Genomic DNA, 137,339 nt, shown 5'->3' on the forward strand with positions numbered 1-137,339 from the left:
CCATTGATTGGCTGCAGGGAGCATTCCACTACTTTAACAGGATCGGTAGCTAGATTTTATTGCATCAGGCGTGTTCACTTTTTGCTCAAAGGTTTAAACCAGCCTGAAATCCCCCAAAATGTCAAGAGGGTTAAGCCCAGTGTTTTGTAAAATGTGCTTCGTCTGCAATAACTGCAATATTTTTAATAAACTTGTGTCGAGCCACGAACGTTTTGTACTTCATAATCTTTTTAACAACTGTACAATAACGACTGTATATATTGCACCAATCTCTTCCTTCCTTTAAAGTACTATCACAATCGTAAATTTGTGACAAATGCGCGGGCGACGTGTTCAAGGTCGTTCCAGCGTGCTGACCCTCAATTCCTACAATAGTAATTAATAGTAAATCTTATGACTAACTGTCCGTTCGGCAGCGCATAAATGCTCCAACGTTGGCAATAGGACTCCGTGAAGAGCACTGGAGATAAGCGTTGAATATTTCTTTGAAACAGGTTAGCGCTTAAAAAGGCAAACACAAGGTGAGAGAACGACGACACGGCACATATGAGCGCTCTTCTATGTCGTGTCGTCGTTCTTTCACCTTGTGTTCGTCTTTTTTAGCGCTAACCTGTTTCAAAGAAATGTTTAACCAACTAGCCCAGCACAAAGTTTTACAATAAGCGTTGAAAATCAAGCCCCTCGCTGCATCAGCTGCGTGGTCGGTGCTGGCAGTTTCTCACGCGGAATGGGAGCAGTGAAGCACTAAATTAAATTATCGTAACGTCTACATTGCTGAAAAAAGGTACTTGTCAGCATCAAAAGCATTCAAGCGGATAAAAATACGCGCGACCAAACCATTTCGCCGGGCCGGAGCAATGCAGACTCCGCGAGAAGCGACGGCGCCCCCGGCGGCAGCGCCGCTGCGCGGCAGGAACGGGCTTTGGGGCCAGCATCCGGATGCCTTGCGGCCCGTTCAGATTGGGCACCACCTATTCATATCACCAAATAATTAGATATTTTGTATAATGAATGCTGCTCTTGCTCTCATATCCCTGTTAATTGTCATCAGGCCTTACACATTTATCTGATTTGTACTTAATTTAAGCAAAACCGAAAGTTGGGCGAATTGTATAACGTTCATGGTGAAAAAATAACGTACAACATGGGCTTTTTTCTAGAACCACCGTACTTTTCAGACATCGAAATCGGCTCGTATGCGAGATTATGGAAGCATACCATATAAGGAAATGTCAAAATTTGTGTCGGCGAGCCCTCTGTTACCATGGCAGACTGTGAAATTGATTTTTTTGTCTCTGCATTGCATTGATATCCTTTTCGATAACGGGTCTTTTTGCAGAATCGATTCTTTCCCAGCGATGAGTGGTGCATGCTACTTGTTTTGTTTTTTCAAACACACAATAAACCCCAGTCAGCGCTTCTCTAAGGATCCAGAGAGTGAGGACATCTACTGCACTAAAGAAATGAACATGGCTAGATTAAGTCAGCACTGCTCTTTACTGCCCAGAGTAAGCCCGCCCTGCCATTGTAAAGGGAGAAAAAAATCGGCAGGCTTACACCTGTGCTACATGCACAGAAGAAATGCTCCATGCCTTAAGTCTTCATTCCAGCAAACAAGCTAGTCAGTGCTAATAAGCTTAAATCTCTGCAAAGTCGTCCAAATGCAATATAAAAATTTTGCACAAAATTCCCCTTTTCTGTCAGCAGCGCACAAGCCAGAGTATGTCAGAAGTGGAGGCCACTCGTACCGAAAATGCAGTAGGGGTCTGCGCTTGTCTCACTACAACTCGCTTGTCACTGCCAGGCTTTAGGCATGCATGCAGCCCCGCTGGTATCGCAAGCGGCCAATGCAATTAGCTGCACGTATGAGCAGATATCTATGTCTCAAAAGTATGGTGGTTTGAGAAAAAAACCCTTGTTTTTACGCTATTTTTTATCATGACCGTTATCCAACTCGCCCAACTTTCAGCTTTGTTTAAATTAGTACGAGCAGCATTCATTATACAAAATATCTTAATTTGATATGAATACCAAACCCAACATCAACAATAGAGACAGTCTGCTCAACCCTGATCATGCATGTTTCATCCTTCTGCCTTATGTGCTTATGCAGAGGAAAATGACTGGGAATGTGATATGTATTAGCTGTGCATGGCTGGATGACGCAGATATGCTGGGTTGAAATATATTTTTTTTCTCAAAAGATTGAGCACTGTGGGGCTACATACTGGATGCAGTCCATAGTCCAGGAATCACGGTAGCAGGTAATGTATCGCAAGTGGCCAATGCAATACTCGGTGCACTGCCACACATGGATTTAATCGCACTTGGCACTGAAAAGTGATTCCCGCATGATATATGAATCCTGTGTGTATGTGAGCTTTGCAAGAACCAAACTGCCAAGATTAGGTTTTTTTTCCTTTTTGAGTAAGCACAGCTGAAAATAGTGTTGCAGGCATAGTCACCTGGTGCCTTAACAGCCAGACTGATGTCATGAGTTTTCATCATTCATACAATATTAACTCAGTCCCGATTGTCCCAACAACGTCATATAAGTATCTCTGATTGCATCTGACATCTTCACTATCTTGGGTAAACCAAGTCCAAAGAATATGTTCCTATGCCTCCCGTGTCTTAGGTTATCTACGACGCAACCTCAAGTCAGCATCTCCCGAAGTAAAAAAACTTGCTTACCTAACATTTGTTCGTCTTGCATCATCCATCTGGCATCCCTCTCAAGCCTACCTCACCGCCGAACTTGAGGCCATCCAGAACTGCGCGACCCGTTTTATCACCTCTGAATACACAAAAGAAATTAGCGTCACCGCACTCAAACGTTCTATCTCCCTCCCCACAATTGAGTCACATTATTTCACGCCTTTGCCTACTACACAGCTTTTTCTACCATCCGACGTCAATACACCCCCTGCTGAAACCACCGATCCGTCACAACCACCCCATAGCCAGCATCGAGCCGCACTTTAGCAATGAGCAGTTTTCCCCCCCGACGCAATAACCCATTGGAATGCCCTGTCAAACGACAGTTTCATGCAATGATCGCAAAACATTTCGCGCGAAACTCGCTAGTCATTTTCAGAACACGTGAACCTGTAGTTGCCCTGTACTTTTTCCTGTGTCGTTTCCCTGTATTTTTGCGCTTTTTTTATTTTTTTGCTTACCCTTTTTGTAACCGGTTGATCCTCCTTATTTTACCTTTTTTTTTATTGTTTACAGTTCGAGTGTTAAGTTCATTGTGCCTATGTTTTCATCATGAGTGCATATACACAAAACCATTTGTAAGCCCCTCCTTATGTAATGCCTTCGGGCCTTTAAGGATGAAATAAATGAAATGATGAAAGGAGACACTGGAAAGAAACACAGAACTTTTATTGTCTGCTTCTGCACTGCTCTCCAATGACCTTTGGTCTAAAAAAACTGGGGGAGGCAGGCAGGATGCTCCAACCAGATGACAGGAAGGAGACACAGCAAATGGGTCTGCTTGAAGCAGCAGCAGTGCTTGATGCAGCCTTCCAGTCACTTGCTAAAAGGCATCGGCAGTCACTGGTTCCAGAATAGGCACAATGTAATGAGCCAGTACGTTGTGCAGAGTCACAATCTGCCTATGGCCCATGGCCATGATGTTCCTGCATAGATGGGTACATAGGACGCTGGACACAAAACAAATCTTTGGACAGAAGTTTATCATTCCACAAGTTACAACCTAGCCCATTCCGGCGACATGTGCCACCAATCTCACAGCAGGCCAGCTTATCTCTGTTGTCACTGGCACAACTGCACACTAGTCTAATGCTGTATAGGCCTCGTGCGGAGCAAATATGTTCTGCAATCTGTTGGGGATTAGCTGCAAAAGTGGATGTACCCAGTGCACTGCCACACATGGTTTTAAGTGCACTTGGCACTGAAAAGAGATTCCCGCATAAATGGATCCCGTGTGATGGCGTGTATGCGAGCTTTGCAAAAAATTCCTTTCCTTTTCCTTTTTGAGTAAGCACAGAAAAAGCATGAAAACCATTGTCAGCATGTGTTTCATCCTTCTGCCTTATGTGCTTATGCAAAGAGGAAAATGACTGGGAATGTGATATGTATTAGCTGTGCATGGCTCCATGCCTCAACATAAGTGCTTTTTTCTTCCTTGGTACACAGGAGAGAACATGAGATGCCTTGTTTGTCAAACTGGCTACATAATTCTCAACCTACGCATTTTTGGAGCACTATTAAAACCACATACAATGAAGCCCGAATTATGTGTCCCTCGTCCATGCAACAACCTGCATTTTAAGACAAATTAGTGTGGGACTGGTGAATCCCCCATACAGATAATGCATAAAAAGCCTCGATTATATGACTGAAAGTTATGCACAGCCCACTTCACATGACTGCCGCCATAGGGTTTTCTAAATTGGAATCAAGGAGACACGTCGGCGCAAAACTGCTCATAACTGTTCCGTGGACAAATCACTTCGCGCGTGCGACCCGTAGCCATCGATGCGTGACTGCTCTCGCCAGGCATGCTTTTCCGCTGCACCTTCAGGCCAGAGCACGTTAGGCCTAGCAACACTGAGTGAGCAATGTGCTCTCAGCCGGCAGGCCACACAGCCGCTCGATCTCCCGTGGGTGCGGGAAGAGCGCCGCCAGCATGGCTGCACTCCAGTCATTCGCGCAGCAGTCAAACACTGATTGTTTCCTTTTTTGTGTGCCTCATGCAGGCACTGCTGCCTGCTGCCTAAAAAACAAATGGCATGGTGAGAGCGGTTCAAGATGGATTCTCAGGAGAGAGATGTCACTGGAATGGCCGTACTATGAGTTACCAAGTCTTCAAAGAGTCTGTCAAACCCTATGCTGCTTTGCTTTCCCTGACAAAGATGAAGTAGGCTCATCCATCAGTTTAGGCTTCTGATTTTAACACATCAGGTCAAGGAAGTAGCAGAAAAAAAATGTGCTCTGGCCTTTGGTATGCACATAGCTTGGGAATAGTGATTCGAAAATGGCAGCATGCTTTAATGCTGGTGGCAGTGATGTTCCTCAGAAACAAGCTGTTCCTTGCAGAAGTTCGGAGAGTGGCAGTCGTGAGTGGCTATGAAGAAGACATCAGATGTGCCTCAGCTGTCAAATCTGAAACGGACTCTGACGACGACCAGTGATGACAAAGCGCCAAGTAGTGTTCATGCACTATGAAAGTGCACTAGTACAGAGCAACGTCTAGGCACCTGATGGTACGGCTGTCCCAATATACTTGCTATTTCAGTCTGATCTAATTACTGTTGCATGCATGAAAGAAAAGCTCCTCTAAAAACAGCTTTTTCATTTACATTCTTGCATTAACAGCATCATAAAGCAATCAAACAATATATTTTCAGAAAAAGAAAATGAGAAAAATAACAGCAAATAAAAAATTTGTACATTTCTTAAGAAAGTAACTGGGGGTTAAACAGTCAACACCTTTGAAAATGTAGTCAGCAACCGATTTTTTGGACTTCTCTGAGGAACCATCATACATTTCAAAGTAATGTATACCCATTTACGACCGATATTTTACATTCTAGAGAGTCTGCAAATTCAATTTTTGGACTGCCAAACTGCTACAGTCAACTGACTCTTCGCTGCCACGGTAGTGCCATCTTGGATTCAAATATCCAATGACACATCGACTGGCTAGGACACATATGGCAATTCCTGTGCTTCATTGTTGCCCCTTCGGTTATGGCACACTTTCTCTTAAGGTTCTGTGCAAAGTGGTTCAGCGCATGGCAGCACAAGGAACGTGGCCTGCAATCACGATAACACAACAGCATCCACTGCGGCTCAGATGGCATCGCTACCCATTATGGAGATGTGTTGGAGGGCTTTGCTTACTCCCGTATGTTCCCCCTCTGTCTATGCGGCTGCAACTGCCTTCAATGGAAATTAAAGAACTTGCTGCCATTCCAGCTTCGAGCAGGCTAGTGCTGGAGGGAATTAAAAAATCTGCGGTTGTACTGCAGCTTTTGGTAGAACTTTGTGCGGGGCTGGTTGGTCGCTCATTCTTTGAGCGTTCTTCCTTGTGTCATCCCTCTACATCCAATTTTCAATGATTGCAGTTTTTGTGTGAGTCACGTGATCTCATACCAGCATTCGGCTACTCAAACCGAAATTGAAGCTACATAGTTCTACCAATAGCTGCAGTATAACCACTTATTTTTTAATTCACTCCAGCACTAGCCTACTCGAAGCTGGAAATTAAACTTGCTGCCATTCCAGCTTTTGGTAGAACTATGTAACTTCAATTTTGGTTTGAGTAGCCGAATACTGGTATGAGATCGCGTGACTCAGGCTATGACAGACTCTGCAGTGAACAGCCCCGGATAATTGACCACCTGGGTATCTAGAATTTCGCCTCCATCGAAATGAGCCTGCTGCGGCTACTCAAACCAAAATTGAAGCTACATAGTTCTACCAAAAGCTGCAGTATAACCGCCGATTCGGCTACTCAAATTAATATTGAAGCTACATAATTCTACCAAAAGCTCCAGTATAACCGCTGATTATTTAATTCACTCCAGCACTAGCCTGCTCGGAGCTGAAAATTAAAAAACTTGCTGCCATTCCAGCTTCGAGCAGGCTTGTGCTGGAGTGAATTAAAAAATCAGCGGTTATACTGCAGCTTTTGGTAGAAATTTGTGCGGGGCTGGCTGGTCACTCATTCTTTGAGTGTTCTTCCTTGTGTCATCCCTCTACATCCAATTTTCAAACATTGCAGTTTTTGTATGAGTCATGTGATCTCATACCTACCTGTGACATTGCGACCAGCATTCGGCTACTCAAACCAAAATTGAAGCTACATAGAAGAAAATCATTTACCGAGTGTGGGCAAATTCTATGGGATGATCCACATTTCCTAATGTCTTATGCCTCATTTCAAAGCAAAAACTACCAAAATTTGGCATGCCTTTCCCTTTAAAGCATGGATCAACCAAAGCTCTCTGCAGAGAGACGTCAGCAGGAGTTGCCTCCATACTAGCAAACGAGGCCTTCAAAGTTGCCAGAGTCGATTTTAACTTTCTACGTGTCCTTTTCCGAAACAGTAAGTGTACACTATCTGAAGGACTATCTGTAGTTAGGGCAGTACAGCCAACTGCAGATAATACTGCACAAATGATCAAGTTCAGGGGCTAGAATAGAATACTCACTTTTTTTCGGGGTCCAGGAAATGATCCAGCATGTCTTCCCCAGTCACATTCCAATCAACATCAGGCAGTCCAGCCTGTGAACATGGAATAATAAAAAAAAGCACCTCATAACTAGGCATATGCAAGATTTCGAATATTCAGTCGAATAGTAAAGCATTCGATATTCGATTCAATCCAAATGTTTGGTACTCGGAATCTTGATGTATTCGCCTCAAGCGAAGAACGTTTTGGAACTTATCCCGTGTATGGTTTCGGTTCAGTGTACCTCTTCCAAGGACGGCACCGCTAAAAAAGCGGCTGCATTTGGAGTTCTGCCGTCACAACTGATTTGCCAACTTGAGGGGCACCAAAAATTTGAATTATGTAGAGCTCAATTTTACTGGCAGTTTTTTTTTAATTTCGTTTGGCTTATACATCCCAAAGCTGCTCAGGCTATGACAGACTCTGCAGTGGACAGCTCCGGATAATTGACCACCTGGGTATCTAGAATTTCGTCTCCATCGAAATGAGCCTGCTGCGGCTGGGATTGAGCTCGAGTCTTTTGGGTCAGCAGATGAGCATCATAACCAATGAGACACTGCGGCAGCTTTTCTTAATATACTTGATGCAGCCAGGACCAAAGCACTCCTTATGTGCCAACAAATCCTCTCCATGCTTTTTCGAATATCAAAACAGTTAGCCATCTCACCTTAACCCCCAGCTTTGGCTACAGAATGAAGGTGGCTTGGCAGTAAGGCCTTGGTTATGGGCCCCAATATGGCATGCTGTTAGATTAGTCGCTAATAGATGATGCCATCCAATCAAAAGGCAAAGCCCCATTGCTGCAACGTACCTTCCCACAGCCTGCCCCTCAAACGCAAGGTGAACTTGGAGAAGATGAATCACATTTCCTTCAGCAGAGTTCTTGCATATGACCGCACCCTTTACAAATAAACCTATAATCAACAGAGTAGACAGAGCCATACCTTGTGGAGAAGCAGCTTTCCAAGCTCCACCAAGGTGTTCACAAAGGCATTTGCCGCCCCAACCAAGTTCTCGCGTCCTTCATTGTACCGGTACAGGAGACTGCAGGGAAAGAGGTTCAGTAGGTAGCTGCCTGCACTAAAAGGGCATGCTAGTATTAAGGTGACCTTTTGCTTTAAATGTTTGGCTACGATTGCTCAATTCCCTGATGCATGCACCTTAATTGTCAGGCAGTCATTGCAGCCTTGTGGCAAGTAGGGGGGATGAAATATGAGCAGGATGTGTGGGCAAGAGCCATGTTTCCCAAATTAATAGCAGACAATAAGAATAAGAAAGCAAAACAGCGCTAAGTAGTGCTTGATTTGCACCAACAGATACTTGACTATTTCATACTAATGGAGCAGAAAAAGTAAAAATACATCCATCTATGCTTGAAGTACTTGAAAAACAGATGGGGGTGGCCATAGATGACAGCACATTGCACTGAACGGAAGCAAGTCCTATTACCACTGCTGCACACACAGGACCACCACAAATATTTTATTTGCCTCATTTATACACCCCCTTAGCAAAAGAGTACAAAGACAAAACGCTTCAGCTAGGAGAGAAAAGGGTGAGCACTAGCACTTAAGGTCTGAAAACTTCAGCTAAAGACAGTCCTCTTACCTTTCCTCCTTAGCTGTACCTTTGCCTTTCTGAGCAAGCTCAAAGGAGCAAGCTGAGGTGGAATGGAATAAGTTTCTTACAAAATTTAATCAGATGTTTTTTCCTCACTTCTTCAAGTTTTGTGTATGAATATAAGATTTGGTTTACGGCGACCACTTCACCACACAGGTCACATGCAGGTTTCTCTTGTTTTGAGAGAATCAACCTGCGTGTAAGGCTGTAAGAATAAAGCTGTGTAATGCTCAGCCATTTACACCACAGCAGCTATGTGTTTTACTTCAAGGATCTGACGGCTCCATCATGCTGTTTAAGTCTGAGCAGACTGAATCTCCAAAAGTCCTGTGGAGACAACTCTGTACATGTATGTCCTTGTTATCTGCACAGAAATAGAGCTCCTCCTTTGCATGCAATGCCTACGAGGGAGGGTGACAATCTAGTATGCAAGCCTCAAGTTGAAAATGGCATCACTGAAAGCAGAACCAAATGTGCTTTTCAGAAGCAACACACGTTAACAGCAGCAAAATTATTTCCCCAACTACTCAAAGGGTGCGCCATAAAATGGAGCCTGGAAATGCCCAGAGCTCACTCCCACTCCCACCTCATTGTGAACTCAAAAAGCATTCTGATAACGCCGCTCTTCATTGGATCGGTTCAGGAGGCTGCAGGGAAAGAGGATCAGTAGGTAGCCTCTTGCACTAAAAGGCCATGCTGCTATTAACTTGGGTAACTACGACTATGACACTGCTTTCTCTCAAAGTGTGTCACAACTAGCAGAGTACTACGGCTGTAGTCTAGTGGAATATGAACGTTATGTTTGTATAGGCCAAAAGGGAGCAATAAATTTTTCCTGGTGTGAATCTCACTTAATCTGCAACAAAAATGGCGGTTTAGTATAGAGGATCTTTTGGCGAGCTTAAATGATACATCCCTTCAGGCCATACTGCTAAAATGTGTTCATGGTAAATGAGTGCAAATAAAACGAAGACTGAATGTTTATTGAACTCAATTGAATGTTGTGGAAATATGGGGGGAACAGCCTTCTGCCCCTCCCCCCGCACTCCCACTCCGCGGATGCAGCGTTCCCGCTCACTAATCGCGGATGGGGTTCGTGCTAGAGGGACAAATGGAAGGGACAACAAAGCCGTAACACTCATATGCTATTATTACAGTCGCAATTAATACACAGAGCGGGCCAGCTAGCTACAAAACCTCAACAAGGCATTCCTCGGAAATAGAAGGCTACGTAAGAAGGACTTCCGACCTACCGGCTCGGGCGGGGGCGCGACTTTGGAAGTATCGGCGGCGAACATTTGTATGCGCCGACAATGGCGGCCGGGTTTCCCCGTGCGCGCCGCATTCTTGAGGCAAAGCCATTCCCTAGCATTTGCAGAGGAAGGCGACCAGAGCGCGCGTTTGCTGCGCTCGCTTCGCTGCCTGGAACCAGAAGACCAGTGGCAAGGCACAACGCATCCCCGTGCGCCTGCCGCGGAAGGTGACGAGAGCGTGCGGCTGCAACCGTTCGTGACGCTGGCCGGATCCCGAAGAGATTCCGGTTCCGCAGAATTCCACGCAATCTACGAGGTGGCGCTCACGTCGCTGTTTCCGTTTCCCCCATAAGGGAGACTTCCCTCCTTGCCCAACCGGTGCTGTCCCGACGGCCGACGATGGGCCGTGTCGAAACGGAGGGGGGAACAGGTTTTCCACAACGCTTATCGAGAAAAAACAGTAATATATGCACAAGAACGGCGAAATACAAAGAAACAGGAAACTACAATTCAATCACACCGCACTAGGTATACTGAACATGTGTAAGCTGTTCCTGATTAAGATCCCCTGATGCGGCGTCATTGAATTATAGTTTCCTGCTTCTTTGCATTTTCACCTTTTTTGTGCATATATTGCTGCTTTTTCTCAATAAACATTCAGTTGCGAGTCAGCACTTGTGGCGTGTTGACGTCATCTTCTCTGAGTCTTTTTTGCACTCCTTAACCATGAATATGTACTAACCCAACTTCTCACGTTAAAACTTTATGCTAAATTGTGCCCTGAAGGAAGGCCACATAGCTCAAAAAACGTGATCACCTTCAAAGCGCGTGTAAGTACATGTGTTCAAGACAAGCAGGTGCTTAAACAGGCTGGTGCTTCCACATGAGCGCGAAATTCTTGAACATGCAAAGGCAAAGTGCTGTGCATTGTGTGACAAAGCGAGATGCTCACCACACGCACATGCCATCTCCCCAGACAACACCACTTGTCATGAGGTCGTCCTCAAAAGATACAAACGTCCTCACGAGTTCTGGCGGTGTCCTCAAGACGTCCCAAGGACACTGGGTGTTAAGTGGTCCTAGAAATGCAAACTCGAGGATGCAGTTTTTAGATACAAATTCTATGTGTTGTTTGTTATCTCATGATGTTTAAAGGTGGAACACTGCACAAATTGCAGGTTAAAAGGTAATAAAAGCTAGGCATTGATAGATTTCCGATGCGTAACGCTTGCTCGTATCTCCGGCACGGCGAGTCTGGCGGCGCACCATGCCCTGCCAGCCGGCGTCATGCGGAACACCACCGCACCATCGCCTCTGAGCTGTTAACTGGACCACTCGACGGCTGGCGCATCGTTTACTCTTCCTTTCATTCCTCCTCTCTCTCTGCTTAAAGAGGCAAACAGGAAGCACTTCCTATCGAAATCTTTTTGTTCTGGAAAAGCTGCGTAGTGCAAGGGTGTTAACTTTTTGCATTTTTTGTGTAAGTTTAAAGGTATTTTCTTTTTGCACAAGAGATATTATTGGCATGGCCGTTTTCACGGTTTTCATTTCTACTGCTGGCACCATTGTACTTGTACGTAAGCCCCCTGGTCAAGTCAGATCAAGCCAAGCTATACATGAAGTCGTGGACCAGACTGAGGAAGGTGAGATTTTTTTATGTTTGGCGATAAGTTATGTTGTTCGTTTGCTCGAAAATAATGTTACAAAGTTAATAACCATCATATGAAAGAAGCAAGAACGATGGGCAATGGCACTCGTCACTTGTTTCTGTAGCGCCATTTTAAACTCGTCCGAATTAGCGATCCGGGCAAAGTATTTTAAGATTTTGGTGCCATTCACCTTTGAACATGGTGGGGACGAATGAGCGGCAATCCCACCATGAAAGAAAATGGGATGCTGACGCATGCCTCCAGCTGGTAAACTTTGCTCAAAGTGAATTGGCTGTGCAACCGTCAACTTCGCATAAATGGAACTCGTCGCAAACAGCTTTGCGAGTCACCACCTCAGAAACTACATTGTGTGAGGCACTTCTTAAGCAGTTTTGGAGCAGAAAGTGGGGAAATGACGGGCGGTTTGGCATCAGACAGTGACGATGTGACAGGTATTCCTGGCACGCACAGTGAGGTGGACTTGCATTCTGCAGTGCAAAACATCCTTCAAAATGCTGGGCTTGAACGTTATCAGGAATCATCACAAAGAGTAGAGGTTGGTTAGCAAATGATACAAATTTGCCACCCTGTGCATGTAGCTCTGTAGGGAAAAAAAAGCCAGATTAATGGCTGTGTATGTCAGGTTTCTAATTTGTTCATTTGTCTGGCAGCATCTTGATAAGGGTGACAGTCAATTTTGTTTGTAATTACCTTTATAAGCTGTGCATGTTCCTGTGAGCATGTGTAAATTTTATTTTAGGATTGCAAATGCGTGCTGTAACGAGTGCTTTTTAAGAAAAAGAAAGTTAAGTTAGAAAGATATCGAAAATATCATTAAGGTTTGGCTGTGGCATTCAACAGATAAGTTCTGGTAGCTGCATTTGAAAGCTGTGCAGCATATTCAGTGTGATGGTAAGTTGTATTTCAATTGTTGTAGAAGCAGAAGCGTTATGTGTGTCTCTGTAGCAGCGCACAAATGTGCTGAAAACGATTGTGCAGGCATTAAAGACTTTGAAGTCTTTAGAGATACAGCAGTCGTTCTAATATGACATTGCTGCCATCGCCTGTTCGTCTGTGTTCACCCTAATTGCTATTAGTCATCTAATCCAGTCACCTAATCAGTTATCTTGAATATAAAAAAAGATTGTGCTGCTAATTTTTCATTAAGACCAAAAAATAAAAGAACCCCTATGCTGGCCTTGCTTTTGACGACTTGGCTTCCCTCATGTGTGTCCTACTTCAGGGTACAAGTGGAAGGGATTCTTTCCATGTACAGGCTTATTTCCTTCATATAAGTTATTTGCGCTCTACATCACATCATCAGCCTAACTATGCCCACTGCAAAACAGAGGCCTCTCCCATATCTCTTCAATTACCCCAGCTGTCCTGTGCCAGCTGCAGCTACCTTATCCCCTCAAACTTCTTCCGCCCACCTAACTTTCTGCCATCCCCTGCCATGCTTACCTTCCCTTGTTATCCAGTCCATAACCCTTAACCACCATAAGTTCTCTTGACTTTGATTTACATGCTCTGCCCAAGCCCATTTCTCCTGGTTGATTTCGACTAGGAATTCATTAACCCGCGTTTGCTCCCCGACCCATTCAGCCCTCTTCCTGTCCCTTAACGTTGCACCTATTATTTTCCTTTCCACAGCTAGCTGCGTTGTCCTTTAACTTAAGCTGAACCCTTTTCGTTAGCACACATTTCTGCCCCATAGGTGAGAACCAGTAAGATACAGCTATTATATTCTTTTGAGGGATATTGGTAAACTGCTATTCATGACCTGAGAGAACCTGCCGTATACGCTCCACCTCATTCTCATTCTTCTAGTCATTGCTTGCATATGAGCTTCCACTGTGCTGTACAATGGAAACTAAAATGCAATATGATGCATTTGATTACTGAAGAGAATTTCCAGCACTCTGACCTAACCTACTGTTACACATGCAGCACACTATATTAAGAGCACGATATAGTTTTTGTTAGTAAAAAAACTGCTTGCATGAAAGCACCCAAACTGTCCGAATAAAGTATAAGCTAGGTGCCAGTGTGTACTTATGTTGGTTTGAAGGTGCAGTTTTTACCAGAATTTACTTTTAGGCCCAGCCTAAGAATTTGACTTCTCTGAACAGTCACAAGAAAAGGAGTCCCCGACTGCACTTAACTGTAAAGAGTATGGCAATAAATTATTTCAGCTGTGTAGTTTTGTTTGCTTTTGTTCCTGCTTTTATGCTCATGCTGAACTGGTGTACATTACACCGGTTATTGTTTTTCAGACTGCTATACTTGAGGACAACTTTCTGGCACTGACGTGGAAACGAGCTAAATTTTCAATAGCTTGTGCCCCTTGGGTGTGGTTTCCACTTAAATGTTGCACAATTTTGTCCTCGAGTGTAACAGCTGTTAAGCAGCATCAAACACTTCACAGAGCACATGCAGTTTGGTACACCTCATAGAACTCAGATATGAACAATACAAACTATTGAGCATCGAATGGAGCAATTAAGATCAGCAATATAATGCCCCGAATATGTACTAAAGAAGTCACTTCTACCCTTCTCAGGATGTTCTGAGTATGTCCTGAGGTCATACAAATGTCCTGAAAATGCACTACAAAAGGCCTGGAGTAAACTTTTGAGGATGTTCTCAAAGCATACTGAGGCCGGACAAAATGACTTGTTGAGACCTTTTTGAGGATCACTAAAGCACGTCCTGAGGACAACCAAACATCCAGTGGAGGCATCCTGAGGTCATTTCCAGGATACCTCAGCATTGTCTGCGTCCACTAACAACATGTAATGCTTGAAAGCTTTACACCTGCACAAACTGGTCAAAAATGTTGCAGACACCTCTGCTTTCATTCCACTGGCATGACTCAAGAGTACGAGTGCCCACTGCATGACATGGTGGCCCATCCCTACTAGCACACAGAACAAATGTTGGTTGCTCTGAAAACATGAGAAGCCAGGTAGCAGATTCCCTGTGCCTCTAATCTTAACACACAGCTCTGTCACAGTACAATGTTGGTGCTTTCCCAGACACTGAGCAGAGGACACTGCTTCTAGACCAACCAAGCAGCTTGTGCACTCACCTCCCCAAGAAGTTCATGGTGAGAGTCACACGCTTGGACACCTCATGCACAGTGAACCAGTCCAGGGTGAAGCTGGGGTGCTCCACATAGGCAAAGAGATGCTGCTTCCCCAAGAGCTGACAGAGGTTCCCACTGCAACAGGGCCACCAGTGCACTTACTGCCCACCAAGACAATTGACAGTGGTGACAACATCACTGATAAGAAAACTTCGGGAACTATAACTCTGAATGGCACTGCTTTTTCTCAAAGTGTACCACAACTAGCAGTGATTTCTTTGTTTCAGATGAAATCGGCACTATTCTTATCACAAATATAGTGCAGCCTGATTTTGTCATTTATTATTAACAGTATGATTTCATCCTAAGTTTCTTGCATCATGTGCATCTTCAGAAAAAAAATATGCCATGATCCCACAAAATGCTTATCTGACAAATGCTAGTGTTTCAATGCTATAATTTTCAACCATTTTGACACTTTGTTCAAAATGTGCATGCCTGCAGACACTTAAAGGGGCTGCAAAACACCGCTTGAACGGATGCCGATTACACTTCAGACGGACTCTTTGTCAAACAGATGCTGACTCAAAAAGAATTACGAGAATCGATGCATAGGAACAGGAGTTATTCAATGAAGAAAATTCAAAATACAAGCAAACAAAATGCTGCCCTCAACTCTATTTTCGCGCAGCTTCCCATTCCCATTTCACTCTCCCAATGACGATACTGAGAGCGACCAACCAAAACAGCATATCTGAGCACATGGTGGAAGTTTGTACTCCATGGTTGCCCGTTCTCTGAAACTCGTTCATGCCAAGGCTGGCCGCTCCGTTTGCATGGTTACAACAGCCATGTGAATGCCCAGCTGACCCAGCGATGCTTCACCGTCACGTCGACGGCGCAGAAGGGAACGCTGATCAGTGACCTTCCCTTACTTATGGATCCGAACCCGAGAGCAAGATATTGCGACGATACGACAGCCTGCGCAAAATATCAGACACATTTAACATAGCGCATACCGCTACTGCTTACCGCCAACCATCGCTCGTCGCTCCTAGCGCGCTGGTTGGTCACGGCGAGCAAGGAGCGCGCGCTGTTGACGGGAACGTGGCGCCATCTGGCGGCGCCGCCCGGTGATCCTCCACAAGCTGACTATGCGCACTGCCTGCTAAATGTGAAACGAACGCATCCTTCCTTGGGACCGAAACGAATGCTTATAGAGTGCAATGGCTCGATCGGATCAACTCTGCAAAGCCACTCTCAGATACATAGAGAGTACCCATAAGTGTTAGTGCTAGGTTGTAGGATGTTTACAGAGGCACAAAGTCCTTCGATGCAAAAAAGTAGCCAGAGCTTCTAGTGGTGTATTTTTGTTTTACTTGCTTTACAGTGCTTTTATCTAGGGCAGACAAGTTGGTTTTGTTAATGTAATATAGAACACAAAAACTTGACAAAACATATCTCTAGTTATTAGCACAATTTGCAGTATATTTACTCTTTGTCCAATCATAAAGCTCGCCCTCCGTGATGTCATATCCGATGCTAAAAACTGCCACTGTATGGTGACACCGTCAGCGCCATGAATTTGTTTTTGCGAGCTAATTAAAATATTAAAAATAGGAGTATACATGGTACGACCGATGCTAATAGCATCACTATAACTCCTTCTATGCAACCAACGGGCAAAACAATGCACTGAAAATGTCTTTCGGGGCCCCTTTAACGTCAAGTGCAACTGGCTGGACAGGTCTATCAGTCGTCTCATACCTCACAGGAGGTTTTGTCGGCCTTCACATACAAGGTTCCTACAGGCCTAGGCGCGCTGCTGTTGTGCTCGTGTGCTGCCACAGCTTCTCAAATGCAGTTTCAGAGCGCAACTGGGAGATCGCCTCACAGAGAGCCCCTGCTGCTTTTTTGCACCTGCGGCGCAATATGTTGAGCTCTGCAGAGCCCTTGCTAATTCTTCACAAGGCCCAAAGAAGGCTACGGAAATACGGATACCTAACAAGGTTTCAAATTTCTGCAAAAGCCGATCATAACCTCTAAAAGCCTTGCTATTTTCGGTCACTGAACCTGATGTCTGCAAGAGCTCCTTGAATGTCTCTTGGACTCTGACAAAGCGGCAGTAAGATATTTGGCTTTGATCCACTGTCCACAGCTGACTCTCGTCTTGTGCAGGGAGGAAGCGGTACCGGCCCACTTTGTCTTTTGCTTTGCAGCGACGACGCGGTTTTCGGCGAGCTGTCTTTGTGAACCATCACTTGGTCACAGCGTCACAGCTACTGATTGCAGTTATTGGATTTGATACGCAGATGAGCCGGCACAACATGGGCACAGATGCAGTGCTGCATGTTAACTGAAAAAAAAATTATCGCTGTGGCATATGGTAGTATGTGCATTGAGGATACCTGATTGTGATGTATGAGATAACCTCATTTTCATCTCCCTACTGGGCGGTTTCGCTAGCTATGGTGTTAGGCTGCTGAGATGTGTTAGGCTGGATGTTGGATCGAGTCCCGGTCATGGCATGACAACAGTTGCAGCACAGCTGAAGATTATGAAAGTGCTAAACCCATAGAAAGAACTAGCAGAACTGTCAAAACGTGAACTGTCGATATGAAAAAGTTCCAGCAGGCTCTCAACAGTGACGGAAAGCCTCTGCGGCAAAAGGGAAGCTAAGCATAAGTAAAAATCAGATCATGCATTGCGGGGCCAGGAGAGCAATGTCATTAGAAATAGCCAAAAAATTCTGCACAGATCTGTACTACAGTAGCCAGAATCATGGCATGACAGAGGCAGCAGTGCCATGAAATAGGATAAACCATTGGTAACGGTGTATGTAGGGAAAGCCTTAAAAGGAAGCAGAGAGAACAAGAGGCAGTTGAGGACTAAGTAACTGCAAATCTGTTGAAGGATGGAAGATATATTGCAGCACTGAAGGACCAGGAGGGCAATGTCATTAAACATTTGGATAAGATCTTTTAAGTACCCAAGAAATTCTGCACAGTGCATTGCAATGCCTCAGGGACTAAAGCAAGCCGGAAGCATGGAAGAATGAATGCTAACATTGTCTTGATTAATAAGGAAGGGAACGGTAAAGCATTTAAAAAAAATGGCTATGGCTTAGCTCTGGTTAAACCTGGAGTGACGCGATAGCTACATCTGGCCGAGTGGAACTCGCTCAGTTGAATTGCGAAGTCAGCCTTTCGCTGCTCGTTTCGCTGGGCGTTCCTTCATCTTCATCGCACTTGACACGGCGCATGCACACAGCTGTTGCAGCTCTGTTTCGCCGGCATGCTGCGCCGCTGGCAGCAGCAGCTGCTCCACACCACATGACCAACCACAGGCCAATTGGCTACTGTTGCTTTGCAAAGTATTTACAAAGGTAATTTCTAATAAAATTAAGGCAACCTGATACTTCACCCAACCAAAAGATCAGACTGTTTTCCAGAAAGAGCATTCAACAATGGTCCATACAGACACCATCAGTCATGTTAGAGAACTGTGCAGGATATAACCAGCCTCCACATACAGAGTAAAATTATGTGCGAGCAGGCGAGCTGAAAGTACTAGGAGGACAATTGCCGTAAATCTCTTAACTTAACATTCTTAGCCATTACAGAATATCAGAAACACAGCAGTGTTTGTATTTCCAGACTACTCAATTTGAGAAAATTTTCCTGTTATGCACGTTTTCCAAGATATCCACCTCCCAATTTTCAACTGCTGCAGGATTGTACATTGAGATGCATAGCAGTTTTCATTCCATCAGTGGTCAAAACATAGCAGCCAGCACTGACCAGTAGTCATTTATGAGTGGCCACACATCGTCGAGCAGTTGAGCTGCTGGATTGGAAGGAAAAGCTGGTGGCCGCTGGGAATCTCCCACTTCATGACCTCCATGAGGATGCTGCACCCGAATGCGAGAGCTATCGCCAGAAATGCCCATGACTTCCGATGCTGGTTTTGGTGGCCTGCAGGTAAAGTAAATTTTGGCATGAGGCGAGCTCAACGACTGGTTATTAATGGTGTGCACTGAAACAGGCATCTCGGCATTGCGTAATCACTGAAATACAGCATAATCAGCAGATTTCACATCAAATCACTATGTCGGTAGTCCAGTTAGACTGCAGTATATCATTTGGAACTGTGCAAACGAATGATGTACAAAAAAACTGAATTAAAATAACAGCTCCAGTTGCCCTTTGCTACCCACATTCATTGCTGTATAACTTTACAAAGTAGCAGGTCCCAGACAACTGCAACACTAGATCCAGCTACAGTTTGCTGCAGTACATACTGTGATGAGGTGCTGTCTGCACCTTCTGCCATGTGTTTGTGTAGTGAATATCAATTTACCGATGGGAAGCTTGAAACACCAAAGCTATAATGCATAGTAGAAAGTGAAGTTTGTTTATTTCTAACAATGTCTAAGGTCATTCTTTTTAAGCACGAATCCCTCTCTATGCACACCAGCCTCTCCACTGCTGATGTATCGCAAACATGTAACCAACATGTCAGCACAGATTACAACTCAACATGCAAAACGACTCCCACGGTCATGCAGACACCACGACCTGAAATACCAGGATGAGAGACAATGACAGGAACAGGTGTCTACTACCAACTGACCTCATAGGAGCATACAGAAAATGTAAGGCAGCCATGTTCACATGACAACCAAGCATACATATGGCAAGGAGCTGAAGGTGCTGTTTTTTTCTTTTTCAGAGCAATCAGATCGATGACACCATGTAGTCAACATGAACGGCTACGAACTAGCACAAACGAGACTTCTGACACAAGAAACTGCAACAATCTCCCCTTAAGTGCACCTAATTAAGCAGATCAGCCACACCACATTAATCTACGGTGCATGCAGTATCCAAGTCCAAGACACAGTGGCCCCTGAACCAAGGTCTGCTCCTGTTACACTCCAAGATGTAAAATGGCATTCAAGCCACTCAACCACGACACCAGCAGAGGCTCATCACTTGGTTTTGCAGAGCACTTTTAGTGACAGACAATCTGCTGGAAGGCAAAATGTCAGATGCTAGCCAAGCTGGCCATGCAGTAGCACATCCATGGGCTGCTATTCTGCATGGTGCAGGACATTGTGCACATCTATGCAAAAAAAGTTGCATTGCAGAAAAGGGCCATGAATTCATACTCCACTGAGCCATGTCTGTCTGCTGTTACATTTAGTGAAAATGGCCCGAGTCATCTGAACATTGTTCTTACTCAGGGTCATGACATTTAAAAACTCTGCAAAAGCGCCATGACGCAAGGTGTGCACTCAAAGACCCAGATAAGCTGAGCACCAGACTAGGGAAAGCTTGTACCCATTGCATTAATCGTTAATCGGTGGGTACCAAGCAGCACTGGAGATCGAATCTCGCACCTCCCACATACAAGGTGGACGTTCCAACCAATAGGCCACTAAGGCCACATTAAAGGCAGTGAGGGTTTTCTGGCTCAAGATTTTCACTTCCAGTCATGTCTGCACCAAAGAGAAGGGCCAGCCTGTCTTAACAGGGTTTTTCACGAGTGCACAGCTCCTCTGAATGGCAGGGATTCACAATAAAGCAGATAAGTATAGCAGTCTCACTTGTGTTGTAGTTGTCATCCAGTTTGTACTATTTGTGTCTGTGTGCCCCCGTTGTATTGCAGGTGTAGGACTGAATGACGCTTCTCAACTCTTGTTATGCCAGCGCCATGCTGCATCGCTTCCAACCTTTTCTTTCCACTTACATCACACACACGTCTTGCGCAACATGCATGTGACATGAAAACAAACTATGAAGCAAAACTGAAAACTAAGAGAAGCAGAACTGGAACTTCCACAGTAACAAGTGCGACAACATTCTCCCCCTACTTCACAACATAGTCCTTCAACCAAGAAGGCGGTCATGATGTGAGAGTAGACTTCCGGCTAGGCTGCTGGACTTCGCCTTCTACATGTTCTGAAGTCGCCCCTTCATCCTCCAAGCTCTCAGATTGTTGCAGTGAGTCTTGATTCAATTCTTGGAAGGTGGCAGGACTTGGCTCACTGGGAATTCCCATAGGAAATACGCTCCCGTTCACATGTTGATCGGGCTGATGTCTCTGGCACCTCACATAACTTGGATGCGTTACACATGCAGTGATCTTCAAGAACAAATGAACTGGGTCCCTTCTGTTCCACAACCTTCAATGGCTTGCTGTAGGCCCGATCACCCTTCTTCACAATGAGAAGCTTTTTCACCCTCACGAAGTCACCAGAACGAAAGGTTGCAATCTTTGCACCTTTCTTTCTGTCGGTGTACTCCTTGCTGTAACGCTGTTTTTCTCCAACATGTTCCCGGAGCTTGATCAACCCTGGTCCTGGCTTGGAGAAGAACCTTGGACTAGGGCACCCGAAAACGTCCATCATAGTCCTTGGAGTGCAACCGTGCAGCAATACAGCTGGTGAAATCCCTGTTGTTGCATGAGGCGTGCTCCGATACACAGCTAGGTACTCCATGAGTGCAGTCTCCAGAGGCCACTGTTCCAGTGCTGTAAATTGGACAAAGTCCTTGAGCACTCTGTTGAAGCGTTCGACCTGCCCGTTGCTCTGGAGGTGGTAAACTGACGAGCAAGAGTGCTCGATTCCTCGCTGGTGAAGGAAATCTTTAAAAATAGCAGATATGAACTGGGGCCCATGGTCAGTCAAAACCTCATAAGGGTATCCTTCCGGACTGAAGACTGCAGTTAGAAAATTGATTACACTTTCAGAGGTTACATTTGGCAACAAAACACATTTCTGGCCAGTAATTCAGGTAGTGGCAAGCGTGACAGTGCATCTGCCACCCTATTGTCACATCCACGATGATAAAGAACATCAAAGTTGTACAGTAGACGTGCTGACCATCTTGCGATAACTTGTAGATCGGCACCTCGTCCCACGTGAATGTCAGTGCGAACCTGCAACTTTCTATGGCTCTTGTGAAGGGACCAACATTGCCAAGTGCCAATTGCTTCCAAGCATGTTCAAGAAGCGGGATTGGCTATAGTGGAGCTGCCAATGTTTAGATGATTTGTCTGCAGCTTGGCAAATGTGGCATGAGCAAATGGCTTCCTCCACCTTTTTATCAAGACCTGGCCACCAGTACTGGTTGCGCAGTTTCTTTTGTTCGAACAATGATAGGGCGACGTTCATGTGCAGCTGTGAGTAAAGCTGAAGTGATGTCGGAATGACCAGTCGCTCCTCTCATCGGAGCCGATTGTTTATTACTGCCAACTCTTGCCGAGCATTGAACAACGGCAGCAGCTCAGACTTGAGGGTATGTTTGTCAGGCCACTTGGTCATGCAATGTGTAATGCAGCAGCATTACCCGTTGCAGCATCGGGTTAGCATGTACAGCTTCCAGAGGTTCTTTCGTGATGCAAGATGATATCACAGAGACAATCTCTTCTTGCTCCTGTAATTCAGGTAGTGGCAAGCGTGACAGTGCATCTGCCACCTATTGTCACATCCAAAGAACATCAAAGTTGTACAGTAGAAGTGCTGACCATCTTGCGATACGTGTAGATCGGCGGCTCGTCCCACGTGAAGAAAGTAGGGTAACCAGAGAAAGTAGGGTAACTCGTGACATAGAATATGCCTTGGAGATCACCGTGAAAGCTAATTGAGCATACAAAATGAAACCAAAGCGAGAAACAACTCAAGAATGAATGGACAGAAGGCCTTCAAAGGAGGCCGTCCAGCCAATGGCACCGACCAGTTTTAACGACGTCATGATCTATCCCACTGCACCCAGTACAGTAAAATCGCGGCGGTCTGGTAACGACATCATGAGAAACGATTGGCACCATTGGCTGGAAGGCCTCCTCTGACGGGCATGTGCACTTATTCTATCACAGTCTTATGTAGCAAAGTTTTATCACAGTAGTTCAGGACTCATCAGATTATAGCGGTCTACCGAGCAAGCAAAGATAGAAATAAAATTTCTGCGACAACACTCAGGGCAGCAGGTTGCTCACCGGGGCCTGGGCAGGTTGCCAAACAAACCTAAAAATATAGCAAACACAGCAGGACGAGGCATGTGTTTGCATTGTGGATAAGAACCGAAAGGTTTCTGAATACGAAATACATGAGAGTTCAACTTCGTGAGACCCCAAGGTTTAGAAGTAATGGCGAACGAAAGTGGGACAGCAATGCCAGAAAAAAAATACTGGAGTGTTAGCTCGTGAAACAGTGAGAACAGCATAGGGACAGACTTGTGGCTGACTCTCGGAGGGGTCATTTCGAGAAAGCTAAAATTAGACACGGAAAGGCAGACATGGACGCTACTTCCATGACTGTCATCAGTGTCGAATTTTAGTGCTCCCAAAATGAGATCTGAGCAGCGACTAGCCCGATCCACCATTCCCGAGATTTCTCGGAGGGGGCCGTTGTGACGGAAAGGGGTTGGGGGGGTTCGATTTGGGCAATGGAATTTCTTTACGCCAGCACCGGCATTTTTGCATTTCGCCTCCACTCCAAAAGCGGGCGCCGCGGCTGGGATTTGATCCCGCGACCTTGGGATCAGTAGACAAGTGCCAAAGACACTGAGCCACCGCGAATAGTCACGAGTTGCCGCACAGATTTCTCGACACAGAGGCAGAGGGGGTGGGGGCGGGGGTCATAAATCTGCCCTAGGAGAGCCGGGCCACCAACACATTTAGTTCGGGTCCGTGGATCAGCCAGAAGGCTTGACCAAGTAATGATTGGCTAACCGGTGGGAAACAATCAACTAAGGCAAGGAGGCATCTACCATGTAAGTGCCCCACTACAAAAGCGATACATCCATCTGCTAAAATTATAACGCGCTAGCATTAGTAGGGTCATCATGGGCAAAACCCGGCGTAGTTGGCGGTTTTAAGCCTGGGTGTAAGAGCGAAAAGCTCAGAACCACCACCGAAGGAAAGAACTGATGGCTAATTCAGATCAACAACGAAAATCGGTCACACAAACGGCGCATGCCCCTCCGCAACAATTGCAATGACCGATCGGCTGGGAGTTTTTCTGGCATTTCAACATGGCCTCTCAATAGCGTATGCCTGCCTGTCAGAACTGCACGCGCCTGTGAATCAGGTGAGGTCTCGGCATATACACCCTACAATAGTGACGATATAGGGGACACCTGATGCCATACGACCTAATGTGCCATGGCGTTTTCAGCGGGCTTTTTCCTTGTTGCTGATCCCTGCCGTTTTATGCAGTAAATTGAAGTTCAGCGCTTTAGAGTGAGTCCTCATCCTCAGGTTACTTCGCGCTGCTACGAAAAGTGGCGTAGAACAAAACAGCACGTGTACGACAGCTTTTCTATCAGCGTACATGTCCGCAGCTGTTCAATAGTGTTCTTCCCTCAGTCATGGTGAGCACCACGGCTACTATCGAATTCGATTTCGCACAGTGCATTCATATCGAAAAAAAAAAGCACTGCTGCTTTGCAGACAAGAAGTTGCTGGTATGCGCACGCAGAGTTCAACATCCCACCGATGCGTGGGCTATTAGAGACGCCATAGTGGTGGGCTCCGGATTAATTTAGACCATTTGAGGGTATGTGCGCTCACAACGCACAGTACATGGGCTTCTTTGCATTTTGCCTCCATCAAAACGCTGCAGCCGCCGAGATTCGATCCTGCGACCTTGGGAGCACACCTGCAGCGGTGGCTCAATGGTTAGGGCGCTCGGCTACTGATCCAGAGCACCCGGGTTCGAACCCAACCGCAGCGGCCGCGTTTCGATGGAGGCGAAACACTAAGGCGCCCGTATGCTGCGATGTCGGTGCAGATTAAAGATCGCCAGGTGGTCGAAAGTATTCCGGAGCCCTCCACTACGGCATCTCTTTCCTCGTTTCTTTTCTCAACCCCTCATTTATCCCTTCCCTTACAACGCAGTTCAAGAGTCCGCTGATATGCGAGACAGATACTGCGCCATTTCTTTTCCCCAACAACCAATTTTCATTTTACCTTGGGATCAGCAGCCGAACGCCTAAATCAACAAGTCAGCACGGCGAGTAACGAGAAGTTGCAGCTTTACGCGATACCCTGTGTAGGCAGCGGCTGATGCTAATAGACTTCTGGCAATCGATGAGCTGATGTTGATCAAATTTTCCTCACAACGGCAATGCCGGTTTGGTTTGTTTACGTTTCAACAGCCGCCTGGACTGGGCGCGCGCCAGCAGTGACCCTTTCAATGTGTTTCGAGACTTTTCCGCCAAGGCTTAGTGAATGCGCAGTCGCATAGCAAAAAAAGCGGTGCAGTAAGTAGATCCCTACATGCGACACAGACAGAAGTACTGTTAGCACAGTGCGGGTGACAGTTACCAATGTTTTTTGAATACTCTAAAACATGAACAAAGCACTGCCCTTACAAAACGTCACAAATCGGCAGGGGCCGCTGCCTGCCACCGTCTGTTGACACTTCCTTTGCAATTTAAAATTCGTGACATAACCGCCACTTTTCCTTTCAAAGTTAACAAGAGAGGGCAAGATCTTTCACGCTAAGATTGCTTTACACCTCTTGGCAACTACTCTGAATATTTCTTCACACAACAAGCGGCCACCATGTATTTTAGCAGTACTCATCAATGACATGGGCCCAAGAATTCCGAGATTTCTGCTGGACTCCGCAATACACAGCTCCCACCCTGAACAGCTTGTAAGAACAGCAATACACAGCAAGACATTCCTATACTACCTATCATAAAATATTAAGGAGGGTGCCAGGGCAGAAAAAGCACTGTGGGTACACGCAAAGAACGGCGTCGAGAGGCTGATCTACACGACGGATGAAATCACCGATTCCCACCACGGACAGAGCACCACGTCACTCGATGTCACTGGCTCCGCCTCGTCCGCAGACAGCAGAACTCGCATGCACATGCCAGATGGTGTTAGCGGAGAGACTGGAAAACCAGTCGTGGTAAGCCTCTGCTACAGTCTATAGCTCACAGCACCTTAGCCTCATGCACCGTCGCCCTCTCGTAGCTTTCCACTGTCCTCCTCACACTTCCCTGCCAGCAGCGAGGCTAGTGTGGCACACATGGCTGCACCCCACCACTGCGCCAACACAAAATAAATGGGCACGTGATGGAACCACGCCAGTCCCGCCGATACAAAAGCACCCTAAAGGAGCGGTGGACTGCGCGAAGGACGGCGCCGGGGCTGGACTGCGTGAGAGGTGCCGGTGCACGAAAAGCGCTGCGGTGCTGTGCGGAGGGCGCTGGCACTGGAAAGGAGTGGCGGACTGCGTGAAGGACGGCGCCGGGGCTGGACTGTGCGAGGCAAGGTGCCGGTGCACGAAAGGCGCTGCGGTGCTACGCGGAGGGCGCCGGTACTGGAAAGAGCAGCGGACTGCGCTAAGGACGGCGCCGGGGCTGGACTGCGCGAGGGAAGGTGCCGGTGCACAAAGGGTGCTGCGCGGAGAGCGCTGGTACTGGAAAGGAGATGCGGACTAAGCAAAGGACGGCGCCAGGGCTGGACTGTGCGAGGCAAGGTGCCGGTGCACGAAAGGCGCTGCGGTGCAGCGCGGAGGAGGGCGCTGGTACTGGAAAGGAGTGGCGGACTGCGTGAAGGACGGTGCCGGGGCTGGACTGAGCGAGGAAAGGTGCCGGTACACGAAAGGCACTGCGATGCTGCGCGGAGGAGGGCGCCGGTACTCTAACGAAGCAGCGGACTGCGCGAAGGACGGCGCCGGGGCTGGCCTGCGCGAGGGAATTCAGGTGCCGGTGCACAAAGGGTGCTGCGCGAAGGAGGGCGCCAGTACTGGAAAGAAGCGTTGGACTGCGCGAAGGACGGCGCCGGGGCTGGACTGCGCGAGAGGTGCCGGTGCACGAAAAGCGCTGTGGTGCTGCGCGGAGGAGGGCGCTGGTACTGGAAAGGAGCAGCGGACTGCGTGAAGGATAGCGCCAGAGCTGGACTGAGCGAGGAAGGGTGCCGGTGCACGAAAGGCACTGCGATGCTGCGCGGAGGAGGGCGCCAGTACTCTAACGAAGCAGCGGACTGCGCGAAGGACGGCGCCGGGGCTGGCCTGCGCGAGGGAATTCAGGTGCCGGTGCACAAAGGGTGCTGCGCGGAGGAGGGCGCAGGTACTGGAAAGGAGCGGCGGACTGCGTGAAGGACGGCGCCGGGGCTGTACTGCGCGAGGTGCCGGTGCACGAAAGGCACTGCGATGCTGCGCGGAGGAGGGCGCCGGTACTCTAAAGAAGCAGCGGACTGCGCGAAGGACGGCGCCGGGGCTGGGCTGCGCGAGGGAATTAAGGTGCCGGTGCACAAAGGGTGCTGCGCGGAGGAGGGCGCCGGTACTGGAAAGAAGCGGTGGACTGCGCGAATGACGGCGCCGGGGCTGGACTGCGCGAGGTGCCGGTGCACGAACAGCGCTGCGGTGCTGCGCGGAGGAGGGCGCTGGTACTGGAAAGGAGTGGCGGACTGCGTGAAGGACGGCGCTGGGGTTAGACTGTGCGAGGCAAGGTGCCGGTGCACGAAAGGCGCTGCGGTGCTGCGCGGAGGAGGGCGCCGGTACTGGAAAGGAGCTGCAGACTAAGCGAAAGACGGCGCCGGGGCAGGACTGCGCGAGGCGAGGTACCGGTGCACGAAAGACGATGCGGTGCTGCGCGGAGGAGGGCGCCGGTACTGGAAAGAGCAGCGGAATGCGCTAAAGGACGGCGCCGGGGCTTGGCTGCGCGAGGGAAGGTGCCGGTGCACGAAAGGCGCTGCGGAGCTGCGCGGAGGAGGGCGCCGGTACTGGAAACGAGCTGCGGACTAAGCGAAAGACGGCGCCGGGGCTGGACTGCGCGAGGCGAGGTGCCGGTGCACAAAAGGCGCTGCGGTGCTGCGCGGAGGGCGCTGGTACTGGAAAGGAGCGGCGGACTGCGTGACGGACGGCGCCGGGGCTGGACTGTGCGAGGCAAGGTGCCGGTGCACGAAAGGCGCTGCGGTGCTGCGCGGAGGAGGGCACCGGTACTGGAAAAAGCAGCGGAATGCGCTAAAGGACGGCGCCGGGGCTGGGCTGCGCGAGGGAAGGTGCCGGTGCACGAAAGGCGCTGCGGAGCTGCGCGGAGGAGGGCGCCGGTACTGGAAACGAGCTGCGGACTAAGCGAAAGACGGCGCCGGGGCTGGACTGCGCGAGGCGAGGTGCCGGTGCACAAAAGGCGCTGCGGTGCTGCGCGGAGGGCGCTGGTACTGGAAAGGAGCGGCGGACTGCGTGACGGACGGCGCCGGGGCTGGACTGTGCGAGGCAAGGTGCCGGTGCACGAAAGGCGCTGCGGTGCTACGCGGAGGGCGCCGGTACTGGAAAGAGCAGCGGACTGCGCTAAGGACGGCGCCGGGGCTGGACTGCGCGAGGGAAGGTGCCGGTGCACAAAGGGTGCTGCGCAGAGAGCGCTGGTACTGGAAAGGAGATGCGGACTAAGCAAAGGACGGCGCCGGGGCTGGACTGCGCGAGGCGAGGTGCCGGTGCACGAAAGGCGCTGCGGTGCAGCGCGGAGGAGGGCGCTGGCACTGGAAAGGAACGGCGGACTGCGTGAAGGACGGCGCCGGGGCTGGACTGAGCGAGGAAAGGTGCCGGTGCACGAAAGGCACTGCGATGCTGCGCGGAGGAGGGCGCCGGTACTCTAAAGAAGAAGCGGACTGCGCGAAGGACGGCGCCGGGGCTGGCCTGCGCGAGGGAATTAAGGTGCCGGTGCACAAAGGGTGCTGCGCGGAGGAGGACGCCGGTACTTGAAAGAAGCGGTGGACTGCGCGAAGGACGACGCCCGGGCTGGACTGTGCGAGGCAAGGCGCCGGTGCACGAAAGGCGCTGCGTTGCAGCGCGGAGGAGGGCGCCGGTACTGGAAAGAGCAGCGGAATGCGCTAAGGAAGGCGCCGGGGCTGGGCTGCGCGAGGGAAGGTGCCGGTGCACGAAAGGCGCTGCGGAGCTGCGCGGAGGAGGGCGCCGGTACTGGAAACGAGCTGCGGACTAAGCGAAAGACGGCGCCGGGGCTGGACTGCGCGAGGCGAGGTGCCGGTGCACAAAAGGCGCTGCGGTGCTGCGCGGAGGGCGCTGGTACTGGAAAAGAGCGGCGGACTGCGTGACGGACGGCGCCGGGGTGGACTGTGCGAGGCAAGGTGCCGGTGCACGAAAGGCGCTGCGGTGCTACGCGGAGGGCGCCGGTACTGGAAAGAGCAGCGGACTGCGCTAAGGACGGCGCCGGGGCTGGACTGCGCGAGGGAAGGTGCCGGTGCACAAAGGGTGCTGCGCAGAGAGCGCTGGTACTGGAAAGGAGATGCGGACTAAGCAAAGGACGGCGCCGGGGCTGGACTGCGCGAGGCGAGGTGCCGGTGCACGAAAGGCGCTGCGGTGCAGCGCGGAGGAGGGCGCTGGTACTGGAAAGGAGCGGCGGACTGCGTGAAGGACGGCGCCGGGGCTGGACTGAGCGAGGAAAGGTGCCGGTGCACGAAAGGCACTGCGATGCTGCGCGGAGGAGGGCGCCGGTACTCTAAAGAAGCAGCGGACTGCGCGAAGGACGGCGCCGGGGCTGGCCTGCGCGAGGGAATTAAGGTGCCGGTGCACAAAGGGTGCTGCGCGGAGGAGGGCGCCGGTACTGGAAAGCAGCGGCGGACTGCGTGACGGACGGCGCCCGGGCTGGACTGTGCGAGACAAGGTGCCGGTGCACGAAAGGCGCTGCGGTGCTGCTCGGAGGAGGGAGCCGGTACTGAAAGCAGCGGCGGACTAAGCGAAGGACGGCGCAGGGGCTGGACTGTGCGAGGGAAGGAGCTGGTGCACGAAAGGCGCTGCGGTGCAGCGCGGAGGAGGGCGCTGGTACTGGATAGGAGCGGCGGACTACGTGAAGGACAGCGCCGGGGCTGGACTGTGCGAGGCAAGGTGCCGGTGCACGAAAGGTGCTGCGCGGAGGAGGGCGCCGGTACTCTAAAGAAGCAGCGGACTGCGCGAAGGACGGCGCGAGGGAAGGTGCCGGTGCACAAAGGGTGCTGCGCGGAGGAGGGCGCCGGTTGGAAAGGAGCGGCGGGCTGCCCGAAGGACGGCGCCGTGGCTGGACTGCGCGAGGGAAGGTGCCGGTGCACGAGAGGCACTGCGGTGCTGCGCGGAGGGCGCCGGTACTGAAAAGGAGGGGCGGACTGCCCGAAGGACGGCGCCGGGGCTGTACCGCGCGAGGGAAGGTGCCGGTGCACGAGAGGCACTGTGGTGCTGCGCGGAGGGCGCCGGTACTGGAAAGTGGCGGGCTGCCCGAAGGACGGCGCCGGGGCTGGACTGCGCGAGGGAAGGTGCCGGTGCATGAGGCACTGCGATGCTGCGCGGAGGGCGCCGGTACTGGACAGGAGGGGCGGACTGCCCGAAGGACGGCGCCGGGGTTGGACTGCGCGAGGCAAGGAGCCGGTGCACCAAAGGCGCTGCGGTGCTGCGCGGAGGAGGGAGCCGGTACTGAAAAAAAGAGCGGCGGGACAGCGCGAAAGACTATGCCGATGAACGAAAGGCATTGCGGTGCTCAGCGAATAAGGGCGCCGGTTGGAAAGGAGCGGCGGGCTGCCCGAAGGACGGCGCCGTGGCTGGACTGCACGAGGGAAGGTGCCGGTGCACGAGAGGCACTGCGGTGCTGCGCGGAGGGCGCCGGTACTGAAAAGGAGAGGCGGACTGCCCGAAGGACGGCGCCGGGGCTGTACCGCACGAGGGAAGGTGCCGGTGCACGAGAGGCACTGTGGTGCTGCGCGGAGGGCGCCGGTACTGGAAAGAAGTGGCGGGCTGCCCGAAGGACGGCGCCGGGGCTGGACTGCGCGAGGGAAGGTGCCGGTGCACGAGAGGCACTGCGATGCTGCTCGGAGGGCGCCGGTACTGGACAGGAGGGGCGGACTGCCCGAAGGACGGCGCCGGGGCTGGACAGCGCGAGGCAAAGAGCCGCTGCACGAAAGGCGCTGCGGTGCTGCGCGGAGGACGCCGGTACAGAAAAAGAGCGGCGGGACAGCGCGAGACTGCCGATTAACGAAAGGTCCTGCGGTGCTGGGCGAATGGCGCCGACGCTGGCAAGGAGGAACGGACTGTCCGAAGGACGGCGCCGGGGCTGGACTGCGCAAGGGAAGGTGCCGGTTCTGGGCGCCTTGTCTAAACCTATGCGCAGCCACGAAAAAGGCGGCGGACTGCCGCGTCATCTGGGCTGCCACGGCAGCGAGCCCAGGCTCTGACCTGAACGAGGAGATGGGCATTCCCACGGGACCTCAGTAGAGATGGCACAGGCGTCGACGCGTGCGAACGCTGGAGCCCAAATAAGGTCTCGATCGGCTGAGCGCGGCACGAGCAACACGAGCGGTCCGCGCGGCGCGCGCCACGAGTGCCAAGGAGCGAATCAGAAGCCGGCGGCAAGAAGGCAAAGACGACAATAAAGCGGCTCAGGGAGCTATCACGCGCACCTGTCAGTCGCCGCATGTGTCTTGGTCAGTGGGTACGCGCCATTAACTTCTTGATAGCAAGCTTGAGTAAATTATGGAAAGAAAAGCACGAAGATTTTGCAGGAAGTGCGCGTACATACTCAACTTCTGATTATCCACGCATGAACCACGTGTGAACAGCGGTCTTGCATCGTTTGACGGTTGTCTGGAGGTCGTCTTCAGATAAAAACGGGATGTCCATCGGAGGTGCGAACATCCTGAGTGGGGTTTCCAGCGTATGTCCGCTGGATACCAAATGCCGTGTGCATTGGAAGGCGGCTTTTTGAATATGGGGCTGACTGTCGAGAAGAAGCATAATGAAACAGAAACCGAGGTCAGCTGCGTATGTAAGAATCGGATTTTTACGTAGCGGTATTTGCGCTGCTTGCGTACATAGCGTTGACAACGTGGCGACGCTCTGTACGCGCGTATTTGAACGGCGCTTCAAAACTGTTGTTTTCGCCTTCAATTTGCCCATTCTTGCCCATGCATGCTTTAGGTGAAAAATAGCTTTTGCTTTTTAGAAGCGATGGCACATATTTTCCAGTCTACCTCAGTTGGTAGATTGCACTTAACGTCTGTTTATCTAACACGTCCCTGTTTGCTTAAGCAGCGCAGCCTTTGAAATGACAACGGCATATATACCCACGGTGGAAGATTGTCCATGGTTTGGTGCAGATCCAAACAGGAGAAAATTTCATCCAGACTTACATCAAGCGGGTCATAAATAAAAACAGAGGAATCTGGAGAAACGAATAACAAATTTTCAGGAGACGAATAAAAATCGCTGAAACAAAGGGGTGAGGGTTAAAATGTATTAATTTATAAGTATTAATAAATAAAAAAATTTTGAGAGAAAAGTAAAGGGAAAGGAGAGTTAACACAAAAATCTCCCGGTCTCGATAACACACCTGTGAAGAAGCTGGTAGCACAGAAGGAAAGGAGGGCGGGATGAGTGAACGGCAGCCCTAATCCAGCGAGGGGAATTTACAAATACTTTTTTTGCTGTGCAAACCGCCGGCAGGAGAGGATGAAATGATCTAAGAATTCAACGTCCCCGCATGACGCACATAGCTTCGATGGCGTGAACCCAGAATGGCATAAATAAATATTGAGACGAGGAATCGTGCAGCGCAATAGTCATTGAAATCTCACATTGCCTTGATTGCCTTGAAGCACATGAACGACCGATCCACGGGAATTTTACGTGTTCATAGTCCGCTTTAGCAAGGGTGGGCTCATGGCTCAGGTTCTGGTGTATTTGGAAACTTTCAAAAAGAACGTGGTCACCAGTGTAAAGTTCGAAACGACATGGGCAACAAGCCTGATCCAGGCGACATGGACAAGAGCTGATCCAGGCAGCACTTCGTGGCGGAGCCACAGCTGCCAGCGCAGCGGTGGGCACAGCAAGTCGACAACACCAACGTTACAGGCGGAAGCAGCAGCCCCACTTCAGGACAGGATTCATAAACCTGAATGGAGCCCGCATCGCGCAGAAATGGGCGCAGGTGTACAAGGAGTTTGAAGCCGAGGACCTGGATATGTTTGCTTTTGCGGGAACCCATCTACGTGAACTGGAAGAGCCACCCATGAATAACAGTTGGGTGTGGGCAGGCAAGAACAACTGCAGGATGGTAAACATGCGCAGAGGTGGCGGGCTTGGCCTCTTGTGGAAACGCAGTTTGAACTGGTGAGCAGGAAACCACAGTGCCTGCAATGATTACATCTGAATAACAGGCGAGGTGTTGGATATATGCCTACGGCGGTCTGTGTGGTCTACGTCTCGGTTAACCCGAACTTTGAAGTGAACGTGCAACTCGCTGAGTGCATCCATCAAGATGACAGCACCTGGGCAAATGGAAAGCAGATGATAATAATAGAATAGGTGATTTCAATGGACACCTCAGTGAGCTAGACACAGATACGGACAGAAATGGCCGGGTATGCAGCGAGCATACCCAAGAGTGTGCAGCGAGCGGCATTGCATCTTTCTACCGGATGTAGAAGCGATCGCTTAAAGAAGTAGCTCTCCCTTCTCGCCAGCCGAACAGTGATTCATCGGTTTCGACCGACAAGAAGGAAAACGCTGGCCCAAAACGAAGTCATCTGCGTCGCGCTCGCTGCACACTCTTGCAAGGCGAAGTGCCATACGCAACAGCTGCGTCACACGAGGAAGGTGCATCACGCCGAGAGCCGCGGTCTCGCATGCGTAATTAGACGAACTAGGACGAAATTTTAGACGCGCGCATCTCGGGACGCAGGCGCATTACTAAAATTGTACACAATAGAATAGCCCTCAAAAGCGACCGCCTCCAAGTTGTCAATATAAATATGTGTGCTAACTTCTGCCAATAGTTAATTAATTTTAGTTAATTACTGAATTTATGGGGATAATTATCCCAATTTGTGTCCACCTGGCCGCATTACCAACCTGAGAAAGCGGCATTAGCGATCGGTGGTTCACATTTTAACAAAAATCAGTAAAGTCTAATTTTGAGCACGCTGTATAGGTTACTTGGGCTGAAATTCACTTAAAGAAGACTGCCATCGTCCGCTTTTCAGGGGACATCGCCGACGAAGCAGAGCTGAGGCTTGGTGAAGAGAGGTTGACAGTGCTCACCGAGTACAAGTATCTCGGGGTGAGACTCGGCTCCTATAGACCAGTCTACAACCTACAGGAAGAATCAGTGCGAAAGGCAGCCACACGCGCCCAAGCCATACTCCGCCGATGATGTTTATGGGGCTGCAATAGATTCGTCATGGCACCAGACCTGTGTACATGTCCCTGGGCTCACGTGTGCAAATGCGGTGATTGCCTTGGCGACAATGCGTAACTGCATGGCATGGAGCGGCGACTGCGTGAGGTGGGACACAAAGCGCGGGGCTGTCATTGTAAGGTTGCAAACGAAGTTCAAGGGGACCTGGGGTGGTCCAGCTTCGAAGCCTGGGAGCTGACGAGCGAGTTGAAATACCGCGGTCGCTTTGTTTTCATGGTGCCGAAGCGATGGGCACGCGGCGTGTTCAAATATTTGGCTTCTACGTGCATCAGGACGAGCTGGACACGGGTCTACCAAATCAAGAACAAGTTTGGGTTTTTCAAGGACACCATTGGGGCAGACAGGGCTGGGAAGTGGGCTGTCGAGGTGCGTGCACGGGTTAGAGGCCGAACACACACTGTACGTGGCGCGCAAGCATGGAGAAGGCAACCCCGACTTTCTACCAGAGCCACAAGCAGACAATCGGCCAGGATAGTTTAACGATAACAGCGTCGGCAGTGCACTGCTCTTCGAGGCTAGAGCAGGCACCTTCAAAATGCTTGCAGACCGTCGCCGGTACGACGAGACGATCGCGTGCACATTGTGACGGTCGTGCGGTGCCGAAGCCAAGACGATCGAACACGTCGTGATGCGGTGCGTAAGCCTCAGAACATCGCTCCCACAGGGCGCTACGCTCGCGTTGGCACAAGCTGGCGCTCGATTTTCGCATGCCTGACGGTCCCCCTGACGATAGCGTGAGTGTCGCCAACAGAGCCCTCTTTGTGCAGGTGGCCAAAAGGAGACCCTCCAGTGGTAGACTGCAGTACGCAAGCCATAGAAACTTTTGAGTGTGTTTTGTCTTGTCTTTAGTTACTTTTTATTATTTACTGTTTTTTATAACAGGGGCGCCGACACAGTGCCATTTAATACACCGGGTATAGTCAATTCATCATGGATCATCATCATTAACGCGCGGTACTGGGAACAACGGCGCTGCTCAGCTGTGCGGTGCGTGTGGTGCAGACATGTGTTGCGGTGCTCTGTGGATTACATGTGCACTGGTGACCGGGACCGCACGGACTGAGGACTGTGGGAGCGACGTGAAAGCATCAAATAGGTGAGTAAGAGATGAGTTCTTTCCTTTATTATTTTGAAAGCAAGGTGTATTGAGCAGAGTTTAGGTCAGCGTCCAGACAGCCGGGTTTATTCCTGTCAGCAGCTGGGATTTTCAGCGCTCGTTTGTCAGTTATTTTATTAGTATTAGTTATTTTAGAAAGGTCATTCTTTTTCTACGTTATCAGCTTTGCGGACATCTGAACCGCGCCGTAAGGGAAGGGATAAAGGAGGGACTAAGAGAAGAGTGTATTGTGTTGTGTTGGGTTTTATGGCACATAGGCAGCTAAGGCCATCATGCGCCAAGCACAAGGTATAGAATTGCTTTTCTACAGAATGTTTTGGAGTATGAAAAAGAGGCGATGGTGCAGATGACTTAAAAAGATTGTAGTGCCTAGTAATAAAAGAAGGGAAGAAATTTGGAAATGGCTAATGGTAAAAGCCTTAAAGAAGGTCAGGCAGCCTTAGTGGCTTTCCTTGGCTAGCAAGGATCCTGAGGCTCAGCCTCAGCCTCCTTACAGCCTCAGCTTACTTGTCAAGAATGAGAAAGTGGCTGAGGTGTATCATGTATAAAAGCGATCCAGTGGTTAAAAAATTACAGCTTTTCAAGTACGCCTGCTGCTTTTAAAGAGCTAAAAATGGAAGGTATGTTAACAATGGCATTATCAGCTAAAAGCAATGTAGGGTGGAAAGGAATGCATTCATGATAAAATTGAGTGAAGTACTTTTTTTTTCTAGTTTTATACATGAGAATAAAATGTGGTTAACCGTAAGTTCATCTCCACATTCTTCGCAAGGTTTACCTTGTTTTGTTAGCAGGAAGTTGTGCGTAAGGTGCGTGTGGCCTATTCTGAGACGGCATAAAATCACTTCTTTAAAACGTTCTTGGTGCACACGACTTAAATTCACCTAAAATCGGCTTTACTAAGTGTAGTTTATTATTCAATTCGCTGTTCCAAGCCGATTGCCATTTTTTCCTTAACTTCCTTTGTACTAATTTCATGCAGTCATTCAAGGGTATATTTACTTTTTTTATTTCCTTGCCACGAGCTTGAGCAGCACAGAAATCTGCTCGCTCATTGCCTTTTATGCCGACATGACTCGGGACCCAGCAGAGTTTAATGTTTTGTCTTCTAGCTGTGGCTGTTACTATGTAGCATATAATGTCACCAAGTATAGGATTGATTGATTTGATTTATGGGGGTTTAACGTCCCAAAGCGACTCAGGCTATGAGAGACGCCGTAGTGCAGGGCTCCGGGAATTTCGACCACCTGGGGTTCTTTAGCGTGCACTGACATCGCACAGTACACGGGCCTCTAGAATTTCGCCTCCATCGAAATTCCACCGCCGCGGCCGGGATCAAACCCGCGTCTTTCGGGCCGGCAGCCGAGCGCCGTAACCACTCAGCCACCGCGGCGACTCACCACCAAGTATAGGAGTGACTGCGTTTCTTGAGTGGAGGGCTGTAAGTATACTTAAAGAGTCTGTGTAAATAATAGCGTTTTGGAGGTTCTCGCCGAGTATTTTTTCTACGGTCACATATACTGTGTAACATTCTGCAGTGAAGATGGATGCGCACTGTGGAAGTCGTATTGTTGTTGAGCGTTTGCGGTAGGCAAAAAAAAAAACACTTGCAAACACGTGCTGAAATGAAATTCTGCATTTGCCGTAGGCAGAATTTTATTTCGGCATGTGTTTTCAAGTGTTCTTTTTTTTTTTGAGCCTGTGCATATACTGAGCATTTTGTGGTATACTCGCGGACAGCCTTTTGTGGCTGCAAGGCTAGGCAGGAAAGAAGAGAGACAGGGCTTTGCTCCATTGTCATGGGCAGTGGCTTATCTCAGCCTTGGTGAGCCTGCACCACCTTCTCCTTCATCCCTCAGCACCCCTGGCACGAAAAAACGACAACCCACCCCCCACAGTTTGTGGACAAAGGCGCGCCTCCTCCCCTTTCCTGCCTAGCCTTGGCTGCATAGTCACAAAAGCTGTCCTTGAGTATAGCAAAAATAGAGTGGTGATATGATGGTCAAGCAAATGAAGGGTAAATTTGCAGGAAATGTTCGAACCAGCAGAGGAGGCCGATGGTGCTAATTTTATGTGCAAATGTTGCATAATAAGCGCACGCCTGGACAGGGTAGACCAAGAGAACACCAAATTAGCATCACATATCAAGAACATCAAGAACAGCTTGGTCAATTGGAAGGAAAATGGCTGACACAGCCATCGAAAGCCAAATTGGCAGACATTCCAGCACCAGCCATGTGGATGGGGCCTGTACTGGCATGGACAGTGATACGAAAGTAGGTCAAGCAGGTTCAGACAAGAACAGCTATGCACAGGTGGTAGCTAGGAAGTCTGGAGATGATGGAGAGAAGGGGAACAAGGTAAACAAACCTAAGAAATGAGGTCACAATCTAAATGTTAGCAAGCAGAATCCCAATGTTAGCAGGGACACAGGAGTACCCAAGTGTTATCCCTGGTGACTCAAACATTAGGAGCTATAATGGAGTGCATAAAGGGTGATAGTCTGGCTATTCCCAGAAAGGAGAATGGACGTGGTGCTGAGAGAGATGAAAAGTGAACTTTCAGGGAATGTTGCAGGGGCGCAATTTGGTAATGGTAGCAGCGGGGCTAACTGATGTCTTCAATGGTAACACCGCGCAAGACTAGCTCATGGAGTTTACGATATAAGGGCGACAGTACAGCAAATTCATACTGTGGTGGGCACAGTACAGGAGGTCCAAGGATGGAACTTAACTTCCTTATCAGGAGATAAGGAAGTTAAGCCTGGAGAAAGGCTTTGAAGTGGCACACATAAACAGGGAACTGCGCGGAGCAGGCGTTGCCGGAGGGTTTACACGAGATGGCATCCATTTTAGTGGAAGGGTAGGAGCAGAGATCGGCTGGTGCCTGGCAGGCCAGGCAGTAGCTTTTTTATAGGGTGCACGGGGGCTCCAGGCATAGGGGTAGGTGGAAGAAAAGAAAGCGTAACAATAGAGGCTCAGCCCAACAAAATGGCCACCAGGAGGTCCAGGAAGAAAACTACCAAAAAGAAATTTAATACCAGGATCAGTTACATAAACATGCAAGGGGGTAGAAAGGTAGCGAAATGCTTAGAAATAGAACAGCAGTTAAAGGATGATGAAATAGGTGTGCACGTTCTGCGTGAGGCACATCTCAAGGATCCAGAAGATCCACCGCTTATTGATGGCTATGTCTGGGAAGGGTGCAACAGGTAAACATAGGAGAAGGGGGAGGGGTAGGTATGCTCATACATCAAGGAACAAATTGGCAAAGAATAAAATCAACTTGCAAAAAACATGTCTAGGTCTCAGGAACACTTATCGGTAAAAGGACATGGCCACGGGTAGTTTATTTATGGGACACGAGACAAATGCAGGCAAAAAAAAAAAAGGTCTAGTTAAGTGCCTCAATGACGATGTAACACAGTTTGGAGACAGCACAGATATTATTCTGCTCGGTGACATGAACAGTCACATCGAGTATCTGGATGGATACACAGATTGTAATGGGAAGTGCTAGACTTCTGTGAGCAGCACAACCTAGTTATTTTAAATAGAGAAACTAAATATGAGGGACAAATCATGGGGGAATTCCAAACAGGCAGACGAGCACTGACTACTACCTAATGTCAATTTGAATCTACAGCAAGCTCACAAATATGAAAATATATGAAGAGGCGAAGTACAATCTGGGAAATTATCATAAGTGTATTAGTCTGCAGATGGGAGCCCTCATTAAAGGAGAAATGCAGAGAAGTCAAAAAAAGAACTCAAAATTATACGACGAACAAATACTAACACAGAGGAAGCAATAGAGAAACGCCCCATGGAAAAGTGGGATTATAATCACTCAGAACTACTCATCAGTACAAAAAATAAAACAAGTAAAGGAGTAAACTGCTGGAGGGGAAAGTGGAAGCCAAGAAGCTGGTGGGATAAGGAAATTACGGAGGCCACCAAACAATGACAGGTGGCTTCAAGGAAACACAGAGAAGCAAAGAGGAAATAGGCTAAAAATGGAAATCTTATTATAAACAGCAAGTGCATGTTCTCGTACACGCTAAAATAAAGGAGCCCCCTGATTGGCGGTTGGCTGAAGTTTGCAATGCAACTAAAGGGGGGCCATGAAAATTCTGGAACCACATCAGCTGGCTGGGTGAAACGAATTAAAGAAAGCAGGAACACATTCAAGATACTGAGGGCAAATGTTTAGAGGGAGATGATACTGAGAACTACATTACAACAGTTATAGCTGAGTCATTTAGAAAAGACAATAGGGTAATCTCCCCAAATGAGGGAGCAACACAGGACAGCATACTAAACAGTTCAGAACTGACAAATCTTAACAGGAAAAAGGTGGAAGCAATATTCCAATATGCACAACCACAGGGATAGACGCAATTCCAACCAAGCTGATTAATGAAATTGGCCGAAGAAGCAATGAAACGTTGTTAAGCATTGGGAACAATCATAACAAATAAGCAAATTCTGCGCACATGGAGAGAGTAAAATGAATTTGATTTATAAAAGGAGAGGAGACAAGATGAATATAAGATTCTACGGATCCATTATGATAACGTGTTATATGCAGGCTGGCAGTGCAGGCGGAGAAATTAAAAATGCAGTCATGGGTAGAAAGTAATAGGATACTAGGGGAACTTCAGAACGGGTTCGAGACAAGATGAATATAAGATTCTACGGACCCATTATGATAACGTGTTATATGCAGGCTGGCAGTGCAGGCGGAGAAATTAAAAATGCAGTCATAGGTAGAAAGTAATAGGATACTAGGGGAACTTCAGAACGGGTTCAGAAGGGGTAGGTGCATAGATAACAGCCTGTTCGTGCCTACCCAACGCATAAAAATAGATAAAGCAGAAAAAAGACCTCTGTATTTAGCCTTAAAGGACATAAGCAGTGTATACGACGTGAACAGGGAACTCCTGTGGAACAAGGTATTGGTCATGAGATACTTGATTTCCTACAGGAAATATACCAAGATAATAAAGTTGAACTTACATGGAACGCGATAAGAAGCAGGACAAATGTCGCGGTGTGCAAAGGATTAAGGCAAGGTTGTCATCTACCACAGCTGCTGTTGATGCTGTATATGATCAATGTGGAAAGATTACAGGAAAGTGAACTAGGTTATAATCTGTCAAAGATTAGGCGGAAAGGTCCCTGGTGCGGCTCCCCGGTTTAATGTACGCGGACAATACTGCACTGTTAGCAGATAGCAAGGAAGATTTGCAAACTCTGGTTAATTCCTTTGCACACAAAGGAGATGCTCTAGGCTTCAGGTATGGAGCAGTAAGTCAGGTGTGATGGTTTTCAACTATACAACTGATCAGGTGCTTACAATACAAGGCCATGAAATACCCACAGTGGCCGAATACAAAAATCTCGGAGTATGAGTAAATGAAGGACAGATATGCATGGAAAGGCACCAACAGCCTGTTAGAGCAAAAGGGCGAAGAGATGCTGGGATAATGAAGCATAAGGCATTTTGGGGGTACCACAAACATGAAGTACTGAGTGATATTTGGAAAGGAATAATGGCACGCCAGGGCTTACTTTTGGAAATGTGGTTCTGAGCCTAAGGGTAGAAGTTCAGTCGAGGTTAGAAGTAAACCAGAGGGCTGTTGGAAGATTAACACTAGGTGCCCACGGAAAAACCACAAATGATGCAGCACAGGGCTGGGCATTGTTCAAAGCACGGGAAGCTCAGAGTAAAATACTATACGAAGAACCCCTTAAGAAATTAGACGATAACGGTGGGCAGCTAAGGTAGCGCTAACTCACAATGGCGGAAAAGAACTAGGAAACTAACTAGTAAGCATGCAGGACACAAGGATGGAGAAGGGGCTTTAAATGACAAGTAAAAGATGTGGAAGGGAAAAGCTGGATTAATTCAATGAAAAAGAAGCATAGTGTAGAGCTGTATCAATACTGGAAAAGGCAGATCAGGAAGGAATCTTTCTATGATAACTCAAGAGGCAGTGCCCTACTCTTTCAAGCTAGATCAGGGTGTCTTAAAATGCCCAGCTACAAAAAAATTTAATAAAGACGATGACACATGAGCTGTGTGAGGCAGATCTGTAGAAACAATTGAACACCTCATACTCGAAGGTTATGGTATCCATCCGGAAGTCGATGCAGGCACAGTCACTCTTCCTGAGGCCCTAGGGTTTAGAGATAACAATGGTCATGTAAATAAATTAGCAGTAGAAGTTAGCAAAAACCGATTGGAAAATTGGTGGCTCAAAAACAGAGGTGACATAAGACTAGAAGTACAGGACTGAAAACATATCTAAAGAAAATGGCGAATTTTTTAGACCAATCTATAATGCAGTTTAATAAAAAGGAAAAAAGCTGAGCATGGCGGCAACTGCCATCATGACGTTTCAAGGGGGCACTCCTATCTTCCTGCCATCAATCCATCCAACGTGCATCACTTACCTGTCACTATAAGGGTTTCAAAAGACATGCGCGTAGGCACGCACTGATTGGTCCCGACGTGGCAGGGTGAAGCGATGGATGGATGGATGGATGGATGGATGGATGGATGGACGGACGGACGGACGGACGGACGGACGGACGGACGGATGGGTGGGAGGGAGGGTGGGAGGGAGGGAGGGTGGGAAGGTGGGTGGGTGGATGTGTGTGTGTGTGTGTGTGTGTGTGTGTGTGTGTGTGTGTGTGTGTGTGTGTGTGTGTGCGCGCGCGCGTGCGCGTGCGTGCGTGCGTGTGTGTGTGTGGGGGGGGGGGGATGATCATGAGGGGGGGGGGGGTGGATGGATGGATGGATGGATGGATGCATGGATGGATGGATGGATGGACGGATGTTCAGTCCACATTCACAATGCACTTCAGCTGCCGAATTATTCTTTCCCTAGATTTGGTATTACTGGTCAAGATGATGCATTTATCAGCGAGCACAGCTCATTTTTCTCGAAATGGGGCAGAAATATGAGAGTGCAATTTATTCGGCATGTGAGTTACGTTACAATATATCCTCACTTAACATAAAATTACTGGGTCAACAATATCGCTCGTTCGTCAGCTTTTGATTTAATAACTTGTATGCATATTACCCTGAATCCTTTTTTTAATAGTTAAGACTCAAGCAGCTGTAACGAGCAATGCACTATCGAGGACATTCTTGGCGGGTGGAAGATACGATTTGGCTCATGCCTCATCAGTCTGGTCAGAGAGCTTAGTGCTGATTTCTTGAAACATTATGTCGCTTTATTTGCTCAAGGAACACGTGCCATAAAGAGGGTTTTCTTGAAAAGTAGCACAAGTGATTCGGAACTTCAGGGGGGTAAATAAGCGTCCTGGTGTTTACAGTGGTGGAACTGACAACTATGCTTCTTTTAGCAGCTTTTGTAGCAGACGAAATTGCAGTTTGTAGCAGCAATTTCAAGATTTGTAGCAGGAAAAATGGCATTTTGTAGCAGATATTTGAGCTTTTGTAGGAGGAAAAAAAACTGTTTCTTAGCAAAATTTCATGTCTCGAAACAATTAAACAAAGAAGGCTTGTTTTATTTCTGGAACAGCGAATTGCTCAGGTGTTTATGACGACTATAGCCATGCAAAAACAAGCTTCAAGCCCAAATTCAGTCTAAAGTCTTTTCTTTCCTTAAAAAGCTGCAAAAATATGCAAACAGGAGATTTTGCTAAGAATAAAGCCTTTTTTATTCATATGGACGACATAACGAGATATGCAACAAAGCTATAAAAAATTATACCATTCTTAGAACTGCAAATTTAAGGTACTATTTTTTTTTTTTCCTTGATGACTCCAGCTCAGACAGCGCCACTGCGAGCCTTTCCTGTCCATTCTTCATAAGGGCTTGCAACATCTGCAAAATTTTTAGACTTCATGCCTTTTGCGAAAAGCAGCTCGGCATTTGTGATCATATTCCTGGCCAGCCTGATCTTTTCCAGTACCTTCTCTTCATTCCGACCTCTTTTCTTGGTGTCCTTGTCCGGTACATCAGCCTTATTTTGCTTGTTTTGCACGTGTCTCTTCTGCTGCATCTGCCTCCAACCACTGCAGCCTTCACTTCCGCGATACTTTTAGCGCTCTGATTAATCGTTGTCATAGGAATGGCAGCTGAATTTTGGCCGAAACGCTGGGAATATGTCATTACAGACCTAAGCCCATTTACAATTTGTACTGAAAAGGACGATTTCCCTCTCAGCACTCGCCGATTTTCACTGAAGCCCCTCTCCAAATGAGCATTGCTGTGCGAGAGGCACAGAAGTGCTTTTACGAGTGCCACCAACAAGGGATATTTTCGAGCCCCATCCTCTTGCTTGAGTTCAAAAAATTTTTGCCAGAAGTCATCAAGTCGTTCGTATTGTCTGGCTAATATCTTCTGAGAATCAAAGACTAAACTCATCCATCAGGACGAAGACCTCGTGAGCTGCGATGACCTCCAGCAGCGATGACCAGCATGGATGAAGGTGGACACTTTCTTCGCGCCATTTTCTTCCAATCTGCACAGGTTTTAAACAGTGTTGACGGCAGATGTCGGGTTCCGCGACAGTGAATTTCGGTTTTGCTCTCGGCAGAGTTATTCAGTGGCGTTTTGGCGCAGACGTGGCACAAAAGTCAGCAAAAAATAATTTTGTAGCACCATGTAGCAGGATTTCTGATTTGGCGTAGTTTGGCGCAATTGGCGCAGCAGTTCCACCACTGTGTTTATCATACACTATTAGAAAATGAAGAACAACGCTAATGAATAGAGCTGCGAAGCAAAACGCTTCCCTTTAAAGCTTTTATTACTGGCTTAATAAAAGGTTAATCATAAGCCGAAATTATAAGTGAAATAATTTTCATGCCTCTAGTATGTTTGTTAGAGTGAGGCGCTAAAATGCCGATTTCGTTCAGAGCTGCAACTAGTCAACGCAGTGACACAGAACTTATGCAGTCGGCCTTTACCGACTTACTGCTTTTTTATAACGATACCCAATCAAAAGTATGAAAGCACATGCGCCGAATATTAGTTATTACTTTGATCGTTAACAGCCAAAAGCATGTTTGCATACGTGATGGTTGTCGTGGCCGATCGCAGCCAATGCACCTTTTTCCACTAACGTACTGCGCATGCGCCAAGCCTCGTTGTCCACCATTTTTGCTGCCAATGTTAGGCGAAAATGGGGAGGAGATCGCTGTATGTGTTCTTCCACGAAAGACACTTCCGGGCTTTAGGGCTAGCACCTTCTGGGCCCTTGTAGAAGCGAGGAGGCGCGGTCAGTTTCGCAAGTGTCCTCTAGTCACTGATCAAAAGGATTCATGCCTACCTGCTCTGGCTAGGAGAAGCCAGCATAGCTCTTAACTATTGTCCTCAAAATAACCCAGTCACCTCTCTCTCGGGAAAGGGTAATCTTCTAGAGGGGAGGGTTTGCGGGCTGCATACTTCATTGTACGGTGTCTTCGCGCAGGGGGAACAGAGCTGACTTTAAGAGAGTAACAAAAAAAGTGTAAATTTTCCGAAGCAGACTAACGATGTCCACGTGGGTGTTACGAGAGTGCATCTTTAGTCGATGCGTCTTCAGATAGTATAAATCGTGAAGATGCACCCTTTTAACGCCTTTTTTTCTTAGAGTCTGGAGGCCTCATTTTCGTAGATTATCGCAGATGCGTGAGCCATCGCACGGTGAGCAACAGGCTGTAGTTCTGGTACTTCAAAGGCTCGCTGCAGCCATCAAATGAAGAGAAATACGAAAGTGGAAGCCATTTTCGTGCAACAACAGCAAGATCTCCATCTCCAGCCTTATGAGATTCGAAACTGTCATAACGCACCGTTGACCGCACTACAGTCGTTGGGAACCATGTTGATAGCGTCATGCTCATCAGAAGGAGGCAACGCGCCCGCACTGTACTAGCACGCTGATATTCCGCTCATGCCAGCTAGACTGAAGTGTTCACTTTGAAAGACGAAGATCCCGCTCATTCTTAGGGGAATGTCACACAGGTTTGTCGCCGATGGCTGCCGCTGGCAGGCAGAAAGGTGCGGGCACTGCGGAAGACCCGGAGCTCGTTCAGGTGCTCACGGAGCTCCACATCAGACGATGAGGCCGAAATTGTGAATGAGAGCACCACGGGGCTGTGGCAAGTGAGTGAAGGCGACGCTAGCTCTGAGAGGCCGGCGTCGGCCGGTGTGGACTGCGGGGAACACTCGTCTGGTGGCCGTCACAGGGAAACTAAAGAAAGCACCAACAGCTTCTCAGGGCCCATGCCGGAGAGTGGCCAATCCAATGCTGGGGAGAATAACTGCAAATGCTCTCCTTGCTAGACTCTGTCATACCTCTATGATGGACATCACCGCGACACCAAGACCGACATACCAGAGGCTGCTGAAGATGCCCGTTCGCTGATAAGTCGTGCAGACAAGGCTGTCCAGTGCGATATGTTTTCGAGCAAGTGGGCCGATCAGATATACAGAGAAGCTATAGAACGCAGTGAAGCCTTGATATGCCAGATTAGATTCTACGATAAGCAGACTAAATGAAGCGCGACTGTCATGCGTACTCGTCTGCACAGAGACTCAGCAAACGAAAGTTATGCGAAGTGACTGTGCATAAATGAGCGCATTTGCAATACCCGCCGCCCAGATTCGCTACCCTCGTAGCAATCTTCTGGAGCTCTTTTGTTTTTATTTCCTCATAAAATGCTTGTCCTGTAATGTCCATAAAGTTGTTTCCTGCTTTATGATGCGAAGGCTGTACTGCTCTTCACAAGAGACCAGAATTTTGAGCTTCCCCTCTCGTTCTCACTTGATTGTGCCCTTAGTCCATTCATTGTCCATGGAATGTTTTTGGAAGCATTGTGTTCTGTTAAATAAAATGCAGCTGTACCCAAGGGCTACAGCTTGATACGTACAACTCCAGTCTGCAGTGAAGCTCAGCCAAGATTCAAAACCACGAACAGAATTGGTAAGGCAATGGACGGACGGACGGATGGATGGATGGATGGATGGATGGGTGGGTGGATGGACGGACGGACGAACGGATGGAAGAGCGTCCCCTCATCATGCTCGGCTTTTTTTACTTTCATATTTTTTTCTTGATACTTCTTTAACGGTGTTAAAAATTGGCCTATATATTCGCCATTTTCTTTAAATACCCTTTCCAATTGTTTGTTGCTAATTTCCACCACATATTTATTCACATAACCATTGTTATCTTTAATACCTTGGGCCTCAGAGAGAATGACTGCCTGCATCAACATCCGGACGAACACCACCGCATTCGACAATAAGAAGTTTGTTTCTACAGATTTTCCACACAATGCACATGTGTCATCATTTTGGTTATATTTCTTTTTTGTTGCTGCACGTTGTAAGACACCCTGATATAGCTTCAAGTAGGGCACTGCTGCTTGAGTTATCATAAAACGCTTCCCTCCTGACCTGCCTTTTCCAATTTCAGTATAGTTCTATAGTCCGCTTCTTTTCCATTGAACTAATACAGTTTTTACCTTCTGCATTTTTTACCTGTCATTTAAAGCTCTTTACTTCTCTGTCCTTGTGTCCTGCACAGCTGATGGGAACCTGGCACCATCTGGCGCCCTCATGGCAATCTGCGCATACACAGTGACGGGACATGTTACGCAGTAATGGTATGAGCTACAGAGTTCAAAATGGCTGCACCCTTCGATACAGGACCCCTCGCTTTGAATTGGATTCATAATTGTTACTGCAGTGGTCAATACGCTCAGTGACCATAAAAGGGGCACCGGGATTTCGGTTCATCTCATCTCATGCTTATAACAAAAAGTATCAGTGATATAAGAGTCCACCATTTCTAGGCCTAAAGAGGAGCGTTGGTTTGTTGACAAAAATGATTCTAGTTCTAACAACCAGATGGCGCTACTAGGCTGAGCTTATCTTTGTTTGTATACACTGAACTATGGTGTAATGTCCTGCAAAATAGTTGAGTTTAGCATGCGTACACATACACTTATGGTACGTAGATATCTGTGTACGCCATGAGCAAATGACACACAGATGATGAGGCACAGAGGAACACGTTTAACGCGCTCTCCTGATTGGCTGAGGAGGTCTCTACTTTGCATAGTGCTGCAAGGAACTTATGAGATGGAGGTCGCAGCTTGTGAATGCTTTACTTGACTGCCAGCGGAGAGGCGTTAAGTTGGTTTCGTCAGGGATGGCATCAAGAGCGCGTGAGGCCGGCCCAGTGATGGAATCTGTTGCAGGCTTGAAGTTTTCACCCTAATGCGAACTCTTCTTTTTGCGTGGTGAACGCTTTGTTTAAAAAAAAGGCTTTACTTGTGGGTGATGGACGCCGCGTCAATCCTTTACCAACACAAAATTACAGACCTATGCCCCATTTATAACCACTTTCCGTGTGCATCCTTGAACAATAGCCCAAACAGACCATAAAAAAACACATATTTGGGTTTGAAATTATGAAGTGCTTCACTGGCGCACTCGCTGGAGCAAAAACACGCGCGACACATGTGCAGAACATGCAGGAAATGTTGGAAACACCGAGAATAAGAAGTTTGTTTCTACAGATTTGCTACACAATGCACATGTGTCATGATCTTGGTTATATTTCTTTTTTCTTGCTGCACGTTGTAAGACACCCTGATATAGCTTCAAGTAGGGCACTGCTTCTCGAGTTATCAGATATCCTGTCGTGTCTAGCCTCTAAAGACATTTCTCTGTACTAGGAGGTGCTCCTATGCATGTATTCCAATCGTGTATTTGGAGGCCACTGGAACCTTAACAATACTAGGCTTACTTTTGCTTTTGTTTCTATCATTGTGTGCGTTTGCCGTTATGCAAATCCTTAATAAACGATGACTGTGAGCTCAGTGCTCATAAATTTAAAAAAGTTGATTTCTAATTTCAGTACAAAGGCAACTCTTGAATTAACTAAATTTTGTGAAGCACTATTGTTTGCACACCATGTGTGTGCGGAAGTGACAGCTGTAAGTGTTGCTGTGCAGTTACTGCAAAAAAAAAAAAAAGAATTGTGGCATGAGCCAGACCTAATGTGCACCCTGAAAGCTACACCACTTGAAGTGATAGTTATGTCTCTCAATGTGCAGTGGAACATGCGAACACAGCATCTACTGGATCGACAGTCTGTGGCATTAGTGCTGCACAAGCACACACATGAATCAAACATTAACTCTGAATGTGAAGTTTACTCTATGCTACTTTCCTTTCATGGTGGCATAAGTTCACTCACACAGTTTGCTTTCAGAGCCTTTCTCTGCCAGCTAGTTTTCCTGTCATACCCCCTGTGCCACAATATACAATTTGCCCCAACCTTTATGTAGAAACAAGGATCACGTTTTGATCACCATAGAAGAAGATGAAAAACAGAACATGTTGCTTTTACAAGCAGGGTTCATGTTTGACCTTGGCTCAGGAGTATGTCACATTATGGCACTTGGTATTTTTTTCAATCACCTACTTGCAAACCTTTTTCTTTAATCAATTATTCGCACATGATTCTCTCAACAACCGGCTTATATTGCTAACAGTACTAAATCTTAAACTTTTCAATACTACATTGGCTGTGCTGAAGCTTGGTGCCGACAACAGCTAATATCTCTGAATGGCACAAGAATATGTTCCATCAAAGGCAGGGCCCTAATCAGTCCAGCATATCTGGTTTTGAAATGTAATTCATCTCATCATATACGTAAGTACCATGGCACTACTCTCACCTTCATCAACCCAGCTGTATCCACTACAGGACAAAAGCATCTCCCAATGAACTCCAATAATTCCTGTCCTATGCCAGGTGCAGCCATCTTATCCCAGTATATGTCTCTTAATCATGCCCCCACCTGATTTTCTGCTGTTCTATGCTAAGTTTGCCTTCTCTTTCAATCCACTTCATTAAGCTAAATATATTTCCACGTCCTCTTCTCGATTTCAGTCAGGACATATTAGCTTATTTTTTTTTTAATATAGCTTGCAACACTGACCTCAATTTAATTTTAAGCCTTTTCATTAGTCTCCAAGTTTTGGCCCAACAGGCAAACACTAGCAGGACAGAACTATTACATACACCTTTTTCTACAGGAATATTGTCAAGCTGTTCTTCATAACCTGACAGCATCTACCAGATATGTACTACATACCATTCTAATCATCTCTTCCTTATGGCCTGGGTTGGCAGCAGTTACTTGCCTAGACAGATGACACCCTTACAGCCTCCAATATATTTGACTGCATGGTGCAAATCTTTTTCTCCCTTTTTGGGGGCTCGTGATGCAAGCTTGGGGGAAGTACAGGAGCGGTCTGGCTTCTTCAACAGGGTCAAGTCGCAAATTTCCTGAAAGAGCTTTTGTCTGAAAGCAGCATGCCATACTGGGAACTGTCAGCCATGGCGGATGTCAGTTACTAAAAAATTCATGATAATTAGGTATCTATATACCCAAGATTCACTAATTAACCTTGATTACCACAGTCCAGCGGGGAGCCCGGAACCATAGACATATATGTTGCTAAATCAATTTATGAAAATATTCATGTTGTAAAGCTCTGTAGCGTGAGGAAATTTACCACTTTTACGCACAAAACTGAAGCCAAGTGCAGGAGGCACACAGGAAACCCGGTGCAAACACAACACCTGCTGATGACGTGCAGCAGTGCCTACCGCACCCAATTACAACTGCATGTGCTGTTGTGCAATGTTATACACATTCTTTTTCTTTGGTGCTGGGTTAAAGGAAACGGAGAGTCACCACTAATTGTGAGGTCATCATTTTTTAGAGCAACGAAGGAGAGGTGCACGCCATGACACAGTGGTGCAGGCAGTTCAAATTTAGTGCCATAGGCACTGCAGCATGTCCTCTGCAGGCGTTGTTTTTGCACCCACTTTCCTGCGTGCCTGATTCACTCAGTTTTGATTCTGTGTTGCTGTAGAGCTTTAGAGAATGGCTTTTTCTTCGTTTATATGGCATCGTCTTGTCCATAGGCAGCGAGTTTTCAATCTGCGAGGAGGGAGCCCAATTAGCACCCTCCCTTTGTCATTCGCTTCTCGTTCCCCTCCCACCCTCAGCCCCCCATCCCACGCATACTCCTTGGCAGGAGGTATGCACAGGCAGAGAGGCTATAAAGGAGAGTCCCACTATAGGCCTCGTGCGCTGGTATGGTGGCGCCATTGGCCCAGAACAAGTGGCGCCACCTCATGCGCGGCGCGCGCTAAAAGTGGCTGTTCGCTGTCGTGTGAGGCAGCGAAAGGAGCCGTGAAATCTGTGCTTTCCAATGGTGTCAGCGCATTCGAACGGCGCTCCTTTCGGCCGCGGTCCCATTCCGCTTCTCATAGACGACTGTATTTTTTTTCCTTTATAGTAAAGATTGTTTTACAAGAAACGGCCATAGTAAAGAGCGTTTGGCCGTCGAAGATCGCGAGGCCAACGTTCGGAGGGAAATGGATATCGAAAACAATAGAACTGCGCTTTGTGATTTTCACCACCAAGCTCGGAAGCTGTGAGGAGAAACCAACTTTTCGAAAGCCTTGGGGCCGTGAGGCAAAGCGCGCGGTACTCGCGAAAAAAAAAAAATTAAAGCCGGCTATGAACGTAGGAAGAAGGCGGTGCGGTTCACTGAGAAGGAAAAGCTAGTAAAAGTACAGTGATGAGTTCAGAAGGGAAGAAAAGGGCGAATGTTCGCAGCATGGCTGTCGTGCGCATTTCTTTACTGCCTCTTAAATGACGATGAGGCTATGGAAGATGACGCCGTGCTCACGCAAAGCCTTGGCTTTTACATAGAACCAAACTGGTGTTATATTAATAGCCACGTTGTATTCGTGCAAATGCAGTACTTCCACAAAACGTCGACGAAATCGAAAATGTGATAACATAAAACGTGACAACTGAAAATAAATAATTATTGCATAAAGGGTCGATAAGAGCAGGATGGAAGGTATTCCTGACTGTTTTATAAGCCAACACTTTGTATTTGGTAGTAGCCAGAGAGAATATCCTCACAGCCATGCCATCACCAACAACTGATATAGTAAAGACCCTGATATAGGGAACCTGCGCTGCCTGGGGGCGCGCCTAATTCTGATGCCCAGCGCCATCTGGTTTTAAAATGAGTAATCACATAGTAGGACTGAGGAGACTAGCAGTGCGTGCCTGGCATGATTGCCGTCTTGTCAGCTTTCTGATGCATTCATAGACTGTCTCAGCTTTACTGTTCTGAAGAGCTAAAGTTTTTCGAGATTAGTTTAGCAACATGTCTTTATCGCCGCAATTGCCTCGCAATGTCGACACCGGCCGTACTTTCGCAGCACTGCGGGAAACATGCCACCGCCAATGCTGCCGCCACGAGTTTTAATTTTTTTTTTTGCTGCGATTTGCCTGAGAATGGCACAAGCATTTGCCCAGCAGATTATTCGTGCCCCGGTAAGGAAACGCTCTCAAGCAAGCAAGCTTAGTGCCAATGCACAGCGTCAACATTCAAGTGGATTTCTGAGCACTAGATGCGCTGTATATGTATATGCACAAATAACTTGTTCAATATTTGTTTTCTTGTGCTTTCGAGAAACTATGCTAGTATTTTAACCAGGCCAAAATCTGTCCACCTGCAATGATCGAAAAACAGGCCACAGAACGTGTTGGACAAAAAAAACTTTCTAGTGCAGCCAATAACGGCGCACCTACCTTAACAAAGCGAAGTGTCATCGCGAAGCACAGCCTGCTGCAGCACATTTTAATACAGAAAAACTGTTCCAGTTCAATGTAAAATGAATACACCTATGTAATAACTGGAAATTAGCATGTGTCCTAAAACAAATACTGCGTGAAAGCTTTCGTGCTGCGTATGCAAGCAAGTACTAACACTGAAGTAACTAAAAAACAAAAGCACTATGAATGCAGTTGAACCAACGTGGATTTTAGCTCCTGCATACAGCGAGCAACGCCTACCCAGGCAATTGTTTTTAGAGTGCACAGCTTGCTTATGCCTCTCAACTGTAGGAGCCTCGTGGTGGTATAATGCGGCAAAAATTGTCAACCGAGTGCTGGCTGGTGCATCGCTTGGCATTCCTGACAAAATACTTGCTCCTTCGAGGGTCGGCTGTTGGCTTGCACAGTTCATCGTCTCATCTGCACACCTTACATGCACCACGAGCGGCGAAGCCACATTGCATTAAGCATATTAACGCTTGCACAACAAAGCACAAATGAATTAGCTGCATGCAAATTTGCTATACTTGTCCAACCGCCCGAATCTATCTCGAGAGCACTTGTAATCACGCGGCCTCAACGAAAACAAGTAGAAAACACTCTTATCGTAGACCTCGTCATTGTGGCACTTGCTAACGCAATATTATACTGATGGGCGTTTTTTCGGTTGCCTTTCCACACTTCTAGCCATGGTAGCTGGACCCGTCTTACCACACAGTTTAACAATGGCCGTCAGGCGGTGCCAGTGGTAGGTGGGGAAACTCCAGCGCAGGTTCCCTATAGTAAAGATTTTTGCTGGTCTGAGTGACTTTACTACAGAGGTGTCCTACTAAACAAATTTTTCTTGTCTCTAGTCGAGCGAATATGCTGAAAAGAATGACCCCATGGTTCTTAAGATCCTAAATAAATAAGTGATTAGAAGAAACTGAAAAAATATGAAAACTCTTGGTAGAAATCTATAGTGCCCTTAGGCAACACAAACATTTCCACAACAAGTTAGCAATTCTAATATGACAACCTCATTACAAATTCTTTATTTGTAAGAACCACTGGGCAATACAAACATTTCCACTATAAACTAGCAATTCAAAAATTTTAAAAACCTCAAACTCCTAGCATTTAAGAAACACTGGGCAGCACAAACATTTCTACAAGAAGACAGGTACATTCTTGACTGCGTGGTAGCCTTTGCATAAAATGAAGGACCGTGAACTTCATTGCAGTAAAATACGCCAGCGTTCTTCCAGCTGTCACAGCCCCCGAGCTCAAATTATACCCTGCCATAAAAATGGCATTCTATTCCCTGTGTTGCCATATCATCATTACAACCTTTGCTCTCTGACTCTTGTTTCTGTCTTTTTGTTTGTATCGAGTTTGGTAGTTAGTTTACATTTGTGAAAGATAAAGAGTTTATAATTTTAAATTTTGTATTGCTGGCTTATTGTGGAAATATATTTGCACTGCCCAGTGTTTCTTAGGTGCAAAGAGTTTAAAATCTTTTATTAATTTTTGATCTGTTTGTTTATAGTGAAAATGTTTGTAATTGCACAGTGGTTCTTTAAAACGAAAAGTTTGTAATGAGTTTGTAATCTGAATTCTTACCTTGATCTGGAAATGTTCGTGTTCCTCAGGTTTTTCTCCACTTTGACTAAAAGCGTTATGGACGTCTACCAAGAGTTTATGTACTTTTGTGCTTCCACGATGTCCACAACCAAGAATGTGAATCTGCAGAGTTTGGTTAAGTTTTTGGGGTTTAATGTCCCAAAGTAACTCAGGCTATGAGGGGCGCGCCATAGCGGAGGGCTCCAGATAATTTCGACAACATGGGGTTCAGAGTTCTTTAGCGTGCACTAACATCGAACAGCACAAGGGCCTCTAGCATTTCGCCTCCACTTAAATGCGACCACAGTGGCCGAGTCTGAACCCGTGTATTTCGGGTCAGCAGTCGAGCACAGTAATCACTGAGCCACCGTGCCAGCTCTTTGCAGAGTTTATCTCCAAATAAAATCGTATGCGATGTCATTGTGATTTATTCTGCAGGCAAGCCCTTTGTGCCCATGGAGAAGTGATATGCGATTTAACCATGCTTGTCCCATTGTTGACCTATAGAAGGTCACCTATAGAATTAATTTTTTATGGCACATCATCAACAAAGGCAATAGTGAATCAAGAGTGAAGTGACTGAGGCTAAAGATGATAGATTAGGAACATATAGTCAAAAGCCACTTCGGTAAAAACTGGTAGGTAAATAAGGCTCAAGACATGTACATTTTTTCAAGAATTTTAAGACGTGTGTATGAAACAAATGAGGCTCATCGCCAAGTAGAAGAGCCATGTGGAATGGTATATGCTTGTTAAAACATATGATGAATTAAATGCGACACTGCTCATGAAACTTTGGACAACTAATAAAATATGCATAAACAATGGGTGGTTCACCATAAGATCGAACAAAAGGTGGCTAGTCGACCTCTTAAATTTATTTGAAACTTTTATATATTGTTGCCTGATGAGTGGACAGAAGCCATCCGCAATTGGTTTTGTCAAAAATAATTTTTTTTGACGCACGCAAAATATTAATGACAGAGACGTGCAGTTCCGTGCGTAAGTGATCTGCTCTTTTGGCCAACTTTGGCTAAGAATTACATACAATATATTTAAGTTAGAGCTGTACTTTGTTGCCATGAGATGCACGTGAGCAGCACATGCAGTAAAAGCAAAACGCAAGCACGTCTCGCTCAAGTGTGATGGAAATGAACATCCAAAAACCGATAGGGAGTGCTGTGCCTGGGCTCCCCTCCACCCAAAGTGGATTAGAACGCGTCCGGCGTAACCGCTGCGGCGACGGCAACAGCAAGTCTCCTCTGGAATCAGCCAGCACAGGTTTGCCAGTGCAGCCTCTGTCCACTTGATGAAGACTGCTTCCAAGTCTGCCGTAATGGACCACCCGGAGAGGACCCAAGTGTGTATGGCTCCAATCATCATGCTGAGCCATGTCACAGTGTGGCCACCGCCAACCAAAAAGAACGTCGCGCTGACCTTTGAGCACAAAGGCCTCGTTTCTGGTGGTTGTTCGTTGTTCGGCGTGCCAAGCACCACGGCGGCGGGCAAGCGTGCATTATCCCCATCGGCCACAACCATGTCTGGGGACAAAGGACCAGTTTCTGCTGGTTTCCTCTACCCCACGTGCCTGCCTAAGGATGCGAAAACAAGCTCTCAGAGCGTTGCCTCGTAAAATGAGCATCTGAGGGTGCGCGGGTGTATGCTTAGTAGCCCTGCTCTCATAGTCGCTGCGTAGCCCAAATCGTCTCTATATTGACACCCTCGGTGCCACTGACACCTTTTCGCCACTGCTGATCTTTACTAAGAAGCTAAGATCTAATCCTTACTGCATTTTTTAGACGTAGCAGGCAAGAAGTCAAATATACATCTTTGTCAATCTTTGCTCAAGGGTCTCATTGGAGTGGTCCTAATAGATAGAGAAACAAAAATATGCAACATATTTTTACTGATTGTGAACTCTGATATAAATAAGAATATGGACAATGTTTAAAAATACAAAAAATGTTTTTTTTTCAACTGTCGTCAAAAGTTTTCATTGTTCTGTATTTTCGCGAAATTAGCACGATCATATCTCTTTATTGAAGACATATATAAATATCAACTGAAGCAGTTTGATAGGTCTGTTTGCATAGAAGATAATGCATACTTACTACCACTCTCCTACAAGCCGTTTTTGATATAACGACCTGCAAACTAGATATAAAAATGTTTTTTGGGCAGATTTTGACAAATTTTATAAAAACATCTACAGCTTGCAGACGCACAAAAATAACAGAGCAAAAATAAAAAATCCATAAATTTACTCAAACAATTTTCAGGTACCTAACTTTATTACATTTCATGTAATTCATAACCAAAGTTGGCCAAAACAACACAGCACTTAAGTGCGGAGCTCCACTTTTTCGTCGTTAATAATTGCACGTACTTCAAAAAAAATTGGTGGGGGGGAACAAACCAATTATGGCTCGTTTCTTTCCAGTGATTATGCAACAATATATAAAAATTTCAAATAAATTTATGAGGTTGACCAGCCACCCTTTGTTCGATATTACGTGGAACCACCCTGTTAAGCTGTTTGAGTGCTCTCCACAGACTGGTAGCTAGGCCCTCCTTTCAAGAGGTGGCAGTGGGTTAAGTGTGTGTGGCCAATTCACAGACTGCACACGGCCACCTCACTGAACCGTTTCCTGTGTCAGGCACTCTGCCATTCAATGAAGATTGGTTTCACACTGCAGAGGTTATTATGTTGCTATAGTCACATCCTTTTGCCACAAACATTTATTTGTTTTCGCAAGGATGACATGAAGTCTTTGTATGGGATGTTGTTGATGTTGACTAGCTGCTGTATTCACACAGGCACTATCAGCTTGGTTGGTTTTCTCTTACAGACTATTCCAGTCTGGCTCGGAACCCAACAAAACACAATGACTAGGTTGCTTTACAGGGCATAAATACACTTTCTATGCAACAAGGTAACAAGCAGGTGCTTCCAAGAAGTGATGGGGTTCAGAGCCAACACAGTACTGAGAGAGTCGGTAAACACAACTGATTTTGGGCTAAATGGTTTTGGGCTAATGTTAGGCTAAATGGTTTACAATTCTCAGCAACCCAAAAAGTTCGGCTGAGAAAACAGATGCAAAGGGGTTTATTCGTCTGATCGCTTGCAAGGTCTCTCCTATGGCAGCGCTGCCAACATTATCAGGGCTTTTTGATCCATCTATGAAGAAACTGTTGTAACCTTATATAATGCCGTGAAGTCCATGAATTCCTGTTGGACAAGAGTCGCAGCAACAGCCTTATATTTTGTCAAGGTCAGGTTGCATGGTATGTCTGCCTCATTCCCCCAAAGCAAGCCTTCGCTGAGCTTCCAGAACAGGGGATAACTAGCAAAAAAAACTACTGTTGTGAGGCACTCCTCAGGCTAAAAGCAAAAGGCAGAGTTAAAGACTGCTTATTTTGAAAGGTACATTCATAGTTGATGTTTTGGGTCAAGACCATGATTTGGTGTTCTGGGAGGGTTGGAAGTCCTAGCATTGTGCACCAAAAAAAAAACCTACGCTTATCAAATGGCCATTCATTTGATTCCACATAGAGAATTGGAACAGGAGATGTTTGTAAAGCTCCCATTGTCTGTCGGATCACTTGATGGTGAACTGGGGCTTAAACTCTTAGTGTTGCCATCCTTCTCCTTTGTTGGTGGGAGGCAAATCTATGCACCCACAGCAGTTTAAAGGAGTAGAAACACCAAATTTTTGGATGCATATTTTTTCTTCGGAGTGATGCGCTGGAGAACCGTAAACATGAGTCACGATGTGGAATTCACCTATGGCAGCTGAATAGTTTATAAATTATTTTTTTTCTCCGTTGTTTCGGCTTCAAAAGCCGAACGGCGGCTGTGCTGTACAAGACATGTTCCGGACACGTGAAGTGAGCACAAACTGTGATATAATCGCTGTGTGTCCATTTTTTGTTATTGCAACTATTCAGCAGACTTGCATAGGGGTTGATGTGAATTACACTGCAATTTTTCCATGCCTCATGTGACCTGAATGTTCCTGTTATGTCACAGCCGTTGTTTGGCTGTTGAAACCGAAACTGAAACAGCACAAGAGAAAAAAATTTAATTATTAATTACTTATCGCTTGTTGGCACAATCCATGTGGCTGTCTATGTTTTCTAATGTGCTGCGAATCACTTTAAAGAGAGAAGACACAACTAAAATTTAGTATCTGCTCCTTTGAGGCTGCACAGTTCTTCAAACATTTAGGAAACTGTAGTTTAGTTGATTTGTGCAAATGAGTGCCATACTGCTTCTTCTTGTGCACTTTCAGTATAGAAACTAGCAATTAACTGGATCTGGCCTGTGATATTCATTAAACCTTGCTTCTAGCCTGTAATTTGCTCACATTTTCTTGCTTATGGTGCCGAGGCAAGCGTGCAGAAACATACATAGATTACCACGTGGTATTCTCCTACGACTGCTAAAAAACTTCTAATGGCACCAGAATACCGTGTGTGCCGTCGTCTGTTTGCCGATGATGTCATCAGCATGGTATCCTGCTGCTCGCTCAGAGCTTTGCTCAAATTTTGTATTAAGGAGTACCATAATCGTTGGTCAATTTCTTATATGTCTGGGCTCAGACCCAAAGCTCTTTCCAATTTTCAAAAGGTACACCAGTAAAAAAACCACAATGAACATTCCTGTCCTCTTCTCCCAGTTAAAGGAGTATAGACAACTAACTTTTGGGTACGTGTTTTCTTCTTTGTAATGATGTGTAAGGCATTAATATACATGGATTACCACGTGGTATTCTCCTACGACAGCTAAAAAACTTATAATCGAATTTCTTTCTCGTGCTGTTTCGGTTTCAACAGCTGAAGGATGACTGACGTCAAAGTGTGGTTACAGGTGGCGTGAGGCATGAAAAAACTGCAATATAATCGCTGCTTCTACATTTGTTGTGATTCCGGCTCTTGAGGAAGGCTGGCTTCAGCACTGTAGTGGATTAAAACAGTGAAGCAGCGATTATATCGCAGTTTTTTTACGCCTCGCGTGGCATACAAACAAACTTTGATGTCGCAGCCATCGTTCAGCTTTTGAAGCCAAAACAGTATGACAGAAAAATTCAATAAATTATTTCACAGTTGCAGGCAAATAGCGCATAGTGGTTCATGCATTGTAGTATCTTCCGCATCACTGTAGAGAAGAAAACATACCACCAAAATTAGGTGTCTATACTCCTTTAAGGTCTTGTTTTTTTATCAGCCAATATAGTGGTCCTTAATTCACAAACTGATCATAAGTTCTGAAGAATCACAATCTTGGCCAATAGCTTTGTGGCCTACACACTTGCAGTTTTGCGCCGGGCAACTCAACACAAAACCACAGTGCTTCCTGCAGCTTTCCACCACTGTTTACACTACTGTGTCCTGCAGTGGTATGTGGTGTGGTTGTGCCGTGAATCAGAGCACTGCACGTGCTCTGGGCCTCGGCCAGGCCCAGGCTTAAGTTAATTCGGACCACCTAATTAATTTACACCATCTGGGGTTTTCAACGCATGTTAAAGAACACCAGATGGTCTAAATTAGTCCGGAGCTCTCCACTACGGTGTCCCTCATATCCCATGCGTCACTTCGAGACTTTAAGCCCTACAACTTACAACTGGCTAGTTAAGTGAGGTTTCCCTGCCGTCGTTTGTTCGTATTGTGCTGTCATGGGGTTCCGTAAATGATCTATGCAGGATGCTATGCAATGGTAGCTGTGGGAACTCCTCTAGGTAAACGGTTTCAACAAGAGGATTTGTCTTCATGCAGGCCAATATAAAGACAAGGTCTCTTGTTCATACTGTGCTTGTTCATACTGCCCGCTTGTTCATACTGTGCTGTCAATCATTCCATCTTTCCTGCTGTCTGTGTTTTAGCGGTCCCTGATTTTGTTTTCGTTCTGAATAAGAAATCACAGGCAACTTTAACGGCGCAGCTTGGCAGTGTAAAATTAACAGGAGTAAACGCTACACATTACAGCAATAAAACAGCAAAAAACTACATTTATAAGGCATGAAAAAATGTGACCATTTGCCAGTAATGCATTATTAGCAGCTAGTTACTGCCAGTGAGATCATGTCCCCCACTCATAGTTTCTGCATCTCAGGCTATTTCTGCACGCTTGCCTCGGCACCATAAGCAAGAAAATGTGAGCAAATTACAGGCTAGAAGCAAGGTTTAATGAATAGCACAGGTCAGATCCAGTTAACTGCTAGTTTCTATACTGAAAGCACACTAACAAGAAGCAGTATGGCACTCAATTAAGCAACCCATACCCTGCAAGTATCCAGCGTACTCATTGTGCACCCTCTGTCACAGCAGATGTCTGATGAATGAGTGACGTCCGCTCAAGCTTCTGAAAATTCGTGGCCGTATTGCATGTTCCAAAACATTGAACAGCTGTGCACTTAGAATCAGTTGCACACCTGCCTAATCAATAAGCTAAGCAACCACATTTGCTCAAAAAGGCCATTGTGTACTGAGGTTACTCTGCAGAAGGCCAAAAAGTCAGCATGATTACCAAGGCTACATTGCCCAAAATGTCAGCGAGTGACCTTTAACAGTTCTCGCACTGCACCACTAACTGAAAGCCTTTCTTTCAACTACAGCCCCTCTGACATGCGCTACTGGCCACTTGGGGCCGCTAAGGTGCCGGTGTGTCTGCTATGACAGAAGCATGACCATTTGAAGTGATGCGAAACGGCAATGGTTTATGGGGGCCTAACATCCCAAAGCAACTCAGGCGATGAGGGACGCCGTAGTGAAGGGCTCCGGAAATTGCGACCATCCTGGGTTCTATAATGTGCACTGACATCACAAAGTACACTGACCTCTAGCATTTCTCCTTCACCGAAATGCTACCTCCGCGGCCGGGATCGAACCCGCGTCTTTCGGGTCAGCAGCTGAGTGCCTTAACCACTGAGCCACAGCAGCGGCCACAAGGAATGCCGATTGTGACTTGCCTGGACTGTTTGGTGGTGACTGCAGTGCGCAGCTCCCAGAGCCTAGCTACGCCCTCAGCCAGCTGAATGTAGTGCAGCTGCAGCTCGGAGCACACCGTGATGGACAGGTTCAGGAGGCGGGAAAGCTTTCCTGAATTCAGAAAGAGGGCTCACTCTGCAGCAGCAGTCAACACAACCATGTTCTTCAGTGCAAAGAGCTTGAGAACCAACGAGAGTAAGCCCTTTTCTGCAGGACGTCTTGCATGTTGCCATGCATGACAAATGCAGTCATGCACAATGAACTGCAGTCATGCACGCCGAACTGCAGTCATGCCCGAGCGCTTCTGGCACTCTGTTGCTGAGGATCACATGCTCAATTCTGAGCCGAATTTGAATCAAGGTGAAATAAAAAGCAAACCCTGGTGTGCATTAAAGGATCCTAGGTAGCCACATTTGCTCCAGAGCTTTGACGCATGACGGTGAATTTTTGAGTGCTAACAGTCAGGACTATAAAGGTTTCATAAAAATTCAGTATCATCTGTGTCTCACTGTTCAAACCTACTAGGACTCATTTAGTCTCAAATTTTGAATTTGTTTATTTCTGACCTTGTAGTAAAAAAAAAAATATATACAGCCAGAGGAACCGCAGAAAATAGCTGGCAGACAAAGGCAAAGAAAGCAGAAGCACCCTTTCACTCGGCAGCAGCTTGACAGCACACCTTTGTACAAAAACCATAATGAGCAGAAACTAACAACAGCACCAAACTTTATAACTGCACAGCATAACAACACAAATACAGAACACTGTAAAATTACACACAGTGATCACGCGAAGAAACTTTACATTGATTGTATGATGAAGCAAACAGATTGAAATTAAAAGGGGTGTGCAAACATTAGAAATTTCAAATAGCTTTCAGTTTGATTTGCACCACACTGTTCAAAGTATTTGAACCTTCTTAATGTTTGGAAACCACAAAACTGTTTATCAGCTAGCAAGCAGGCATCATGTCATTTCCAAACAGTAATCACTAGTTACAGCATCTCACACTCAACGGATCAGTTAATTTGCTTTTTTCCTCATAGGACCAACTTGCAACACAGAGCACTACACTTGAGGCAATGCTAAGCTTTGCATAAAATTACCGCATCAGCGGCCTAGAGAGCCGCTCTTGTGCAGCCATGGTATACCTGCTGCGTGATCCCGCCAATAATAAAAGCAGGAACGTTTGCAAGAGGTTACACTGGACATAACACTGCTGGTATGCTATACAACATTACTGGCCCTTTTGCTGCGGACATGCTGACCAGCATAGCTGAAGTCACCAGAGAGCTTCACTTTGTAATCATCAACATTGGCTTAACGGAGTCGAGACATCAAAATTTTTGGAGCGTGTTTTTGGTCTGCAATGATGCATATGACACGGAATATCACGTGGAATTTTTCAGTGCTCAATAAATAATTTGTAATTTAATTTTTTTTTCCTCGGTAGTTTGTTTTGGTTTCAGTTGCTAGATGATTATTGCGATGTCACAAGTCAGTATGAGATAACCTGAGGCACACAAAAACTGCAATATAACTGCTGCTCTGACCTTTTAATTCATTCAAACCCTTACGCCAAACTGCTTCAGAAGTCGGAATGAGTGCAAACTGAAGGAAAAGCTATTACAGTGAAGTTTTTGCATGCCTCACGTGGTCTGGTGCTCACCTGTGACGTCGCAACTGTCGTTCAACTGCTGAAACCGAAACAAAATGCGCAGAAGAATAAATTCAATTCAAAATTTGGTACTGAGCGCAGGCGAATTTCACATGGCAATTCATGATTATCAATGTCTTACGCATCATTCGAAAGCAAAACTACACCTCTAGAGGGGAGTGCCTCTACCCCTTTAAGGCAGGGGTTCTCAAACTGGGTTACACAGAACCGTTGTGTTCCTCAGAGCAGTTCTTACTTTTTAGGTTCCCTGAGCCTATTTTTATGCATGCCTCAACCCCCACCTCTCCTTTAGATGCCCATTTTATTTTGAGACCATACTTCATCTCACAAGTTGTTTGCGGCACTATGAAAGGTAGAGCACTTTTGTCCGATCAGGGCCAAGAAAGACAACAAATAGTCCCCCAAATATCTGAGCAGTGTAGTGACCATTTTTCAATCAATTATTGCAGTAATTGAAAAGGTAGTTCAGGATGGTGTTTTGAAAGTACAGCGTGTGCTTCGTTAACTGGTTAAATTAGCACTGAAAGTCCACACAAACAGCACTGCCATTTATAAACATGGCATCCGTAGAGTTGGCCGAGTCTCCTGCGTGCAGCAGCTGGACACTGGTGCTCTTTCCTTTTCAGTGGTGGGGCTACCAGTCGCGGGGTGAGGGACACGGAGGAACACATTTTGCAGCGCACGCCATTTTGATTGACTGAGAGCGCCTCAATCTTTGCAGCGTTGAAAATGACTTGCGAGATATAGTATATAATCATACTGCAATTACTTATCACAGTTAACTGTTTCACTGTACAGAATGTCACCATTATTGAATTTGGGCATTTTTCGAGGTACTATGTACCTGCATGCTACTTTTTGCATGAACTTAAAGGGACCCTGAAAAGTGGTTCAGAAAGTGGCTATCAAATATGTGCTTTACGTAGATACATTAAATGCCACTGAGTGTGCATGACGCATAAAAGCGCTAAGAAGTGAGCCAATAATTTACATACAATTTTTTTTTAAATCCCACATCCGCGCCACACGGCATCCTGCGGTGCTGGGCTTTCGAGTGAAACCTTGTGCAACGTGTCATGCAGTGCTCATGACAGCAGTAAAGGGCTGCTATTGGCTACCCTAAAACCGCAGTCAAGACGGGTATCATGGCCAGTCGGAGACCACAGCGCATCTCCCTTTCCACACTCTCCTGTATTGTTTAGCCATGGCAGGAGAGTAAGTGGCAACAAAAGTAAACAACCGAGCCAGGTTGGCTGGCTGACGCTTTCGTGGGCAGTGTGTGGTGAGGGGAATAACATGGAGGCAGTTTTTAATTGCTGATATTTCTGGCGCTACACAAGCTAAATAAAAAAAATTTAATGCAAAAATGATTGCCAATGAAATATCTATAAGTGTTTCGACTTTTTTTTTTTTACCCTTGGTGGACACTGTTTCAGTGCCGCTTTAAGCAGGAAGGGACCGAAGTCAAGACACACAAGGTTCGCAGCACTGACTAGTTACCTCCTAACTCTCATGCCGGTATACTACCAGTTCAAACATGCCTAAGTGTGGTGACCCAATGTGCCTTGTGCTTTCCATGACCTTTGTGCCTTCCGTGGGGGGGGGGGGATGTTTCCTACCCCACACTACATCCACACCTGTTGTCCGGGCCCCAATGCCCTCTATGTGCAGGGTTATGCTGACAGCATTAACTGCGCTGAGCGCCATGTCAGGGATGTGTGGCCAGAATTATATGCATAACACCTAATGACATCGAAATTATTTGCTGTTCCTCGACTATAGATGCTACCCCTGAACTCGTCCCGTATCCACCTTACTTCCCCTTTACCCTCATCCTACATCCAGCAAATATTGGGTGAAAAATAAAATGCTTTTATTTCCCGACTTCAGCAAAACACAATGCACACACTGCTGGCACTTACAGCTTTCAGGCAGGGCACCTTTAAAGGGCTGTCAGGGCAAACAAGTTGGACATCATCTAAACATCTAAACGCTATTCATGCCATTCACATGTCATGGGCCAACACTCTACACACTCGACAGCCACAGAACTAAAAACTGCACTTTCTACAAAAGCCAGGGAAAAAAAATGTTGTAGAATGCTACTTCTGTACATCACAAGGGCAGCTTTGGCCGAAGAGTGCCAACACACAAGGTATTTTCATCGAAGCAAGGTGAGGTCAAAGACCCATTTCCCAAGCATTTTGCCCCAGATAAGCCGACCACCAGGTCAGGGGAAAGCTTGTACCACTGAATCATTGGTAGGTACCCGGCGGCAATAGCGATCGAACCCCGCACCTCCTGCATGCAAGGCGGATGTTCAAACCATTGGGCCACTGCTGCGGTGCACACCTGATGCGACAGATCCTTCTCCAAAGCTACTACAAAGAATGGTCAGTGAAAGAAGACCACAAAATGACTACACAGACTGAAGAGCAAGGGCCAACCACTCAAAATTCAACTACCATCTGCATCAGGCAAATAAAAGAGAAGAGAAAAAGGCGTATAAGAGCAACTTCTGAAGCACTCGCAAAGCAGTGTTGGGAATGCTAAAAAGAGTTTTGGCGTAGCAGACCAATGCTTAGAATCAAGGTAGGAACACTAATAAATTATCTTGGAAGTAAAAATGCCCCTGAACTAGGACAGAAGCCAAGATACACCACAACAAACAATGTGAAAAACAGGAAAACTCAAAAACACAGATAAACCAACAGGAAAAGAGAAACTCAAAAACACAGATAAACCAACAGGAAAAGAGAAACATGAAACGAAGAGAATTTTGGATGCATGTGTTGGTATGGCACTGAAATTTCAGCATTATACATTCCAATGAAGCAACGTTCATTACAATATTAGACACTAGCTCTCTACCCCTGCAACCTCGTTCTTGGGAGATGACAGAAAATATAGTTGAACAACACTATGTGTGTGTTTCCAATGCCTGAATATCCCAAACCTGGTCATGACAGCACAAAGCATTACAAGCACATGGTATTTAGGCGGGACGTTAGGTAACGTATACGGGAAATTGCATAGCTGTCATGCACAAGGAGACACGGGCCGCAGCAAAGACCTGAGGCATCAAAAACATGAGCCAGCTGAACACCATGATAAAGTGTGGAATTTGGAAATACCGTCGAGTCCACTTATAACAATACTCAAGTGCCATGAAAATTCCATTGTTATAATCAATAATTGTTATAAACGGGTTGCACGAAAAAAAGCATAACAACTGCAAAGAGGGATCACGGACAGCAAGTGACATGCGAGCTCCGTCGAGGCATCATTTTGGTGGCCCCGAAAGGGGCGTTGTAAAAAATACGAGAAGGTTGCCGCGGCTGCCTCTCAGCTTGAGAAATCCCGAAGAGAATGCTGGGGTGAAATCGCCACAAGCATCTCGCAACGTACTTCTCACTGGTTTGCACAAGAAAACCCCATGTTTGTCAGCCTAGCTTGCCTCACGCGAAGCATGCCGACATCCTTCTCCATGGCCTCTCTTTGAAGTGCTGTATCCAGCCGCCACTTGGCTGGAAGTCCACACTGTTAATCAGCAGGGCAAACTGCTTCGCCTCTGTGGCCAGAATCGGCCCAGTGATAGGCAAGCTCTGGGCATGGGAACCAAGAAACCACTCGTAGAGGGCCTCCTCCACCTCCTTATAGGCACCTTGTCGAACGCGTTTGCGCCCAATGTCAAGCGAGCACTTTTCTTTGTCGAACTTCTCAGCAAAGAGGATGATCGTTGACACCGTCGGTTGCGATAGTGCGTACTTCTTAACCAAGTCACACACTTTCTTACCGTCTTTGTAGTCCTTCACGATACTGCACTTAGTCTCCAAATCGATAGCCGTGCACTTTCTCTTCACCGGCAACGTTGTCCGATAATCAGCGGGCGGATCAGCCAACTTCCGTTTCGGCGGCGATTCAAGCGAGACGGAGAAGCCACGTGGCCAGGAACGACTTCGATGCAATCAATTAACACAAACAACCAAATCCATTGGCAGAACTGCGCATAATGGGGGGCGAGCGAGCAGATCAGCACTGTCGGTGTGTTGGCAAGGCCCATTCGTGTTTCGGAGGGTGGCGCAGCGTAGAGCTATGGGCGCAGCACATTTGTGTTCGGAGGAGTGGAAGGGCAGCGGGTGTGAGGAGCACGAGGCTGGCGATGCGGAGAAGGCCAGAAAACAGGTTCTATTGGATGAGCGCATGGCAGGGAGGGTGCAGCGGCTGGAATTTCATTTCTTTTTTTTTCTTCTTTTCAAGGATTTCGCATTCCACTACCTTTTGGCACTAGCACTCAGGAGCCAGACTCCATTGTTGTAACCTATAATGCGGCATGGGGGCATTGTAGTAAGCGGGCTATTTTACCATTGAAAACATACAAAAGTGGACGGTGCAGCAGCTTTTCATTGTTTTAACCGATATATTGTTAAAAACGGTATCGTTATAAGTGGGTTCGACAGTAACTGAAAAAAAAAATGGGGCCGATGGTCAAGAACAACTGCACAGCAGCAGCGAGGATACAGTTTCGGCACAGCACGATTTGCTATCGCAATCTGCTCCCATGGAGAGTCAGCCACGCATGTGCCTCCCGACCACCTTACACTGGAAATTAGGTGCATGCGCAATCGGCAGCAGGTGCAAGCGTACGTGTACGACTGCGCAGGTGCAGTTTGCCCCACGTAGGCAGATCCCAGCAATGCATCGTGCAGTGCTTTAACTCTGACAGAACACAGCACGGGAAGAACAGCACCGGAAAGGGAGGTTGAATGATGCAAGCACAAAGTTCGGGGAAAAGGTGAAATGCCTGGAACCGTAGGATGCAGAACAAATCAGAACGTGAGATGAAACGGGCAATGCTGGCAGGCAAGTGATATAGAATCTGGCATGCTCCAAGTGCCAACCAGTAGTGGCACGTACGGCAGTGAGAATAGCCACATGAACACCGCAGCTACCACATGATACTCCCCTTTGGAATGCACTCAAATGGGTCCTTTGACAGTGCCATCAAAGCAAACATGCAAAAAAATGCCCACCATGCATAAAAAGCGGGTGAAAAAGTGCACAAAAGCAAAATGTGATTGCACTCCTTAAGTCAAACCCTTTTGCCATCCACCGAGTCATGCCTGGCATCAGCTGGAGTTATTGGAATAGCATTTTGGTGCAGTACTCGCATAGTTTTACAACAAAACTCTCCTTAGTAGAAGCAAGCCATAGGTTTAATGAAATGGCACAGTTTAGCACAATTGGTGCAGCATTCCTGCCAGTGCGTAACAAAGAGAAGGGTGCTGTTTAGTGCCGAGAAACTTTCTGCAAGTCTCACCAGCGTAGGTTCTTGAAAAGCCACTGCCCCTCTCTCTTTGACACTTCCCACTCTTCCTCCTATCCACCTCATCACCTGCAGCTGACCAGTGCTGCAAGTCGCAGAAAATACATCCCCGACATCATTCCACCGCAGTGATCAGACCACGATGCTATGTCAGCAGCAAACGTCACCTTTGCTCAGCAATCAACCGTAAACGTTCCATGCCTTTGTGCTCGCGCTCTTTAGAACAAACAGCTGATAGGCAAAGGCACTGGGCTGCCAGAAACTGGGTGTTGTGTTAGTGAAAGCTGTTCGAATAACCATGATAAAAATAGCAAGTTGGGTTTCCAGCAGTCATTGCCATCAGGAGCACAACCTTTAAAGGCCCAATTAGTATGTAATAACCAACACAATGTGATGGACTGCAGCATAGTGATCACGATTGATTAAAAAAAAGCACATCATGTCATTTTTCCAATAGCAAAGGGAGCAGATTTCATTCCTAGTTTTCATATTATCTTAGCCAACACCATCTGAAAGAGTCTCCACCTGACAATACTAGCAGTGAGTATTAAGAACAATAGCCTGTTTACTCCCCAATTCCAAACAAGTGACCCATTAGAAAGAAGTGGCCCTGTGAATCCGTCTGAGCCAGCATGAATACGAGACCAGGAGGTTCTCCCCATGAGTCTGAGTACACATGAGTGCGAGCTTCAGTCAGTCCACGATTTCACAACTCCAAGCCAGCCTGAATTGGCTCTGACTCAACATGGGCCCGTGTCGAAATGATCCTTACAGATTCAACAGGTGAGTTTCCATGCGAGGCCCCAGGCTGAAAATACGCATGCACTCCACTAAGGGCCGCACTTCCTTTTTGTGCGATTTTGGCAGGGTGCTACTATTAAACGAAAGCTAAACTAAATTCCGGAGGAACTACTTTATTGTTAGGGATTGGACTTTTCGGTTTAAACTGCAAAAAAAAACTATAAAAGTACACTGAATTCAACTGAATTCACTTCTTTAAATTCGGTTTAACCGAAAAAGTTCAGTATTTTTGGCTTGCAAGGCATACCTAGCTGGCTGCTGAATGCAAGCTACACTTAAAGAAGAAAATTGACTTAGTAGGGAAGCCAGGGGCATGATGTGGCGATGGTATTGCAGGATAAGCAGTGCAGATGTGCGATTTGAGCTATTGCTCCGCTAGCTTACATGCTTCTGCATACCGGGAAGCATCATCTCCTCACAGTCTTCTAGCTGAGCACTATTTCTTCACTATCATCACCTGCTTAGAGCAGTTGATCGGTTCATTAGGTTAATCAACTGCATGCACGACACTGACACAAAACTGCAAGTCAGCACCATTAAAATGCATGTTTTGGCTACCGCAATGAATGAGCGGCAGTTCCATTGCTGCCATCAACATGGACTACGTATTTCCCCGCCCTTACGCGCAATGCAGCGTGACAACCTGGTTCTTAAAAAGTAAACTTCCACTTCAGTTTTTGTCTGCTGGCTATCTCATACCCATCTACCTACCATATCTATCTACCAACCTCTCTCTGCCATGGGCTCATTTACCTTGAGTTACTCTTTTAATGAGGGTAGCAATTTCTTCTGCAAGCACAGCTCCAAGTATTACCATTTGCATGTTAATTACTGGCAAATAAATTGTTCAGGATGACAAAATACTGACAGACTTTCAATGTCTTTTGACCGCAAAGAATGTCTACTTTAAGTCACCGAAAAAGTCAGTATTTCATTTTCCGAAAATAATATTCGCCACAAAAAGCTGAAAGTAGCTTTCCAAAATAAAAACTGAAAAGTCCAACCCCTATTTATTGTGCCATACAGTCTGACGCCATATCTGGAGTCTAGTTACAGCCACCTTAACCCTTTTACTGCCGGGTTTTTTTTTTTGCATGTTAGTTTCCTGGAAACTTTAAGCTGGTAATGCACTGGGATGCGTTACTATGATGTGATGGGTTCGAAAGCATGCACCTGAGCCTTGAACACTTTCTTCTTCCAGCAGAAATCTCGTCAGTCTGATTTCCTCTTCTTACGAGAATTTTTCTATCAGGGGCTCTTCATCACTGTCATCACTCGACAAGGCACTTAGGTGGACTGCAGCCTCATTGTCACTATCGGATTCCAAATTCATAAGGAGTTCTTGAATTTATTCCCCCGTCAAAGTGCGGACGCATGTGACACTCTGCCTCGCCATGGCTGCTCTGCTGAGATAAAATGAAGTGACGTGGACGTAAAAACATGCTGTCCATCTGTTGCTTAAAATTTACCCCACAAGTTATATGAATTTATGGGGCCTGCCCATAGATGGCCCGACATGCTTGCACGTTTTTTTACCGAGCATTACCGGGAGCGGCAAGGAGTGAGTAAAAAGCCAAAACTAGTTTACTCTGGAGAAGCACAGGGTGTGCATGTATGGTCGACCAAGTTATCTCGGCAGTGGCAGTGAAAGGGTTAAGGTAGTGCAACCATCGCTGTCACTGCTGAAATTCCTTTAACCTTAGAACTTTGAATAACAATGTTCAGGGAGACTTCACGCTATGAATTCAAAATCTACAAGCTGACAAGCTGAAGTGATACTCCTCTTAGCATTCTTGTCGGGGTCATTTCGTGGTCAGCCATTCCGCCCATGCCGAGTACAGGCGTCTGGATTCTGGATGGCACAGAGTATTCTGGATGGCACAGAGTAGCACAGCGGTGTATGCTGGGAGATGGCACTAATGTAGTAATTATGGCAATAATAAGATGGTGATAGAAGCGGGCCACTGTCATCATCTGAAAGCTCCCAGGGAGTGTCCCATGCATGAAAATTTATATACAAGTTAAGCGCAGCTGCTCACTAGTTTTTTAAATTATCGCCTCCTAAGTTCAGGGAGTGGCACATACACGAGTGCGGCCCTTAGCTGAGTGTGCATAGTACTTTTTGCAAGTGAGTGAGCGAGTTTTTCTCTTTCTCTTCTGCCAAGATATGTCCCAAATGCATATCTGTGTTTTCCAGCTTGTCTCTGTTCTTACTCATTCGTCAAAAAACATAAAACTTGCCTGACCTCGTCTCTTGCCAAAAAAAAGCCTGGATGCTGTACCATGCATTCTCGAGACTATGCCATTTTATGTGTGTACGAAATCCCTGCATACTTCTATGGTGCTTCCTTCTATGGATCCAATTTCCCTAGCTTGAACCTGCCAGGCTACATTCTCATGAGAAATCCAGCTGACCAGCTGCATCTACTGGACAAATCTTGTCAGCCCCTCGGAGAGACGACCTTCTCCCAGAAATCAAGAGCGCAGAAATGTGATCAAGACATGCCTGCATCTTCACACCCAAAGCCAAACGTCCCCTGTGTGCACAATACTTCCTGAGCATAGTGGCAGGCCCACCTTTTCTGTGCTCATCTGAACACAAGTGCTTTCATTGTATGCAGTAGCAGCATGGTTCCATGTTTTGGAAGCCTCCCTCACGCATGCAAGAAGCCTCCCAAGCTTGTTTTAGACTGCAGCAATGCCCATAAGGAGAGGAGAAGGGAAGGTAAGGGTAGCAAGGAGGCCACAACAAGTTGGCAAACCAATTGCTGCAAGGCACAGAGCGAGAGGCACCCACTTAAAAGCTTGCTATGAAGATTCACAGGTGACTTGTCCACATCATTGGATTGTAAAATTTTATTTCCAGCAGTTTGAGTGGCTGTAGGCTCCTCGCCTAAACAACGGCCAGAAGGTCCTGAGTTCTGGCGGCATCTTCAGCCAGTTGGACAACCTTTGTCTGAATCTGCGGATCGAGCTAAGTAGGAGAGCCTCCCATTGGTCAAGCGACTATCTTTTTTCCCTCCAGGGGGGCAAGAGGGCATTTCCAAAGAATATGGTTGAGATCCGCCTTGTCGTGGCATAGCTTGCAGTCATTTGAATATGGTAACGGATAATAAGGACTACACATAACTGGGTTCGAGAAAGCATGAGCCTGGAGACGGCGCCAAGAGGTGGCCTGACTCTCTGTGAATGATTTAACAGCAGGGGGTACTTCGCTCTACTGAGCCTGTAATGTTGTGTGATCTCTCTGTAACACACAAGACGATCCCCTCTCTGTGAAGCCCTCGGTATGCACACTGGCTCGGAAAGCAAGACCTCGAGCCAGTTCATGAGATGCTTCATTTCCAGCCAGGGATGCGTGAGCAGGCATCCAGACTATGCTCATTTTCCTGTCGTCCGTTGTGGTCCGCAGGATTCCGTTCGTCACGGGGGAGACGTTCCCTTTGGCAAAGTTCACCACTGCAACCTTGGAATCACTGACTATCGTTGACGCTCCCGTGCCCGCTACTGCGAACGCGATGGCGGCTTCTTCCACAATTTCGGGACTGCGCGACGTGATCGAGGCGCCAGCTCGGAGATGTGCTTCGACGCTAACTACCGCTATCACCATTCTCCCCTTCCCGCAATTAGCTGCGTCCACGTAGGCCACGTCTTCTATCGGATAGTTTTTGAAACGCCTGCTGAGAGCTTCAGCTCATTTTTCTCTGCGATCCTTGTGGTGGACGGAATGCATGTTTTTGGGTAGTGGTGGGATCATGAGCTTATCACGTACGCTCTTAATCATGTCCGCTTTGTGGCCTCGCTGACTCTCTTAGTTTATTCTTAGGCTCGCTAGGATTTTCCTTCCTGTGCGCTTCCCGACAGCCTTTTGTACTGCGAGATTTATACGGCCTCTACAATTTCATCTAGTGTGTTGTGGAGACCTAGTTCTAGTAGTTTTACGATGGAGGGTTTGAATGGGTAAACACAGCACCTGCTTGACACTTCTGCGAATGATCCCTTCGAGCTTGCACTTCTCCACCGCCATAAGATAAGGGAGCTTCATAAGTGATCCTGCTTATTACGAAGGCTTGAGCTAATCTGATTAGATCAGTTTCTTTCATGCCATATCGCCTATTTGCGATTCTGTAGATAAGCCTCATAGTCTGTTGCGCGCATATGTCCAATTTATTTAATGTATCTCCATTGAAACCTTTGTTTTGAATGTACAGCCCTAAGACTTTAATCCTGTCCACCTTCGAGATATCACGTCCGAGTCTTCAGAGAGATCCGCGGCGGATCCGACCATGATTTACTATTGGGTTGATAAAAAAGCATTTCCGGTTTTTGCAGGGAGCATCTAAGTCCCCTATCATTTACATATTTTTCAACTTCCTCTATGCCCATTTGTAGAGTTTCCTCTACTTGACCGTCGGTTCCTTTGGCAATCCACATCAAAAAAAATTTCTGTAATACTAGGTTGATATTTGTGTTGCAGCTTCAAACTGCTTCTGCTGGGTACAGTGGTACAGTAGACTTTATATCCTTTATATCAGAGCCTGAACTCTCGTGTCGAAGAAGCCAATATTCTAGTCTTCACTCCCTTGGCACAGCAACAAATGCCACACAACCGGATCGAAGCCCAATTATGGCTAAGCAGAAAACCGAGCAGCAGGCTTATTACTGCCTCAGAACATTCGTGACGGATGAAAATGCGGCAAGCCACACTTTTGTGCTGCAAAGGTGTGCCTTACCACAGCTTCTTGTGAGGCACTACAGGAAAGGAAGAAATGCGCACTACCATCCGCTGTTGGGGACTTGAGCACATCCAGCAGCTGCTGCATGGTTGGCTTCAGCGATGACTTGAATGCTGTGCCCCGTAGCGCAATCCAGTGCCTGCAGCAAGAGACAAAATGAGGCCTGCATATGGGCAGAGTGCAGGGGACCATCGATTCCTCCAGAGTTATGGTGGGTGACAGCGACTGCCTTTTTTTCTCTCCCATACTGGCAAAAAAAAAAAGAACACACTCAGAGGCTGCAGAACAGCAAGTGCAGCATTTCCATTATCTCTTCATTCATGCAACTGGCACCCACAGCCCCCAGATGCCCAAGTTGGTATAGCAGCCAGAGGATATGCCCTCACAATGGTTCTGCTTTTACACTGCCCTGTGAAGATGGAAGTGGCAAATAACTCGAGAGTGTCCTTTACACTTTGCGCGTGTGTATGAAGCAAAGTCTGCACTGGGTTTTCAGTGAGACATGCACTGTGCCATCCGCCCCATCCTTTGCAGTGCTCCTCCCCTCTGGTTTGTGTTTGCTCCCAATCAAAAACTCTGCACACTGACTATTAGCAGTTCATTTAGGCCGAAAGCGGCACTTAAGGAAATTATGTTTTGCACATTGCGCCATTTGGTGAACACAAATTTTTAAATTTCACTCTGCAACAATATAGCACTAGCAAGGTCACCACCAGATGATTGCCACAATTGAAACATGTTTACACTGATGATTTACAACTAGCCACACAGATTCACATCAAACTGCCTTGATTAAAATTCACATTTTCATAGAGGATTTCTGCACAAGCTTGGTAAATGGCTTCTCAGACTCTCAGATGTGTGGGTGCTGAACATGATTGAATTCCTTTACTGAACTAACATTTATAACAAAGACGCTGATAGGAGCAAATGAGTAGATCAGTGCAGTGCAAACTGTTCTTTTAAAGGACTATAGACACCAAATTTTTGTTTTGCTCGAGTGTTTTGTTCTTTCAAACTATGTGTTAGACAATGGCATGCACAGGGCACCCTATGGTACTTGCCTAATACCCCTGTCACACGGCATTCTTCGAAGGCCTTTCCAGCAAAGGCACCTTTTTTCACCAAAGGAGCAGCGACAAAAGAGTCGATGCATAGCACCCGCTGCTTTGCTCGAGCCGGCTGAAGTGGGTGTTTTAAAATTAAAGTGGGGAATTCTGTTCATTCGTTGAGCTCAGACAATATTTTTCATTCTAATTGCTTGCTTGAAAAAACTGCAACAGCTGCTCTCATCAGCAGCAGCAGGTTTTGTGTATTGCCTTTGCCACCAGGGCCACTTGGTGTTGCTGCAACACTTTACTGTCTTTAAATCGGGGCATAAAATATAAAAACCGCACAAAAAGCAAAGCCAGACACAACTTTTGTGTCTTTAAAAGATATTTTCAAACATTGTTGGCTTCATCTTCTTTTTTTTTCATTGCTTTTACTTTTTGACGTTGGATGGCACTGCGATTGCAGGTTCTCGAAGGCCGCGCCTTTGGGCTCCAAAGGTCTCGGACGGGCGCCTTCGCCTCCAAGGCCCTTAGTGACAAAGGCGCAACATTTGTGCCGTGTAGCTGCACACTTTACGCCTTTCGATATAAGGACCCGATTCTCAAAGGCCTTTGCGGTGCCCGTGTGACAGGGGTATAAGACCACTAAATAATTTATAAACGAATTTCATCTTGATGCAGTTTCAGTTTTGGTTTCATTAACCGAACAATGGCTGTGACATGTGGTTGAACTTTAGGTCAAGGCACAAAAAAACAGCAATATAAATGCTGATACTTCATTCGTTGTAATTCTAGTTCTTGAAGAAGGCTGGCTTAAGGGCTGTAGTGAGTTAAAACTATATGTCAGCGTTTATATTGCAGTTTTTTCATGCCTCATGTGACCTAAAGTTCAACCACACGTCACAGCCATCATGCAGTTGATGCAACTAAAACTGAAACAGCATGAGAGAATAAATTCAATTATTAATCATTTAGCAGTCGTAGACGTATACCACGTGGTGATCCATATATTCTAAAGTCTAATGCATCATTTGAAAGAAGAAAACATGCAATAAAATTAGGTGTCTACAGCCCTTTAACAATGCTTGTTGTGCGGGTGGCAGCCTATGCAGCAAAGAATGCTGCCATTTTCCCTTGCACATTTAATGTCTAATGCGCAATTCAATTGTCCTATGGCACAGTATTTGGGGTTTAACATCTCCAAGCTGCATGTGGGATTTGACAGATGCTGTAGTGGATGACTCCATATTAGTTTTGAACACCTGGGGTTCTCTAATGTGCCATGACATCATATAGCACTAAGGTTATTTTTGCATTTTGCCTCCGTCAAAATGGAGCCGCCGTGCACTTCAATTGTCATTTCTAGGCGTACCACCCCTTTTGTGACATACATGCTATTATTATAAACCAATTATGGTAGAGTCCCATTAAGACGAACTTGGTGAAGACAAATTATCGGGTATGACAAACAATGTGAAAAATTTGGTTTATTTCCCACAGACTCAATGTAAAAAAAAAAAAATCCACATCAGACAAACTGTTCCATGTATCCCTTAGCTAAGGCGAACTTTCGCAGAGCCCGTGAATCACAATGGCTCAGCGCAACAGTATCTGCGAAATGTCTACTTAAGACTCTCGAGGAAAGTGAAGGGTAAAAAAATGGAAAAAGAACGCTTCCATGCAAGAATGTGCACATCCCACAAGAAATCTTCTGCGCACATTCATGTGAAATGCAAAAAAACCTTCGTAGCAGGGGTTCACTTCCTTGCACGAAATATTTCTAGCAAGGGTACTCTTTTGCGTGTGGGGAAAGCAAAGCACCTTTGCATGGCACCAGGATCTGACCAGGAACGGCACCAGGACGCCCGTAGTGTGTGGGGGGAAGTGAAATATATGACCGCGTGATGCCTTCATGGCAACTCTTCTCATAAGGATGAATGCCAGTTTTGCAAATTACCTTAACAGAAAAAATTAAATGCAGGAACTACCTAATACCCCTGTCACACAAAAATTTCGAAGGCCCTCGAACCGATAGTCTAGAGACTAAAAGGCAACTGAGCACTGCTACACGGCGAGTTCTGATGGCCATCAAGTCTATAGTGGATCGAGTCATCGGAACAGCGCAGAACTCTATCGAGATTTCGAGGGCCTCCGAGCGTTACCCAAGGTTGCTAAAATTGCTGCGAGTGGCTCCAATGCGCACTTTCGTGCACAATATGCTCACGGTACAAAAGCATGAACAAATATTATTCTCCTAAACCTTTAATGCGCAAAGTATTAGTCTGTATAATAATTTAAAAAACTGTATCAGTGTGGTTTGAAGTGCGTTAATTTTGTACTCTCTACTGCAGAAGAGGGACATGCCAGCAGTACCAGTGCTGCCAGGGCTGGTGTGTGGCTCCACACCAAGTTGGTGCAAAACACGAGAACAATGGCCATTGAGATTTGCATGTAGCAGCAACACAACTGCTTAGTGTCAATATCATCCCTTGCTGCCATCCTGCCTGTCATCCCTTGCTCCCATTGGAGCCGTGACTGCATGTGACAAGGCCAGATGCAGGCGTCGCTCGTGTGCTATGTTCTATGGATTGTTCGCGGCAGAAAAAATGGCACATAGTGCTCCTGTACTAGCCTTGTAACCTAAGCATTTAGATGGGAGCTGAAATTTCAATTGCCATGTCAAGCAACACACATTTTCACAGTGCAGAGACCTGACACAGCCAGATATATTAGCTTCATGGGTACCTGGCCTGTAGCTCGGAGACAAACGGAAAGCAAAAAAAAAGAAGAAAAAAAAGCAGATGTGGCTGCAAAAGAGAGATGTTGATATTTAAAGCTTGACCAATGCTGCTTGCAAGTGGGATGGTGTGAGCTTGTTTCACGCCCTCACCCTTCAGCTCATTTATGCATGGTGCAATAAGTGTTCTCTTTGAAACTGTCTTCTCAGTGTAAGGCCATTTTATTCATGATTTCATGTCACATATTTCAACACAGCTAGCATGCTCGCATATACCTCAGGTGGGGCACTTCTGATCAGACAAGCTTCTGATAAGACGAACAAATTTTCATGTTCCCTTCAAGTTCATCTTAGAGGGAGTCAATTGCATTTCACAATCATTGCACTCTGACCACACAGCCTGCCTGCTGCTTGCAGTTTTATGCACATGATGGCAAAGCGATGTGGTCACCACAGCTTATCCACAGGCAGCCAAACCATTGGGAGTAACAGGATGTCATGAAATAAGTGATGATGAAAATATTGCAAATGTTGCTGCACAGCCCGTGTTACTTGCCAGTACTGCAGCCACCCTCAGCTTCTCACAGTGACTGCCCACACTGAGTGCACCACTGCATCATTCGCAAATCCAGCCAAACACAAAGTGCAGACTGCCTTGGTAGCCAAGTGCTCAAATAAGAAAATAACACACAAACAGTGGTTCCATCTACAAATGCTTGGAGAAAACTCTCAACCTGCCCACTGATATAATGGTCTATGAGAGGAGTTCCAGAGCTCTCCTCCACATGTAGGACCAAGTTCCACAATATCACACACAAACTGCAACTTAGTGCTTTCTCTCCCTGAGAAGCCACCAGAGAGAAGCACAGCAGAGCTCAAATGCAACAAATTCTGTCATTCTTTTGTTGACAGCGCTTAAAAACATGGACAGAAGACATAGAAGACGACGTCACAGGCGCTGATGTGACGTCGGTTTTTATGTCTTCTGTCCGTGTTTTTTAAGCACTGTCAACAAAAGAATGCATCACCACCAACTAGCCCAACAACTTGTCCTATTCAAATTCTGTCAGCACCTACTTGAGTATGCACTCCAGGGCAGTCTGTTCATTCCAGGGTGGGGGGATGAAAACAACACGAGGCCTTCCGATGTCACCGAGAAGAGACAAAAATCAAGATTTAGAGCCCTACACACATATTTGGCCTGCATGCCACTAGCCTTGCACCAGTAGAGGCTGAAAGACATTTTCAAAAGGTGGATAGAAGCTCTTGCATTTGATTCCTGACTAGCCTTGTGTTTCATTTGGCAAGTTCATTTCACTTTGAAGGGTGGGAAAAGTGGGGGAGGCAGGAGAGTGAGGCACCACGGCCAGACTAGAGGAGAGTGCACGTGGTCACGGCAATGCTAGAATGGCCATGGAGGAACCTGCCTCTTTACGTAACATATTTACTCGCGTAATTTGACCATTTTTTTCCTTTAAAATAAGGCTTCAAAAAGGGGGTGCGCAAATTACATGAAAATTTTGTGAACATATCTTTAAAAACATTTAAAAAAAGTCACAACGCACACTATATACTGTATATGCAATAGCACTATGGAATGGCCTGCCAAATACCATCGCATCATGCACTAACCGCAAATCATTCTGGGATAAACTAAACGACCATTTTTCATGAGGGCAAAAGGTTCCTGCCATATTCAATTCGGCACTTTGAAGAACTGATTATTTTTACTTATTTTTACTTTTTTTCTGTGTGATGCCTTTTTCACTATACAGTACAACCTCGTTAATTCGAAGTCATTGGGACCGCGAGAAATCTTCGAATTAAGCGGGTTTTCAAATTAACCGAACACACCAAGAAATACGACTTAGGCAAAAAAATTCGCTGCAGGAATGTGCTACCTTTATTTGGAATATTTTGAATTACTACTGAAAATAATCAGATCCTGGTTTGCCGCGTCCGGTAGTTTGCGGCTCCGAAGGTCATGCTCTCGAGTTGGCCAACTAGGTGAAACATCTCTGTACTTCCACCGTGGCACTCAACGAAACTGCGGATAACGTTCAGCGATCCGATAACCTCACCGAGTGCAGGTGCTCGGGGAGGCTCGTCGGTGTCGTCGTCGCTATCGTCGCTGTCATCGCGCTTGTTCGTAACAGCAGTAATCTCACTCTCCAAGTCAGAGTAGCCTGTCTGCTCTTCGCTCTCAAAGTTGAGATACTCGGCGAAGCCGACTGTGTTGGACTCACCCTCCTCTGCGCAGAGTGCATTGATGCGGTCGCAATACTCTGCTCCTTCTTCGTCAAGCGTAGCACATGGGTAGTCTGCATCGGCATCAACGGTGCTTTCACTGGAAAAACCAGCGTGTTCAAAACAACGCCTGATCAATGCGGGCTCCACTTGTTTCCAAGCGTACACCATGAGGCATATGGCTCCGAGAAGGTCGTAGCAAAGGAGCATGCGCTTGAGCAGGTGGTGCCGATAAATCTTCCTAGTGTGGTGAATGACGCCTTGGTCCATCGGCTGTGAGATCGAAGTGGTGTTCGGAGGTAAAAATACCATCCTGATGGCCTGGAGATGTGGGATGTCGCCATGTGCCGGGCAGCTGTCGACGACAAACAGGACATTCCTGCCTGTGGCCGCGAACTTGCGGTCAAGTTGCTGCACGTACTCCTCAAATATTGCACCTGTCATCCAGGTTTTCTTATTGTGCCTGTAGACGAGTTCATCCTTTGGCGGCAGCCGTGCATTTTTGAAGCAGCGAGGCTTCCCCGTCTTCCCGACAACCAGTAGCGGCAGCTTGTGTTTACCGCACATGTTCGCGCCGAACAGCACAGTAATCCTGTCCTTGGCCTGTTTCCTACCTTTGATGGCGGTGTTCTTCACTGCAAATGTTTTTGTTGGCAGCATCTTATAAAAAAGTGCAGCCTCATCAAGGTTGTAAACGTCGTCTGCACCATACTCGCTAAGCAGCGGCGCCAATGTGTGGTTTTTCCAATCTTCGACAACACTCTCGTTAGTGCTGCCGCTCTCACCACAGACGGTCAGAAAGGTTAAATTATTGCGTTCTTTAAAGTGGCAAAACCATCCATTACTGCACTTAAATTCTTCGTGCCCAAGTTGTAGAGCTAGGTCGTTGGCCTTCTCCCGCAGTAGCGTTCCATTGACGGGAAGGTGGGCTGCGTTTGCTTTCTGCAGCCAGCGAAGCAGAGCAGATTCTACATCTTGATACGTGGGAGCCCGCACTCGTGACCGCTTCGAAGAATATGTCTTGCCGTAAGCCTCTAGTACTTTTGACTTGTTGCTCAATATTGTGTAGACAACGTCGAGAGGGGCACGCCATGCCTTTTGACCAACTCGGTCTTCGAACAAGCGCTCTTGCCTGCTTCCTGGATCAAGCAGAACTTCTGCTGCAGCGTTAAAGTCTTGTACTTTGGCATTTCGTCCACTGCTACGGTCAAAATGCTAGCACTTCTGCACAGTCCCCGCAAAAAACAACGGCACAGTAGCCGACCCCCAAACGCGGCGCACAACACAAAGAAATGGCGCAGGCGAGACCTGCGTGGCGGTGGTGGCGGCGTACTTGCATCGTCGGAGGCACGGGGTAAGAGTGGACGAAGCACGCCATGGGACAGAGTGGGGTCGAAATCACGTGATAAAAACCGGTATGCCCGCCGCGCTGCAGTGAAGCACGTCTTCTCCTCTGCAGGCGCGCGTTGCGGCGGTCCGCGAGGTGCACTGCGGACCGATTTTTGTGCCGAGAGTGCTCCGGCTGGGGCGCTTCGCCTACAAATCATCGCCGTTGCTATGTGGCTTTGCCTCGTGGCTCTGTAGGGCCGTCGTTTCGCCGGGTTTGCGGCGAAACATGGATCAGGCATTGCCGCATAGCATCGCAAATTTTCGAATTAACCGGGCTGGCGCAGGCCACCTGTTCGAATTATCCGGCCAAATTTACATTGAAAAATATGGGACCGCAGAAAACCTTCGAATTATCCAGGATTTTGAATTAACCGAGTTCGAATTATCGAGGTTTTACTGTATTTTTCTCTTGTATTAATTGAGTGTTTCATATATATATATATATACTTTTTTTTTTTCTCGTGTTTCAAACCCGTGAATTTTACTTTGCATTGTATACGCGTGACAAGATCATTTAACTGTTACATACTCTTTTTTTTGTTTTGTTATTGTTCTCTTTTGCCAATTTATTCTTTCTCTTTTGACCTTGATTTTGCTCCCCCCTTATGTAATGCCTTCGGGCCTTTAAGGGAAAAAATAAATGAAATGAAATGTATTACCGTCTATACGTTACCCACCCCCCAACAACCCACACCCCTTGCTGGCCAAAACAAAGTTGACAAAATATAAGATGCATACCCCTTCCTGCCCCACCCCAAGCTTATAGTTCCCTGTGGGATGGTACAATGATGCATGTGAGGCTCAAAGCAACAAATGCGCAACGATACAATCGTGAAGGCAGCAGTCAAAGGCAAACGGACATACAAGACGATAAAACAGAGCCCTCACATGCAGCCCGGCTGCCTAGTGGAAAACCAAACGGCCAACGGTTTGGTTGTTTCGGATTATGGCGCACACGCAACTGTTCATGCAAGAAAGCAACCACCAGTGCGAGTGAGCAGAGTAAATGACATGCAATTCGCCCCCTCGCAACTAACATCTGTCGCAGCCGCACATGGTCATGCATGAGCGCCAATCTTCCCAAGCCTGCCTTGCGTGCACCCATTTGCATGCTGGTGGTCTGGTACAGCAGGCAGCGTAAAATATGAGTAAAAGATTTTTTTTTTTAAACCTGGGTAATAAATTAATCATAACCAGCCTGACTATGCCCACTGCAGGACAAAGACCTCTCCAATTAATATGTCTCCAATTAACCCTGTCCAGTGCCAGCTGCAGCCATCCTATCCTCGCAAACTTCTTAATCTCCTCCACCCACCCGAACTTTCTGTCGCACCCTGCTACGCTTGCCTTCACTTGGAATCCACTCCATTACCCATTTAATTAGGGCAATCGGCCACACAGGACAATAATTCGAAGTTTCTAAGAATGCCCGGAACGTGTAGATAGAGTTCCCACGGTGAAAAGATGAGTTCAGATACCTCTTTAGTGCACCTTTAAGGACCAGAGGTTATCTTCCCTTCACATTACATGCCCTGCCCAACCCAATTTCTTCCTCTTGAATTCGACCAGAATGTCATTAACCCGTGTCTGTTTCCCGACTCACCCTGCCCTCTTCCTGCTACACCTACCATTTTTATTTCCATAGCTCGCTGCGCTGTCCTCAATTTAAGTTGAACCCTTTTCATTAGCCTGCACGTTTCTGACCCATACATGAGTACCAGTAAGATACAGCTGTTATATACTTTTCTCTTGAGGGATATTGGTAAACTGCCATTCACGATCTGAAAGAACTGGCCAAATGCACCACACCCAATTTTTATTCTAGTTATTTCCTTCTCATGATCCGGATCTGTGGACACTACCTGCCCTAAGTAGACTTATGCTCGTCTCTAGTCTTTTTTGTCAGGTCCCATTGTTTTTCATTGGTTCTGAGCACAAACTGTTGCGTCGCATAGTGTGACGTCACAAAAGCGAAAGCTGTGTGGACTGCTACATTTTCCACGTAGAGGCACCAGTTGTCCTGGTGCATGGCACGTTGTCCTCTCATGACAATCCATGTTTTATCATCATGAAACTTTAAACTCCCCCGTGGTTCAAAGAAATTTCAAGTAACACAGCAATAGCTAATAGCTAATAGCCGCAGCGAGCTCATTACATCAAGGTCGACCATCGCACCACCTTCATTACATGGAGTTCACAAAAAAATGCGCTTCAATGGGGGGAGGCATTGTGGGAGTGAGAAACTTTGTAATATCAAGGAATTTGCTACATGGAGGTTGATTACATCCAGGTTTATCTGTATAATGAATGTAAACAAGTGCACCCTCATGCAAAAAGCACTTTTCATGCCCATTCTGCTGAAATGTCTGTCACACTGCACCTCAACACATATCCGCTTCATTCCACTTCACTTGGCTACGGCACCCACTGCATGACTAGAAATTATGCACCACATGCTGGCCACTGTATTTGTTAACAGATATGCTTGCTCCATAAAATGCAAGCATGTGGCAGTCCAGGGCCCACTTAGGAGCATACGGGGAATGCGTGTGCTCAAAAAGGGCAAATACAAGTACACATTTTCTGTTCTGCTGCTCCTGGCCAGTGTACCAGACGGAATGTACTGCCTTAAGCAAGTTGCACAGGTTCTCACCAGAGGTCCCCGAATGCACTTTCCAACTCATTCTCCAGGACCAAGCTCAGGCTCTTCTTCAAGATGTCACAGGCCTCCGTCTTAGCTGCTTTCTCATCCTAAACAGAGAAAGGTTTGGTTTTTATGGTTTATAGAGGTTTAACGTCCCAATGTGACTCAGGCTATAAGGGACGCCGTAGTGAAGGTCTCCGGAAATTTCGACCACCTGGGGTCCTTTAACGTGCACTGACATCGCACAGTACACGGGCCTCTAGAATTTCGCCTCCATCGAAATTCCACCGCCGCGGCCGGGATCGAACCCGCGTCTTTCGGGCCAGCAGCCGAGCGCCATAACCGCTCAGCCACCACGGCGGCTTTAAACAGAGAAAGGTGGCATTACTTGGAATCAACACACTGCCATCTTTACGTGAAAACCATCTTGACTGGAAAACAACTTGAAAGAACAAACCCCATATCAGAAGTCTTGGTTAGACAGATTATGCATCCATCACAGGGCAACAAAATTTACAGAAATGTGACAAGAAAGTGCACACTACTGTCATATCGCAGTAGTGTGCACTGGAAAACAACTTGAAAGAACAAACCATATATCAGAAGTCTTTGTTATAGACAGATTATGCATTCATTACAGGGCAACAAAATTTACAGAAATGTGACAAGAAAGTGCACACTACTGTCATATCGCAGTCAAACCTCATTGTAAGAAACAGATATTACGAAATAGCGGAAAAACACATGCATTTTTTATTGTATATACAGGGGTGGAAGTGCTGCGCCAATTGCGCCATGCTGTGCCAATTTGATCTGCTGCACCAAGCTGCGACTAAACGGCAATTTATGCCCATTGCAAGTATACAGAGCCAAATTTAGCCGAGCGTTAATGTCAGCTGGGCAACACTGGGCACTCACTATGAAACGAATGTTTCATACATTATTTCTGCTGGCCTGGGGCCATATTTCGAGACAAAAGCAGTTCAGGAGCTTGGCATGCCTGGCACGTTTTACACCATCATGATTGACGAGAGCCCAATTCCTGAGGCCAAGGCGCAGCAGCTGGACATTCTTGTCCGCTACTACTGTGCTAACACTGAAAATGTGGTGGAGCATCTCTAGTCCTTTCATTTGGACCATGCGACCGCTGATGAGCTGTTTTCCTGCACTGAGGATGCCCTCAGTGACGTTCGCAAGAACATATGTGTTTACAGTGGCAGCCCAAACATAATGAAAAGCCTTAAGGGAAAGCTAAACAAGGAAGTGAGCCTCGACATGGTTGGCATCGGTGACTGCTTCCTCCACAAAGTTCACAACGCTTTTACTCCTGGGCTGGATATGTTCTGCGCGGAAGTGGAGTCTCTTGTAACTGATGTCCACTGCTATTTCAAGTTTCCCACGAGGCATGCGGACATGAAGGAGCTGCTGAATGATCTAGGACTGCCCAAACTAGAGTTTTTGCGGCACGTGAACAGCAGATGGCTGACACTGCTTCTTAGTTTTGAGCGAGTGCTAAAGTCATATGATGCCCTCACGGCATTCTTCTCCAAAGCTGGACAGCCAAGGTGTTCATCTATGAGGTACGGTTGTCTGTCATCTCCGTTTTGTGACAAAAAACTGCAAGCAAAGTTGTTGTTCCTTCAAAATGCTGCTCAGATATTTGACAGATTTGGAATGGTCTTCCAAAGCCAGGACCCTTTCCTGCATGTTTTCTATGACGAGATGTTGGTTCTCGTGAAGTTTTTGGACTAGTTGCGAACAAATTTGCTCTCAGTCGTATTTAATGTCGCCAGCCTGCTCCAAAAGTGCTCTGAAATAGCCTACAAATTGCTCAAAACTTGCTCCAAGAAGGGACTTTTGCTGCTCCAAAATAAGACTTTTGCTGCTCCCGTGCCTGCTCCAAAAAGCTGGAGCCTGCTTCCAGCCCTGTATATACCTAATGTGGTGAGCCGTAAAACAGATATCGAGCCCCCGCCCAGCCCAATGCTCTCAGCATGTGCTGCCCAGCACCCCTGTCCCTGGTACAAGAAACTACCTTAGGCCCCTCCTGAAAAAAAATCCTTGTTACGTGCCCGAGTCAAGACCAGATATTATACTTCCGAGCGCTGCTGGCTGCTATTCCCATTGTGCCTTTCACAGAATTCCATGCAATACTAACTAGGCTTTATATCTCAACTGTGGGAACGTTCCTGCATGACACCCTCTGCGCCCAGTGGTGCGATAAGTGTCATCAGCCATTTTGAATTTTGACGCAAACTGGCCTTTCATCTGGCTTTACTCGACAGGTATGGCCATCATCACAGGTATAAATAGCAGTGGCCACTACAAAGACTGCAGCCACCTCGAGGCACATTTTGCAAGTGCGCGCACCACAGTGACTGCACGTCAGATATGGTGAAACGGTGAAACCCTGTAAGGTCCATCGGCATTTGCATCCCTCCCATATTCGGTGGCTTCCAGAGTGTTCTGACAATGCCAACAGTTTGAGCACTCAGGGATGGTGTAAATTTTATTTGCAGCTTCTGAAGGAGTTTCATTGCCGCAGCAAGGCAAGCGCATGCAACTGATAGTGCAAAAACAAAACTATACCACAAGAGGCAGCACTTTGGAAATTGTATAGTTGAGCGGGCTGTCTTGGGGGCTTTTGTTATTATCGGCTGCTTTTTCTCGTCCCCTTTGGCTTAAAATGCAGAGTTTCTAGACTATAATAACTGAGAATTGCGCAGGATTAAGTGGTCACCGCAAAAACGGCACAAGAGCGTACGCATGCTGCAACTTTACCCGATCATTGCGTGCTCCCTCCTCGCTACTGCCTCCCTTATATGGTCTACCGACAGCTGCCCCAGCAGATGAACACACATCGCAGGACCTTCTGCACATGCAGAACAATCATGGGTACCGACCGGGAGTGACTGCGAGTGTCACAGAGCCTTGAAACTTCTAGAGAAGCATGTTATGCAAGCAGGAAGTAAAAGAAAAGAAAGCAGCAGACAATGACAAACAGTTTTTTCTCACACTGAGATTAAGATAAACTTGTGATCTGTTCACTCCTTCCATGTGTTCTGAAACTAATTTTCCAGCTGGTGCATTTTTTTTCATCCCCGTAATCATGTGAAAAACAGACCAATCAGGGGGTTCTACCAACATATTAAGAGCGGGGCCACCACATGGAGCACTTTCGTCAATTGTATGGCATTGTAGGGAACACTACTCGTCAAAAGTATATACTACCTGTTCAATTCTGATACGAAGCCCACAGCCAGCCCCCCACTGTAAAACCCAGAAAATTCGATATCGGGTCACTTATATTCACAGTCTATTCAAAACCTCAGTCCACTCAGAAAATTTTTGGTGGTTCCGGAATTTACACCGATAATTTCACCAAATAATTCGAGCAGCTAGTGTGTCGCTGACCTGATACTTCGCTAACTTTGTTTCGGCCTCCAAGACCCTACACAGGCTATAGCCACGCCAATTCAGCTTCACTACTCACCTCAATGTAACCACTTTTGGCGGTCCCAAAATTTATATTCTAACTTTTACCACAGCATTTGTGCAGCACACATGGTTACTCTAAAGAACTGCGTTAAGACATTTTGGTGGGCTAATTGTTTATGAAGCACCATGAAGTGAACAGCTCAATCTGCGCTGCAATACTCAACGCTGTGATTGTTTCTCATTCTTCACCCCATTCTGCGTGTCTCCAGATTGTGCTGTTCACTTCATGATACTCTAAAGGAAATGCCACAGTAAATAAATTTGAGTGGAAGCAGGCGTGAAGGTATACCAAGCCTGGAAGCTAGGAAGTCAATGCGTTCAAATGCACAGCCTTTACAGTAGCATGTACAGTCATGAGCAATATGAGAGGCAACAATAAGGTTCGAGCATTCATTTATTGGTACTACACAATTACCTGTGACAAGCACAGTTTATTCTGTTTTCCAACTAGTTTTCCTCGGCGTACAATTTCCAAAAGTCATTCTCTAATTTAATAGAGAAATAACCTGAAATATCGCAAATTTGTGCAAATAGTTTGTTATCTTTCATATTGCTCACAACTGTACTTCACTGAACTTTTCAACGCACCGCGGAGCACGTCATACAGGTGGAGATGCACTTTAGCATGAGGTGTGTCGGGAGTGGCAACGAGGTCTGCCGATCACAAGGTTACTTCAAGGGAGATGCACGAACGTGTTCTGCTGCGGACGTTGGAATCGTCCTCAACGAAATTTTGGCGACCTTTTCTAGCAGTTTAAAGGGCATGCTAAATTTCACTGAAGAAGAAGGTTTCGTCGTACAATATTGGCATACTTTTGGTCACTTTTATCAGGATGGCACAGAATGGCACAGTTGTGGCAGTAGTGGAAGCATCGCCCTCTGGATTGCTTGTAAATCTTTCCCTACTACCTCTTTCCTTATCAGCAATATCCGATTCGTCGGCGCAACTGCCTCTATCATTAGCATGATTATTGTTTTGGATTATTTATTTCGTACACATCTGCGTACGATTCCTCGGCTACTTTAACTATCTTATCTGCCTTACCCTAACTGGTAAGGACGTTGCCCTCTTTGCCTCTTATCACATATATCTGCATTTTGCCCATGCCCCAGTCTCTCTCTGCTGCTTTCAGGCTTCTCCCATTCTTTGGCGCCTGCTTCATCCTCTTCATACTATACTTCCTCCCATCACCCACCTTGCGCTTACTGGTTAGCTTTGAGGGTTCTGCCAGTTTGATTCTTCATCCTGACTCTCCTGAGTGGACTTGCACAATTATCAAGCACACTTCTAGGAAGTCAGAGCCACCCACCAGATAAGTCTGCACAGGTGGCTTTGTGGTGGTCGGCAGCTGGTCCGGTGGGGGGGCTGCACACGACAAACAAATGTTCACAACACAGCTCCGCTTGCATACAGGACTCTACACCCCGGCATGATGCTCAACTTCCCCCAGCACTATGCGCAAAACACTCCCACCCTGATAATGCCATCCCAACTTGTCATACAAGATGCAAAGAATAAACAGTTGTAAGCCAGCATGCCTGAGCCACCACACCATCCACACACAGCACAGCAGATGTTCCAATGTGCACCCACCCGCCTCAGGACAATATCCATTTTGATAACCGCCCTGCTTGCCATGCCCTTGAAATCCCTCATCACTGTGATTTCTAACATCCAAGCACACTGCTACTGTCACTGCTTTACCTCAGACAATCTAAGTGCACACCTTGAGGATTGATGTCTGAACGTTCCTCACGCTTACCCAAAGAGAACAGGCACGAGGAAGAGGAGGCAAGCACTGAATAAAATTAAAACAATAAAAATAATACCAAGTCTCAATTAGCACTGAGACGGCAATGGCAGTCAAAATTAGCAAAAACATGAGGAACAAAGCTCTGCACCTGATTCTTGACGACAGCGAAGAATAAAAACAAAACGCCACATTACACCCCCAAATTTTATTCTCTTCTTGGTGGGGTCACACTGTACAGCAACTTGTCCTGAACAACAAGGTGCTGCTTTCACATGTTGCAATTCCTCCTCCAAGTTACTTAGGGTAATGTCATCAGCAAATCGGAGGTTACTAATGTGTTCTTCATGAACTCTCCTTTGCAACTCTTCCCAATCTAAATTTGAATTTCTTTTGTAAACATGCACTGAGCAACGGCAGAGAGATTGTGTAACTTTGCCGGACACCCTTCCTGATTGGCATTTTGCAATTCTCCTGTGGAAGACCATGGTCGCTTCATTCATGCTGCTGACGTTTATGCCCACATTTCTAGCCCAGCGCTTCCCACTGATTGACCCCTCTGGAACATAGCTTGGGCAAGGCTGCCAAGAAGAGAGTTACACAGTGAGGCACAGCCCACAATAAGGACATGGCAGCTTCTGCTGCCAGCCAAACATACCAGAAGGTAGTGTCCGCTGCCTGCCCAAGCGGGGCCCACCAAGCCTAGCCCCCAACTGACGTGTCGACACAGCCTCGATGTCATTAATCATGGCCTTGTTACGCAGGTTACGGTCATCGCTGACCAGGAGCACACGGTTTCCTGCAGTTTCACCCAAAAAAGAAGCACAAAATATAAACCGCCACTCTCCACTCAACACTGTGCACACAACCCATTCCAATCTTTCCTACAGCGAAGGAAAGTTTGAGCATGTATAGTGCGACAGCTACCTTCAGGCAATGTTACCAAGACTGCACAACCTACAAACATCAGGGTTGTTCCTTTAACTTTAAAAAAAAAAAAATCCAAGCTACAGTGGATTGATTGGGCAGGAAGGAGCAGGAGTTTGTAACAAAATTCTGTGCAATACGTGGTGTAATGTGCATCCCCCTCTTGCCATAAACACCATGTCAAGCGAACAGGGTGATGCTTGCTTGACATGGAGCATGAAACACCCTTTGCGATCACCCTAAGTGCCACGCATTCATTCCAAATTCTCTTGCTCTTGTGGGCTTTTCAAGCACCCACACTTACGGATCCACCTATCCGGTACATTTCTTGTGGGCACGTGCAGAGCAAACACAGTAGCAAACACAGTGAATTAGCTCTTAGCTCATTTCTCAGTTTCGCGCCGCAAGTGTCGACACCGTTCGCAGAGCAGACTGTGCAGGGCATGCCAAGATGCTGCATGCCAGTAACAGCAGAGCGTGCTTGGACAGCAGTGCCAGCAGGGGTGGATTGTCTGGCGAACTTGGCAGCAGGCCAGGATGCTGCTGCACCTGGCTATAGCGGCTAGAGCCCAACTGCTCCAGTGTATGTATGTTTAGAATGCCGGTCAGACAGTGTGAAAGGGTTACAGAAAAGACCAGCAGAAAAGGACGCGTTCACAAGAAGTAGACAGGATGACGCCAGACAGGACGAGATGAGCATTGTCCTGCCTACTCCTACTTCTTATGAATGCGTCCTTTTCTGCTGGTTTTTTCCGTAATCATGCGTCAACTGGCCTAAGAAGCTACGCTTTTTCAAGGTGTGAAATGGGCATGGTGCACAAGGTGATGTGTGTTGGAAAACTTGTACGCGTGGCAACAGGAGATGGCCGAACCACCAAAATAGCCAAGACAAAAAAAGCATGTGTGTCTAATGAGGTGTTTTTCTGCGTCGATGATGCCAAAGTTTTGCCGCTGGCAAGCACATCTGTGCGGTAAAGCAATATTCTGCTTAAACACGAAAAAACGCCGATGCCACGCTGCCTTTCTGAGTTTTTGTCCTGAAGTTAGAGATCTGGTCACGAGTGAGAGGTGGGTATTTAATAAAAAAACAGATTGCTGAAAGCAAGAAAACACACAGTGTTTACAAAGTGAATGAAGCAGTAAAGAAAAAAGCATAAATGGTCTACCCACAAGCAACACCGACCAATTGTGATATAGGAGAGTTCCATGGCACATATTGAAGGCTGTTAGGGTTCCCTGACGCAAAAAAGTTTGAGAACTCTTACACAAAACTCATTTAAACAGCTGTTTCTTGAGGATATAGCACCTAACATAATCACAAGTAGAAATTTGCTCACATTTTGCACCTTCCATTTCAATGCAACCACTTGCGTACGGAAACTAACAGTGTCACACATGCTATTCCACCCGTCTGCCACTGGAAACAATGTCGAAGAAACAAAAGGGAAATATTGCGAGACTTACAAGCAGGGCAGCTAGGAGCCTACCTTGGTTTTGAAGTGTCAGGCAGCAGTGAAGAAAGTGGTCATCGCTGATGTCGAGGCCATCCTTCGGCAGGCAATCATCCTTGCTTCGTGCCTGCACCACAAGCACAGCTCAGGTATGGGCCCTGTACACTCCTTGCTGCCACTACCAGAAGCATTACACATACATATATGTTTCAGACACAGATCAGTGGTTCGACACAGAATCACTGTCTGCCACGCAAATGAGTGCAAATGCATCACAAGAGCAGCAGTCCAGAAGACAGCCCACACAGGAAGATAAAAAAACAGGATCGACGCTCAAAAACGACAAGTTTGGTTGCACCCTGCTACAACAATGAATGTCACTTTCTCATCACTTCTCATCATTTCTCATCAGTTCACCTATAATGCAACTGTTTTCCCCCCAAGAATGAGCACTCTTTGGGGCAGCGCTCCATATGAATGAAGTATTTGCGAAGTAAAATTGATCTGAGAGCTTATCTGAGAATTGATTAGAGAGTTATTGTGTGGGTATGAACAGAAGCCCCTATCAGTCAACCAGGTGAACATTAATACGTACCTGCCACTGTAAAAATTTGGGAGGCAGTGAGGGGGGGGGGGGGGGGGGGGGGTAAAAAAAGGCATGCGAGGTAGAAAAGGCATAAGTTGTACTTGTTCTGAAGATTCATTGGTCGCTGCAGCAACTTACAGCGGATAATTTCTGAATGCCAGACTGTAACTGAGGGTTCATTTGTAAACTAAGTGCTCAAAAACAGATGCCTGGCTTGCATAGCACATGAGTGTAACCTCACCGGTTTACACGATACTTTTCTAAACGGTATCGCAGATGGTATCGCTGGCCATGCACTGCAGCGTTCTTTATACAGAATGCACGCTCCGTGCACATTTGATGGGCACTGACAGTTTCGGATGGCCACCATGTCCTGGGGGTTGGGCCCTTTCCACCTGCCATTCACTTTCTCACAACACCTCCAAATGATCATGAGGAAAATGGTCAACAGAAACGCACCATAAAAGCTCAATAGAAATAAGCAAAACTAAATGAAAGTTCAATGTGGCAGCTCCTGCATTGATGGTTTGCCAGAAGCACGGTTTATTTTTTAAAAAAACAAGATTCTGGATTTTGCTGCTTAAAAAAAATTGCACTAAACATGCGTTAGTCTCATAGAAAATCGTCAAAGGTATGAATAAGTCGAAATGTTTAAAGTCCGAATAATTTGTGGATGGCTGCAGCAGCTTCGGTCACTGGCTTTGGCCAGATAACAAGCATGTACCAGCAATTATGACTTGCCTATGTTGCATGCAGAGAGTTTTTTTTTACAGAAAATATTTCCAAAAGAAGCCTGGCACAATTTTCAGGACAAATCAAGTTGTGTCCACACAATAGGGAGGTGTTGCCGATATGCTAACAGGAAACACCAAAGTACTACTGGGTACAAAAGTCTTCAGGACCTGGAATTTGCAACGTAACTGCATAGCTGTTTTCGGCAGATGGTTCACAGTCACCAACAAACCCAGCATAGTCTATTCTCATGTATGTGTAGTGAAAGTAGGCAATTTTCATCAAGTATCACGCATGTACACCTAGAGTGTTTTGTGCTTGTATTGTAAGGTTTTGTCTCCCCAACAGTGCATGGGTGGCACACAACTAAGCCAAGACTGTGAGCAGACAAAAGTTATAGTGCTCTCTGCACCAAGCATCACGCAAACAAAATCGGACTTTTGTATCGCCAGTGCACACAGGTGCCAATTGAAAACAGGAAGCATCACTGCTGGCTCAGCGGCAGAGGAAGGCACACAAGGTATGAGAGGCAAGGTTCAAATGCAGCCCTCTTGGTTCCACAGGTAACCACTGGTAATCAGAGTGAGCTACAGAGAGCTATGAAGCTGACTCTGCACTAAGACCGTTGGCTGTGACTACTTTGACTTGCCAAGCACAGCTCTTAGGTCTGCTGGGTCTAAAAGCCGTATGATCCCTAAAATGCATCAGTTGGAGGGAAACCAACAATAATGGTAATGCTCACCTACAGCACAGGAACTTGAGAACTGGTCGAAAAAGGTAGGGTTTGGGGGATATTACATTCTCGGGGTTGCAAAGACGAACTTGAAGGGACCAGAGAATCTGTTCACCTGGTCAGAAGCTTGCCATAACAGAAGTGCCCCTAAAAATGATACACTAGCATTCTAGGTGCGTCCATATATATGTTACATGATAACAATGAATAAAATAGCCTTTCAGAGAGAGCATAATTACAAATAGAGCTTTTACTGCACTATGCATGAAGTGCGCTCATGACAGAGCACGAAACAAGCTCATGTTATTCTACCTGAAAATGCTATTTGTCTAGTTTTCTTTCATTAGTCTTTTTTTTTCTCGCTGTACCGCACAGTGGCTACTGTTTGTGCTCTTTTATCGCCCAGCAGGGTAGCCATGTTGAGCCCTCTGATCTCTGCCCTCGCTCCTTCGGCAGCATAGCTGTTACCAACTCCACAAGCAGGCACACCACAGAAATTTATGTATACTGCAGGAAATGCGCACAGTGCTGATATCTGGCCATCTCTCCATCATGAAACGAGTGTTGCAACACCATGTCAATTTAAAATGCAGCCTCGGAGTTTTTAAGCCCCAAGTCGAGTGGGTGCACTTTCCACATATGTGCCTGTTAGTCTGTGGAAGGTAACACATCCACACATGACGCACGTGTTATGCCAAGAATTGATCATGTCACATTTCTGCGCCAGCGCATGCATGTTGGTGCCTTGCGCTTTCCACACCGGTAAGAAAACTTCCCTTCGAGAATGCACGCTCCTGCAAGACAGCTTCCCCACAGTTTTGCGTAAAGGTGCACAGAAGCCGTCTTGCAGAGACGTGCTTTTTTTATGTAGAAGCATTTTTCTCCCTCCTTGACAGTTCCGTGCGGACGCTCCTCGAGTGTCATTACACACGGTCGCCATGGTTCACGGTTGATGTGAAAGTTCATTTTTAGCAGATTTTTTTTACATTGAGTTCTATGTCAAACCAACCAAATGGTCTCGCATTGTTCATTTTAACCGAGTTCATCTTAATGGGAGTCTACTGTAATATGAACTGGTCGCAAATAAAATATTCTCAAACAGGTCACATACGAAAGCAAAAATTAGCAAAGAACTTTCGCACAGAAAAGATCCATGAAAAATAAGGTTTACTGTAGATATTTTGCTTGTCATCATCATCATCATTTAGTATTATACCCTCAAGATTCATCAGGCATTACTTGCAGTGGGGTGGGGAGGCAACAGTGTAATATATGTACAATTTGTAGAATTGCAAAATTGCAGTCAGTGAAATGAGCTGCAATATGATAGTCTTGCCTGATGCTTACATGAAAAATGAGCTAACTGAATGCTGCAAAGAAGCGCTGTCTGCTGTTCAACATGTCCTGCAAGCACAGAAGCTCTTTTACTTGTTGCAGCACAGACGCAGAAGAGGGCTACTTCCAATACATGCTAGTGGCTGGTATGACCTCATATCTCCTTACTGGTGGAGTGATGTTAGAGGTGAAGTATGGCATAGCACATAGCTGGCAGCGCACAACAAGAAAACTCACAAAATGTGGCAGCTTGGACTACAACACAAGCAGGACACAATCCCGTCCACAATCTCCCATGACATGGGTTGTGGAGTGCTGTCCCAAACACAGCATTGTCGATGAGCCTTGGCCTACTTTGTCCTCATGTATCAGTTCCACCATGCTGAGAGTTCCGTGATCAACCAACAAGCACTCTTGTATTTCACAATCACATCACTAAATTTTGGCAGTTTTTTTTTTTTCTCAACCATCAATAGCACATTACTGATACAGGCCCTTAGCATTTTTATCACTCTTTAAACCATCCAGAATATCAGTGTTTCTATCCAATGACATTAGATGCATGCTTTTGCAAAAGTGACAGACAGTTTCAGTTTCAGATGACTTTCTAAAAAATTCAAAATGACAGTGAGTGCTTGCAGGCCGGGTCAATTTTATTGCAGCTGATGGTGCAGTCTATTACCATTATGAGTTAAACAATTGGTGGAGCTAAGCTTCGCAGCTTAGCTCATTAATCAGCAAGGCCCGTTTTGGCGTCTCACGGGACTGCTTGATTGGGCGGGAGAGCTCGTGCCACGTGGCAGTGCAGGTTTTGTATCAGCCTTTATCAGCCACAGAGGGGCAGCAGTTAGCCGCACTGGGGTCTTGGAATGTGTCGACCAAACCTGTATGTAACTGGAGTTGTTTGAGCAGCTGCTGGCGGCTGCAGCTTTGCTGAGTGCTGTCCAGTGGGTCATTGCTGTGAGCGCTTTTCTCAGAAGACTGGATGTGGTAAAGAGCAAACCACTGCCTGCATTCCCGGCCTAGCTGCGAACAACTGTGAGGCAGCTGTACCAGGGTCTTCTACCATTCCAGACCTCTCGGGTGCTAATTCCAATCAGCCATCGCTGATTAATGTGCTAAGCCACTAAGCTCAGCCCTAGCAATTTTTTTCCCGTAGTCTGCACACAGATTTAAACATGCAGTGCAGGGCGAAAGCAATCTGCTACCATCTGTTCTGACAGCAGCTTTTTGGTGATGCTCGATGGCCAGCAATACAAAGGTCCTGGTGGGTCCATTCAGGCCAATAAATGAATGCAGCAGCACACTAATCAACAGTCTAGCACTATTCCATGTGCATATTTTGCTGCCTGCTGGCGATGGACAGTATGAGCAACCTCACTCGTTCAACAAGCCCGAGATGACTGTGTAGTACACAACACTAGTGAGCGCTGTTTAGCAACACCGTGATGTTTCAGAGTGACTTCAAATTAATAGAAAATCCATAGTTTTTCATGTATTTGGAAAATAGTTATAAATATCTGCACACCATTAGAAAAGAGGCTTACAGTTTAGCCATAAAAACACAAACACAGGTCTCACTCTAACGAACAAGAAGAGCGCAGAACAGATGACAGAAGCAACTCATATGAGATCAAGAGAATATAGACAATGCGTAGAAAACTGAAAGTAATGAAAAATATGGGCGCGCGAATATTCGAAATTTCAAACATAGATCAAATATGTTTGTTATTAGGTTCATATATTAGATTCGAGAAATGCAGTAACCAAACACTGCCAATTTTTATAAATCCGACTGTGGCAAAACCACAACATCTGGGCAACCTATAAGAAGATAAAGAGTTTAAGGTGTCAAGCAAACAGTACAAAGGGGTCCTCTTCACATTCTTCTCTGTTGTTTATCGCATGGGTCAATCACACTCGAACACTGCTAAGCTTGAATCTCATGCGAAATTTCCCCAGTGGGCTATCCCACATACCACAGTTTATAAAAACAAGATGGTGAACCACTCGCTTAAACGTAATGCAAAAGCGTGCGGTCTTTTTTGTTTGATCCTGCCATTAAGTGTTAAATACTTAATGCCGATACCTAATGGCACTCAGCCTGTTTCCTTCACAATTCTTCTGGAATTTTGCATCAGGCTTCCTAAGGGGGACCAAATAAAGGAGTCACCGGCAAGGCAAGCGATTGTGTAAAAATCCCGCATATTGCATGAAGCATTGTAGCCCATGCGCTTCTTACGTGCGCATAACGACAGGCATGGCGATGACAGGAGGGCCCCTGTTGCTAGGCCAGAAACTAGCACGGCTGCGTAATTTTGGCTTCTGAGCTTCGCTGCAGCCTGCAGCGAAGGCAGCTGTCGGCAGTGCTTTTGCCAGCCATCCAAACACATATGCACACCTCTTTCAGATGCCGAATGGTGCATCACTGGTCATTCCTTTTCTTTTTAAAAGCAGTATTGCTGTTCTGATGCCAATGTGCGCTCCCCTCACACCCGCGTTGTTCTTCCAGCTCGTCGAAACTGCAAGTTCCTCACTGACTGTTCGCCATTTTTTTTATTTATTATAGATACCTCAAGGGCCCTTGAGGGCTTTACATGAGGGGTGTGATGCATTGGTGTGATGTAGCCTCCTTAGAAAGCTCATATCGCATTTTTGTATATTTGGATTTTTTTTTAGGGGGCGTACTGTTATGCTGTCTAATTAAGTGGCATAGATTTGTGTGCCGAGTCAGTCTAGTTTTGTTTAATTTCGGTTGCAAAGTCCATTCTCTATATTTATGACGACAACAGCAGCTTTTTCTGAAGTGTTTTTTCACTCTGAACAGATACTCGACACACGGAGGCATTTTTTTTTTTTTCACATTCGATTCGTATCAAAAAATCTCGATATTCCCACACATTTAGTTAAAAAATATGAATGCTGTGGCAGGTAGGTTTAAAGGCAGGGAGTAGTTGTCGCTGTAAATAAGCAGGTTTGAGAACTGGCAGAAGCAGGGATGAATTTATGAGCAACACTTGGAGTGGTTGGGGGCAGTCCTCTTTGCACAATACACTCCTTGAACTTCCTTCCTTCAAAAAAGTTAAATTTGCCCCAGGGCAGAGTGGACACAGCAAAGGTGCCAATCCCGCCTGGTACAGTAAAACCTCATTAATTTGAACCTGCTAATTAGAAAATCCAAATAATTCAACTGTGGGCGCAGTCCCAGTCATTGCTCATGTGAGGTCTATGACGTTGCACGCTCACAAATTTGGACGTTACAGGTCTCGCACTGGTTCATTCGAATGGGCTGCCAAAGAGAGGCAGTGTCCAGATATGACCGGCACGGCAAGTGATCATCCAAATAGCCCTACTCAAACCTGAATTCTATGCTATACAGTTGCTCGCGCGCCTCTGACATGCATGCAATGGCAGGCATGACGAAAAATGAACAGCCCTTTATCTGGGAACATTCCGACCACTTAGTTTCAATTTCGCTTTTCTGAGCTTCGTGTCAGTCTGCATCAGCCAGCCAACGGAGCCCAGCTGTGCGCCGTTTTGGGCGCTGATTTGTGCATCTCACTAGTCTTTTCTTGCTGCTTTGGCGCTGCTGCTGCCTCTGACATGCACGCAATGGCAGGCATGACGAAAAATGAACAGCCCCTTATCTGGGGACCACTTAGTTTCGATTTCGCTTTTCTGAGCTTCATGCCAGTCTGCATCAGCCAGCCAACGGAGCCCAGCTGTGCGCCATTTTGGGCGCTGATTTGTGCGTCTCGCTAGTCTTTTCTTGCTGCTTTGGCACTGCTCAGTGTTTCTATCCGCATGGTTCTTCAGTTCTTCCAGTACAGCGAAACTGTTTGCTCGTCACATGCCATTCGCAGTCTATGCGGTGAAGCCTCCTCACATGTAATGCTGCTGGTTGTGAGGTGTGCGACATAGTAGCAGTGGAGCTCTATCGCTAAAAATAGTCACTGCCGCGCTGTTCTCATCTCAAAAATCAGGCAACCATTGCTCGGTCTTTCACCAAATAAATTTACCGTGATGCAAGCAGATCTTGCTAGCTTTTTGGGGTCATTCAATAATTGAAACTTTCGGGAAAATTCTAGCATTTTTTCCAATCCCTTGAAGTATGAATTAATGAGCTTTTACTATATAAACACTGTCAATGGCCTCACTGAATGCACTTCATACTTGAGAATGAGGTCCACTGCATTTCAGTCTGTACATTCCCAACTCCAGGGAAGGTGCGCCACAGCAGCCCACGTGCAAACAGCCACAACTGCACTAACCTCAGCAATGGTCTGCCCACGCAGCCTGGGGTTCTTGGATGCAAGAGCCTTGTAGATGTATGAGATTGCAGCCACAGCACTGCGGGAGAGCTGCAGTAGAAAGAAAAGCAAGTCAGGAGAAACCCTTCCACAGTGCTAACACGTAACACACAACATGTGCCCAATTACGACTAAGCAGTGCATTGTATGCAGTTTTCAAGCTAGCCTGCTGAGCACTTCCTACATAGCATACCGGACTGTGCACAATTTCCGCAACCACAGAACACAGCCTACATTTTCCCAAAGCGATGATTGACAGGGCTCACGCAATGACATCAAGAGTCATGGCTCCCTACTGGCATCAGAAGTGGTGCTGTCATGCCCAGGTTAGGTGACACACATCCATCACATCAAGCAGAGCAATAAACAAAAAAGTCGGCAGACACTTAAGACTGCTTACGTGTGAGAATAAGCTCACCCGCTCACTTTGTGAACTCAGTCGACGCGCGCTGCGTAATGCGATAGCTAATGGGTTGACGCCCATGTATGCAGAATTGCTCATTCTCAACTTTACATTCATAGATCGCTACCAGTCCTCATACCACTCCTGGCATAGTAGTGCACTGGTTAAGCGATGCGCCACTACCCTGTGATGGCAGGTGCTTCCAACGGTGGGGCTTGTGTGACCCAAGTTGCTCTTCTTGAGCAACCTCTCATGACCAATCATTAATTTAGCTGCCACTTGCCATGGTAGGCAGTTTGCTCGCAAGCCGGTGGGCAGGTTGTGATGATGCCACACAGTCACATGACCTAGGTGGTCCACCTGCCACCTAGGTTGCTTCTCTGGGGATTTTTCACTCACGGCCAACATCGACATCGACGCTGGCTTTTCTGAGGCACGGGACCCTTAATGCTATCGTGCTAAAACAGCACGACAGCATTGTGTGTGCAACTGCTCTCACAGTTTCACTAACAAGAAAACAACTGAGCCCTGAGCAGGTAGTCATAAAGCACAACATCACGCAATGATGGTATAGTTTTATTTTGTTTGTTTTTCCTTCACTTCTTTTCCCTTCTGGGCTAGTCGCCTACTTACTCTCTCAGCACTGCAATAAAATTTTCACTCTGAACTGGGACTTATTTGCATATAAAGCAGCAGTTGAGAAGTCACGATCCTGTCCACCGTGCCAGTTGAGTTTCCCCTTCAGGTGGCGGTGAGAGGAAACACCTTGTTGATGATGAAACCGGGGTTTCTTGATGACCCGGTGGTTCTAACTCACAAACATTCACGTTATTCGAAGAAAGGAGAAGGTTAACTATTTATTTACAACATAAATAAAACAAGAAGAAACAAAGCAAGGAGAAAACTATTTACATGACTAAACCGTTGATCACTCTGTCTCCTCCCTTAGCGGGGACAGCCACCAATAAGATTACAAGCGACATACCTCACCAATCAGTGGTCAGGGAAAGGAAAGTAAGGTTTCCGCCAACTAATCACAGATTGGGGAAAGAGTGCTGATTAAACATTTTGGAAAGGAGAGGTTGCAATCAAATACACAAACAGCACAAACTCGACCACCCTCTCCCACGGCACCCACGGCACCCACGGCACAGCCGTTACGACTTTCCAACATTTGTTTTCTCTTACGCACACACGACAAACATATGCCGACGAGACGAGACGATCACCGAAGTTGTTTACACAACACACCGAAAGAGAAGAAGACAGTCGTTACGGGAATAGTGGGTTTCCGGTCACTCGGCTAATACACAGCCGTATCTTGTGCGCCCCCGAAACCTCGTCAACCCCTTAACAATGACCACATGTCGACAGCTGTACATGGTTAGGCTTCTCAAGACTGGTTATGCCCGTGACGGCGTGGAGTAAACAAGGACGTCCGCCGCACGAAGGGGACGCAGGAACGGGACTGGCCCCTTTGTTGGCGACTTCCGACCCGACTGCTGTGGCCTTCTTTGCGAACACGAGACCGACCAGTTCGCGGAAAGGTCAGCGAACCCCACAGCAGCTGAACGCAAACCACTCCATTAGCAAACCCCCAGCCTGGGTTAATACAGTCCTATTCCTATTCTATCCTCTTTCATCCTTCCTCATTGGTTCACGTCCCATTCCTCATTAAAATGAGTCAGTTGGTGCAGCAGGTAATAGCAACAGAATAAAATTGTCTGATAAGGAGTGATTAGTGTTGTACCTGCCCTGGTGCATTCATGCTGAACATGCAACTGACTCCACTGAGGCCACATACCATGGTAGGGACATGGCATGAACACAGCTGAGTGTGTTTTAATAAATGTAGTAGAAGAGTAGGATGCATTGAAAGGGCATGACCACTGTTAAACCTTTGCGGCAAGGCAATAGCTAAACCACTGTTAGCATATCTGGATGGACTTGAGTGTCCAAAGGACTCCAAAATAACAAAAGACTACTACTACTGCTATAACAAGGGCTTAGAATGCAGGGTAAATACCCTGAACAACTAGAAGCTCGTCAGTGCTAACAGTAGTATCAAGCATAAGCATCCCTGGATGCTTATGCTTCATGGATTCATGGATGTGTGATCACTGTGTAATACTTTAGCCCACGTCGGTGCCTTTTTCTTTCAAAATCTTGAAGCAGACACCAGTGTTCTGTCAGGAACATTTTAAGAGTGCCTCTGTGATGCACCATTACACAGCGGAACCAAAAAGGCCGCCAAGGTGGCTCAGCGGTTATGGCGCTCGGCTGCGAACCCGAATGACGCGGGTTCGATGCCGGCCGCGGTGGTCGAATTTCAATGGAGGCGAAATTGTAGAGGCCCACGTACTGTGCGATGTCAGTGCACGTTAAAGAGCGAGCCCCAGGTGGTCGAAATTTCTGGAGACCTTCATTACGACGTCGTCCTCATAGCATGAGTTGCTTTGGGGCGTTGAACCCCCATAAACCAAACCAAACAAAGGAACCAAAAGCTGTTGCAGCAGCTTTATGTTACACATGCTTTGCAGTGGTCAACGCTTTCCAGTACTCAGAATTACAGGTATCTACCTCGGACCACCACTGGCAACCAAGGGTGAAATGACAGTCACGCTGTGGCTTAAAAATCCTTCTGAAACCCAGGCCTTCCCCAACTACATAACACCATACACTGCTTTTGCTTGCAGGAGACATATAGGACCACAGCCTGCTCAACACCAGTGACAGAGTGGCCCATGCCTCTGCCCTTTTAAGGTAAAGCAGCGTGGCACTTTGGCTGACACTGCCAGACCACAACCTACCATGTCCTGCTTCTTGTTCTTAATGTTGTCCAGCTCCTGAATGGCCATCCACGGGATGAACACTATCATGTCTTCGGCACCTGCATCAGCGGGCAAATTCGTGGGCATTGTCAAAAGGTGGCAAGGGAATCATAAATGCCAGGGGGTGCAATATTTTTGTTTTCTGGTCTTGGAACAATAACAGAAATCACAGCCCCTATGACAGAGCGGCAGGTAACCACTAATTTTTTCGCATTGAGGAAAGGACATAATAAAACTCCACACAAAGAAAAGGTTACAGGAAACTGCCATAAATAAGGCAAGATGATTCAGTACTCTTGAAGCGCCAAAAAAACTGGAACATGAAGAGGTGAAATATGCAATGTCCCATTAATTTCTGCACAAGTCTAAACACACTGTTAGAGGACTGATGTCTCCCACTACAGGGAGAAAAAGGTTCACTATTAGCATAAAATGTAGCCAGACTTTAAGGGCTGCTAAATACAAGCACATGGTTATCACCCAAGAGAAGTGCTCCATTCAGTGGCGGGAATGCTGTGCCATTTGCTCCAACCTGCGCCATTCCTTTAAACCTGCTCCACGCTGCTACAAATCTATTATTTTTGATGAAATTGTGACACTGCTGCACCAAAATGGCATTCCAGCAACCAACAACTGCAGTGAATTTTAAGTGGCACAGGCAACTGCTGAAAAATGCACATGCATGAGTCTGGTTTCTTCTCTCAATGTATGACGAGAAAGATGAACTATGGAGTCCAAATCCGCCCATTTCACTTATTAGCCCTTTACCGTCTACGTTAGCCCTTTACCGCCTACTGTTAAGTGCATGGTTTGCATGCATTTTGCATATCTGTCTTGACGATGCTGCCAACATTGTTTGAAACAAAAACGGGGAGTGCATATGCAAAAAAAAAATATAAAACGGGGAGTGCATATGCAAAAAAAAAATATATAACTACTTTTGAAGAGCCTTATATAGTGCTTACGCAGCACCATCCCCTGTTCCATGGGGTAAATGTTTGCCCACGAGCAAGGTTTTGCACGTGTTACACCTGACACCTTTATTTCACGGACCTCATTCATGCTCGCTCTAACCCCGCACCAGGACGAATTTTTCTTCAGCTGCGAGATTTCTGTGAAATCTGTCTGGCTTTCCTTTAGAGCTGTATGGCTGTGCTTGGGTGGATGCTAATGAGTAACTACTATGGTCTGCTTGCACAGTATAACTACATAATTCAAACTTTCGGGGACGGTTCGTATGAATACTGGTTCATATTGCAGCACTTACAACGATGGGGTTGGCATACCGTGACCACAATGTGCACTCGTGATATCGAGCTTGTGTTCTTAACCAGATGTCCTCTCTCATGTGAGCTTATGAATTACAAACCCACCACGGTGGACGAGTGGTTAGCATGCCTGGCTACTGAGCCAGGTTCCCGGATTCAATCCTGGCCGCGGCGGCTATGTTTCAGCAGATGCGAAACGCAAAGGCGCCCATGTGTTGTGCGATGTCAGTGCATGTTAAGGAACCCCAGGCGGTCTAAACCGGAGCCCTGCGCGCAGCGTCCCTCATGGCCAATGTGTCTTTGGGATGTTAAACCCCACAATTAACAATTTTAATTATAGACTCAGTGCAAGAAAATCATCTGAATCGAGTCTCTATCACAAACACTTCATATTTTTTTGTTCACAGTAAAGCTCGAATCTCTTTCTGGGCATGTTGATGCCCATTAAACAGCAGAACACAGCAACACAGGAAGGTGATCACTTCCAAAGTGGTTATTCAGAAAGTCCCATTTAAAATTGATAAAAACAAAGGGTGAACTAAAAGACAGATCTACACAGCTCATTTTTCCAGAGGTTGGAGAACAGTACGCAGGTTCCCCTGTGTTGAGCAGGCAGATATTATTGGACAAATAAAATCCTCTAAAATACAGCTTCTAGTGTCGGTTTGTTCCCTTCCCTATATATCAGAGTGGGCATTAAGATCTCCAACAAATAGATATGGCTCTGGTAGCTGTTTAGAAAGTGCTCTAGGGTTGGCAGGCCCTTTTCTAGAGATGGCAGGGTGGCCTTCGCCGTGTATGCAGGGGGCACAAATGGCTGCGAACAGTACAGTACATAGGCCTCTAGCATTTTGCCTCCATTAAAATGCGACCGCCGCGGCTGAGATCGAACCCCATTTTTGGGGTCAGTAGCCAAGCACCATAACCACTGAGCCACCGTGGCAGCTTTGATAGGAAGGCAATCATCTCCTACTACACCTCAAAAATCACTAGCAGCTACCAGGATGTCTATATATAACAAAACGATTATAAGCTCAGTGCAGCAAAGGGCTTGCACCTGTCAGAAGGTGTTGACAATTTGTGAGGCTCCAGGACAAGAAACTAAGTTGCATACGACTTAGGAACAATGAAATGCCTGGCACAGCTGAGCTTTATTTTTTTACTAACACCCACACTACACTCTATTAGTGTAGAGTCTGCTAAGCTCGACAAGACAGAATCACTGTGAACAATGTTTCACATGAACCAAAGAATGCAAATGTTGCTTGAAAGAACAGCATGAGAGTACTCAAGTGCCACAATATGCATTTGACAAGGGGCAGTGCCCCAAAAGGCTGGCTATATATATATATATATATACACAGTAGAACCCCGCTGTTACGTTCCTCACTGCTGCGTTTTCCCGGCTGTTACGTCGTTTTTGTCCAGTCCCGGCATAGCTCCCATAGGATCCAATGTATTGGGTACCCCGCTGTTACGTTGTAGCTGTGAAAACGTTCCCGCATGATACGTCACAACCTGGCACCCCGAACCGCAGCAATCCAGTCTTTCTTGTTTGTGCGGGAAGAGCAGCAAGTGCCGTCGGCGCGTCACCCGCCCGCGAAAATTTGAATCTACGCAACCATGCAAGTGGTCGAGGGCCGCGCAGTGGACCCGCAGGAGTTCACCGTACCAGGCCAATGGTTCCAATGCAAGGGAAAGAAATATGGTCCACTAGAGAAGAGCAAGAAAGAAATTGAGACCGAGCAATACAGGCTCAAGCAAGCCGGGAGAAGATTGGCGGCCATGTCGGTCGAAAAACAAGAGACTAGAATACCAGAGGGAGCTGACAAGATTATCATCCGCCCTAGCGGAGGACTCGACAAGCTCCTCAAACGCGGAATCGCATACCTGACCAAAGTCACCATAGCGTCAGCGGGTATAAATACTAATGAAGTAGGCGAGGAAGACGTCATTCCCAACACGAAACAACATTCAATCCTCATCGCCACCACGAGCAGAGAGAGAAAACTGAAATACGCCAGCATGAGCCGAATCAAACTTGGAGAAGAAGAAATCACGGTTTTCGCCTACGTGGCCACGCCAGATGACTGCGGCAAGGCGGTGGTACACGGCGTCGATGGAGAATTCACGCAAGAAGACATCATGAGAATGCTAAGAAACAAGGTGAACCCCGAAATCATCGGGGCCAGAAGATTAGGAAAGGACTCCACGTCAATACTAATTCTTTTCAGAGAAAGCTGAGTACCAAAGACGGTCATCCTAGGATGGGCCTCACACAGATGCTACCTATACCGGAAGAAATATGAAGTCTGCATGGCCTGTGGCCGACTCGGTCACAGGATCGACGTATGTCCGGACCCAAAAAAACGTCAAATGCCGTGGCTGCGGGCAGGAGAACCCTCCCGAAAACCACTCCTGCACGCCGAAATGCCAACTCTGCAGCAGAGACCACATACTCGGAGACAGCAAATGCAAGCTAATACATCGTACACCGTATGAAGCCAAGAAAAGATACTAGGAGAAGAAAATGAGAGAAGAGGCCACGGCAGGAGCCAGTGACCGATCGCAACAGTCACGGGTGCACCAGAGCCGCCCGCGCACTAAACCAGGCAGCGAGAGGAGCGACTATACAGCTCGAGACAACTTCTTTCCGAGGCTGGGAGGAGAACAACGACAAACTTCCCGGGGACGGAGCGCCTCCAGAGGAAGAAGCAGATCCAGGGGACGTTCGAGCTCGAGAGACCGGACCTCCAGCCAGACCCGGGGAGGATCAACGGCCTGGGGCGGCGAAAGCAAAAGGGTGAGTTTCGCGAGCAGGGTCTCCCAGAGCAATGGCAACAATAATAAGAAAGATGAGAAAGATGAGGAAATAGAAAAACTAACGAATATCGTCAAAAACATGAGTGATACGATCTCCAGTCTTAAGAGGGACGTACAAAATCTAAAAACGGCCCTAACTACGGCAGAGGCTAAGCCAACGGCAGTTGTCAGCACTCCCCAAACAGGTACACCATCCCTGGTAGCACCTAAAGCACAAACCGCACTAAATAACAGCCAGGAGCGCGAAAGTGACATGGTGGTCGAGGATGCCGTCCCGCCCCCATCCAAGCGCAGAATCAGGGAAGAGAGCAACTCAGACCTGACTGCGGACGAAAAGCTAAACAAACTAGGAGCCAAAACGGACAGAAATTTAAAAACTTTCGCAAAGGAAAGGGATAGCAAACTAGGGGATTTTGTTCACCAAATCCAGAACCAAATGCAGAACAATTTCAGTTTAATAACTGAGGCACTTCAGCAGCTGAAGGGGGAAAATGCCGTCATACATGCACGGCTCGCTACAGTTGAGGAGAGCATCACCAAGCTTAGCAATGGACAGGTTGCCCAGTAGTACCCAAATTTGGCAGTGGAACTGTCGCGGCTACCGACGCAAGCGGCCGGTGCTACAAAGCAGCTTGTCGATGCTCGAGACAGCCCTGCTAGCAGTTGCGCTGCAAGAGACCGGCGGTCCGGCTAAACTGCAGGGTTATCAGGTTTTTCATAGCAGCAAGGGAGACAAATTAAGGGTATCAACATTAGTCAAGAGAAACGTAGCAACAATAGAGCACGATCTAGAAGAAACGGTAATCGAAAACGTTTTCGTGGAAATTTTGACAGGAAAGAAGGAAGAATCAAACATTTTTCTCTTAAACATATACAGCCCACCCAAACAGAGGAAGGTTAGGTTTAGGGCGGTAATTAACAAAGCACTTAAAATAACAGAAAACCAAGCCTTAGTCATAGTAGGCGACTTCAACGCCCATCACCCGGAATGGAGGTACCCGAAAGACGACCCAAAAGGGAGACAATTATGGGAGGATATACACAACCTGGGACTTACGATACTAACAGATCCGGAGCACCCCACGCAAGCTGGAAATAGCGTCAGCATGGACACTTCACCGGATTTAACCCTCGTCAGAAACGTAGGAACGGCGAAATGGATTAACACGGAACAGAACTTAGGCAGCGATCACTCTGTCATAGCAACAGAGATAAGAACCAAGAACAAACAAACAGGCAACAAACAAACCCCTATGAAGATCACAGAGTGGGACCACTTTAGGGAGCTCAGAGGAAACAGAGACGAGACAGTCACAAATAACATCGGAGAGTGGTGCGAAGCAGTTAAGAAGGATGCCAGAAAGGTAACCAAAACGCTAGACAGGGAGAAAGCTCCCGAGATAGCGGACAGCCGACTCCTACACATGTGGGAAGCCAAACAAGGCATGGAGCGCCGACTAAGGAAACAGGGCAGGAACAACCACAATCTCAAAAGAAGATTGGCGCGGCATAATAAAGAAATAGAGGATTACGCCTTTAAACTGTGCAAACAAAATTGGAATAGCAAATGCGACGAAATGGAGAGGAGCATGAATCTCCCCCAGACGTGGAACATTCTTAGGCATCTCATAGACCCACAAAAATCCAAAACGCAAGCGAAAGTTACAATGAACAAAGTTAGACACGCGTGTGGGGAATACGATGACGAAAGCTTCATGCGCAAACTAGCTGAAACCTACATAGGAGACACAGACAAAAGTCGGCTTCCCGATTATGAAGGAGCCCCGAACGAGGCCCTGGACGCGCCCATTACGGTAGCCGAGGTAAGGGCGGAAATAGACTGAAAACCAGATCGGCTCCTGGCCCAGACGGGATTACGAACACAATGTTAAGGAACCTCGACGACAACTTCATAAAGGCCCTCACAGATTACATGCAGGAGTGCTGGGAGAAGGGCGAGATTCCCCCGCAATGGAAAACGGCCACCGTGGTCCTAATACCTAAGCCCGGGAAGCAGCCGCAGATAGGGAACATTCGACCTATATCCCTCACATCGTGCGTAGGGAAACTAATGGAGCATGTCGTCCAGACCAGAATATCGAACTACATGGAAAAGAATAGGAAGTGGCCAGATGAGATTTATGGGTTTCGACCCCATATCAGCACACAAGACGTCATGCTGCGACTAAAACAGGATATCATTGACTCCAGAACCAGGGACGCAAAGGTTATCCTATGTCTCGATCTCAAAAAGGCATTTGATAATGTTAAATATGAGGCAATATTGAAAGGACTCAGCCACGCCGGAGTAGGCTACAAAACCTATCGCTACATAAGAGACTTCCTCACAGATAGAACTGCGAGCATAAGCTTCCAGGAGATTAAATCCGGGGAAATAAGGCTAGGAAGCAAGGAAACCCCTCAAGGGTCAGTGCTATCACCCATTCTCTTTAACATGGCCATGAGAGAACTCCCGGGCAAACTTGAAAAAATTGGCAACCCAAACTTAGAATATAGCCTGTATGCGGACAACATTAATCTATGGATCAACCGAGGAAGTGATGCAGAGATTAATCAAACCCTACAGGCAGCTGCCAATATAATTTCAACGTATGCAGAAGAACGGGGCTTAGAATGCTCGCCCGAAAAATCTGAAATATTCATATATAACGATAAGGCTCTGAGGAACAAACCACGCTCGGAAATTCAGATTTCTGTAGGAGGAAAGGAGGTATCCAAAGTGGACACAATCAGAATCCTAGGCCTTCATATGCATTTGAATGGGAGAAACACGATAACCATCAAAAAGCTTGAGAGCCACGTGATGCAGACCCTCAATCCCATCAAACGTGTCTCGAGCAAAAGAGGCGGTCTTAAAGAAAAAAACCTACTTAGGCTCATACACGCTTTCAGAATAAGTAGAATCAGCTATGCCACGCCGTACCTAAATCTCAAAGCAGCAGAGAGGAACAAAATCGACGCTCTCATAAGGAAGTGCGTCAAGAAAGCTCTAGGCCTGCCCATGTGCACATCCTCAGAAAAACTCCTAGCACTGGGCATACACAACACGCTTACAGAGCTCGCAGAAGCAGTCCAGACATCACAGCTAGAGAGACTCAGCACAACACATGCGGGAAGAGCCACACTAGCCAAAGTCGGACTCCAAACAGACAGGGGAGCTAGACAGAGGGAGGATATCGACATGGAGATTAGGAGCAATCTCAGGATTCCCCCCTTACCCAAGAACATGCACCCAGAAATAAGAAAAGAAGACAAGAGCGGGCAGAGGTGATAGAACGCATCTACGGTGACAAGCCTCAGGAGGAGGTCGCCTACGTAGACGCAGCGGGCGATAGACATAGTCAGTACACGACCGTCGCGGCAGTGAACGGAGCGGGTAGCCCCATCACGGTCGCAACTATCCTAGGGACAAACACCGAGACGGCGGAAGAGGTCGCAATAGCACTAGCTTGCGTCGATTCCAAAGCTAAATACATCATAAGCGACAGCAAAGCTGCAGTCCAAAATTTTAGTAGAGAAAGAGTCTCTCCCCTCGCCGCCAAAATTTTAAGGCAAGCGACATTGAATAGAACAATCAATATAATCTGGACCCCCGCGCATGAATCTGTTCGTGGCAACGAGGCGGCCCACGAGGTAGCTCGAGATCTCTACCACCGAGCTGCACAAGACGGGCCACCGTTCACGGGAGAGAAGGGAGACTAATCTCCTGTCAGGAAGTTACAGAATATTATAGACAACATCACAGGTACTTTCCCCCACCTAGCAAAGCACTCAACAATCAACAGGCGATGGCGTGGAAGAGTCTACAAACAGATGTCTACCCACACCCAATTCTAAGCAAACATATCATTCCAGAAATAGAGGACGATAAATGCAAGAAGTGCGGGGCGAGAGGGACCATCGACCACATAATATGGGAGTGTAGCCAATCCCCAGGCAGGGCAAAGAACATTAATAGTAGAGACGCCTGGGAGACCTTGCTCCGGAGCACGGACCCTGAGCTCCAGCTTACCGCCGTCCGACTGGCTGAAGAGGCCGCCGGGATACAAGAGATCCTGGCCAGCATCTGATGCGACTACCCCATGCGGCCGGATCTCTCCTGATCCTCCTCCCTCAACTGAGGGTATGGGACAGGGGAGGTCTGGATGAGGTGGTCTCATTCTGTTGGACAATAAAGGTTTTTTCACTCACTCACTCACTTGTGCGGTTCAACCCATCCGAGTCGTCCGTGTACTCCCGTCAACACCTACGCTGCCTACGCCTCGTCGGGTCTCGCTAACACCGCGACCGATTTGTCGTCCTTTGATGGCGTCGCGCAAGCGCAAGGCGCTTTCCCTCGAGGAAAAGCTGGATGTTCTCAACGCAGTCGACAGGCAGCCAGCGCGGAAAAGAGTCGACATCGCCAAGGATCTTTGTCTGCCACCCTCGACGCTTAACAGCATCGTCTCGAAGCGTGCCGAGATACAAGGGAATGCCGCTTCAGCGTGGACTGCAGTGAGCGCGTCAACTGCACAGCACTGCTTCGCGCGGTGTGGCTTTCGCATGGACGGCGGAGAGGAAACTGCCACGGAAGCTGAAGAGACGGAAGCAGCCTCTCATGATCAAGAGCTGAGTGAAGCTTTGAATGCGCTGGGTGCCACGGGAGTCACGTATGACGACTACGTCGCCGTGGATGCTGCTGTCGTGACGTCCGAGTGTCAGAGTATCGCCGAGATCATTGCAGACTCGGTCGCGAGTGAAGCCTCAGACTGTGATGACGACGAGGAGCACGAGCCGCATGATTCCGGGGAGTTGGCGGACCCGAGCTTTGGAGAAGCCGTCGCGGCTCTGGACCTCCTCTGCAGGTACGTCGTGTCGCACCTCACAGCGACGCTGAGAGCAATGCGGCTTTCCAGGCCATCGAGAAACGCGTGGTGTTTTCCAGCGAGCGGAAAAAACGGCAATCAACCATTCTCAATTTTTTTAAGACCTAAGCTCACTTGATGTCGAAATAAATTGTTTCAAGGCAAAGCTGCATTGTTTTGATTAATTTTCGGACCTTTCCTCACTGTTGCGTTTTCCCGGCTGTTACGTTTTTTTTCGCGGTCCGGTGAAAAACGTATGAACGGGGTTCCACTGTATATATATAACAGAGCATAGCCACAATTACAGCGTGCACAAGACCAAACTGCCAAGTGGCACTTGAAATTTCGTTGCACTTAAGGTTTACAAAACACATGGGGCAGGGAAAAGGATTTGCAAAGCATGACATAACCTTTGAAACACACGTCACACCTTTATCACATTGCCATTGTTGCCTTCATTAAACTCAGTTGGTAGGCGGCTCCTGAAGCATAATGTAACACCTGATTCTTGTTATTCCCTTCCCCTGGTCCGTGTGTTTTGAACCTCAAGTTCAACGAAATACAATTGCAATGGCAAAGCCCAATGCGGAGCTTTGTTTGCAGCACAGCCCGCATATCACAGCATGCACAGTGATGGGAATACACAAGCCAGTAAACGAAGCAGTGCCATGAGAGTGATTGCTCACCTGATCTACCAAAGCCCAGTCGTACGGCTAAAATGAAAAGCTATTAAGCTTACAGAGAAATTTTGTAGCCTGCGAAAAATTTGTCCCGGTTCGGGCATCGAACACATAACCCCCACCTGTCCAGGACAGTCACCCTACCAACAAAGCTAACCGAACCACTAGCAGTTGGCAGTGTGATGCAAAACAATCAACTCAATGTGAGAAAAGTGTTAATTTAATGTGTTTACGGGAAACCACCTAGGTGGTGTAGATTTGGAATAATGGAGCGATTACTCATTAGCATCCACCCAAGGGCAGGACAACTGTGCCTGGGTAGATGCTAATGAGGAATCACTCCCTTATCCACTCTAACACTCCACTCTACCTAAGAAGACATCCCTAAACACAACAGACTAGAGCTGTGAGATGGCAGGAGTCACCTGTACGAGGTTCCATAACCCTCTTGACCAGGTCAAGGTGGCCGAGAAAGATGTTAGTGTCAGTGACCACGTAGGTGCCCTGCATGAGAAAGGTGAAGTCAGGGAAATCTCGACCAACACTGCTGAGCATATATGCGTCCTCTGGAAATCTTCTTGCATCCAGTCATTGCAAAGCAAAGCAAGCGATAGCATTATAATGCCTTCTGGGTAGCTTGGTATCGCTGCTGCACAGGTGCGCACCCTCCATCCTAGCAAAGAGTGTGAACAGACAAGGTCAGACAGAAGAGCAGAAGACAGGATGGGCGCTGATGCCGCAAACATTTATTTTGAGAATCCAACATCCTGCTACAATGAGAATAGGAATCATCATGCCAAGAAAAAATCTAAAAGAAGTAAAGATGGCAAATATGCACTATCTGCTTAGTGGATGACAATGTGCATCTGTCACATTTACTTTTTCAGGCTCTTCTCTTGACCTGCTGATTCCTCTTCTCATTGGATACAGGTGCCTAGCTGTTTTCTTGGAACACACGTTGGCAACATCAGCACCCATCCCGTCCTGTTTCTTTGTCCTCGTCTGTTTGCAGTGCCCCATTCCGCTATGCATGATCAGCAAGCCCAAACCACAGCTGAATCGTTCTCAGTCCTACAAAACGTGTTAACATCTGAACTGTCTATATTTCCTCATGGTTTTGTGCAAATAAATTAACAATAATTAGAGAAAAACTAAATATGTAGCATTCCACTCTAGGAGAAGAAACACTGACAATGATACGATTCACATATCATTAAACAACCTTAGCATTCAGAAGGTGTCTTCTTACAAATACCTTGGAGTCATCTTTGATCAACACCTGCATTGGGAAGAACACATCAAAAAGGTCTGTAAAAAGAAAGCTTTTCAGCTGTTACACACTTATTAAGGCAAAGTAGTATTTTCCACACAATGTACTCCACTCCTTGTATTTTTCGCTATTTCACTGTCGCATTAACTACTGCTGCAAATCGTGGGGCCATACATACAGAACCTATTTAGTTCCTATACAGAGACTACAGAAGAGAGCACTGCCGGTAATAGGCCTTGCGTCTTCAAAGCTACAGTTGTCTATATAAGGAGCATCAGATATTGTCATTTGAATCCATGCTTTATTACAAACAGCGTGTATTGATAAACAACATTAAGTTTTTTCTTATTATCATACGCTGACACAAGACATGCATTAAACGGAAATTTCAATTTTCCTGCCTGTCGCAATGCATACAGGGAACGCTTAATTCAATTTTCCGGTGCGAAAGTCTGGTACACAGTGCCTATTAATGTGAAACTTGCAAAAAACTTTAGCCCCGCTGCAAGTCTTTTTTTCTTAGCAACCAGGAAGAACCCTGGCACCCGAATTTTTTTTACGATTTGTTCACGTTTGTGAACTTTTCTTTCCTGTTCCTTATTACTCTGCATTTTTTTGCCTCTTTTTGTGCTTTGCTGTGAAGTGTTGCTTCAAGTGCTTACTTTGTTCAAAGCCATTTTTGTTCCTGTTTGTTTCTTTTTCTCTCTTTTTAAAGTTTTTTTTTGCTCATTGCGGCTGCCTGGTATATTTTATTTTATTTTGCGCTGGACCATTGCACTAGCCACATGGCTATCAGTCCAAATATTTTTTTATGCACTGCCTTGTATGTTCGAGAATAAAGAATGCTTTGACTTTGAACTCTCTAGCTTGGCCGCCGGACGTTACTGGCATATGCAACACTAGCAGAAGCATTCATCAGCGCAATAGAAGTGCACACAGCTCTCTCTCCACAGGAACAGTTGAGACGTCAATCAAAAACTGAGCCCTTCAACTTTTGCTTCTGTCAGGAAGTTCTCTGCGGCCCAAGACCCTAATGGCCTGGGTCCCCAGTGCACACTCTGCACTAACACTGCACTTCCTGCGGCACCCCCGGTCTGGGCCTGCAAGCACAACCCAGGTAAAAGTTCTGGCCCACGTATGGCCCTAAAAACGTGACCTTTATAGCAACACAGGTACCCAGGCAAAACTTTAAAACTCTACGGTTCACTGTGGTGTGTACCCACATTTAGGCTGTCTGCTTCAATATCAAGCTCGATGCCCACAAAACTAAGGTTTACAATGCATTGCCACGGCTCACTAATTTTTGTTCCAACGCGAGTTTACTCAAGTCATGGTTGTGTCATTTTTCAGGGGTAAAAACGACAACAGATGCACATACAATAAGAAATCACAATTAAAAAACATGACAAGCAACGATGCGAAAAAATACCAATACACATTCTTAACTCAGTTAATTCACACTTTCCCTGGTAAAGTTAACTACCCAGAGACCTACAAATATTAACTGCACCATAAGCAAACTGTCACACTGACTTGTTGTCAGTCAAAATTAGGTGTCCTGTTTATAAGTTGAAAGGCTTGTTTAAAGGACACCACAAATGAGCATTTTTTTCTCAAATAATTGCACACCAGATAAACAGTCAGTACATTTAAACCTTTCTAGCTCCGCATAAGTACCTGCTTATGACCATAACTTTCACTGTGATGCTTGTAGTTACAAAGCCAGTGGCACCTGAAGCTGAGTGGGTTACAACTGAGCACACCACTCACCCTGTAGTCCGACAGTGGCCCCAGTGTGTTGAAACCTTTGTCAATAGCTTCCGATAACTGAAATAAAAACAGTAATCCAATCACATCAGCTGAGTTGCCAACACGGTAATTAAACCTGGTCATGTCAACCCTACGCCAACATTACAACCAATGATACCAGAAATCAGGCTGGTAACATCACACATCATGATCAGCCCAACTATGTCTATTGCAGGACAAATGCCTCTCCCATCGACCTGCAATTAACCTTGTCCTGTGCCAGCTGTGGCCACCTTATCCAGTAAACTTCGTAAACTCATCACCCCACCTGGCTTTCTGCTGCCCCCTCCGACATTCCCTCTCTTGGAATCTGCACCGTTATCATAAGAGACTGTTAGTTATCTGTCCTTCGAATTACATGCCCTGTCCATGTCCATTTCCTCTTCTTGATGTCTGCTAGGATATCATTAACATGCGTTTGTTCCCTGACCAACTCTGCTCTCTTTGTCTCTTAATGTTACACCTATAATTTTCCTATCCATAGCTGGCTGCACTGACCTAAATTTAATTCTAAGCCTTTTCGTTTGCCTCCATGTTTCTGCCCTATAGGCAAGCACTGGCAAGATGCAACTACTACATACTTTCCTTTTCAGGGATACTGGAAAAATTGTTATTCATCCCCTGAGAGTGCCTGCCAAATGCACTCTACCCCATTCTTATTCTCCTTGTTACTTTACTCTCATAGTCTGGACCTATGGTCTCTACCTGCCTTAAGTATTCCCTTACCACTTGCCATGCTTCGCTGACTGCTGTAAACTGCTGTTCCCTTCTGAGACTAATGAACTTTGCTTTAGCTTTCTTCAGAGTATTCACTTCAAAATCCACTATTCTGCTTTGCCTACCTGGGTCCTTAATCATGCTCTGCAATTCCTCCTACAAGTTGCTTAGCAGGGCGAAGTCATCAGCAAATTGGAGATTACTAAGGCATTCTCCAATAAACTTTATCTCTCCAGTTCTTCTCAATTCAAACCTCTCAATACCTCCTGTAAACATGCAGTGAACAGATCGTGTCTCCCTGCCTCACACCTTTCCTAACGGGATTTTATTCCTTTCCCTGTGGAGGACTATGGTTGTAGTGCAGCCCGTACCATGGGCGGATTTAAAGCGAGAGCAGTCGCCTCCCCAAAACAAGAAATTTTACATAAAGAAGCCATGTGAACTCAGTTTTTAGGCAAAAAAAAAAAATATGTGATACAAATGGGTCTCCCCCCTCCCCACACCCCAAACCGCCCCTTCCAAATTTGACCCATAAATCCGCCCCTGGCCCCTACAGATATTTTCAAGTATCTTTACGTATGCCTCGCCTAACCACTGTTACTCAACGCCTGCATGGCTGCATGCCAAGGTTGCAACTGAATCAAATGCATTCTACAATATAATCATAAGCTATGAATGCTATGTGCAGGCATTGGTTATATTCTACACATTTCTCTGTACCCTTTCCAAAAGCCAGCTTGATCCTTTAGTTGACTCCATGTCTACAGCTGCTCTTATTCAATTTGCAATTACCTCTGCAAAAACTTGCAGGGAAAGGTCAGTAAGTTGACTGGTCTGTGATATTTCAAATCCTCGACAACCTTTTCCCTACGAATTTCGACAATGCTAGCACTCTTCCAAGCTTCTGGTACGCTCGAGGGTATGAGGCATTTTATATACAGGTCGGCAAGTGTTCTTCACACCATTCACACAAGGTTAAACTAGTCACCAGAAGGAGAAAAAGTTGATAAGCACTGAGAAGGCACACAGAAATGCTAGAAAGTATACAGGAAAGTAAAAGGTCTGAGTGGAGGGGAGAAGCAAGTGAGGCTGATTTCCCACTAGTCAGACTCCTGTCTAAAAGATATGGAAGCCAAAGTGGCATGCCACCCCTGATGAAGGACATCGGAGGCACAAACCGTCGGTGTCAACTTAATGGATCTCCAAGGCAGGGCCAAGCACTGCACACAGCTAGGTGTGGCTGGCCAGAGCTCACATGTGTTTGGGTCCATGGTGTCACAACACAACTAATATCGGCAGATTACATGTGCCTGTGCAGGCACATGCATGCATTCTGTCTGCCTGATACTAAAAAAACCAATCGTGGTACTACATTCAGGACACTAAGATAAGCCATGTAGAAGCAAATTACAAACATTTGACAATACACAAGGATGTCAAGTCTTTCAGTAATGCTTTCACTAATGCATGTGCAAGGTGTTGAAATCATCTATACAGGAATGCAATCCCTGATATGAAATAGAGAATAGCGCCATCATGATCTGCACAAGGCTAACTGAGCAGGTAGTGCAAAAGTTCTTTTTCGGGGAGGGGGCAGGCCCTTTCAAATGCCAGAAAGTTACTCACGTCTTCCATTTCTACATCTTCAATGAAAGGCTCGCTGTTTGAAGCTGTGCCAGAGGCATCCCATGCTGACTGATCTGTTCAAGAGAGAGCACTGACATCAGCACCAGCCCAGTTAAGTGCACTGCTACGCTTCTTCAATGACCCCAAGGAGCGCTAGTTTTTATACAGACAGCCTCATAACCAAGTAAGGCATAGTAGCATTCAAATCCTTTCAAGTAAAATTGGTATCAACCAGTGGCGTCAGGGGGGTGAAGTCCGCACTGGGTGCAGAGCTCAAGGGGGTGCAGCTGCAGCAGAGGAGGTGTCATCATGGTCGCTATTTAAAAATACAGCCTTTTATGACTAGTTCTTTGGGGGCGCACTTTGCATCAAAATGAGTTGGCAGTGGAAGCACCTCAACACAACAGGTACTAACCTCGAAGAGGTCGAGCATTGGTCCGCATGGGACTTCGTCACTGAAAAGAATTTTATTGTCTAGCACAACCTTTTACCAGAGCTGAAAACATTCTTAAGAATATCTTTGTCTGTGGCATCATGAGAAGGGGGGGGGGGGGGGGGGGGGGGGGGGGAGTTCTATTTTGAAAGCTATCAAAAACTGCTTGACATCTAGAATTGGAACATCTAGGCTCTCAAGCCTCAAAGCATTATCTGTTCAAAGAGAACTGGCAAAAAGAGTCATGTTGAAGAAACAGTCAGCAGCTTTGTGGCCCTCACAGTCAGAAAAGAAAAATTTGGATTTCGTGCCTTTTTTTTTTTGCTCCATACACACTTCGAGTGAGCGAATGTGGTTACGAAGTGCCTCCACAGTTAATAAATCTATTAGTTCCTGATCAGGGTTAATGAGGGGCGTTCAATAAGTTATTTTCAGAGAAAACTGAACTTACTTCATAGCAAAGTAATCCCTGTGACATCAACATACTAATTCCCCCATGCTTCTTATGGTTGCCCTCACAACAGAACTACTATTAGCTACTGCAGGAAGCTTGATTTATATCGGCAAATTGTTGCCCACGCAGAAGTTTCTTCAATTTACAAAAGAGAAAGCAATGTCTCAACTGCAGGGTGAATGGTTAAGCTCCATGAAGCCGTATTCCCAGATAGCAGCTTGTGATCTTGTGAGCAACACACTAGTCGACAATTTCCCAATGTTCGCTTCCATCGCACATGTAATGGCTGCAGGCACAGTTTAAGCTTCAATTTCTAGGCTTTACCTTCTGCTTTCGCTGTTTTGCATCTAAGGCATTTTATTATTGCCAAGCTGCATTTCTTGTTGCCGTTGCACTTGCTTTGGCCCGATCTCATTAAAGCTGCAAGTCAGCAATGTGTCCTATCCTGCTCTATATGCCACTCATTTCCAAATGTTTAAGCTGGCCTCCCCAAAATGAAATTCTAGCGAAACTCAAAAGCAGCCGCGTGCAGTGCGATGGCAGTGCATGTTAAAGATGTCCCCAGGTGGTCGATATTATTCCAGAGCCCTCCACTACGGCATCTCTTTCTCTTTTTCTTCTTTCACACCCACCTTCCTGCCTCCCCTTAGGCACGTTTCCAGACAGATACTGCCCCAATTCTTTTCCTCAAAAACCAAAAAGGGCAATGCGAACTGAAACTATGGGTTCAAAACTTGCTTAAATCAACGGTGACCGGAATGAGCAAGGTGCCAGGAGTGTCATCCTTCTCCACATGGGTAAGTTTTAGAGGTCTGAGATTATTCTGGAAGGCTGCTAAAATCTTGCTAGCTTCGTGCTGAAGGGAGTTCCCGTCACAGTAAATAAACACTAAAAAATCATCAACAAATCTAAAAACCTTAAAAACTTTTGAACCCTCAAGGCGGCTTTGGGGGCTCTGTCATGGTTGCTTAAAAACAGATAACTGAGCACCGGTGCTATACAGGAGCCAATGCATACACCTTCTTTTTGTAGGAAGGGTTTGTTATTCCACGACATAAACATATTTTTCATATAAAACTGCAAAAGTTCCAGAAAGCCGCCGCACGAAACCCCGGCATCATTTTGAAAGGAGACAACACCGAAGTGATTGATGCTGTCCTTAACACAATCTAACAGAGCAGCATGCGAAAGTGAGTAGTAGAAGTCTTTGACATCGACTGAGAAGGCCTGAAGGCTCTTGCCGGGATGGGACGAAACAAAGTCTAACACTTCTTCAGAGTTTTTAACTACAAAGGGGTGGGTCGCCAATGCTGAGCAGATTCAGCCTTTCCTGCAGGAACAAGGCAATGCACTTCTGCCAAGCCCCGTTCTCCGAAATAATCACCCTTAAGGGAATGTGTCAGTCTTGGGCGTTTTAACACTGAAAAATATTTCCAGGTGGTTCTGCGAACTACCACCTGTAAATATTTTACCCTTAAGGGAATGTGTCAGTCTTGTGCGTTTTAACACTGAAAAATATTTCCACGTGGTTCTGCGAACTACCACCTGTAAATATTTTTCAGTGTTAAAACGCACAAGACTGACACATTCCCTTAAGGGTGATTATTTCAGAGAACGGGGCTTGGCAGAAGTGCATTGCCTTGTTCCTGCAGGAAAGGCTGAATCTGCTCAGCATTGGCAGCCCACCCTTTTGTAGTTAAAGACTCGGAAGAAGTGTTAGACTTTGTTTCGCCCCATCCTGACAAGAGCCTTCAGGCCTTCTCAATCAATGTCAAAGCCTTCTGCACCTCACGAGCAGGTCCTCGCAGTGCTTGGCTGTCAGGAACAAATGGGCATGCACAACCACCTGGAGGCAGAGTAAGAGCTGCCAGGTAGCCCCCATCTTTCTATGGGGGCTAACTGGCTGCACTGCTCGCATCTTCACTGCACGAGACTTGGCTGGCTTCTGAAATTGCTGAACCGAACACAACACAAAAACACAAATGCATGCACGGGCAATTGAGTAGATCGAACATGCGCAACCAACTCTCTATTCGGTAAAAACGCACTCACTTGTACATATGTGTGCTTTTAATCCCGTTATGAAATATAAGCAGCCATGAAGTATTTGACAACACTGTGTTGTTGGCGCCTGTCTCACCGTTCGTCTTACGGTGCGCAGGATCTGGTCAGTTTCTATTCGCGCCAACCCAGAAGCGCAGAGGCAGCTGCGCGGCAGTTTATGAACACTTACCAGACTGTCCGGCCGCAGCAACCGTCCAGCAGGGCGCAGCAGACGACGCCGTACGCTTGGCTGACTTGTGCGGCAACGGGACGGTGTCGAAGTGACTGATTTTCTCGGCGGCAGTGGACGCTACGTGAGGCGCGCGCTCCTGGAAGCCGGGTTTCGGGCCGAAGACGTCGAGCATCGCCGCGAAGAGTGCCCGACTCAAGGGCGCCTTCTTGGGAGGCGGTGGGTCTCCCACACTGCCAGCAGTTCCAGTGTCCCGAACAGAACTTCCACAGGCGCTGGGGGTCGGCTTTCCGCCGTGGACAACGTAAGACTGCGTGGAAACGACTGCAGCACCCTTGCGTTTCGTTCCGGCAACACCTGATGGATCCTGTCGCAAAGAACTGTGCAATGTCGGCACCGAGGGCGCCTTAAGTGATCCATCTTCGCGCGCCGGAAGGCGCCTAGTTGCAAGCTTTACCACCCGTCCAGCGGTCGCTGCATCGGAGGTGTTCAAACGGCCCTCCGCGGTTCCATCGTGCGCATACCATTCCCCGCGTAGGGCCCCTTTCGTAGCTCGTCGCGTCTCATCCATCTCTGCACCGTACCCGTCAGGCAAATGCATTGTCGGTGTCAGGTCCTCAACAGCAAACGAGCTACATCGCTCCGTGTCCAGCCGAATCCTGATAGCGCGTGCCTTCGCGCATCTGTTCCAAGCCGAAGCGAGCGACGAACGAGACACGATGACCAACCAGGGGCCTGCGCGTAGCCGTCGTCGTCGCTTCGGCGCACACGCTGGCTGCGATGCCCGCGACTTTCACTTCTATTTCTTCTCCCCTTGAACTGCACAAGACAGAAAACTAGTAGCCCATTTGGAACCAGCCACGGTGCCAGACTACAGGCCGGTGTACGTTCCCCATGACAAATACGATGAAAGTATTTCCATTGGAAAGAAGCTGTAGTAGGGCGGTAGAAGTAGATCGTTTGAAAGGCAGACAAAACACGGCACGAAACTAACGGCTACTACACTTTTCCTCTTTGTCGTTTTTACTTAATTGGATTGGATTAGGTCGGATTGATATTTGGATGATGATATTGACTCTATCTTTTGTTTGAATAGATGGATAGAAGAAAGTAACGTCCCCTTTGAAACTAGGTAGTGGCAGTTGCCACCATGCTCGGCTGTATGGATTTATTTAAAAGGCAAAGACGGGCTAGTTGGTGGTTAACAGGGGAGTGCATATTGCAACCGCGCAAAACGACGAGGGACGTGCATTGTGCATTCTTCTCTTCGTCCCTCGTCGTTTTGCGCGGTTGCAATATGCACTCCACTGTGTGGATAGATCAAGGAGGTTAAAGCAGTTTTTTTTTGGTTTTTTATAACCTCCTTGGGATAGATGGATGGCTCAAGCCACCTAGCCATGACTCGTGAAATTTCACTAATATACGGCTGTGCAAAATAGTTTGCAGGTCCGTTTCGTAATGGTTGAAGTCGCAGTAACAGCACTAAACCGAAAAGCACCTTATTACGATATTTTCCGATGGCTTCTTTGGGCAGCCGTGTTAATAAATACAAGATTGAGTGACTGGCATACTCAGTAGTAATTTAAACGCCTATTAGCCTCGGCCTAGCAGAAAATTCCCATTAATTTCGTAAAATCACGTCGTTAAATACGAAATCTGACGTTTAGAAGCCGGCAAAACCATCTTTTACGAGGCTAACAAAACTAACTTTCCCCGGAATGCGTGCAGATACGGTTAAAGAAGCCCCAACAACGAGCTTTTAAGCTTCCGTCACAGAACACAGCGTGCCCTCATTATATTAGCTCCTTGAAAATTTGCACAGCTACAAGACGAGCAGCCGTTTGCCAACGCGTCTTTTACTAAATCATCTTTTTTCATTAATACAAACGAGATCAAGGGGGAAACTACGTTTGTACTCCTTACATTTGTGTACGCACGCGAGCCACCACATCCGCTGCGCTCCTCAGAGTAGCAGACGACGCGCCCATCGGGTGGCTGAACCATTTGAATCGGGCTGTGGCTCAAGCCACCTAAATAGGGTGACTCGATGCGCACCCTACACCTAAAGCGACCGCAGCGCCACCGCCTAAGCGGTAATCGTGTGGGTCCGCTCCTCTTCCTGGCGCGCCGCGGCTGTTTTCCAACTGTCCTTATCAAAAACGGTGGTCCGCAAAACTCCCCTCCTGGCCTCAAACAAATACCTTCCACTACAATTATTGTAGCTATTTGCTTTGGCAGTTTCCTGTTTAAAGATTATGTATGCTCCCAGTGCCGATTTTGTAAGCATCCCTGTTTGCCACAGAGCTATAGCTCTCTCTGTTTAACCTTTTTCTTAAACGATAATTGCTGATTTGCCCCCTTACTGCTGTCCAGATATTTGCTTGTCAATTTTCTAGTTCGCTTTCTCCATTTCTTGTCAACATTCTTTATATACAGGTATCTGAAAACTTTCCTAGCCCACTGCTTTTCCTCCATTTTTCTCAATCGCTCCTCAAATGCTATCTTACTGCTAGCTTCTCTGCTCTCGAACGACGCCCATCCCATATCACCCTGATTTGGTGTATTGCCATGAGCTCCCAAAGATAGTCTCCCTACGCCGCTTTCTTTGATTTCTAACCTTGCTTGAACGTCTGGTCTCATATGCGAAGGACCGTGTTGCCAAAAGTCAGACTAGGAACCCTCACCCCTTTCCAGATCCCTCTTTCCATTTCGTACATATTGTAATATTCCACAATGCCCTGTTTTTCGTGACAGCTGCACTCTTACTAGGTTTAGTCATTACATATTTTCATGCTCTGATTAATACTCAGCACTGTTCTTTATCTACACCCCTAGATACTTGTACTCGATCAGCCACTACTTCTAGCGTGAACTCGTGCTATGCTCGCCGCCCTCATCATTAAATATCATGACTGTAGATTTTTCCTTGCTAAACTTGAAGCCTATTATCTATATCCCTCTGTACCGCAGATGTCTATCAACTTCTGCAAATCTTGTTGTCAGCCATTAAATTAGCACTGTTTCATGCGCGCGTACATTAGTCCTGGTAATGACTGTTAAATCCATTCACCTTGCCTGAAAAAAAGAAAGGTTGAAGCCTAGTCCGCGCCCTTCCAGTTTGGTCTCCAACCCTTGTAGGTACAACTTGAACAACAAAGGAGACAGAGGATAACCTTGTCTAAGCCCAGGGGCTGATACATTTTTTTCCCATTTTATAAGCACTCTGTTACCTTTATAGATATCTTTTAAAAGATTAATTACTCCATCTTTCACATCCAATGTGCCTGCAGTATGTCCCACAAATCCTCTTGAATAATGATGTTGTAGGCTCCATTGATATCAAGAAATGCTAGCCATAGGGGCCTGTGTTCCTTTTCAGCAATCTCTATACACTGCGTCAATGAAAACAGATTGTCCTCTAACCTCCTTTGTTTCCGGAACCCATTTGGTAGCTCTCCTAGCATTCCCTCGTTCTCCACCTGTGCCTGCAGTCTGTCTTTTATAATCTGCATCACCACCCTGTAAACCACAGACGTCACTGTTATGGGACGGTAGTTGTTAATGTCAGCTTTGTCCCCTTTTCCCTTATATATCATGTTCATTCTTCTTAATCGCCATTCACTGCCATTTTGCTCACTACTTACCTCCCTTATATAATGTTTGCTTGGATTTTGGTCCGATACAACTTAAGTCTGTAGTGAAGCTCCGCCCACATTCAGGACCGGCGCACAGAATTCCTCCACGACAAAAATATATCCGTTGTTAAAACTTCTCTTGTCACCTAAGCAAGAAGCTAACCGTGAAAAAAAAGTTATAAGCTCTAGAATTTTGATACCTGGCTTGTTTAATAAAGTCAAATATTAAAAAGCTGATTTCGTTCACTTTTGTGACTGGCTAGCGGAGTAATACAGTACGCTGCGGACCATTTCCCAGTGTTAACAACTGCTGTTTTTTTAAGTTGTGTCCTACTATAGCTTCTTTATGAACATAATCAGAATACCATATCTGATCCTGTTGACGTGCTACTAGGAACCTTCTGTGCTCTTTCCCACCCTCTTTGTCCACGCAAAATAATAATTACGGTAACCGGTCTATCCTCCTCCGATAAATTATGTGCAACACTACATTGTTTTTAAAAATTTTCTGTAGCGGGCGGCAGCTTGAGCCACATAACCCATGATTTTTTCTCCAAATTATATTTTTCTTTGAATTTCGTTTTTCAATTTCAAAATTTACAATTTGTCTTTTTTCTGAAATCCACCTCTCTCTTGACTTCCGCCACCAATCTCCCAACCTCCCCGTTGTTTGCTTAAAGGGGTCGTGACATGATCTACCAACAAATCGTGCTTTTACATTGAAGCTGCTATAGCCACGACGTTACTATGCGCATTTAAAAAAGAAGTAGGGCTCTATACATGCATTTGAGCTAGAAATTTTAATTTGAAGCTATCGGCTCTAAGCCACTCCCTCTGGCAGTGACGGCCATTTTGAAGCAGACTGAGTGACTCCATAGACAGGACTGGCAGTGTCGCCTGCTATAAAGCTGGATGCACGCGCCTACTCGAGTCCGGCCGTGTGGCACAGTGTAGTGACACGGCCTGTTGATAAGCAACACGCATCTCGCTTTGCATCAAGCAGCCGTGGTAGTGAAGTCGCCAGGACCGGGCAGAAGCTGTACACAAAAGGGAAGGACACGGGTCTTAATTGTTGCCCTCCAACTTCCCCCCTTCACCCCACCACACCCCAAGCCTGAACAAAGAACGTGCTCCCCTACGCTCATTACCTGCAGTTCAGTTGTTCAGCCGCAAGCAAGCACGTGGCTGTCAGTCCTCATGAACTGCGAGCATGCCAGTGTTGCCCGACTTCCACATGTCGTATTTGGCCAAGAGTCCAACAGATGGCGGCACCGCCCCATTGCTGTGCTTAACTGCACAGTTCGCGGAGCGCGCGAACATGAATAAAGTCAGTCGTTCACCGGACTCTGTGTTGGCTGTTCGTTCTCTGGCGCTCGCCCGCAACGCGCGGGGCTCGGACATCACAATGGCGACGAGGAACACGTGTTGAACTGTTTGAAGCGTTCCTGTACTTCGGAAATGCCAGGCGTCGGCAAGCTAGAGCCGTTCGACACGCAGACGAACTGGGACGAGTACCGAGAGAGAGCTGTTCAGTACTTTATTGCCAACGATGTGCCGGATGACAAGAAACGAGCTGTCTTGCTCACGTGTTGTGGCCCGGCCACATACACCTTGCTGCGGAATCTGCTGGCGCCCGTGAAGCCGTGCGAGGCAAGTTTGACTACCATTTTTGATGTCCTCGGGAGGCATTTCTCGCCACAGCCGTCGGAAGTTGTTGCCTCATTCAAGTTCAACTCCAGAACACGACAGGCGGGTGAAGCGGCTGCTGACTACTTCGCAGCCCTGAACAAGCTGGCCGATGAATGCGGGTTTGGCACCTTTCGTGAGAGAATGCTGCGCGACCGTATAGTGGCGGGAATTAACGATGAATCGATGCAGAGACGACTGTTGGAGCTGCCGGACTTGACGCTTGACATGGCGAAGAAAACGGTTATCGCGATGGAAGCGGCAAACAAGGATTCGCAAGTGCTTTCAACGGCGCCCGCGCCCTTTGTCGCGCCGACCAACGCTGTGTCACGTGACTCTACAAAGCCGAGGCGAGAAGAAACGGCCATTTTGTGCTTTCGCTGTGGTGGCGGGCATCTGGCGACGCAGTGCCGACATCTAAACAGTGTCTGCCACAACTGTGGGATTAAGGGCCATCTCTCTCGTGTGTGCAAGGGGAGAAAAAATGCGACAAACACCAGGAGAGCGCAAGATGTAGCAAATACCAGGAAAGCGGCGCCGCCGTCTGTGAACAAATCTGTGCATGTCGTGAACGATGCCAGGTGTGATGAAGCCAATGAGCGACCGGATGCGCTTCAGGTATACGAATTGTGGAGTCTGCAAGGCACTGCAGGAGTTACTCAGCCATACCGCGTGGAAGTCGCGGTGAACGGAACTTCGCTGCTAATGGAAGTTGACACGGGAGCAAGTGTATCCGTCGTATCTGGGGACACATTTCACCGAAAGTTTCCGTCGGCACGTCTGAAGCCTTCAACTGTTGTGTTGAAGAGCTACTCAGGTGAACTGTCTCCTGTACTAGGAAGTTTGCCTGTGACTGTTCAGCTGGGGAACCGGAAGTGCGAGGAGGTGTTGTACGTTGTTTCTGGTGATTGCCCGTCCCTCATGGGGCGCGGTTGGATGAAGGGTCTTGGTTTGGAATTATGCAATGCGAGAGAGCTCAATGCTGTGTCGTCGCTTGAGGATGTACTGGCTGCGTACTCCACTGTTTTTGATGGCAAACTTGGAACTCTCAAGGGCGTGGCTGCCAAGATCACCATTCAAGACAATGCCAAGCCAAGGTTTTTCAAGCCTCGATCTGTACCGTTCGCGATGATCGATCGTGTTAACGAGGAGCTGCTCCGTATGGAACGCGCTGGAGTGCTTCAACCGGTAAGATCATCAGAATGGGCTGCACCCATTGTGCCTATTCTCAAGCGCAACGGACAGATTCGAATCTGTGGTGACTTCAAGGTCACGGTGAATCCTGTGACTGTGCCGGAGAACTATCCGATACCGCGTGTTGAGGATCTATTCGCCAGACTGAGTGGGGGTGAGAAGTTCTCCAAGCTCGACCTCAAGGATGCCTACTTGCAAGTGGAGCTGGACGAGGCGTCCTCGAAACTGCTGACCGTCAACACGCCAAGGGGGCTGTACCAATACACACGCCTGCCTTTCGGCGTAACCTCAGCACCGTCGATTTTCCAGAGGGAGATGGACAACTTGATGCGCGGTCTACCACACGTGGTCGTGTACTTCGATGACATCCTGGTGACTGGGCGCAATGATAAGGATCACCTTCAGAACTTGTGCCGAGTACTGCATCGCTTGAAGGAAGCCGGTCTGAAGCTGAAGCTTGACAAGTGCACCTTCATGGGTCCAAAAGTGGAATACCTGGGCCACGTTGTCACGTCGGCTGGTTTCCATCCTAACCCTGAAAAGACTGAGGCTGTGCTGAAGGCCCCCAAGCCTAGCGATGTGAAGTCACTGCAAAGTTATTTGGGACTGGTAAATTTCTACCGGCGATTCCTGCCAAATCTGTCTGCTGTTCTTCATCCACTGAATCAATTACTTGGAGCCAAGACACCGTGGATGTGGGGTGCTGACCAGGAACGCGCGTTTAGGGAAAGCAAGGAGTTGCTGGTGTCTGCTGCGGTTTTGGCACACTACGACCCTAGGAAAACATTGGTGCTGATTTGCGATGCATCACCGTATGGAGTGGGGGCTGTGCTGGCTCACCGTGAGGACACGGGCGCTGAGCGTCCGATCGCTTTTGCATCAAGAAGTCTCACATCAGCTGAGCGCAACTATAGTCACTTGGATAAAGAGGCACTTGCCCTGGTGTTTGGAGTGACCAAGTTTCGGCAATATGTCTGGGGCAGAGAGTTTGAGGCGGTCACCGACCACAAGCCTTTGCTAGGCCTGCTCTCCGCTGACAAACCCGTGCCAGAGACGTGCTCTCCTCGAGTGCTGTGCTGGTCACTGATGCTGGCCGCTTATAACTACAAGCTTACGTACAGACCCGGAGCCAGCATCGCCAGCGCTGACTGCTTGAGTCGGCTGCCGCTGCCTACTTCGGAACACACTGTTGAGCGGCCAGCTGAAGTATTCATGCTTGAGGCTGTTTACCCCAGGGTTTTGGTGGCGTCTGTTGTGGCGGAAGCCACTTCCAAAGACCCTGTGTTAGCAAAGGTTCGCGAGGCACTGTGGGCTGGAACAGAGCTGCGGGATCCTGTGCTAAAGCCATATGCCAATCGCACAACGCAAATGAGCGTCCAAGAAAATTGCATCCTGCTGGGTTCGCGAGTGGTTATTCCTAGTACACTGCAACCTCAAGTGCTGCGTCTACTCCATGAAGGCCACCCTGGAATCTCAAAAATGAAGGCAGTTGCTCGAAGCCATGTGTGGTGGTCGACCCTGGATGAAGACATTACGAATACGGTGCGTGGATGCCGTGTGTGTCAGGAGAACCAGAGAACTGCGCGGCCAGTAGCTATGACGCCATGGCCGTATCCCGAGAAGCCGTGGTCACGAATTCACATCGACTTTGCTGGACCTCTCAAGAATCGCTACTTGCTGATCGTGACGGATGCTTTTTCAAAATGGATAGAAGTTGTTCCTGTGACCACACCATCAGCAGATGCCACGATTCCATGCCTACGGACTATGTTTGCTGCCCATGGTTTGCCAGACGTGATTGTGTCGGATAATGGGCCAGCATTCGTGAGTGCCTCGTTCAGGGAATTCCTTCAGCGCAATGGCATAAAGCATGTGCTGACGCCACCGTATCACCCGGCATCAAATGGTGCTGCGGAGCGTGCAGTGCAAACTATCAAGGCAAAGCTGAAGAAAGCAGTGGGTGGAAGCTTCGACTGTCAGCTAGCCCGCGTCCTGCTGAACTACAGGTCAACGCCGCACGAGACTACTGGGTGCTCTCCGGCTGAGTTGATGATGGGGCGCAAGCTGAAGACAGCTTTGACCCTACTGCGGCCTGACATGAGGTCCACAGTTCTTACAAGGCAGCTAAAGCAGAAAGTTGCGCACGAGCAGCATGCCCATCGGACGCCGCTTGTGCAGCCAGGGGATTCTGTATATGCACGAAACTTTCGAGATGGTCCACCCTGGTTTCCTGCAATGGTGACTGCTACATCGGGCGACCACATCGCCGATGTCACATTGCCTGATGGTCGGTCCTGGAGGCGACATCAAGAACATCTGCGACACGATTTCTCCGCAACCGAAGTGTCTCCGCCGGCTGCAGCAAAACATCAAGTCGGTACACGTGATGTGAGTGCAGATGACCAACAGACCTCTGCCATGCAATCACACCTGAATGCCGGCAGCGAGGACGGATCTGTACAGCACGAGGCTCCACCAAGGGATAATTCAGCACTGGGTGTGCCGGTTGATCCAGAGCTTCCCAAGTGTGAGCCGCAAACACCACCGTTGCGAAGAAGCTCAAGAGCAAGACGGCCCAATGTACGCTATTCGCCGTGAGGCCTGTTCACGTTACCTTCTTTGTGTGGGTGGGGAGGGGTGTCGTATTTGGCCAAGAGTCCAACAGATGGCGGCACCGCCCCATTGCTGTGCTTAACTGCACAGTTCGCGGAGCGCGCGAACATGAATAAAGTCAGTCGTTCACCGGACTCTGTGTTGGCTGTTCGTTCTCTGGCGCTCGCCCGCAACGCGCGGGGCTCGGACATCACACCACATGATTCAGGACTTTTAAAAATTCAATTACAAATTTCTCGCTGCACCAGATGATCTCACGTACATTTTGCCAGTGTTCCGAGATAGCTAACGAACAACATGCAATAAACAGCTTGAGTCTGAAATTGGTGTCACGACCCCTTTAAGCTACCCTTTTCTCATCCATTCGTCTGTCCTCCCCAGAAAATCCCACCTTCCTGGGAAGGGTGGGACGAAGGTCTGTGCACCCATGTGTGCACCTTAAAACTAAGTGCTCTATGGTCTCAGTTTCAGTTCTACAGACAGTGCATAATATATCTACTTCTTCAAATTTACCTGTACGTTTTCATTTTCAAAACCCCTGTCCTATAGCTTTGAAATTCAATGAACTGCCCCGCAGCTAGCTATCAGATAAATGTTCTTTCTATGTCCTGCTTTTTCCTTGAATTTTTTCCTTCCACGTCTTTGTCTCTTATCCCTGTTTCCTAACTAGTATAATTTGCTGAGCCCCATCGCTCACCTTTAGGTATAGCTCTTAGCTTTCGGGTTCTCTTCGTCCATTTTGTATTGATACTTTTCATGCATAGATACTTGTACACCTTTTTTGTTAGTCTGTGATCATATTTCAGTTTTTACTAACTGCCACTTCGAATGACGCCCAGCCCATATGTCCCCCCTGGACTCCCTCATTCGGAGTTCCCATGAGCACCCAAGGCTAACCTGCATATATGCACTTCCTTGTCTGATTTGTAGGTTTGATTGCACTTCTGATTTCATGCACAGGACTGCATTACCGAATCCAAAGCTTGGTACCATAATTCCTTTCCGTAACAACCTCATAGCTATTATAAATTCCACGGTGCTCTATGCTTCATAATGTCCGAAAGCCTGGTTCCTTTGTCCTTCATATTCCTTTCGTGCTCTTCCAGATACCTTTTATTTCATTTAGCCATGGATATATGACTAAATACTTACAGTTCTTCACATGGTCAATCTTTCTTCATCAATCTTCCTCTTGTATATGTCGTCGTCTCCCCTCTCATCATTATATACCATTATCCCAGACTTCTTTCTACTGAAATTAACTTGCTGCCCTCCCCTCCACAGATCTTAACTAGTTTCTGCAACCTATATCCAACTTGTCTGCTAGCAGTACAATGCCACACTGGTCTGGGGTCCCAGGTTTGACTACTTTGTGCCAAATTGACGACATTTTGGTCCTCTTGGTTACAAAAATTTGAGCTTGGCTACTTGTGATATCGAAGAATAATGGAATAATTCCTCTCTTCTCGCAATAGTTAGAGCCCATCGAGTACTTCCTTAAAACTATCAATAAAACATGTCCTATAACCATTCACACAAACAAACCTCCGCAGAGTAAGAAAGTGACTTAATTGCTGCTTAGCAAGTATACCTCGTTTCCTCTGTGCTACTACAGGCTACTGGTTCAAAGCGCATCAAGATCCCAGAAGTTTCTTGCAGCACTACCAAAGCCGCGATGAGTGCACAGGCAATGCTGCTGTGGAATGTAGTGCCAGTATAAAATATATGTATACGGGTATATGGGCTCGCGTGCTTTAAGCTTCAAAGTGCACATACGCCAAATGCGTTTTGAACCTTAACGTACGCTCAAATTACGTACGCTATTTCCTGAGTTTAGCGCGTGACTCTTGTGTGCTCTGAAACATTGTTTCCAAAATGGCGGCACTCTTCGAAGCAGGCATGAAAGCAGGACCCCTCGCTTGACTTAATTCGTCGTTGTTACTGCTGTTTTCAGTATGTTCATTGACCATAAAGGGGCCACCGGGCTTTCGCTTCGTCTCATCGCGTCTATAACAAAATGTATGAGTGATAAATTTGCTTTAGCGTGATGATTCTGCCGCTTCTAGTCCTAAAGAGAAGCGTCGGTTTGTTGGCAAAATGCTTCCCGTTCCTACAACCAGATGGCGCCACTAGGTTGAGCTTATCATTGTTTTTTTAAATGGTTTTGGGGGAAAGGAAATGGCACAGTATCTGTCTCATATATCGTTGGACACCTGAACCGCGCCGTAAGGGAAGGGATAAAGGAGGGCCCCGTTTGCATATGCACAACCAAAAGTGTGAATGTGACAAATGCCGTAACGTCCCGCAAAATGCTTGCCCTTAAAGTTAGCATACGTAAGCGTGCATACGCTTATGGTACACAGACAGTGTCGATTTATACTCTTTTCTAACCATATCTGAGTACGCCAGTGGAGTACGCCGCGAGCAGACGACTAGACTCAGAGCAATACATTTAATGCGCTCTCCCGATTGACTGAGAAGGTCTCTGCCGTTGGTAGTGCTGGAAGTTAGCAATATGCGCATCAAATAATGCTCTCATTTACTTGAGCACTAAAAAATTTCATGCAAAAAGAAGAAGTCCCATGCATGCCAAACATACAAGGGGATTAAAATTATGATGTGCCCCCAAAAACAGTCTTTCTGCTCTAACGAGGGCAAATTAAATGATTCTGGTTACGTTTCTACTGATTTCATAAATGCCTGTGCATTTTTGTGCTTCTGTTGTGTGGCCTAAACTAGCAAGCCCATTTCTCGGCCGCAGAAGGGCGACCAAGTGGAAGAGGAGGGGGGATCAACCTACACAGCTGGTTGAGAGCAAGTAATATGTGATCCTGCGACTCAAAAACGCCGCTGGCTCTCCAGCAGAATAAAACAAAGGAGACTGGGGAAGCGGCTCACGCATGTAATGGTAACGGGCCAGTGGCTGCACCCATTGATAGCCCTGCTACCAAAGAGAACGACGCGGAACCTGCCGTGCTTGCCATTCAGTCAAGGGCAGGTGCAGCTCGGTGCTTAACATCTGGGGTCTCAAGGAAAGCCGCTTCCCACAAACTCCGGTTCTAAAGCTGCGCCGAAAAATAATGGACCCACCCCTACGACACGCTCGAGGTCTATGAAAGAGCATTGTGTGAGAATTAAGTGCTATTTATTGGGAACCTCAACAGGACGAACCGAGCAGTCCTGCTCCTAAACTGCGATGCCTGTCTGGTTGCTGACGATGATCCCAACGAACACAAAACCTCCTCAAAATCTCATCAGGAGATTTGGAATGTCCCCAGGAGGTACTCATTTTTCCCGAAGACATCCAAAAAACGTCCCCACAACTAGTGTCCAAAACGTTGTGTCCCAGGGACGGCCCCAAAAGGTTAAAACAGATGCTTGGGCGAGTTGGTAACTCATTATAACCAGAACAGCGCGCACTAAGACACGGACACGACACACACGAGCGCTGACTTTCAACTGGTGTTTATTGTTTGGAACGAGGCATATATACAGTTCCAACAACACAAGGAAACCAAACCATCCATTCATAGATTCATAGTCAATTCATGCATGTCGCACTGAACAAGGATGATATCATTATCATTTTCCCTTCGCTAAAAATGCCAATTCTTTAGGACTGATTGATAAAGAGGGGCTACTGACGCATGCGTCATTAGACCAGGCGATGTGCGCTGCTTCATTATTTCGCGTGTTAATTGGTCACTGTGTTTACTTAAAATTTGTGTGCTAGTGAAGTCATGGTGGCAAGTTTTGCTTTCACAATCTCTACAAAAGGTTAATGCTAGATTTCTCGGCTCTGGCTCAATAAAATTATTCTTTTTCATGCAGACTTCAGGCATCTAAGCGCACATATGTGCCAAATTTCAGGCACATGCTTACGTTACAGGTGGTGTAATACATCTGTCCACTCGGGTGAATGCTTGCTGGCTAGGCCATTCAGACTTACCTGTTTACATGAAATGTGCTTTAACAAGGTGAAAATTTGGGCTGGTTGGTGCATGATCTTGTGACGGGAGCAGCGCAGCACGAAACAAAAAAAGAGAGAGGCGGGACACGACGCTGAATAACGATTTTTAATGCACGTTCGTCGAATATATACATCTCGCTCGTATAAGGAAAAGAAAAAAGCATGAAAAACGCACAAGATGTACACGTGGTGAAGTATTAAGACATCGCACGCAGATAATCAATTTCTTTGTCACGAAGCGCTATTAAAGGTATGCAGACACATATACGTCGCTCTTTGGTCGGATGTTGAAGGCTTCTTTAATCTCCCTGATTCGTTGATCAAAATATGACGGGATGACCATTATGTTGATAAGCTGCGGAGCGCATTCATGCTCTCTGCAATGTTTTGCTAATTCCCTGCTGATGGCGCCTTTTAGGGATCTTTTGTGCTCTCGAAGCCGTTTATTCAAACAGCGCCCGGTTTGACCAATGTAGGTGCGTCCGCATGACAGAGGTATTTCATAAACCCCGCTTTTCACATTTCACGTTTTTTCTTGCATTGATTTTTTTCCTTTGCTCGCTGTTGGCTTTGGCGCACAGGCTTCTTAACTTGTTGGGTGCTGACATAAGCACTTTTACACCAGCTCTTGCTCCTACCCTTTTGAGCCTGTGGGCAATGCCATTAATGCAAGGAATGACCGCGTACGGCTTCCTTTTATTCTGATGTGGTTGTGACATATTTTCTGCCTCTAAGTGCTTGCAGAATCTCTTCTGCAACACTGGATAGCAGTCTCGTCGGGCAACCTGCTGCTTTCAGCCGACGGTTCTGGGTGTCAAAACTGCCTTAACTTCATGATGACAGGATCTCGTCAATGCGGCTCTCATTGCCGTTTTTTCTACCCCCGCTTGATGATCTTGGAGTGCGCAGATGTGTAGGGGAGCAGTCCCTTCTAGCTTCGTGGTCCGTACCGCCAGCATATGTGAGCGCCTAGAAAGGCTAGCGTCAAGTCAAGAAATCGCATAACGTTGTTTTCTGGGAGTTCACTTGTTACTTCTAGTCCTAGTTCTTCTAGTCCTTAGCAAAAGTAGCAATGAGAGCCGCATTGACGAGATCCTGTCGTCATGAAGTTCAAGGCAGTTTTGACGCCCATAACAGACCGGGATCGAACCTGCGACTTTCGGGCCAGCAGCCGAGCGCCATAACCACTCAGCCACCGCGGCGGCTAATATGTGCAGATGAGTTATGAATAACAGTTACAAACTACCCAGAGTCGGCTTAACTTTTCCACATCAAGGAGGAGGAGGACTTTAATAGAACAGGAGAGGTCTGCCTGGTTGGCGGCCTGGGCTACCCCTGGTTTCCACATCAAGGATATGAAAGATGAGATCAACGCAATGCCAGCTAACTTTTTTTGTTGTTAAATCTAGTGCATTCAAGAACTCCAATGGATGGCCATGCAAATTGATTCAAAAGAAGTTCGTCAGTTCAGCATCAAATTGTTGGGTGTCATTTCACAATGTACGAACCAGAGGGAGATTACAAGCGTAATGACAGTAACAACTATATAAATCTTTAGATGTGGTACCGAAGTGGAGCAGCAAGGCATGGTGTTGTATGGCAGCCACACGCAAAAGCCGATTTTCTGAGAGGTGTCAAATGTTGGCGGAAACTCTTGCCTCCTGCCCCACCAAAATGTCTATAACGAGTTTCTGGGCTACTGCATTGCTTTCTTAGCCATAACTACAGTGTAGAGAAAACATTTGCAAAGGAAAACACATTAGGAAAGGATGGACACTGCGCTCATATCCACTTGTGGAAATACTGGGGGAGACAAAGCCTTTCGCCCCACCCGCACTCCCACTCCGCGGATGCAGCGTTCCCGCTCGCTAACCGCGGAGGGGTTCGTGCTCGAGGGACAAAGGGAAGGGACGACACAGCGTTAACACTCATATGCTGTTTATTACACTTGCAATTAATACACAGAGCGGGCCAGCTAGCTACAAAACATCAACGAGGCATTCCTCGGAAATAGGCTACGTAAGAAGGACTTCCGACTTACCGGCTGGGGCAGGGGCGCGACGTCGGAGGTATCGGCGGCGAACGTTTGTATGCGCCGATAATGGCGGCCGGATTTTCCCGTGCGCGCCGCGTTCTTGGGGCAAAGCCATTCCCTAGCATTTGCTGGGGAAGGCGGTCAGAGCGCGCGTTTGCTGCGCTCGCTTCGCTGCCTGGAACCAGAAGTCCAGCGGCAAGGCACAACGGATCCCCGTGCGCCTGCCGCGGAAGGTGGCGGGAGCGTGCGGCCGGAACCGGCCGGATCCCGAAGAAACTCTCTCCGGTTTCGCAGAATTCCACGTAACCTACGAGGTGGCGCTCCCGTCGCCGTTCCCTTTCCCCCATGAGGGAGACTTCCCTCCTCGCCCAGCCGGGGGCTGTCCGTCCCGACGGCCGACGATGGGCCGCATCGAAATGGAGGGGGGAAGCAGGTTCTCCACACACTGTTTATCACCAGAATGCGAAGCATGCATAAAAATTGGTCTCAATCGTCAAAGCAGGACTGCACACAGCCATTATGAATTATGCCAGCTGAATATTGGAATCACCTGATGGCAATTTATGGTTTTATGGGGGTTTAACGTCCCAAAGCGACTCGGGCTATGAGAGACACCGTAGTGAAGGGCTCCGGGAATTTTGACCACCTGGGGTTCTTTAACGTGCACTGACATCGCACAGTATACGGGCCTCTAAATTTCGCCTCCATCGAAATTCGACCGCCGCGGCTGGGATCGAACCCGCGTCTTTTGGGCCAGCAACCGAGCGCCATAACCACTCAGCCACCGCGGCGGCCCTGATGGCAATTATAGAAGTAGTTATTTCAACCACCAAGCAAGCAATTTTTCATTTCCTGGCAGCAGTAAATGAACGCAGGTTGCGAGTCCAGCTTATACTTTCAACTATTTGCACACCTATGGCCCCACAAGCTGCTCATCTTACAGCTGACCAGTAGGAGCTATGAAGCGAAATTTATAAACTTCAAATTCTCAGGATGCAGCAAAACCATACTTGTCTGACCAAGTCTGAACACCTTGCCCATAGCTTGCGTAATGCCACACAGTACGTCAAAAAGGCTAGGTCGCTCCTATCAGCGAGCGATCCCGAAAGACAGCCACTAACACCTAAAGCATCAGCAACAAATAGTCACCAATTACCTATTTCCATATACATTGTGACATGCATCACCTAAATGAATACCATCATTAGGACTGCACAGCAAACTTCGCAGAAAATAAACTTTGAGTATCTGACCATGCTAACAAAATGCTACACCTTTTCAAATACAAATCATGCATACTTATATTCCACATCTGCTCATATTGTTACGTGGCGGCAAGCCAAGGAAAGCACGACATGATGACAGAATGAAGATATGATTTTAATGGCTCAAGGGCCTAGCGCGAGCACTCCGTCCCGCGCCACTGCACTCTTCTTCGTCTTCATAACATGACCCCGGTCCTCAGAGCGATCGTCCCGATCGATTGCTTGAATTACGAATGGTGAGGTGACGATGAGGATGATCAGGAAGGATAGAAGAAGATGAAAGGCTTGCCACAAAGATGGAGATGATCTGGTGGACGGTTGCCCCCGGAGCTTCAGGTCCAGCGGTCGGTCACCCGTAGCCGAAGGTCAAGGGTTGAGGGATCGCCGCACAGCCTGGGCGGGGGTGCCATCTTGGTTCGGGTCGTAGTGGGGTCATCGTACGTCTGGTCCTGGTCGTCGTGTCTTGTGGTCGGGGCTGGGGACGGGGCGGGGGAAAGCGGCTGGTCGGTTCTGGTCAGGTCGAGCTGGGGTTGGGCCGGGCGGCGGAGCCCAGGTCCCCTCGGCCGACGACGAAGGCGAGCAGAAGGCGGCGATGCTCCGGGGACTAGGATGACGATGAATACCCAGCACCTCACACCAAATGTTACGTGGCGGCAAGCCAAGGAAAGCACGACATGATGACAGAATGAAGATATGATTTTAATGGCTCAAGGGCCTAGCGCGAGCACTCCGTCCCGCGCCACTGCACTCTTCTTCGTCTTCATAACAATATCAAGCATTGTGTACCATGTTGAAGTCTGCCCAGAGCCATCCATTCCAGTCTACTGCAAATGGATGCACCACTTGATGCAGAAAACAGTTTGCACACTACGAATACGCAAGAATGAGCAAGACACAAAGAAGGCACAATATTGACATCTGCACAGAAGGCAAATACCAGGCACCATAACCAAACACATCAGAAAGAGACGCAAGATGTAAGGAGGCTTCCAATATTCTAGCGTTTATTCTTGAAAAAAAAACGGTGGATATTTTCCAGTGGCAGCTGTACAAGGTAGGCACTGTGGAATGGACACTGTCATGACAGAATGACATCACGACTCCGGGGTCTCATTCTGGCCATGCAGCACTGCAGTGAAGGAGAAGGTGCCCCTGTGGTCTTGGGTGCGGGCCACGAC

The 137,339-nt window shown here is 46.9% G+C and overlaps 1 protein-coding gene and 1 pseudogene across 4 annotated transcripts; one reads left to right on the forward strand and one right to left on the reverse strand.

Annotated features, from left to right (window-relative positions):
• Positions 1–3,366: 3,366 nt before the first annotated feature.
• Swt1 (Swt1 RNA endoribonuclease) lies at positions 3,367–120,792 on the reverse strand. 4 transcript variants are annotated; one of them, XM_077650598.1, is made up of 19 exons: positions 119,764–120,792; positions 116,644–116,717; positions 114,262–114,318; positions 112,477–112,500; positions 111,647–111,725; positions 101,565–101,644; positions 98,313–98,402; positions 90,692–90,782; positions 88,936–89,076; positions 87,837–87,892; positions 83,038–83,135; positions 77,826–77,888; positions 73,004–73,098; positions 60,400–60,529; positions 18,619–18,792; positions 14,822–14,953; positions 8,153–8,252; positions 7,188–7,261; positions 3,367–3,644 (listed from the first exon to the last, which is right to left on the reverse strand). In XM_077650598.1, the coding sequence occupies exons 1-19, from the start codon at positions 120,362–120,364 to the stop codon at positions 3,542–3,544; spliced, it is 2,262 nt and encodes a 753-aa protein (XP_077506724.1). In that variant the 5' UTR covers positions 120,365–120,792; the 3' UTR covers positions 3,367–3,541. The 4 variants fall into 4 exon arrangements, with proteins under 4 accessions (XP_077506724.1, XP_077506722.1, XP_077506725.1 ...); XM_077650596.1 differs by having other exon boundaries at positions 8,153–8,288; XM_077650599.1 differs by lacking the exon at positions 112,477–112,500.
• Positions 83,824–84,780, forward strand: LOC144116510 (uncharacterized; annotated as a pseudogene).
• Positions 120,793–137,339: the final 16,547 nt, after the last annotated feature.

This window comes from Amblyomma americanum, chromosome 1 (genome assembly GCF_052857255.1).
Source record: "Amblyomma americanum isolate KBUSLIRL-KWMA chromosome 1, ASM5285725v1, whole genome shotgun sequence".
In the NCBI taxonomy this organism is placed as follows: domain Eukaryota; kingdom Metazoa; phylum Arthropoda; class Arachnida; order Ixodida; family Ixodidae; genus Amblyomma; species Amblyomma americanum.

What these genes read in the sequence shown, in the direction of transcription:
- Swt1 (XM_077650596.1), bottom strand. Translation starts at nt 120,364, where the DNA reads ATGCATTTGCCTGACGGGTACGGTGCAGAGATGGATGAGACGCGACGA. An exon ending in GCCCTGGAGTGCATACTCAA is followed by an intron (nt 73,099 to 77,825) that starts GTAGGTGCTGAC and finishes CTCTTGCTGCAG; the next exon opens with GCACTGGATTGCGCTACGGG. An exon ending in CCACTCATAAATGACTACTG is followed by an intron (nt 14,954 to 18,618) that starts GTCAGTGCTGGC and finishes GCCCTGTTGCAG; the next exon opens with TGGGAACCTCTGTCAGCTCT.